Source organism: Populus nigra, chromosome 1 (assembly GCF_951802175.1).
Source record: "Populus nigra chromosome 1, ddPopNigr1.1, whole genome shotgun sequence".
NCBI classification, from domain to species: Eukaryota; Viridiplantae; Streptophyta; class Magnoliopsida; order Malpighiales; family Salicaceae; genus Populus; species Populus nigra.
The window spans coordinates 43,438,868-43,564,340 of NC_084852.1; the positions used below are offsets into that span (position 1 = coordinate 43,438,868).

General features: G+C 33.5%; 13 protein-coding genes and 1 long non-coding RNA gene across 25 annotated transcripts; 6 read left to right on the top strand and 8 right to left on the bottom strand.

The window, feature by feature from the left end:
* The first annotated feature begins 3,702 nt into the window (after positions 1–3,702).
* On the top strand, positions 3,703–7,735 carry LOC133698134 (metal-nicotianamine transporter YSL1-like). Of its 4 annotated transcripts, none has more exons than XM_062120981.1 (10): positions 3,703–3,763; positions 4,288–4,382; positions 4,583–4,679; positions 4,781–5,131; positions 5,225–5,400; positions 5,615–5,709; positions 5,798–5,935; positions 6,039–6,228; positions 6,307–6,421; positions 6,527–7,735. In XM_062120981.1, exons 4-10 carry the CDS (start codon positions 4,783–4,785, stop codon positions 7,447–7,449), a joined length of 1,986 nt encoding a protein of 661 aa, XP_061976965.1. In that variant the 5' UTR covers positions 3,703–3,763; positions 4,288–4,382; positions 4,583–4,679; positions 4,781–4,782; the 3' UTR covers positions 7,450–7,735. The 4 variants fall into 4 exon arrangements, with proteins under 4 accessions (XP_061976965.1, XP_061976973.1, XP_061976950.1 ...); XM_062120989.1 differs by lacking the exon at positions 3,703–3,763 and adding an exon at positions 3,792–3,959 and having other exon boundaries at positions 4,765–5,131; XM_062120966.1 differs by lacking the exon at positions 3,703–3,763 and adding an exon at positions 3,793–3,959.
* Positions 7,736–15,379: 7,644 nt separating this feature from the next.
* LOC133698816 (uncharacterized) lies at positions 15,380–15,952 on the top strand. The gene has a single exon (XM_062121898.1). It carries the CDS (start codon positions 15,566–15,568, stop codon positions 15,770–15,772), a length of 207 nt encoding a protein of 68 aa, XP_061977882.1. The 5' UTR covers positions 15,380–15,565; the 3' UTR covers positions 15,773–15,952.
* Positions 15,953–16,088: 136 nt separating this feature from the next.
* Positions 16,089–18,814, bottom strand: LOC133698824 (uncharacterized). 2 transcript variants are annotated; one of them, XR_009843202.1, is made up of 3 exons: positions 18,279–18,814; positions 17,285–17,582; positions 16,089–17,252 (listed from the first exon to the last, which is right to left on the bottom strand). It is a non-coding gene; the product is annotated as an uncharacterized LOC133698824 (long non-coding RNA). The 2 variants fall into 2 exon arrangements; XR_009843201.1 differs by having other exon boundaries at positions 17,285–17,482; positions 17,554–18,814.
* Positions 18,815–19,875: 1,061 nt separating this feature from the next.
* Positions 19,876–22,104, bottom strand: LOC133682891 (E3 ubiquitin-protein ligase complex slx8-rfp subunit slx8-like). 2 transcript variants are annotated; one of them, XM_062106438.1, is made up of 4 exons: positions 21,949–22,104; positions 20,617–20,990; positions 20,469–20,531; positions 19,876–20,330 (listed from the first exon to the last, which is right to left on the bottom strand). In XM_062106438.1, exons 1-4 carry the CDS (start codon positions 22,013–22,015, stop codon positions 19,983–19,985), a joined length of 852 nt encoding a protein of 283 aa, XP_061962422.1. In that variant the 5' UTR covers positions 22,016–22,104; the 3' UTR covers positions 19,876–19,982. The 2 variants fall into 2 exon arrangements, with proteins under 2 accessions (XP_061962422.1, XP_061962420.1); XM_062106436.1 differs by having other exon boundaries at positions 20,469–20,534.
* A 2,990-nt stretch (positions 22,105–25,094) lies between these two features.
* Positions 25,095–28,806, top strand: LOC133687359 (E3 ubiquitin-protein ligase WAV3-like). Its single transcript, XM_062107036.1, has 2 exons — positions 25,095–25,378; positions 26,711–28,806. The coding sequence occupies exons 1-2, from the start codon at positions 25,169–25,171 to the stop codon at positions 28,508–28,510; spliced, it is 2,010 nt and encodes a 669-aa protein (XP_061963020.1). The 5' UTR covers positions 25,095–25,168; the 3' UTR covers positions 28,511–28,806.
* Positions 28,807–29,927: 1,121 nt separating this feature from the next.
* On the bottom strand, positions 29,928–37,506 carry LOC133679543 (SART-1 family protein DOT2). 2 transcript variants are annotated; one of them, XM_062102173.1, is made up of 12 exons: positions 36,636–37,506; positions 35,693–35,834; positions 35,538–35,592; positions 34,992–35,105; positions 34,795–34,891; positions 34,642–34,708; positions 34,485–34,544; positions 33,754–34,369; positions 32,914–33,290; positions 31,988–32,208; positions 31,458–31,542; positions 29,928–30,256 (listed from the first exon to the last, which is right to left on the bottom strand). In XM_062102173.1, exons 1-12 carry the CDS (start codon positions 37,310–37,312, stop codon positions 30,182–30,184), a joined length of 2,586 nt encoding a protein of 861 aa, XP_061958157.1. In that variant the 5' UTR covers positions 37,313–37,506; the 3' UTR covers positions 29,928–30,181. The 2 variants fall into 2 exon arrangements, with proteins under 2 accessions (XP_061958157.1, XP_061958149.1); XM_062102165.1 differs by having other exon boundaries at positions 32,914–33,293.
* A 5,642-nt stretch (positions 37,507–43,148) lies between these two features.
* Positions 43,149–45,376, bottom strand: LOC133687091 (uncharacterized). 3 transcript variants are annotated; one of them, XM_062107016.1, is made up of 5 exons: positions 45,206–45,366; positions 44,968–45,061; positions 44,406–44,671; positions 43,567–43,633; positions 43,149–43,478 (listed from the first exon to the last, which is right to left on the bottom strand). In XM_062107016.1, the coding sequence occupies exons 3-4, from the start codon at positions 44,662–44,664 to the stop codon at positions 43,599–43,601; spliced, it is 294 nt and encodes a 97-aa protein (XP_061963000.1). In that variant the 5' UTR covers positions 44,665–44,671; positions 44,968–45,061; positions 45,206–45,366; the 3' UTR covers positions 43,149–43,478; positions 43,567–43,598. The 3 variants fall into 3 exon arrangements, with proteins under 3 accessions (XP_061963000.1, XP_061962999.1, XP_061963001.1); XM_062107015.1 differs by having other exon boundaries at positions 43,149–43,633; XM_062107017.1 differs by lacking the exon at positions 44,968–45,061 and having other exon boundaries at positions 43,149–43,633; positions 45,206–45,376.
* A 2,035-nt stretch (positions 45,377–47,411) lies between these two features.
* Positions 47,412–55,513, top strand: LOC133679563 (vacuolar sorting protein 3-like). Its single transcript, XM_062102200.1, has 14 exons — positions 47,412–48,729; positions 49,203–49,478; positions 50,181–50,377; positions 50,478–50,619; positions 51,373–51,645; positions 51,733–51,805; positions 52,230–52,278; positions 52,371–52,659; positions 52,848–52,903; positions 53,339–53,407; positions 53,518–53,629; positions 54,238–54,327; positions 54,586–54,756; positions 54,843–55,513. The coding sequence occupies exons 1-14, from the start codon at positions 47,605–47,607 to the stop codon at positions 54,933–54,935; spliced, it is 3,015 nt and encodes a 1,004-aa protein (XP_061958184.1). The 5' UTR covers positions 47,412–47,604; the 3' UTR covers positions 54,936–55,513.
* A 1,891-nt stretch (positions 55,514–57,404) lies between these two features.
* LOC133679570 (cyclin-T1-5-like) lies at positions 57,405–64,350 on the top strand. Of its 2 annotated transcripts, XM_062102210.1 has the most exons (7): positions 57,405–57,617; positions 58,352–58,677; positions 61,052–61,133; positions 61,601–61,735; positions 62,315–62,490; positions 62,583–62,734; positions 63,129–64,350. In XM_062102210.1, the coding sequence occupies exons 2-7, from the start codon at positions 58,451–58,453 to the stop codon at positions 64,136–64,138; spliced, it is 1,782 nt and encodes a 593-aa protein (XP_061958194.1). In that variant the 5' UTR covers positions 57,405–57,617; positions 58,352–58,450; the 3' UTR covers positions 64,139–64,350. The 2 variants fall into 2 exon arrangements, with proteins under 2 accessions (XP_061958194.1, XP_061958202.1); XM_062102218.1 differs by lacking the exon at positions 58,352–58,677 and having other exon boundaries at positions 57,406–57,617.
* A 2,488-nt stretch (positions 64,351–66,838) lies between these two features.
* LOC133679585 (photosystem I reaction center subunit III, chloroplastic-like) lies at positions 66,839–68,293 on the top strand. The gene is made up of 2 exons (XM_062102231.1): positions 66,839–67,661; positions 68,124–68,293. The coding sequence occupies exon 1, from the start codon at positions 66,975–66,977 to the stop codon at positions 67,647–67,649; it is 675 nt and encodes a 224-aa protein (XP_061958215.1). The 5' UTR covers positions 66,839–66,974; the 3' UTR covers positions 67,650–67,661; positions 68,124–68,293.
* Positions 67,696–71,566, bottom strand: LOC133679595 (LOB domain-containing protein 4-like). Its single transcript, XM_062102243.1, has 2 exons — positions 71,180–71,566; positions 67,696–69,919 (listed from the first exon to the last, which is right to left on the bottom strand). Exons 1-2 carry the CDS (start codon positions 71,354–71,356, stop codon positions 69,584–69,586), a joined length of 513 nt encoding a protein of 170 aa, XP_061958227.1. The 5' UTR covers positions 71,357–71,566; the 3' UTR covers positions 67,696–69,583.
* A 20,652-nt stretch (positions 71,567–92,218) lies between these two features.
* Positions 92,219–94,875, bottom strand: LOC133697255 (uncharacterized). 2 transcript variants are annotated; one of them, XM_062119723.1, is made up of 4 exons: positions 94,613–94,875; positions 94,414–94,516; positions 93,336–93,519; positions 92,219–92,524 (listed from the first exon to the last, which is right to left on the bottom strand). In XM_062119723.1, the coding sequence occupies exons 1-4, from the start codon at positions 94,691–94,693 to the stop codon at positions 92,521–92,523; spliced, it is 372 nt and encodes a 123-aa protein (XP_061975707.1). In that variant the 5' UTR covers positions 94,694–94,875; the 3' UTR covers positions 92,219–92,520. The 2 variants fall into 2 exon arrangements, with proteins under 2 accessions (XP_061975707.1, XP_061975699.1); XM_062119715.1 differs by having other exon boundaries at positions 92,219–92,529; positions 94,613–94,871.
* Positions 94,876–99,566: 4,691 nt separating this feature from the next.
* Positions 99,567–105,425, bottom strand: LOC133692519 (probable phospholipid-transporting ATPase 4). Of its 2 annotated transcripts, XM_062113545.1 has the most exons (12): positions 104,926–105,425; positions 104,387–104,817; positions 102,726–104,188; positions 102,547–102,657; positions 102,163–102,439; positions 101,973–102,061; positions 101,767–101,851; positions 101,367–101,576; positions 100,984–101,109; positions 100,788–100,886; positions 100,502–100,693; positions 99,567–100,410 (listed from the first exon to the last, which is right to left on the bottom strand). In XM_062113545.1, the coding sequence occupies exons 2-12, from the start codon at positions 104,795–104,797 to the stop codon at positions 99,706–99,708; spliced, it is 3,768 nt and encodes a 1,255-aa protein (XP_061969529.1). In that variant the 5' UTR covers positions 104,798–104,817; positions 104,926–105,425; the 3' UTR covers positions 99,567–99,705. The 2 variants fall into 2 exon arrangements, with proteins under 2 accessions (XP_061969529.1, XP_061969519.1); XM_062113535.1 differs by having other exon boundaries at positions 104,387–105,425.
* Positions 105,426–106,463: 1,038 nt separating this feature from the next.
* LOC133700656 (uncharacterized) lies at positions 106,464–109,217 on the bottom strand. Its single transcript, XM_062124250.1, has 6 exons — positions 108,865–109,217; positions 108,591–108,716; positions 108,197–108,307; positions 107,951–108,101; positions 107,375–107,646; positions 106,464–106,916 (listed from the first exon to the last, which is right to left on the bottom strand). Exons 2-6 carry the CDS (start codon positions 108,671–108,673, stop codon positions 106,676–106,678), a joined length of 858 nt encoding a protein of 285 aa, XP_061980234.1. The 5' UTR covers positions 108,674–108,716; positions 108,865–109,217; the 3' UTR covers positions 106,464–106,675.
* Between the last annotated feature and the right edge of the window lie 16,256 nt (positions 109,218–125,473).

Sequence of the window (125,473 nt, forward strand, 5' to 3'; positions counted from 1 at the left end):
CATCAATTATATTTTGTGTCTGTTTTATTTATTTATTTATATGAAAACTTGGGAATTTGATGCTGTTCGTTGCCTTAAATTGGTGGCTAGCCTTTTCCACTTTTTTTAAGCGCGTTCGCTATTCTTTTTATTTTTTTCAATCCAAATTTCCAAGAAAATCAAGGCCGGCGGGCAAGTTGATCGGATGTAGCGGGCAGCTGCGACCTGCCCTCTTATCCACCCGTTCCCTCAATGACAAGTTGGGCACTACTAGAATTATTATTATTTTTTTAATATTTTTTACATACATTATCAAATCATATTAGACAGTTTTTATTAAATGGATTTTAACTTTATTAATAAAAATAAACCCACAGAAACCAATTTTTTTATTATTATTATATATAGTGACAGGTATAATTTCTAAAAACACGGTTGAACTGGAAAAAATAAAGACTACCATAATTATAACTCTTCAGTCCTATTTTCATTGATCACATACATAGTTATAGGTTACAAAGAATATGATAAGTAAATTCGATAACTCGCAAAATAATAACTCGCGAACTCAAGATGAGTTAATAGAAAATCTCAATATATATTTTTGGGTTAATTACAAGAAATCTCTTATAATTTGCTTGTTTTTTTGGTTTACTTCTATTTTTTAAAAAATTAAATTTTACATGAAACTCATAAATACATAATATTTTATATCATGATACTGACGCGCAATATTAAATTATTTATAAGATTGTTATTTAATGACAAAATCACTTTTATATCAAATATTACAATTTTTAATTGAATTTTAAATACAAATTCTTAGCCACCATGACTAACTTCTTTCTTTTCATTTTCAATCACCAGCAAGCCCATAAAAATAATTAAAATCATTATATTTCAATGATCTTTAGATGAAAGGAGGAGTTGAACATATTTAAGGACAGTTACCAATCTATGTTTTAATTTTTTTTAAAATTAATATTTATTTAGTGTTTTAGATTATTTTGATGCGTTGATATTAAAAATAATTTTTAAAAAATAAAAAATATATTATTTTAATGTATTTATGAGTAAGAAACACTTTGAAAAACAACTGTAACCATACTTCCAAACACTCTCTAAACTAAATACAAAGAAATGTTCAAAATTATTCAACGCTCTCAGTATCACCACAAAAACAACAAAAGCACATGAAAAAAATATTATTATGATGTATTTCTGAATAAAAAATATTTTAAAAAATAACCGTAACGACACTTCCAAACATTCTCTAAAGTAAATGCAAAAAAATGTTCAAAATTATTCAACGCTCTCGGTATCACAAAAACAACAAACATGAAAAAATATATATTATTTTAATATATTTTTAATTAAAAAATACTTTTAGAAAACAACCATAACCACGTCCCAAACACTCTCTAAACTAAATATAAAAAAATATTCAAAATTGTTCAACGCTATACAAAAGCACATGGGACATTTTCATCTTTCACTCCATTTCAGCAGCTAAAATACCTAATTATATAATCTGATGGTGGCAAAATTTCCAAGTGGGAAATTTTCAATCGGTCATAAGCCTAGATTAATTGTATAATCTGATCTTTTGATCTATTAAACAGTTATAAGGCCAATGCATGTAGACTGATCAAATGTACTAAGTAGGGGAGGGAAAAAAAATCAATGCCTTGAAGACAACTTAAAAGCAAGAAGACATTGAATAAAGAAGCGAGATGTTAAGAAAGAAGAGTTAAAAATACATCCTTCCAGCGCCAGCCACGGAAACAATGCTTTGAAGAGGTTTTTTCAAGGAGAACATGAGCAAAGAGAAGTCTGAGAATGAGAGTTGCGGTTGTTGATGTTGTTGGGACATAAACGGCGAAGACCGGAGAACTCAGGTGCGCAGGACAAAGCTGCAGATTTTGGAATGAAACAGTATTGTCATAAGGTTGATTCCATAATATAATAATATAGATTCTTAACCATGTAAAAATCGATCCAGACACAAAATTTAGCTGTAAGAGTGATGGATGATGCGATAACACATGGGAGATGGATAATTGAAGAACATTTCCAGCATAATATATGATAGCTTGGAGGCTGAGCTGTGCTTGCCAACCTGTGATCGATGTTGGTCTCCATTTCCATGACTAGGAAGTTTAAGGTCGGGATTTGAGATTGGCATACATATATACCATCAATGTATCATGGATGTATACATGTCATTGTAGAAAGAGTTGAGATTTGACCTTAAGCTTCACATGTACCTTCACGAGCTACAAGGATATGTACACGGGGTGAAACAAGATAGGCAGCATCTACTTTTCTCAAGTTTAATAACAATAAATCATTTTATTAATTAAAAGATGCGTAAAAGATCGGTCAATATTCCAGCGTGCATTGATTAGAAATGATTTAACAATAAATTATACTCTAATATTCCAGTGTTAATTATGGTATTGCCACTTACCAATATTTTTCACCAATAATTAATACACTAACCATAACCATGATTAGCCAAGGGTTATTTCCTATATAAAAGGAAGGCATGTGTAACGCCAACTATCGATATCAGCCCCTAATAATTAACGTGTCTCTATCTCCTTGAAAAGATATCGAGGGAGGGCTGGGTATAAATAAAAATACACCTAGTTACCCATGCACGAGGGAAGGTGATTCTAGTCAGACAGCATACAGTCGTCATACAAAAGCCAGCTAGGCTATACCATACACGCAGATACACATTTCCTACTTCATTTTATTTTTTATTTTCATGCACATTAATTATTCCCTCTTTATAAAATTAATTTGAAGTAAAAAAAAAAAAACAGTTTTAAAATCTTTCAAAAACCGTAAGAACAAACATGCCTGAATTTAATAAATTATGAGAGAAGTGAAATATTACATGTATATTATAGGTCCCAAATTAAAAACGTCTAGCTAGCTCCCACATGAATAAAGCGTACGAGGTTATAGCTTAGAGCTAGGATTCCTACAGAATATTCATGTGTGCAGTAGGTGTAGAGAATTCTAGAATGGATAAGCTTTTAATGTCCAGTATACTTCATTTGTAGAGGATTGAGATATTTTACCCAATTTATGGAAACACGGTTTCAGAAATCCAACTAAAGTCTTTTCTTCTTCCGCAAACAAGTTAATTTCCATATTAATACATAATCTAATGACTATTGCTTTTTTCTTATCTCAAAATGGCTGGTTTAAGTAAAGTATAGCACATCTGAACACCAAAACTCACTCAACTTGAAAGGGATAGTCATATATAGGCAGAGACCTATGTGAGGAAATTATCGGTAAATTTCCTGCCTGTGATCATATAACTGGTCAAAGTCTGGATTTCATTGGGGTTGAAGTGAACTTAGAGTTGAAGCATCTACCAGAAAGTCAACTGATTTTTGAGTGGTGTTAGTGTCTTGAACCACCTGTTGGAAAGCACAAATATAATCACCATGCATCGAGGCATCAAATTAATTCTACTGGAACTTTGCCTTTGTGCGTACACATTGCCAGGCAAAGGGCCTTAATGAAAGGATCTTAGCGTTTCAATAATCAATTGAAGTACATGTAGTCATTGAAAATACTCGGTCTTCTAATAAACAATGATAATTCCTCCTCCCCTTCTCCACTAATCTAGATTAAATAGGAAAAAAAAACCCTGCAGGGTGTGGAATGGAACCGGGCGTTAAATGTGAAAACTTTCGGATACTTGGTCCTTAATTATGGATTCAGAAGGAATTGAAATCAACTCATGTTTCTTGATTTGTATGTATGTATGTATGTATGTTTCTGTGTCATAAGAAGGTTCAAAGACACCTTCATTAACGTGCAGTACTGTACAATCTGATCTAGTTTAAAATAAGAATTAAAACATAAAAATTGCATTGTCTGAACTTATACCATGATATAAACTTATAGCATCATGAGTTATTGCATTCAAAATAGAATAGCAGTGTAAGTTTTGGGTAAGGCAAAAGAGAAGAACTCTTGATTCCTAATTCTTTTCTTTGATTTTATTGAAATTATGATTCTTGTAGTCAGTTTCTAGCACACAAGATATAGAGAAGTAGCATCACACCAATCCATTAATTATGCATGTATTAACTTGTTCCCTATAGAAATTTCATTGAATCTTCACGGCCTCTAACAACAGCAACAATATATATCATTAATGCTTTCTTCTTAATCTATCAATTTCTAGCCTGTTGCACGATTCATATACTTATGTACGATCAACGCCATAGCTTACCGTATTGTTTTCTATCGTTGCGTTGTTTTTTAACCATCTTGCAGAAAACAATAAGAATCTCAATTCTCAAGTACTGCTGAGTGCTGACAAGCACTTTAACAACAATGATGGAGGAAGAGAAAAAGGGTAGAGCTCAATGGTAAGGTTCATTATCAGTCCAATAATAGATAGTAACAGTACTGCAGGCCATTACTTGGTTATTGCATATACGAATGCAACTTGTGCCAAGAATTCTAAATTATTCTCAACTTATATAAAGGGATATTGATATCTTCATGATGTTTGATGGGGTTTTTAGTGCTGTAAATAGAAAAGGTAATGAATGTTTTATGACTACAGGCATTTTGATTAGTATACACACCAAGAGGAAAACAAGTTTTCAACTAAAAAGACTAGTTAGCTACTGCAAGAAAATAAGTGCTGAAGAAGAATCAAGGTAAGGCTATATATCCATGCATGTTTCTCCTATCCTCTCGGCACTTACTCCCTGATAATTTGAGTTAATTTTATGATGCGTAAAGGATTGCTATTTTGCAGCCATGATGATTGAAGCAGTAGAAAAGGAAGAGATTGAAAGAGAAGGGATAGAGTTAGAGCCACAAGATGAATCAGAAGGTTCAAGGACATGGACACAGCAGGTCACAGTAAGAGGAATCATAGTGAGTATTCTAATTGGAGCCATCTACAGCATCATTGCTATGAAGCTAAACCTCACAACTGGGATGGTTCCAAATTTCAATGTCTCTGCTGCTCTTCTTGCTTTTGTGTTCGTTCAAACCTGGACAAAAGTTCTTCAAAAGGCAGGATTTGTCGTCAGACCCTTTACTCGGCAAGAGAATACAATGATACAAACTTGTGCAGTTGCATGTTATAGTATTGCCGTTGGAGGTTTGATCAGGCTTCGATACTTAAAATAATCTTCCTATTACTCTTGACAAATTTGAGCTTCTTCTCACATGGTTTCCATGTTTTGGGCAATAGGTGGACTTTCTTCTTATCTATTGGGATTAGACAGGAACACATATGAGTTGTCAGGGGGGTTGAAAACTGAAGGAAATTCTTCTAGTGGTTTAAAGGAACCTGAATTTGGCTGGATGGTTGGATACCTTTTCCTAGTTTGCTTTGTTGGTCTTTTTGTGTTAATTCCACTTAGAAAGGTATGAATAGAAGTTTCCATAATTCTTCCATGCATCTTAAATTATCAGAAATAGATAACTTTTCTTTAAAAAAATTATAATCTTTGTGTTTATTAGCCTGAGATCTTATGATGTCAGGAGTCTGTATATTTCTCTTTGGAATCATCATGAGTTGTATTATCATCATGTCAATTGTAAAATTCTTAAAGGTGTGTTTCGGCCTTTTGGGTTACAGATCCTGATAGTAGACATGAAGTTAACTTATCCAAGTGGCTTGGCAACGGCAGTTCTCATCAATGGTTTCCATAGCCGAGGAGATAAGATGGCAAAGTATATACATGAAATCTAATTTTTTTGCTTTAAGAAAACAACTTTCTTAAAAAAGAAAGTATGAATCATGATTGGGTTGTTATTACAGGAAACAAGTTCAAGGGTTCAAGAAGTACTTTTCAATCAGCTTCTTATGGGCATTTTTCCAGTGGTTTTTTACTGGGAAAGATGGATATTGTGGATTCGCACATTTCCCTACTTTTGGAATGGAAGCATGGAAGCATACGTATGTACTTGTATTTCCTCTCTCTATATCTACAATTATCTGCTTCATTTCTCCCAAATTAAATGTTACTGGTCATTTCTTTTTGGTTATCGGGCTTTTGTAGATTTTTCTTTGATTTTAGCACCACTTTGGTTGGAGCTGGAATGATTGTTTCCTATCTTGTAAACTTGTCCTTACTTCTTGGAGCTGTGCTCTCATATGGGATTATGTGGCCACTTATACGTCAACTTAAGGGAGAATGGTATCCAGCTTCTATAGATGAATCCAGCATGAAGAGCTTAAATGGTTACAAGGTCAGAACACTATATACTAGGCCTTTTAGCTTTCTAAAATTCATAATAGGATTCTAATATATGGCTATAATTTGACAGGTTTTCTTAGCAGTTGCTCTCCTCCTAGGAGATGGGCTCTACTTTTTTGTTAAGATAATGGGTATGACAATCAGCAACGTTCGTCGCAGATTCAAGAACAAGAATGTCAGTCCAGGTAAATTGGACATCCTTTGCAGTTTTTTCCTGTTTATACCGAAATGCTGCTAAAATATTATAGCTTCAGTTGCGCTACTTCTTAACTGTACTTCTTTCCTAGCAGTTCATTACCAGAAGAAGCTCTTTGATGAACAAAAACAAAACAAATTCTTCCTCGGAGAGACCATACCTTTATGGCTAGGCATCATTGGATATGTAATCTTCTCTGTTATCTCCATAATTGCGGTGCCAATCATATTCCCCCAGCTTAAGTGGTACTATGTTGTTATGTCTTATGTTCTTGCTCCATCCTTAGCATTTTGCAATGCTTACGGAGCTGGCCTTACCGATATAAACATGGCGTATAATTACGGGAAAGCTGCCCTCTTTGTGCTAGCTGCAGTATCCACGAGGGAAAATGGAGTGGTGGCAGCACTTGTCGGAGGCGGCCTTGTCAAATCTGTTATTTCTGTTGCTTGCACCCTGATGCAGGATTTCAAAACAGCACATTTGACTTTCACCTCCCCAAGAGCAATGTTTTTGAACCAAGTTATTGGCACCGCAATCGGCTGCGTGGTGGCTCCTAGTAGCTTCTTCCTGTTCTACAAGGCATTTGATGTTGGAAATCCTTACGGAGACTTTAAGGCTCCTCATGCCTTAATTTTCAGGAACATGGCAATCATAGGTGTTGAGGGTTTCTCAGCTCTGCCCCAATATTGCTTGCAGCTCTGCTGTGGCTTCTTTGCTTTTGCAATCGCAGTTAACCTGGTGAGAGATTTTTTGCCGCGGAAGATCGGACAATGGGTGCCTCTTCCATTGGTCATGGCCGTGCCATTTGTCATTGGAGCTTCCTTTGCCATTGATATGTGTGTTGGAAGTTTGATCGTTTTCGTATGGCATAAACGAAACACCAACAAGGCCGAGTTCATGATTCCTGCTGTTGCCTCAGGATTAATCTGTGGAGAAGGGCTGTGGACTCTTCCAGCTGCTATTCTTGCTTTGGCCAAGATAAAGCCACCTATCTGCATGAACTTTGTGGCTTCCTAGAAAAACTTCCTTGATACAAAGATTCAAGAACAGCAACACAGAGTTAAATATGTAATGTAATTTGTCTCAGCTACACAAGAACATAATGCTTCGACAAAAATTCTATCATACACAAGTAGAGAGTATTTGAATGACCAAATTCAAATTTCAACCGTCCACTTCAGAAATAATACTGTATTTTAGGATGAAACTATCTGCTACGCAAGCATGATGCTGCGGGTCTATTTTCAAAATCTATCTTTATGGTAATTATAATAAATATTCATGAGAGTTTTAATAATTTAAATTTTACGGGAAAAAAATATTTTTTTAGTTAAAGCTCCCTTTTTTTATTTATATATTCTTTCTTGTTTTGACAACAACTTGTCTATTTTATTAGTAGGATGGTTTTTTTTATAAGAAATTTATCATGGTTTGTGTCATAACCTAATTTTAGCCCTTTGACTTTTAATTTAATTTTTACAGGGTTTAAAATGAAAAATTAAAAGATCAGAGATTTATTTCGATGAAAAGTGAGTTGTCAACTTCCGTGAAAATTAAGGACTACAATGTGCTTTTATCATTCTATCTTTATCTTCAAGATAATCCCTATCTTCAAGACAATCTTTATCTTCGAGATAATTCTTGTCTTTAAGATAATGATAGTTATTCGCTTTCAAATTTGATTCTTAATCAAATTCAAACTTCAAAAAAGAGAATGAGTTTGATTGAAACTTGGTTTCTCACAAGCAAAGAAATCTGGCATTATAAATACAGATCTCAAGGTATGAAAAGGAGGGGGATGATTAGAGAGAGAAACCCTAAACGACACAAAAAAAAAAACTCAGGAGAAGACCATTACCAGAAACCTATAAAAAAAAAAAGAAAAAAAAAAGACATTTATATAAAAAAGGGGGCGCGGCCGAGTCCTAGACTAGCCGCCGCTGCCCCCTCCCCCCAGCCTTTTCCTCCCTTCTTGCCTGACCTCAATCTCTTCCCCATCAAACTGATTTTTCATTCTTCATTCTCAACCCCCGGGATCTGCAAACTCCTCACAAAAAAAGAAGAAGCAAATAAAGGCTCGAGATCATCTTCCTCCCGGTCACCTTCTAGGCTGTGGTCCCAATCACCATTAATCTCCGCCACGTCTGCCTCTAAACCAGAACCATGAACTACATTGGCATGCGATCCTCCTTGCTCCGAAAATCTGCTGAGTTTCAAGGGACCATGGCTTTTGCTTGGAAAAGCACAAGCTTTGATCGGATGCAGGGGCACGAAAACTTTTACAGCGGACGAAACCAGTATCGTCAAGATTAGTAGCAACTCAGCCACTTCCATGCACCGTGAGCATGCATCAGCAACCAGCAAAGCGCGCCTCTTCCAGCTCCAGCAGCAGTACAACGCCCTCTCAGGCATCAGCTGCTTTGTCTCCACTTACACCAGCTCCTCCATTCCCTGAACAACAGATAAAAAAAGAAAACACAAGCGAACTGAGAACAAGCAAACACAGGGGGAGAGACAGGAAGAACAAGAGAAGCAATCAAAGCAAAGAAAAGCAAAACCAGAGGAGAAGCGCACGAAGAATAAAAACAGAGAAGGAGAGAAGGTAGCTTTGGCAATTCAGCACACCTTCGCCACCGTCTTCGACTTCACCTCCTGCACAGGTAAGTTCTTCATTTCCCTTTGCTTTGCAATTCTAATTGCATTGGTACTGTACATAGGCCAATTTAATTCACTGCTTTTGCATACACGAGTGAAGCTTAGTCCTAGAAAAAAAATAAAAAAAAATAAAAAATGTAATTTATTGATTTATTTACTCACGCCAGAGTCATGAATAAAAATATCAGTTTAAATTTATATTATTTTTATTCGTTATTAGAAAAAAATAAAAATAAAAATGTGTATGCATGAATAAAAATAATGTAAATTTATTGGTTTATTCACTGACGCAAGAGTCAGGAATAAAAATACCGGTTTAAATTTATATTATTTTTATTCGTTATATTTATTTTATTTAGCTAGAAAAATAAAAAATATATGCATGTTTAAAAATAAATAAATTTTTATTTATTTATTCACTGCTAGAGTAGGAAATAAAAAAAGATTGATCTAATTTATTCTACGTAATATTTATCAACGCCAGAGTTGGAGATATTCGTAGTTGAATATTCACTGACGCCAGAGTCAGGAATATTATAAGAAAATTATCATAGCGTAAACTAATAAACATTTAGCAATTTAAGATAAAACCAGCAATGCAGTCTGCCTCAGGCAGAACGTTTAAGGGGTGATAATATCTTCTCTTTTACGTAACCAGTCCTGTACCATAGAATCTCTGTTGACCAGTTAGGGTTCCTAGTAACCATAATACTAGGTGGCGACTCCTTAAACGAGACTATTCCCCATTAAAGAACAGGATGCCAGAAATCTGTTCTTTTTCCATGAAATATTATTTTTAAGGTCGCTGCGATGTCGGGTTTGCATAGCAAGTTTTAATAAATAAAAAATCATGTTTTGATAATCTTTATAAGATTGTATATGAAAATAAATAAATAATCAATTTGAAGAAATTATATAAAAATTTCACACTAAAAAAAATAACAAAATAAATATCTTATTCTCATTAAATATTCATGGATATTTTTTTAAAATTGCATATTAGGTTCATATAATAATTCTTAATATTACTATAAGCTCTAATCTTATTTGAAAAGCATGATATTGTTGGATGATTTTTAAAATATTATTGTAAGTATTGCATTTAAGGAGAATTTTATTTTAAAATAAATAAAACAAAAAGCTTGGAAGATCAAGTTCATGCCTTGTCTTAAAAAAAAGTCAACCATACCAAGCATGAAAGGTTATGTTTGCATGCTTAACTAAAAAAAAAAAGCCCATGCATGACTATTATTTTTTTTAAAAAAAATATAGGGCAGACATGTTTTCCACCATACGAGATACATACTCGCGCGCTGCCATGGATTTATAAAACAAATATATTTAATAGTGTTATAATTATGAACTAGTGCTAGATAAGTAATAAAAACTAAAGCTATGATGGAGCCAATATTTTATGACAGAAAAAAAAAGTTGTGTTGGTAATCAAAACTTAGAGATTGAACAAAATGATTTGCAGCAATCCACAGTATTTTGGGAAGAAAGATACAGTGTTTTTGCCACATGATTTAGCTTTTCTGTTAATAAAAAGCAAAAAAAATTACAAAGCTAAATTCTTTGCCAACTTAATATTTTAAAAAAACCAACAAAGATAATTTTGGAAGGAAAAAAACTCATGAGAAAAAACGTTGTAGCAATTGACAATGTTTTGTGATGAAAACTACAGTGCTTTTCCCAATAAAATAAAATAAAAAACCATTTAGAGAAATACTGTAGCAATCCATAGTGTTTTGTGAGAAAAATTACAACGTTTTCTCCATATGATTTAACTTTATTGTAATTATACTTCTTAACCAACTTAATATTAAAAAAATGGATAAAGATAATTTGGAAAAAAAAATCATATGCCAAAACACTGCAATAATTCACAGTGTTTTAAAAAAAAAATTATAAAGCTAAATTCTTATTAAACTCAATATTAAAAAAATCAAATCGATAGAGACAATTTAAAAAAAATATTAAAAAACACAAAAAATAGAGGGAAAATCATGTTGGAAACAATATAGTAATTCATAGTGTTTTGTGATGAAAGCTACATTGCTTTCCCACATGATTTAACCTTATTTGTAATGACTTGTAATTGTAATTTTCAACAATGTTTTGTGAGGAAAGCTACAGTATTTTTCTCACATGATTAAGTATTATTACAAAGTTAAATTCTAATCAATTTAATATTAAAAAAAAATAAAATTGACGAAGATAATTTTAGAAAAAAATATTACAAAAAAAAAGCACAAAAGAAACTGGAAAAAAACCATGTGAGGAAAAACTGTATCAATCCATAGTGTTTTGTAAGGAAAAATTTGTATTTACTTGTAATTGCAATTCTTGACCAGCTTAATATTTAAAAAATAAAATTGACAAAGACAATTTTAGGGAAAAACATAACAAAACAGAAAAAAAAACTATATGAGAAAAAACACTGTAGCAATCCACAGTAATTTGCGAGGAAAGTTACGGTGCTTTCCTCACATATTGTAACTGTAATTTTGAACCAATTCAATATTAAAAAATAAAATAAAAAAAAGATAATTTCAGAGAAAATCATAAAAAAAACAAAAACAAAAAAACCATGTGGAGAAACACTGTAGCAATCAACAATGTTTTAAAGAAAAAAAATTACAAAACTAAATTCTCAATCAACTCAATATAAAAAAAAATCGACAAATATAATTTTGAAAAATAAAAAAATAAAATAGAAAAACTATGTGGGAAAACACCGTAGCAATCCACAGTATTTTAAAGGAAAAAAATTATAAAGCATAATTTTTAACCAGCTCAATATTTAAAAAGTAAAATCAACAAAGATAATTTAAAAAAATAAAGAGAAAAAAAAAGCAAAGTTGGAAAAAAAAAGGAAATTAATTTTGGAAAAAAAAGAAAAAAACAAAAAAAAGGAAAGTTGGAAAAAATATATGTAAAAAAAATGCATTGTAGATTGCTGTTGTAATCCACAGTGATTTAGGTGTGAGGGATACTATTTAGATATTGTTAATTATCTCCTACAACCATCTTTAATCTTTAAAATTCAAAATTTCACTTTGTATTTATCTTAAAAAAAATCATATCTTAATAATTTATATATCACCATTTTCAACCCTAAAATAAATTTCAATTAGTCTAAAACCTTAAAATTAATGAGGATGATTAAGATTTAGGTCTAAATCATCCTCATTAAATTCACCCAAATGACACTAAAATCTATGTTTTTTATTTTTTAATGATTAATGAAAATTTTCTTTCTTCTCTCCCTCTTCGGTTACCTTTTTTTTTCTTAACCGACAAAGACTAAAAAAATATATAAACTTTGAAAACCATAGAACCAAAATGTAAAAAAAAAAAAAAGTATATTGAATAGTGCAATGAACAATATGTGTGTGTGATCGGTGTGAATGCACATCGAAACATCATTCTATGTTTTTAAATTTAATTAATAATTACTAACAACTACAATATAGTAAAAAAAAAATAAGAAGAAGAAGCAGCAGCAGCAATGCATGCACCGTTTTGGAGTTCATGGGTTGCACAAGCTTCAATGCAATTTAAACAAATTACAATCCTCTGGCTAATCGTAAATAAAGTGAAGTTTAGCTTCCTAATTACAAATTACAACTCAATGCAGTGCTGCGTTCCAGTAAAAAAATAAAGTGAAGTTTAGCTTCCTAATTACAACAAAATACAATCCTCTGGCTAATCGGAAATTGTAATTCTGGGAAATAATGCTTTAATTTGCTTACTGCAGAATTTAAACAAGTAAAACTAAAATTGGTGGTAAATTAAATCATCTGCTAGAAATTATTAAAGGCAAAAGAGGACCAAGTAAATATTAAATCCAGCCACAAGGAACTGATGGAAAATGGCATGGAAAATATTAAAGGCGAGTTTGGCTATCCTTAGCGAGCAAGAAATTATTAAAGGAAAAAAAAAAGATCAAGTTCTGTTCATCCCAATTCCCAATATACAAATTTTAAGTTAGAATTTGTAGAATAAATTGAGATACACACAAGCTGGCTTGAATATCTATATTAATAAAAAAAAATCAGATCGTTGCATGTTTTTTTTGCTGGCTTTTATATGTGTTTGTGTTTTTTAAAATTTTTAATTATTTTTTATTGTGTTTTTAAATTATTTTGATATATTGATGTTAAAAATAAATTTTTTAAAAAATATATATATTATTTTGATACATTTTCAAGCAAAAAAATATTTTAAAAAACAATCGTTATCACAATTTAAAACACTAACCTAAGATTAGTATTATTTCATTAGCCCATTGCGGCTTGAATTAATTTTTTTAATATAAAAAAAGTTTTAAGTATTTCTAATGTTTTTTCTTGTAGAAAAACTCTTAATCTATGTGGGAATTAACTCGATGTGACTCAGTCAATTTAGTGAGTTTAAAGACAACCTGAATAATCAATAAAAACATAGTTTCACTCAAAATAAATATTCAAAATGAATTTCTTTTTATAAATATTGATATGACAACATATTGAATCGATCCGAGTCAACTCAAGTTAACCTATCATTCCGCATGCTGGGTTATAAGACCATAATAATCTCGTAGAAAATAAATCAAAACAAGTTATGAAGTATAATTTTCAATAAACTCAATATTGAAAGATGAAAATAAAAAAAATGATAAAAAATGACCTCAGTCAACCTAAGTTATCCTACCAAACCCACAACTCGAGTCATGCATGAGATCGAGATTACCCGATAGAAAAGCAAATTATGAAATTTAATTTTCAATCAATCCAGTGTTGAAAAATAAAATTGAAAAAAAGATTTGATTTAAAAAAAAAGAATATAAATATGACTCGAGTCAACCTAAATTAACTCACCAAACATGTAACCTAAGTAATGAGATAAAGATAACCTTATATAAAACAAATCGAAACAAATGATGAAGCCTAATTATCAATCAACTCAATATTGAATAATAAAATTGAAAAAAAAAGTCAATTAGGAAAATGAAAAAAAAAACTCGAGTCCACCTAATTAACTCATTAAACTCGCGATTCAGGTCATAAGACTAAAATAGCCTCATAAAAAAATTAAAAAACAATTATGAGTTCAATCCTCAATAAACCTAATATTGAAGGATATAATTAAATTGAACAATTGGTTTAAAAAAAAGAACATAAAAAAACAACTTAAGTCAACCTGGATTAACCCACCAAACTTGTGATCCAAGTCATAAGACGAGGATAACCTTATAGAAAGCAAACAAAAAAAACTATGAAGCCTAATTCTCAATCAACTTAAAAATCAATTAAAAAAGGGGAAAAACTCGAGTCAACTGATTTAACCCATCAAACTTATAGTCTGGACCATGAGACTATGATAACTTCATAAAAAGTAAATTAAAAAAAAAGTTCAATTCTTAATAAATTTAATGTTGAATAATAAAATTAAAATTACAAAATAAACATTATTATAATGAATATGTTTTGTGAAGAGAAACACAATAAAATCCTCATCTCTTCTAGTTTTTTTAATAGATTGTAACTTGCAAGCAAAATGTTTTTCAATGTTAAAAGAAGATGCTAAGGAAAAGAAATTTGAGACTAAAATAGTTGTTTCAATTAGTAATTTAAATAATATGACTAAAAAAATATAACAACAATAAATACATAGATAAAAAAATAAAAATTAAAAAAATTTAAAAAAACTCGATCTACAGGAACTTAGAACATGAAACAACTTAATAATAAAAGGTGAAAAAAAAACAATGAAAAAAAAAGTTAAAAAAACTTCATCTAAGCTAACCTGTATTATAAAATAATTTGATAATAAAAGGCAAAATAGAATAAAATAAAAAATAAAAAAAAATATTATTAAATCATGTTAACTCGTGATAACTAATTATATTTTATTAATTATTTCATAGGAATCAATTTTTTGGTACATCTATAGGACTCATTTTAAATAAACAAAGATACAATTAACAAATAAAAAAATCTAAATACAAATATTTTTATCTATTTTATCATTTTTAATGGTTCATAAATTTTATAGTTTTCTTATTTTTATGTTTTTTTATAAATAATGTTTTTAAAATAATTAATAGTATATGAGAATATTTTTCAATAACGTCTGGCCAGGCCATGGGAATTTGTTCGTTTCTTTGCCTTAAAAGCTAAATTCGAAGACAGCTCACAATGTGTCATTATTATAAATCTGGGCTTTTAAATAAATCATGTTGGCCCAGCCAAAAAGTAACCGTTGGAAGCTTGAACGTTACAACCCCCTTTCATTAAAATACCTTTACTTCTTCTCTACAGAAAGCATCGGAATCCTCCAGTTCATTCATGACCAACAAAGAAGAGTAGGGAAACCCTGCTGCAATATAGCGGTATATAAAGCCCTCAATTCCCATTCCCTTTCATCTGGTGCAAAAACCTGTGTCTCTCCTCTCTAAAAACAGCGGCAAGATATATAATTTAGAAGTGAAAAGATGGGTATGGTCGTGGTGATCTCTTTGCCTTTGATAATCTTTTGCCTGCTTCTTGGTTTTGGATGTTACTACTTGGGGAGGTACAAGGGAAGACAAGATACCCGTACAAATGCTCAGGTATTTGGAGATCCTATTCCACCACCTGGTTTTGCTAGTACGCCACCTCCTCCACCTCATACCAAGCCAGACAACTTGCACAGTGTTTAGGCTGACCTTTTTTTTTTTGGTTTTGATTTGTTTTCCACTGTCTTATATGGGGGTATAGAGAGTGATGGTTTATGCTGTTGAGATGTATGGTGTGGTTTTTAGCATTATTTCGTGTGTGAATTTTGAGGTGAAAAATTGGCCCAATTGAGCTGTGTAATTACACGGGTTGGCTGTTGTTTATTGTTTTTCTCTGCTCATTTTGTTTCACAAGTGCTTGCCACCATCCCAAATGACTCTCTTTCTTTCATGCTAGCAAGGGAGATTGGGAATAGTTTTAAGAAGCCCTGGGGAAACAAGACATTTTAAAATAACCACGTAAAAAAAACTATGAGCCAGTCTGTGTATTCTTGAAACTTACCTCTAAATCTGAGGAATCTTTATCATGTAAGCTCCTATAACAGTTGAACTGGATCAGTCAATTCAAATCCTTTGAACCTATCTGTTACGCTTAGTTTACAATGGATACCCCCAATTCTTTTGTTGCATTTGGTTAGAATCCTCCCATTTCCTTTGGTTAGAACCCCTCACAACCCCAAAATCCTTTTCCAGATACACCATGTCAAGATGGCTGCCTAATCAATGTTGCATTTTGGCTGCAGAAGCCAGCACGATGGACTAATATCATTTGTTCAGGATGGACTAGTATCATCCTTTCTCAGGCTGATACTAAACATAATAACACATTCCTACTTCAATCAAAGATGTATGAGGAACCCCTAGTGCTGTGGATTGGCTTCGACAGTTCTGTCTCGAGAAAACATGTGCAATGTTAATGACAAATTTCTTCACATGTGATGATGTTTCCCTCGCCAAGACACTGAGTATTTCCCATCATATATGCCATACCAGCTTCCCTGGCACCCTCCAGATCCTCCAATTCCTTTAACACTTCCCACGCCACAAAATCTTACTCTCTTGCGTTTAGTCTCTGACCCAGCCCCAGACCCATTCTCAAGTCCCGTATCCCGTGCTAACATCATCCAGTACATGTTTGATTCCTGATAAAGTAGAGTCATTTCATTCCCAAGTCTCTAGCATCACCATCACTCTGGTGCCGCTAGAACTCTGCCAAAGTTTCAATCAGGTTAGTCTCAAAAGCATGACTGTCCTTCCTTCCTTCGCAACCTGACAATGCACAGGTGGAGACGGAACTCAGGGGGGACCAATCCGGCTTACAATAAATCGCTGATTGGCAGAAAACTCTTGGAATTGTCAGGTACTGAAATGTTACAATTATGAGGACATGATGGAAGGCGGGAAAGCTGGTGACAAAATGCGAAAACATTGGTGGGATCTCTGACAGCACATTTGTATAGACTAGGCCAGCACCACGAACACGATTTATACCAAAGTTGTGCCCAGACTAAGAAGCATATCCAAAGACGTTCTGTTATGTGACTCGAATGATTGTTTTTGTAACGTAACATAATGCCAGATGTACATCACAGACAAAACTATCAGGGAGAAAATGAGAGGGAGCCTCCTTTGGCCACTCTGACCAGGCAGGAAGACAAGCCTCCTTTGGCCACTGTGACCAGGCAGGAAGACAAGCCTCCTTTGGCCACTCCGACCAGGCAGGAAGACAAGCAGAGCAATCCAAAAACAATTACAAAAGTAAAGGCTTCCAGAATACCCCCCGCTTCCACAGCATAACAATGACAAGAAACATCAAGCAGGTGGTAACAAACATTACAATGATAACTGCAAGACCTGGTACAAAGAGATAAACCTATCAAATCGCTAACTTAATGGGAGAGGGAGGGAGGGAGGGAGGCATGTACCATATGCATTGCCTATCATTTCCGTGTCCCTGAAGCCGATCACAACAAGAAGGCACGAAACCATCAAGATCCAGTTTATCTCCGGTAAATGACAAATTACCAATAAACCAATAGCAGGCGAAACTGAGAAATTAAGCAGCAGCATGCTTCCCTTTTACAAAATAAACCGATAGCAGGACTAGAGTCCTACTGGTAAATCATATGTACTAGAAAAGATTGGAAATAAAAATGTAAAAAGGACCAGCCCTATCAAAGATCCCAAGCCTGGAAATTATGGGCTTTGAAGACCATTAAGAACTTGCAGACGAAGTTCGACATTCAATGTTGATCAGAGTAGCTGATCCTCATGAGAAAGATTTTTAGCTAATTCACTAGCACTTGGAGCAAAATCTTATATGAAGAATCCAAAAAATTCTAGCAAAATCAGAAAAATAAATGCATGTTGAAAACAATAGCAAGAAGTAGCAGCTGGTCTCTGCCGCTCAGGAGCACAAATTGAAGAAGTTCAAAACAATATCTCATGTTAGTTTAAAATGCAAGCATTTTATGATATGACAAATACAATCTCATTTGACAAGAGAAACACAAAACAACCTCTCAATCACATGTGACACTCTCTTGACTTCAAATAATTCAAATTTAGTTCCATGGATGCAGACTTAATTCCAGATACAAGTACAAACAAATAAATTGGATTTGGGAGAAGCAATAAAAAAAGATCGTACCAGGAATCGCTCTGTAAAAGCTTCTCTGAAAATCCACTTTGTGTTTAGAGAGATAAGCAGCTTCACCCATATAAGCCAGAATCAAGCAAGCAAGCAAGGATATTTAATTGTAGTGAAAGCAATCTGCTCGTGTAAGAAAAAACAAGTCAAAAAGGGAAGGAAATTGTTGCCAAAAATCAGCGTGCATGACCTGGACAAGGTTAATATAGATGATCATTAAACAAACAAAACGACTATGTTTCTAATTGTCTTCACGAACATAGCACACAGGCACAAACGAACATAGCACACAGTCCAAAGAAAGTATCCCCAAGAATTTCGTCGTCCTCGTGAAGTCTCAATCTCCCTGAAAACATACTCGTGTAAATGCAAAAAAACCCTGTCAGAGAGGAAAACTCGGAATAACCAACTTTTACTGGTTTAGAAAATTATAAGAAAAGATATACATCTTGTGTCTATATTACCTTATTTATCACAAACACTTTATTTCGTTTTCTGCCACTAACAATCTTTAAATTATTATGAATCCAATAACATGTTTCTTTTATTTGTTTTTTTTTAATTATTTTTTTTAATTATATTTTTGTTTAATAATTGAACTTCATGATTTTATTTTATTTTTATTCTACAAGATTATTTCAATATCATAACTAAATTGTACATTTAGCGTGCTAACTTAAATGAACTTGAATAAATTTTTTATTTTATTTATTGTTTTTTTTCTCAATTTATATATTATTATTATATTTTTTTTATTCATATTATTATATTAATCGAGTTTATTGGCTCATTAGAATCACTTACTCAAGTCTTATATTTTATTTTATTTTTTTTATATAAATGCTTGCATCGCATTAATATTTTTTTTATGCTAGAAAATAATTGGGTTAGCCAACATCATAGTGCGTGGATCATCAATTTAGTAAAATATTTATTTTTTTAATTTTTATTGTATTTTTTATATAATTTTTCTTAATTTTATTATTTTTGTAGTTTTTTTTAATAAATGCACGTCTAAAATATCAAAAAAAAATTGTTTTTATTTTTTTCTATTAAATATTGCTTTTAAGTCTTTTCAAGAAAAAACAATGCTTGTAGTAAAAAGAAATTATCAAAATAAAAGAATGGATTAATAAGGGATAGAGATTTTGATTAAAAATATAGTTAATTTTTTTATTCTTATAATTTCTTTGCAATAAACAACATAACTAAAGAAATATTTTTTTTTATTAAAAAACATATTGATAAAAAAAGGAATTTATATTAACAATTACTTCTTTTTTACATATTTAATTTTTTTAAATTTTCTTATAAAAATTAATTTGTATTGTCATATAATTAAATAAAAGAAAATTTTAAAGAACTCATTGCATTACAAGATCAAATATCTTCATTTATAATTGTATTTTAACTTTTTATTTTAATTTTTAATTAGTATTAGCAATGTTTTTGCAATTTATTGATTCATATAACTTTTACTTTATTTTATAAAATACATGCGTTAATTTTTTAGGTTTTAATTAAAAAATTTCATGATATCATAAAATATTTTCACAATGATTTTGTATTCTTTTTTATTAGAAATTAACTTGAAATTTTATAGGCAATATAGGGCTTTGCTAGTTTATATTACAAAAAAAATTAAGATATTTAGTATAGTCTCTTAAACTACATAAAAGTTTAAGCATACAAATCAAAGAATTTTTATAGGACTGTGGGAAGAAAGATCCTGTAGATGGATTTCGCTCTGCATTTCATCCTGCAAGTAGGGCACTTCTTCTGAACAGCTAGTGCTTTTTTAATGCAGTTCTTGCAGAAAACATGACCACATTTTGTTGATGTTGCGTCTTGTAACTCATCCATACAAATTGGGCAACGAAACGCAGGTGCCGCTGGTGGTGGCACGGTCTGGGACAATCCAGAAACTTGGGCTGGTGATACAGTCTGAGAAAATCCAGGGAATTGGGGTGGTGGCATAGTCAGACACAATCCAGGTAATTGGGGTGGTGGCGCAGGCTGGGACAATTCATGGAATTGGAGCACACTAGTAGCCTGCCAAACCAGATGACAATGGTTAGAGTTTAAGTTTTTAATGACTCCTAGAAGTTTCCGAGTGCTTGGCAACAGAGTTGAAAGATGGCTAAATCGAGGGTACAGGAAACCGAAGATATAGTAAATAGCAGCATGAACCTGATTGACGATATTTATGTTTTCCCTTACTGCATCAGTATTTCTCCTAGCTTTCTTCCTGGCCTGCTAAGAGGGAGATCATTTTTAAAGACAATCAGATACTCGAAGAACACAAGCCAAATCATTACCATTGTGTCAAGTGTCATACTTGGTCAAACATGCTGGGCGAGATTATAGCAATATCATCATCAATGACCTCAACATCTTGTGCAGTTTGATGTTGTCTGGTCAGTCCATACACTTCAGCTTGAAAATTCCGAGGATGACAAGGAAAGTACATGCCATGGAGAGGCATATTGTTCTGAATCGGAGGTGGATAGTTGAGATTAGAGTGCTGAAAGTAACTTCTCTCGGCTTCCCACAAATCATCTTCCAGACGATCTGTATGCCCCAGTAAATCCACAGTGTTGTCTCCGTGATACAGAAACACCTTGTTGTCGTCTAAGTTCTCCACAAAAATCATGTTGTTGTCAAAATTCTCCAGTAAATTCATGTTGTGGTACTCAAAGACACCTAAAATTCCTGGTTAAAAACAAGAAATTAAGGCATGCTGAGAAAAAAAATATATTCTGAGTGCAATACAACCAAATCTATATCTTATTAATCCCATAGCAGATATCAAACCAACCAGGTAAACTTACGAAATTCCATTGCAAGTACAGTATCATATTTCATAAAGTTATGAAGAATTGTGCAATTTCAAATAAATAACTGAATATTGCATTCCCTGTCCTGTGAAGATGAGCAATTGTGTAATAAGAGTTCCCTACTTTAAGCAACTAAATCTCAAGTGAATCTGTGAATTGATTTAATCGCTTCTTGAAGTAAACTAAGAGCCTTTATCCAAAAACAACTGCAAGCTATATATGACGGTTTTATACTGATTCTCAAGAAAAAGAAAGAGAAAAATTGATGGTTTTATACAGCAGTCGCAAATTTATTCATAGCAGATATAAAATAAAAGACAAATTTAGAGTAAAATATAACTAAAATCAAGAGATATTAAAATAACAGGAGAAATTTCTTCAGATTCCATTATCCTGAGACTGAACTGATCATATATGCGCGCGCGCGCGCATGTTCTAGCCGGAGGTAACATGATGATTTAGAATCAACAGTATTTGATCGAGTCCTAAGAAACCAAACAGTAGTGTAGTGCTTAGCAGCATACATAAACACACGCAAGCTAGTCCAAACAGAAAATTGCACCTCCATAATCATAAAAGAATGCAGAAGTAATAAAGATTGTTTTTTTGTTTGCCGATTCTTCATGATCATAGAAATCATACCATGAAACATCGTTTTGAACTTGAAAATCATAGTTTTGAAGATATCCTTTACCGCATAAAAAAATTAATAAGGGCCTAAGCTAGCAGCAAGCCCAGGTATATAAACCCTACTAATTACTTCCATGGGAGCCAAAAAAAACATACAAATTAAGAAGATTAAAAAAAAAAAAAACAATGAAGATGGATGATACCTGAGGGTGCAGGTGCTAGACAAACAAATTTTGAAAGAAGGGAGACATCATTGACAATGGTTTTCATGCCTCTGTGAAGGATCAATTTATAGCAAACAAAAACTCTCCAAGCTTGATGACTATTTGGGAAAGAGACTGTGTGCTTCCTTTTTTGTACATTAGTCCATTATATTTTAAGAAAATCTGATCAACTCTTTCATCGGGAGGTATCTGCACTCTTGAAATACAATTCTTTTTTTTTAAAAAAAAAATACATGTCACCGTGCCCCATTGGGTAATATGGGTTTTCTTATTTAATTTTCCTGGGCTAATTTTTTCTATATCAAGTACCTTGGAAGCAGTGTCCGCACATGTTAACTAGATACATGAATAAATAAATAAATAAATAAAAATAGAAAGTACATGTATTAATTTAAAATACAATGAATTTATTAAAAAAAAATAATTGACACGTATTTTTATTTTAAACAGTAAAAAATAATATATCTTATCCCCGGAGTACTAAGAGAGGAATTAGTTCACATGTTAGGCGATGTATAAAATTCACAGGAATGGTTATAAATATGCCACTGAGAAGAAGTCAATCAACAAATTACCTAGAGCTGTAAAATGGACCGTGTCATCATGCCAGCTCATATTGTACTGCTTTTTGGCCCAACATAAGCCCAGGCCCATGTCCATGTGAGTTCGTACCGTATGGTGCTGGTCCATGTGTCGGCCCGTTGTAATTAATTCTTAAGATATTTTTAATGACTTATTTCTTTTAATTAAATAGAAGAAAAGGAATAAGAAAATAAAAGAAAGTTAATTACCTCTTTTATTATTGAAAATCTATACGTGTACTTGCATTATTTATGGAAATTTTTATCCCTATCTCATTATTTGTCTTATATTTTCTATTTTTATTATTTCTATATTTTTTTTTGTTACAAGATACGTATGCTATCTTAAATATTAATATTGTATTAGTATGACAGGAGTGCTTTCTAATTCAACGGACCAAGTTGAGAATGACACAAATAACTCCCAATGAATATGTGTCAATACCATAAAAGAATTTTCTTTGATTTCTAACATAGCGTCTCGTGCATTGAACAAGTGCTTCCCAATAAGATTTGATAGTAAGTTTAATATTTTTTTTTATTTTCACCTAGTTATCTTCACATCTTTTTAAATGACGAGACTAATCTTGTTTGAGATTCATGGTTATCCCTCCTAATAAATACGCTTCCTGAGAATTGAACTTTTGTTCTCAACTTTACAGGGATATAGTAGTGCCTTAACTGTTAGATCAATACTTATTGATGATACTAAATTTAATATGAATTTAATAATTTAAATTTTAAGGAAATAAATTAAAAAAAAATATCAAATAAGATCAATAGTACTCTATCAAAATATGGTTTAACATAGCAAGTTGGTTACATGTATAATTTAGTAATCAATCCAGTCATTAAAATTATAAAGAAATAAACCGAGTCAATGATGGAAGGCCCAATCAACTGTGTAAATAATCTTATTTAGTTGTTAATTATGATAGCTCTAATTAATTCGGATATGAAAAATGTAATTAGAATAAGATTATGTAATTTTCTTTCCAAAAACAAATGAATAAATAAAGAGCCTAGTTGGGCAAAGAAAATATCCACACACACGTGTGTACAATGATTTATATCTACAAGTCTACTTACTTCATTATTCAATGTTTTCAAAACCATAAGGTTCATTGGACTTGGATTATCACATAGCAATACTATTTTATTTCTTGTTTCTTCTTCTTCTTCTTCTTTTCCTTTTATCTTTCCAACATTTTCTACATCCATTTTAAAGATTTTGATCACCAAAATGCCCTTTTACTTGCATTATTTCCCTTTATATCAATTTTTCTAAATCAAATTAGAATTGAAATCATCTCTTTTTCTTTAAAAAAAGGACAATAGTTTTTAAGGTTCATTTATTTCATGGAAAATATTTTTTTATACAATATATTATACGTAAATATTTTTAATGATGGTGGTGGTGAGATGATGGTGGTAACATAGCAACAGTAATGGTGAGATGACAATAATAAAGAAAGAGATGGTGATGGTGATGGTGATGATGGTGAGATGAAGATGGTAATTGTAATCAAACTCCAATAACAATAAAGAAGTTGCGGTGGTTGTGGGCAAAGAGAAGGTGGTGACATGGCAATGAAAATGATGAAGGTAGTGACATGACAATGAAGATAACAGTGGTTGTTAGATGGTGATGGATAAAAAGAAAGAGGTTGAGGAAGTGGTGACATGACAGTAATAGTATATGAGTTGTTAATGAGGTGATGGTGGTGATTAAATGGAGATGATGATTAAAATAATGAGATGATACTGTAAATAAATTACTATTTATAAAATATTTTACAAAACTTCACGAGCTGAAAATATTTTTCAGCAAATAAATTAAGTTTAAAAATTAACTGTAAAATATTTTACAAGAAATAATTATAAAATAATCTATAAAATATTTTCTTATAAAATATTTTAAACCAAAGAAACATGCCTTTAATCTGTAACTCTCATATATTGTGAATCTCGCTACTATCTATACAGCATGGGTGGTCCAAACGAATTGAAGGATTGAAACAAAGCATAAGATGTTGGCATTTAAAAATGGAAAAAAAAACAAAGAAAAAGGAGAGAAGAATAATCAATGCCAAACAGACCGTAAATACAATCAGCATAAATAAGATGATTTTGACTAATCTGATGTTAATTAGTAGTCCAAAGGAGGGCTATATGAAAAATCAAAAAACATATTATCAAAATAGCTCTAATTTTTTAATTTTGAGTCTTTAAGAGAATATTTATATAAGATGTTAAAATTATTTTTGTCAAAATAAATAGTCATTCTTGTATTTTTTTGAGAAAAACAATAAAATAAAAGGAAAATCTTAGCTTTCTTTTTCTAATTTTTTTATTCCGTATAAAATACAAAATGACTTCTTAAATTATTATTTTTATTTGAGTAACATAAAAGGAAAACAAAAAGCTAAATTAAACTATTTTAAATGCTATATATTAATAATTTGACTTTTGCCATGAAAATATCCCTTTTGATCTGCAAAAATCTCTTTTCCTTCCTTTATTATTATTATTATTTTTTTTTTCATGCTAATAAACCTAACATTTTCTCTCCCTCCCTCCCTAATAAACTGTTTTGCCCTTTGTCTGAACCAGGCACAATGGCCTCTAACGCATGGCGCAAACTCAAAAAATCCCTCAAGTCAAAGCTCTCATTCCTCTCCACCCCCAGGTCCCCCACCAACCACACAACTGCCACCACCGAAAATCCCCGCCTCACCACCGCTACTCCTCCACTACTTCGAACAATATCATCATCATCCTCGTTCAGTTCTCGTCTCTCGCGCAGCTTCAGTCTCCACTCTTCTACAGTAATCATCCCCTCTCTCCCTCTCGTTTTTTGCTTTTGTTAGCGTTGACATAATACCGTGATTTATTTTTTTAACTGCCCGGTGACCGGAGTTTTTCTCTTTTTACTTGCCGCGTAAAAACTGAGTTTGGTGACTTGGTATTTTTGTGAGTTCGGCATCCATAGCTGAGTTTGAAGTCTTACGACGATGCCCTTGTGTTTCTCTAGTGTTTTAAGTTTTGTTCCTGGTCTGAGTAGGGGTGTTTTGGTAAGAGTGGGTGAGGCTTGCTTAGAAGATCACGTTTCTCATGTGATGCAGTAAATGGACCATTGGAATAACATTGAAGTACCAGCTGCTGGGGGTAGTTGAAATTTGTATTTAATTATTTTGATTGTGGTGCTTGGAAGCTTCACAAAGTCAATGATTTAATTGAATGCGCTGTTTACTAAGATCACAAACCTAACTAAGTAATTAGAGAGTAAATTGTTGTTTTATTAACTGCATGAAAATTAGGAGAGTGTTTACTAAGATCACAAACCTAACTAAGTAATTAGAGAGTAAATTGTTGTTTTATTAACTGCATGAAAATCAGGACAGTGGCACATGGTAATGTTTATGGTTTGGGGTCAAGTGGGGACGTCAAGGTTAAAATGGTTGTCTTTAAGGCTTGACTTTTTGAGAAGCATGCTATTGTTGCGTTTTTGAAGCTTGAAAGGAACCATTTTTGTTTTGTGTACAATAGGAATACATTAATGAAATCGAATATTGTGTTAGCTTTGCAAGTTTTTGGTTGAAAAGTCAGATCAACACAATAATGTCCTGCGTGTTTCATGACTGTCTTTTAAGTCAAAAGTTTAAAGGTAATTTAATAAAGTTTTACTTTTGTTTCCAAGTGGTTGAGGCTTGAGATGCTTAGCCTAGCTTAGCCTAGCTTGCTTTTAGTTAAATCCAGTGATGCTTAATTAATGAGAAACTTGAAATTCATAGTATAGGTATAGAAGGTCTCCATTGGCTCATAGATGAATGCTTTTATGAGCCTTTTGAATCTTGATTGTGGTGTTGAAATGCCATAAACTTGATTGCCTACTTGGCTTTTGGTTCTGAACATCTTTAAATAGTCATCAATGTTCTTCACATGGTGAAGGTAGAAGGATATTGTGAAAAAAAAAACAAACAAATTGTTCCTTGGTTAGTCGGATATTACATAATCAAAATTGAGGAACTTGTGCTGATAAAACAAAATTGGCATTCATTTGATTTGATGGTCTACATTGGCTTAATAGAATTCATGCTGTTAAATTTGCTGAGATTTTTACTTTTTGACTTTTCCTATAATTTTGCTCATTATCACAGAAAAAATGTGCCATTTGCTTGACGAGTTTGAAAAAAGGGCAAGGCCAAGCCATCTTTTATGCTGAGTGTTCTCACCATTTCCACTTCAATTGCATTGCTGACAATGTCAAGCATGGTAATCTCAGATGCCCTGTTTGCCGCTCCAAATGGAAAGATGTGCCTTTTCAAGCGCCAAAAAATGTCCCCAGTTTTCAACGTAGTGGTTCATTGCATGCTTATGTACCTAATGCATCTCCAGTTCATATTGAGCCGGATCACTTCTCAGACGATGAACTAGTCCCAGATGTTTCTCAAGGCCAACCCTCTTCATCTCGACCCCATGCTATAACTGTGAAGACTTTACCAGAGTATCCTGCTGTTTCTGCTTCGGAATCTTTCTCCAAGTTCGGTGTTCTTGTCCGTGTTCTCGCTCCTCCGCTTGATAATACTCTACCTCATCACCGTGCACCAATTGATATTGTAAATGTGTTGGATGTTAGTGGTAGCATGGCAGGCAAGCTGATACTTCTCAAGCGTGCTGTCAACTTTATCATACAAAACTTAGGCCCTTCAGATCGACTTTCGATTGTGACTTTCTCTTCATCAGCTCGAAGAATCTTACCACTTAGAACAATGTCTGGAAGTGGCCGTGAAGATGCCATAAGTGTTGTAAACTCTCTTTCTGCAACTGGTGGAACTAATATTGTTGCAGGGCTCAGGAAAGGGGTTCGGGTTCTGGAAGAACGGCGTCAACATAATTCAGTTGCAAGCATTATCCTTTTATCTGATGGTTGTGATACACAAAGTCACAGTACACATAATAGATTGGAATATCTAAAGTTGTTACCGACTTTAATTTTTCCTGGCAATAATGCATCTGGAGAGGAGTCTCGGCAGCCAACTTTCCCAATTCACACATTCGGGTTTGGATTGGATCATGATTCTGCTGCAATGCATGCTATATCTGATGAATCCGGCGGCACATTTTCCTTCATTGAGTCCATTGACATTTTACAAGATGCTTTTGCAAGATGCATTGGCGGTCTTACAAGTATTGTGGCTCGGGACGTTCAACTCAAAGTTAGGTCAGCATCACCAGGAGTGCAGATTTTGTCGACCCCTTCTGGGAGACACAAGAATAAAATTTTTGATCAGGGACACCAAGCTACGATTGATATCGGAGATTTATATGCAGAAGAGGAGAAGGAGTTTTTAGTGTTCCTCTCAATTCCTGTATTTCCAGCTGTTGATGGTGAGGAAATGTTGGAAAACATGCCATTGGTGGATGTTTCAGGCTTTCAGAAAGATTCGGTGTCGATGGATACAGTCGAAGTAGAAGGTGAGAGAGTTGAGATACGACGACCTCAGTTTTTATCTTCTACTGATCGGGTACCGTGTTTGGAGGTTGATAGGCAAAGAAATCGTTTGCTAGTGACAGAAACTATTGCCAAGACACAAAGGATGGCTGAAATGGGAGATTTAAAGGGTGCACAGGCTCTTCTGGCAGAGCAACTATCCACTCTTCTATCTACAGCTTCTGCCCAAGCAGGAGATGATCTATGTAATCGGCTAGAAGCTGAGTTGAAAGAAACCAGGAAGAGAATGGAAACCAGGGAATTATATGAACGCTCTGGGCGTGCATATGTTCTTTCGGGAATGAGTTCTCACTCATGGCAAAGGGCTGCAACTAGGGGTCCCTCAATGCCAATCTCATCAGGTGGGAACTCAGATATGAGGAGGACTGCCACTAGCTATGAAACACCACCTATGACTACCATGGTAACGAAGTCACAAAATTTGAACTTGGCACCTAGAGAGTAGCTTGGGCAGCTACAGCAAACTTAAACAAATCTTCCAGCTTGATTGATCAACATCCATATGCATTTACTACCAACACGAGCAAGAAGCTCTTCAAGTATTTTATAATTTTGATAGCTTAGTGGTAGGTTAATGAAATCAGTTTTAAGGATTCGAGCTTTTCATTGATTTTCATTTTGTGGATTGCGTCGAAAGTCGTACATGAATATTGAATCACAAGATGTAATCACTGGTTTGGTTTGAGGTTTATTGCTTCAAGGTAAAAAGTGAACAGGTATATGATAAAATATTTTTCTAAATATTTTTTAAATCATTTAATTTAAATGAATTTAAATCAAAATAAACAAAAATCTAAGCCATTTACATACAGAACCTAAATGCATCGGCGGAGCCCATATAAAATAAGTTCAGGCGTGTGCGAGTCTACAAGGCTAATGTGTGATGCCCATTGTTTTTTTAATTTAAATGACATCTTTTACCACCTGAAAATATATATAAAAAAATCTTATAAATCTCAATAAATTTATTAATAACCTTAAAAAAATAAAAAAATCAATCTAATTTAAAAAACATTATCAAGCCCAATTTTTTCTATCAAGATGGAGGGTTAAAACATCATAATAAAACTCTTTTAATTAAATGAAACTTATTAATATCTAAAAAAGTTTTTTTTTTATCGTAATTGGGGTCATTCAACCGCTTTTTCTCTCCTTTCATGTTTTCTTGTGACCCTCCCTCATTCTCTTTTAAATCCAGGGACCCATCATGAACATAATGAAATTTTGGACAGAAACATAAAAACCACCAAAAATAAAATAAACAAAAACCCTAGAGACTAAAATAATTAAAAGCACTCCTAAAGCACCATGTAAAAGAGATGTTGAATTTTTTTTCAGTTTTCAATTTGATCCTTATATTTCATTTTCAATTATTTTGAGTAAATAAGACTAAATTTTATTTTGTCAAATAAAAAGTCGACTCCATATCAAAACTTTAGTTTGAAATTGCAACAAATCAAGTCCAATCTCAAATACCATTACAATCATCTCAAATACTATTGCAAACATCAATGAATCACGTGTTACTCCACATTAAAATCATTAGATGTTTTAGTTTTTTTAATTAATTATATTACGTTGAAACGTGTACGAAACTCAATATCCAAAGAGAAAAAAATTCCATCTTAATGCCCTCTTTATAAAATAGAATCCTGGGCACCACAAGTCACAGCTAGTTCGTTTACCTTTGTACAAGACAAGCTCTCCTATTTCTTACCCCGTCATGCAGGGTTTCTAAATCACCAGAGACTTGCTTCAGGCAGATGGCAATCTTTCTATACTTTATATATCTGGATTTTCAAAAAACCAGCATAGATGAGACTGACAGAAGCAGCATGCTCTACCTAAGCATGGTAATCATATATGTGAAACAGTTCGAAAATCTTCATTTAGATTCTCCATCAAGCATTCAACAGTCATCCTCACAAGAAATTAGACAATCAGTCTCGTCATTTTTAAAAATTTTATAAACCGTACCACCAAAGCAAATAGAAAAATATCCCTTTCAGAAATGCTGCCCTTTCAGGGTCAAGCTGAATAATGTGCTGGCAATTTTTCAGGACGCCTTTTGAGCTCGTATGTGTATGTATGCCAGCTGAAAATTTCAACTAGACTTTCAAATTTTAGGCTTCTTTGGCGCACCAGAGAATCCAGTCTCAGGCTTGCGCTTTATCCCCAGGAAGTGCTCAACCTGGGAGGAAAAAAAACAAACCATATATTAGCAGGCAGGCAGACATTGTGCAATAAAAATGCAAGGGTGCTAAAGTCAGAAAGCCCTTTCCCCCAAGGGAAGGTAAAAGAAAAGGTGCGTGAGAGTTGTAGATTGTCCAAGTAACCTCCAGAACCATTCTGAAAGACACTCAACATGTGTTGAACCTGAGCACACAACTTTCTTATCAAAGTAAAATCGTTTCTTGAAAGAGGAACATCCAAACTGCCATAGGAAATAAGCCCTTGTGGTGGTAGGTTCGGACATAGTAACACAGGAGTCATGGTGAATGAGTTAAGGTCATGGATTAAATTGAAGTTGTATAAGCTGAGGTTTAAAGACAGAAAAGCAGTTGTTTGCTTGCTGGGATCCAAGATTTTGGTTTCAGGAGTTTTTAGGAAGCAAGAAAATGTAGGAATTTATGGATGATTTTAAGATACCAGGGTTGGTGGTATCCAGGAAAACATTTGGGATAAAGAATGGTTTTGGCTCAATAAATTTCAAGAAACAGCAACAGAAACGGTAGAAATGGCACAGAGAATCAGATGGAATGGGGGAGGGGAATGAAGAAGAGAAAGTCCTTCCAGGTATGCATGCTTCTAAAGCAAATCATAGTACTCACTATTGCATTATGAAAGAGTCCAACAATTCCCAGCACACACGTATTCAACTGTCCCAAAATGCACTTCATTTCCTTTCAATGACAGTATGTGTGCGTGTGACGGTGTCAGTGGATGTGTGTGTGTGTGTGTGTGTGTGTGTGTGTGTGTGTGTGTGTGTGTGAGAGAGAGAGAGAGAGAGAGAGAGAGAGAGGGATGATAACACAGGACATGAGTAATGCTAAATGGGTGCTGCTTGAAAACCGCTGCGATGATAGGATGAGGTGAACGTTAATGGTTCTGCCAGAAAGGAAAGAAAAAAATTCCTAAAAAGTGAAAAAACCTACTGACACTTGAAAATTTACAAGGAACCAATGTCTGGTACTACTAATACTAATTAGTATTCACATCCAACAGTTCTCAACATGGGTACAAACCACAACCACTACAAATTGTACAAGAAATCAGGTCGTTTTTTGCAACTAGCATGAGGTATCCACAGCACAGTGAAACATGCATGAAGCATACTTTTTGAACATCATTCTAACCATGCCAGTGCAAACCAATATATGAATCTGACTGACCTTTTTATCACCGAGCATGGGTGTTAAGCCTCCTGGGAAATCCTTCTCAACAGTTGCGAAGCCACTTCTAGGATCACTGGTTTGCCTGCAAATGAAATTCATAAAGAAAGGTGAATAAGAGAACTGTAGTGATACAGTCATACAGAAAGATAAATGCAGAAGAAATGATATTCTATAATCCTTAACTTTCTGAAACTAGTACGTCTTATTTTGAAATGTATCAAGGCATGATGAACCAAGAATTCAACAAAAGTACAGTGGTTAAGTACATTTAAACCAACTGCAAAGTGAGAAATCTTTTCAAGTCTATGAACTTATCACTGCACAATGCAAATAATCATAAAGACTCAATTGAATAGCTGCTAAAGCTGCATTATATATCAACAAAAACATGTTAATACTCTTATCAATTGTTTTTAGGAGAACAACTTGTGCTTGATGATTAGCATTTTTCTTCTTCAAACTATATCCCTCGCCTTTCATTAGTAACAGCTTATCTTTGACATATAAAATGGACATGTAAATCTTACCCTGGTTTAACATGACCACTGAGGACAAGGTAAGGTGTCTTTAATTGAGCTTGAGCTCCCCTCATCCGCTCCACAGACAGTGATGGTGTATCTGAATTTTTCATTTGCTTCAACTTCAATTCTTCCTGGTATTGTTTCATTCTCTTTTCTTGCTTCATTTTGCCAGGCCCCTTCCCATGGAATTTATGAGAAATCATTCGAAAGGCTTCCTTCGGAGTCATCTGTTAAATACAAGGAAACAACATAAAAATAGTAAACAGATAGCTAGATTATCAGAGTCAGCATATAAAAACTTTAGCTGCAATCTACATCAGCCACACATGTTCACACATAGAAAGTAGAGCATTGTAGGACTGAAGAACGCTGCCTCAGAGAAACTCTACGAGTGTACAAGGTCACTACAAAAGTCCAGAGTCTTTGACTAATTTATATTTAATAACCAGATGCATAAATAAATCTTTCACTTCTCTGAATTTTGGACGAAACAAGCAGCCCTATTGTCTAAAACCTCTTAAGCAATTAACCTGAACCCCACCCCAAAACCAGAAAAAAGAAAAGAAAAACACCAACCAACTGGCACAGTAACAGCTCTGAAACACACCCCAAACCAGTGCCATTGCTCACTGATCAGCACCCAGAGACTCAAAGTCAGTCTGTGAGGCACAAATTCCAAGATATAAACCTAACATCTTGCAATGACTATAGGGTAGGCTAATAAAATGGTTGCTCCAAGCCTCCAATGAATTAATCAAAACACAATTATATGCCATAAAAATTTGGCCCACAACTCTCCTTTAATGGACCTGCTCATATGGAGGTCCCATCTCCGCACCAGGTGCATAATGGTGAAAAAAGTACAATAAAATTAAGGAATTCTAACACAACAGTAAGTGCAAAGTAAACGAATGATCAAGTGAAGTCCTTACAATTCGCCCAAATTCATCTGTCCTCTCGATGCGGATATCCTTGAACTTATTATCATTATTAGTACCAACATCATCATCTACGATACCAACAAGCTTGCTCTTTTTCTTGTCCATATTTCTGCCACCCCAGTCAATACTTTCTTTAAGTGTACCTCGCTCTTTAAGTAACTTCAGTGCACCAGATAATCCTTTCCCAACAGCAACCTCATGTATGGTTTCATCAGGAACTATCTCCTCATCCTCATTGACAGGATTTTCATCTTTACTGTTGTCTGGAATTTCCATCCATCCACCAGCCTCGTCCTTTTGTTCTTCATCAGAAACTCTTGGTGGTTCATCTTCGTCCATGAAAACATCTTCATTGTCAGGCTTGTGAACTTCTGAAATAGCAAAAGCACCCTGTTAAATTTTCTAATACAAGCAATGGTAACTTTACTTCAGGTATCAAAAAAAACAATGGCAACAGAAAAATCAGTGACCAAGATATATAGTATCCAACAACTAAAGCAGAAGATTTAGGATTCTAGCCCATCTCAAGCATCATAACGGGTCAGATTCACATTTGACAATAATAATGCAATAAAATGGATGGGAAAGGATCGCATTATAGGTGAATAGAGCAGTAGCATGTCAGCATTCCTCATAGAGAGTTAAGAGCTAGCATAAAACCTTGAATGGCCATAAATTCTTGTGCAGCTAAACATAATATATGCAAGATTGTCTGGTCTGCATACTGTTGTGCTATAGCAAACCCAATGCAACATAGATTGCTGTCGGAAACTTCTTGTTTTTTTTTTGTGATATTTTATGAAACAAAAAAAAACACTAAGAAAAAAATACCTTCAGCAAGCTGAATAGCTGAGACAAACTCTTCCATCTCGGTGAACACAAGTTTGTTTTCATGTGACTCTCCAGTTTCAGGGTTTTTATCATCTGCAATTTGACTGCTTAAAGTGGTGGAGGCAAGGTGAGCAATTGCTCGAGGACCAGATGCTTCCACCTCTTGCTTTTTAAGAGCTAATTTCCTTGCTCTTTCTAATGACTTATAAAGATCCTCTTCGTCATCTGCAAACACTAGATTTTCCTCTTCCTCCACTTTAGTTTGTAGAGTTTGATCTAGTCGCAGTGATTTTGATGCCTCATCTGCTTTAGCATAAGCTGATTGGTATGCATTGTTTCTCATTTCAGCCTCAGATCTCTCTTGTTCCTCTCTAATAGCCTGCCTTCTCCCATCTTTCCTAGAACCAAGATCTCCAATACCCAACCCTGCCGACACAGCTTCTGCTTCAAGAGCATCTATATCTAGCTTATCCTTCTTTCGCAAAGATTTCTTTTTCTTTGGCTTTTTAAACTGAAGCATCTCTTCATGAGTAAAGTAATCTGATGAGATCTTTCCAGATGAGTTTAGATCTTCTAAGCGAGCACTTGTGGAAGTACCTTGTAGCCTTCTGCGGAGCTGGAAATATTACAAAAGAGAAAAAATAATAAATAATAAATGGTCCCTTCATCAGAAATGCTAACATAAACCACACATATCTTCTCAATCTATACTAAAAAGAGAACCAGCGTACCTCCTCCAGCTTTTTCTCTGCTTCACCAGTGAAGCGGCCCCTTTCATCAAGAGTTACTCCCTGACAATAATCACCAATAGACAATGATCATTTTTTGCTAACAATTCAGAAACCACACTAGGGAGAGGAGGAAAAGGGAAAGGGGAAAAAATCTAACCTCATCTGCATTGGCATCGTCATATTGCGGAAGCATTTTCTTCTCTGAAGCAGGATCATCATTGAACCTAAAATGTTAGGACATCTCGAGGTAGTTAGCAATTTTACAGAATTTAAAACTATGGTAGAACTTATTCTTGTAATATCAGCTTACTTGTCATCATAGATACCCGTCTTTTTCTTAGCAGCTTTATAAGCCTCGTTCCGGCGCTTCTGCTCTCCAATTTCCACATTTTCAAGCATATCAACCTCTGCCACATCAGACCAAAAACCTCTGTTACACAAAAATGCTTTGTCATTTTAGGAAACTTGGGCATAAAACATAAGAAGGAAACACCAAACTATTTCTACCTTCATTGATGTCACCATCTGCAAGTATATTCTGATCTTTGAGTGTCAAAACAACAGCTCCGCCTTCCAATACCTTGTCAAGGCCATCAAGAACCTTGATTCCAGCTAGATTATCTATTAAAAGGTTCCATCATAAAAATAAATCAATCTGACAGCATTAGCCATAACTCCTAGCTAAAATATAACTGATTCAATCAGCCAGAAACAGAAATATAAAGACCTTAAAATTTCAACTATAAATAATTATGGCTTGGCTTCCAATAATATGACCTTAGACTTGCCGATTACAATTCCAAGAGACTAAATTTGTGGGTTATAAAAATGTGACTAGCTGTAGATGTCCTCAAATGAAGTTTGAACATCTCATTTCTCAATGAAATTTTTTATGAACAAACAGATAAGACCATGTTCAACTCATTTGATCTAATGAAATTCAGATGATTACGAAAAACTACCAAGTTTAAACAAATGTATCATCTATTCTAGATATGTTTTTAAACGACTGGCTAATGATAAAGAGGGGGGGGGATGCAGAAAGGATCATACAAGCATTATGCTGGTCTGCTTCCTCATCATCACTGCCTCCTTGACCAATATTGTCCTGAGAAAATTTATAGCATGGTATCAACAATCAAAACTGCATGGAATAAATCATAATACATAGGAAGTCAGAATACAGGAAATACAGTAAAGAAGGAAACCTGCTCCTCAAAAATCTTTGAGAGATGCTTGGCTCTCTCCTTCGCAGCATACTTGTTCTCCTCAATCTTGCGACTCCTACCAACCCATGCTAAAATGTCAGAACCAGGTTCGGACTTTTTCTTTGTTCTTTCTTCCTTCATCCTGAGGGAAAAAAAAGTATAAGTAGGCCATAACAATAACATGAAGCTGGATGAACTTATAAATTGAAGAATATCAGGAAAATAAGAAGACCATCATCAAAATCAAGAAAAATGCTGCAAAGAAACATAAAAGAAGTTAACACTAATACAGGAATGGAGGACGCCAACAAAAAAGCAAAAGCAGGAAAATCTACAAGTAATAAGAAGACACAAAATTATATTTTGATTGCACAAACCCACATTGGATGAGAGGAAAACCATCATCCATATGCAGAAAATTATAGATCACACAACAGTGGCATAGTACTGTGATTGGCCCACCCTTTACCAGTGTGCCTCGCTAATCACCATACCATTAAAGATCTACAAAATGGCCATGACAAGAAAAGCAAGGGAGCAGAACCTACTGTCAAGAGATGCTCATTGCTCAATGGCAAGATCTTCTCTCATTGAATTTTACCTGGCATGTATGCATAAAAGAAACTGCATGCTCATTTTATCATGAGAGGAAATCTATGTGATTAGAAAAATTATAGAAACTCTTTCCCTAGTAATATAAAGTATATATGTGAAGCAATCAGGAGCACCTGACACTGGCGTTACACATGAGAAACAAGACAGGATAACTCTTGGAAGTAACAAACATCTAATTTAGACTGGTTACAGCTCGCAATAAATGTAGTCGTCCAAAATAAATCCTCATAGCAAACATAAATTTCATCAAATTATACTAAAAATTATCCAAAATAGAAAGGAAAAATGCAAACCATAAAAAAGAGAGCATTGGTGGTGATTGACTTACTTCAAAATGCGTTGCCCAAGCTCCGAGGCAGATGAGTGAGCTCCAGCTGATGCACCTTCAGCACTTTGTTCATCTTCATCACGAAAAGAAACCTTCCCTTGTTTTCGATTATCCTTGTCCACTTCATCTTCATAATCCATCTGAACCTTGTCATCATAATCTTCCTCGTTGCTTTTTCTGCTTGCCCTATCCTTCTCTCTGGACCTCTCTTTATCTTGATCCGCTTCCCTGTCTCTCTCTCTCTCCTTAGCCTTCTCTCTCCCCCTCTCCCTCTCTTTATCATTATCCCTGTCCTTCTCTCTATCCTTATGCTTCTCCTTCTCCTTCACTCTTTCCCTTTCCTTTTCCTTCTTTTCCCTATCCCTCTCCCTTTCCTTTTCCTTCCCTCGATCTTTCCTATCCTTATCCTTCTCTCTAGACTTCTCTCGGTCATATTCTTTATCCTTCACCTTACTATCCCTACTCTTATCTTTACCAACATCATTATCGCTGGTTTTCTTCGACCGTTCCCTGTCTTTACTCTTATGATCCCTATCCCTCTCCCTCTCTCTCTCCTCTCCTCTGCCGCTCTTCTTCCTAGTATGCTTACTCGATTTTTCAACTCCATTCACCTTGTCGTCCACATCATCCCTCTCTTCACGTCGCTCGTGCCTAGATTCAGACCAGTCCATATCCATTCTAACCACCACTCTCAAACTCTAATCCTGCCAGGACAATCACCTAAACCCTAGAAATCTACCACTTACAGATTTCGATTGGAATGGAGAGGGGAAAAGAGAAAGAAAGAAAAACCCTAAGAGGGAGCGAGAGAGAATCGTACCTTCGATTAATTGGTTTGGTTTTCAGGGATAGATTATTATGTTTTGGGGGTGTTAAAGTGATAAGTGTTAATTTATTTAAAAATATATTAAAATAATTTTTTTTTTATTTTTAAAATTTTATTTTTAATATAAGTATGTAAAACAATCAAAAAAACAATTCAAAAAAAAAATGTTTTGTGTTGGTTTTCTTAAATTCATCATTTTTAATATGCAGTGACACTTCTCATTTACATATACAATACAATTATTTTCCTTTGAACTTTCAGTACATAGTACTGAATGTCTCCATCTAATTATGTCCATTATGCATGACATTTATTTCTCATAGTTTTTTAGCACAAGGATTTTATACACTTTTTATACTAGAGTTTGCCATCAAATTAGCTTATTTTAGGATGGATTTATGCATGCATTTCAATTCTATTCAACATTGAATAAAGTAACCAATCGATGCAAAAATATTAATGAAAGCCAATTGATTGAATTTTTATTTCACGGGAACAACCATGTATATAATCTAGTTCGTGGTTTTCATTGTCATCCCTTGCTTGTCATTTCCAAGCGCAAAAATAAAAATATAGAGTTCATTTTTTCTTCTCATGCATGTCACGTAGAACATTGATGCTATAAATCTTGAACATTATACTAATTTTTTTCATATATTTAAAGCTGAGAAATAATGTTGTGAATTGGTATTAAAAAGTGATGGATGGTTTTTATATTGTAAATTGTAATGAATCAAAATATTTGTTATTGAATCTCTACATGTAGATATGACATTTGAATAGGTTCATGCTATGTTTGGTGTCAACTATGATGATGATTATTGTATCGAATCATGTTGTTGATTATATGAATTATGATAGTGTCAGTGGTGGTGGAGCTGGTGATGTTAGTGATGATGATGATAATAAAAAAAGATAATGGTGGTGGTGATGATGAGGATGATTATAGTAGAACTAATGATGACGACAACAATGGTAACAATAAAGATGAAAATTATAGTGATGATGAGGTTGAATCATTTTGGTAGCGAGAATTTGATCATAAAAAACTATTGTTATGCACAGCCGGTGATTTACATATGCATTATGTTAGTTATGCGCATAAGAAATCTTGTATGATTTTATAAAACACATGATTGAGATGGTTGAATGAAGTAGTAAGAAGAACACTGAAAATGATGTGTTAACATATTTAAGATGGATGCAACAACATTGTGAAACCTTTATTATGGCTTTGGAAACATGTTATGGGTTGAAATCGTCGAAAAAGACGAGTTTTATTGAGAAGGTAACAATGTTTTTGTACATTATTGCATTGGGTGCAGCAAATAGATAGGTCCAATAAAGATTTCAACATTCTGACAAAATTGTAGGTCGATATTTTAATGAAGTGTGAGGACAATTTGTTTGCTTGCAATATATATTATCAAACTAAAAGATCCTAAATTCTTAAACACCCCACGAGAAATTGCGATAAATCCAAGATTAATACCTCATTTTAAGGTTAGAAAAATGGTGTTTTCAACTATTATTGATAAATAAAAATTAATTTCAGATTTTTATGACTTGTTTATGAAATGTTGTTTATTGTTTGTTGGGTAGAACTGTATTGGTGCAATTAATATCACACATGTTAATGCTTTTGTATCTCAATAAAATCAAATATAATTTATTAGTAGAAAAGATGTGTCGATGCATAATGTAATAGTCACATATAACTTTGATGTGTAATTCACATTTGTCTGGACAAGATGAGAATGTAGTGCTCATGATACTTGTATTTTCCTGAAGGCTATTAACAATCCAAATATAAAATTTCTGAAATTTCCTAAAGATAAATAAATTACATTAATTAAATATTATTTAAATTTAAATTATGTTTATTCTGTATTTTCAAAATTAGTTATAATTTTCTTATTTGTCATCAATATTATTTGGTTGATGTTGAGTGCCCAAATGAGTATGGATATCTAGATTCATATAAAAATGAGAGATATTACTTCCAAACTTTTCGGTGTCGAGTACAACCAACAAGTCAGGAGGAGCGATTCAATCGTGCACTCGTCACTTCACAATGTCATTGAAAGTGCATTTGGAGTATGGAAACAAAGATGAAGATTTTACAAACCATGACAATATATCCATACAAATTGCAAGTGTAGATTATGTCGTAATGAGATAACAATTAGTTTAATAGAAATCATATTGAAGAACAACAATAATGTAACATTTATATATATATATATATATATATATATATATATATATATATATATATAACAAAAAAAGAATGCACACTAATGCTACTCATAAACTGAAAATTCATGCATGTCCTTCTGGGTAATTTCATTACCAAAAACACTTATAAAAGTTCCTTAACCAAACATATATAAACTGTTTTTTAGTTAACAATAATTTCAATCATAGTTTTAATCAAATATATATTTTATTACAATAAACCACAACTAAAAATAATTTTTATAAAACCTACTTTTACCAGTCGCAATCGCATAATCCACCACTCTCTCAAACACACCTATATATGTCATGACTCTGAAGGGTTGTCATTCTAAAAAGATTTTGGTAACAGAAAAAAGAGGCAGAATATCAACTTTAATAAATGTAATTGTCAAGTGGTGCTTCTTAAATATCTTGCCCCTTAAGGAAATGAAAATTTCTATTACAAAGATACCAAGAATTTTTCTTCTATAAGCTAAAGAATTGAATTTTTGACATTTTTTATCCCATGAAGTTACATGAACAATTTTAAATGCAAATAATGTGACAAATTCAAATGACCTTCGTATGGGGCATCCAAATATAAATTCTTTGTTGTCTTTTTTACTTTATCCATTTATTTATAATATAGATAGGCACTAGATTTGTTACCCACACTTTGCCAGGGGCAGAGCAATTTTTTTTTTCAACATAAACAAATTGTTAGGGTAAAAAAAACTAAATTACGAATCGTTGGTTCAAGTGGTAATCTAAACAAAACAAGAAAATACAACAATAATAAATAAACTAAAAAAACAAAGAAAAAAAGAACAAACATGAGGCTATTCAAATTATCAAACAACCTAATGATAACATAATAGAAGGCAAACCTAAAAAAATAATAAAGAAAAACTCAAAAATAAGAAGAAAACATAAGCTTTAAAAAATAAGGAAAAAAAAAAAGCAAACTCAAGTAAACCTCCTAAACCTAGTCTAATCTATAAAACTTGCAACTCATTAAATCCTAGACCCGACTTCAATCAATAAGCTTAACTCTCAACCAATTTAATTTTGAATGATGAAATCGTTGAAAATTATTAATAAAAAAAAACTTGTAAAAGCACAAAAAAATAACAACAAAAAAATAAGGATAAAACTTGGGAGAGAAAAACCTAATGAGGATGAAATTTGAAAAAAAATAATTTAAAACAAAATTAATAGCAATTAAAAAAAAGAGAAAAAAATTGAAAGATTAAAAAATTATAGGGAGTGAAATTGAAAAATATTTGTAATTTGATAAATTATTTATAGATTAAAAAATAGTATGAGTGAAATTGAAAAACAATATAGAAGACTAATCCAATATAATCAACACGCAAAAAATAATAAAAAAACAAAAAAAGATAAAAAAAATAAGAAAACACTAGCTTTAAAAAAAAAAAAACTAAGCAAACCCAAACGAACTTCTTAAACTTGGTTTAATCTCTAAAAACCTATAATTTGTAAAATCTTGAATTTGAGCTTAATTAAAAAGCTTAACTCTTGACAAATTTTAATTTTGAAAGATAAAATCATAGAAAAAATATTAATAAAAAAACTTACAAAAGAAAAAAGCAACAAAAACAATGGAGATAAAACTTGATAAAAAAAAACTAGAGAGGATGAGATTTGAAAAAAAATAATAATTTCAAACAAAATAAATAGCAGCTAAAAGAATAAGGATCAAATTTAAAAGAAAAGAATTACATGAGGTGAAATTAAAAAATATTTGTAATTTAATAAATTACCTATAAATTAAAAAATAGTAGAGAGAAATTGAAAAATAGTTGTAATTTGATATATTATTTATAAAATAAAAAATAGTAGGGGTGGAATTAAAAAACATTTGTAAATTGATATATTATTTATATATTTTAAAATGATAGGGGGTGAAATTGAAAAAAAATTATAATTTGATAGATTATTTATAGATTATAAAATGATAGGGGGTGAACTTAAAAAAACTTGTAATTTCATAGCTTATTTTAAAATAAAAAAATAGCAATCAAAATAATAGGGAACAAATGTGAAGGAAAAAAAAATTGAGGGGTTGCTCTGAAATTTTTCATGGGTTGCGCAAATTTCAAAGTGGGGAGAGAGAAGAAGAAGGAAAAAAAAGAAATGATCTCCGACACCAAATCAGCGATGTTTCTAATACACGTGCCAGACACCTGTGTAGAGAGCATTGATATCCTTCAAATGCTGCCCTTGAAGGCCATATTTGGTGGCCGAATAACCACTTACACGTCACCTGAATAGCGCAGTGGTTGCCCACACGTTGGCACGTGTAACATGTTTTTTAATAATATTTAATGTATGCAAATTATAATAATATCCTTAAGCAACCTCAAAATCTACAACAAGACCCGAATAAAATGACCAAAACACTCTTATAAAAGAGTTATATTGTTTTTGTCACAAAGGGCATCAAAGTAATTTAACTATTATGAAAAAAATAAAAAAAAACACCCCTAGGAGGAGTTTTTTTTTTTTAATTTCAATGTTAAAGTAGTAATTTTATTGTATATAAAACAAAATAATGAATATAAACTCAAACAAAATGCCTAAGACAATTGTATTACAGTGAAAAACAATCTTACCCTCGAAGCTTCCTTTATTGTCTTTTTAAAGGCAAATTTGTAATTATACAATTACAACAAATAGTAATTTGTGTCGTTATACACGGTAATATCACTAGTGGATTAGTTTTTTTTGGATAATTATTTGAAGCTAACTTAATGATACACGCTCCTAAAAGGAAGAATTTAGCTAAATTCTTCGCCTAACGAAAGTTTGCCTGAACTGAATTCCTGCTTCTGACTTGAATTACCAACTTGTATTATACAATGCTGCATGCAATTTTGAAGAATTTAGCACCCACTCTGAACTAAAAGGAAGCATCTTCATCTTTACATTTCATGAGAACTTCGACTCTTCAAACTAATTACGCTGTTCCTGTGAAATACGATAGCTAGAGACAAGAATTTTAAACTTCTTTAAGCAGAATTTGACTCCCAACTGCTTGTATGTACTGACATGGGATTCAGTTAAGAAAATATTACAAAGTCGTTAACCAAAGTGATCAAGTCTGTGGATCTAGTGATTTCACATGATAACTTAAACCCCTGCACTAGCCTTATTCACTATCCTTGATTAAACACCTCAAAGACTACAAATGAAAAGGTAGGGTGATTCGAGCCTTCAATGGCGTTGTTGTTGTTGTAAAGTATTATCATGGTGAACTCGATAAAAACTTGGGTGTTTTGTTTGTTAAGATGCTATCTAAATCTTTAATTAAGTGCATTTTTCCTTGGCTATTGCTATTTGTTGTGCTAGTGAGATCTATAGCCATGTGGATGTGCACAACAAAATGCCTTTATCAATAATAATAATAATAATAAAAGAATAACAATCAGAAAACAATGGCCGAGTGAAGAAAGGAGTGTGTTGTGAATTCGAAATCAGATCCTGAACAAGCCCAAAACTAGTATTTTCTACATATCACTAGCTCATATGTGACCAAAAGGACAATCGAGGAAGCTCTTTGCTTCCTCTATGATCAAAAACGATGAATTTTTCTCTCGATACATTCTGCTGAAAATAACCATAGAAGCACCACAACTCAATTACTCCCAAACAATATAGAAAAACTATAAAGTGTGTTTCCAAATACTAGTTATAAATGATGAAGGCAAATCAAGAGACCGGCTAGGGAAATGAATTAGAACCGCTGCATGAATACCAAGCACGCAACCATGTACCTAAATCCAGTAAGTTTCCTTTGAAGGTATTAGTACCACAAATTCAAAATAGCTCAAGAAAAAACAGCGAGTAAAAGGGCATCATTACTGATTTGGATCTGATCTAACGCTTTCCAGGCTCTATTTATCAAACTCCCATATGATGCCTCCATCCTCTAAAATACCAGAAGACACATATATTAGCCAGAAGCTTTGACAGAAATCACAGATATAGTATAGGGTGGAGACACACTCTTCAAAATAAATAAAAATGTTTTAATGTTGAGACAGATAGTTATGTTTAACCAGAGAGTATTTCAGGTGTTTTGACAATCTTTACTGAAACCTTAGTTAACTAAGACAAAAGACATCATTTTTTCAAAAACTTTAAGGTTCTCTTCAGAATTCCATGAAAAGTCATTGCTAAGAGCATCTCCAATGGGGAATGCTTCTTAGAAGAGCTAAATTGGTAATATGGCTTTCTGAATAGTGTAGATATGGCCTTTTTGTTTATGTGCACTCCAATGGTAAGAAGCCATTTAGAAGAGCCAATTGTATTTTAATATATTTGATACGCAGCTATTTTAACACAGCCTGTTAATATATATAAAAATAAGGAATCAATATCTTTCTAACAACAGCCAGTTGGGTCACATTCAGTCAGTAATATGAACCAGACCAGAAATCTCAACTATATAATGCCTTAGAACTGCTAGCTATTACCATAACTTTTCTTTTCGCTCTTTCTTGTTTCTTTGAATCTGAAAGGTAAGATGCCTGGATACAAGCCATCAAATACAGTATTTACCTAACAATATTTTTACCATCTTTCATCTCTTGCTTCCTCTGAATATTTTTAGGATCTTTCATCCTTACTTCCCTTTCTTACCCAATGCCATGATTAAGAGAAATTACCTCAAAAAAGTTCCACTCTAATTGCAATATTACCTTTCACTTTCTTATTTATCCACATCTCCAGTAGCATGCCAGCACCAACTCCACCTGCAATACACGCTCCATAGAAGGCAATGACAGTAGGTAGAGGCAATCGAGGAAGGAAATAGTAGTCTGGAATTTGCCTAATCTTTTTCGGAAGCCGCTTCTTTATGATTGGTTTAGTACCAGCGCTAGGATCCTTCTGTAATTCACCACCTATGGCCTTCCAGTCAACCCCCTTGAATGGATCCTTTGGCTCTTCAGTTACCATGACAATTCTGCACGGTCAAGATTAACAGACATCATTCTCGAGCCTTTCTCGCAAACAAGAAGGTTGACCAAATCAGAAAGCACCCACTTATTAATGTCTAACCAAACCTAAGCTGATCATGGAAGGATAAATAAAAACAAACTCCCAACTAATCTTTTGTTCTGAACCAACAAAACCCCTCTTTAACATGTTTTCTCCTGGTAACCCATCAGGCAAGCAACATGCCTGTAGATTTTGATTTTGATTTTAATAGCCAGAAACAGGACACCATGGTTTCAAAACCAAAACACAAACCATTCTTACCTGAACAAGAAACCAGCAACCTTCCCCGGTCTGTTAAGGAAGAACAGTGACCCCAGCAATCACTTGGTTTCCTTTATTTATCTCCAATTCTTTTCTGAAGGAAAAATATCGCATGAGAACGTGATATTTTTTTAAAAAAAATCAAACACACAAACGGTCCAAACAAAATGACATCAAACCCAAACAAACCAAATCCACATAGAAAAAGAAAAGGAGAGAAAGAAGGAAAAGGGCATACCTTCAGCAGTTGATGCCACGGATGATCATTTAAACTCCGGTGGCGCGTTGCTGTCGTCACTGCTCTGCCGTCGTTCTTTTTGGTAGCGAGAAACAAAGTAGGGTTGGGTTGGGGTTTTCGGCTTGTGGTTTTTGTTCTGTCCCCCTTTGTTTCCTTTTGCTTTTTAATTAATTTCTTATTTCCTTGTTTCTTTCTCTCTCTCTTCTTCCGATTTTTTTTTTAGTTTTCTGATTTTTGATTTTTCTCGCTTGTATTTTTTTTTCAATACTGTAGCGGAATAAAGTATACATTCACATATTTTTGGTGTGTTTGGTTCTAAGATCCCAAGTAGATCTTTTTGTTCAATCTGGCATTTGATTTCAACATATCATATATTTATTTTAATTTCGATCCTAGAAAAAAAATGTGGATTTTAAAAGTATTTGGGAATATAGTTGTGATTTTTTAAAAGTATTTTTTATTTAAAAATATATTAAAATATTATTTTTATTAAATTATTTTAATATTAGTACAGCAAAATGATTTAAAAATACTAAAAATATATTAATTTAAATAAAAAAAAATAAAAAATTTTATTTTTTAAAAACACTTTTAAAATACATAAACAAACAAATAACTTTGACTTCAAAAGATTTTAAAATTTAGGATAAAAGAATTAATGTGGGACTCTCGGAGAGGCTAAGCAAGATTGAAATAAAGTTGCAGAATGTGCACTCTTGTATTTTATTTAGGCGTTGTATACAACAGGTTGATTCAAATTGTGTTCCATCTTTTTTTTAAAATTAAATATTTTTATTTAAAATTATTTTTTATTGTTTGGATATATTAATATAAAAAATAATTTTTTTTAAAAAAAACAAATACTATTTTAATATATTTTTAAATAAAAAAATACCTTAAAAACCACCCATTACAACACTTATAAACGACCCCTAAATAAAGCATAACTACAATCATGGTTATATTTTTATCACATCACGGGGTAATGGCAAATCCTAGAAGTAAGCATGGATGCTCGATTGGACTCAATTCGGAAAAGCAATAATTCAAAATCTATTGAAAAAATTAATTTTCTATTGTTATTCCTTTTTTGCCAAAATGTTTTTTTTAACAAAAAAAATATATTTTCTATCCTGGGTTCCTAGCTTGGTAAAAAAAAAAGTTATTTCCTTAATTAAAATTCATTTATTTCATTAATGCACTTCTTTTTTTTTTTCACCTGATTTTTAAACAATATCTTGGTAGAATCATGAAAACAAGTCTTAATTAAAAAAATCAATAATTATGACAATAATATATTAAAAAAAATATAAAAACAACAAACGTTAGCATGGAGAGTTTTTGGAATTCATTTTTATTTTATTACATTATAAAAAAAATATGTTAATAGAAAATAACAAATAAAATTTTAAAAAATTTATTCAGGGCTGTACAAAAAGAATACTTGATAATATCATAAAATAAATGATACAATCTTATTAAAAACATAGTACAAAACCTGTGTGATAAAATAATATCCTAATTATATTTCTAATAAATTAATTTTAATTTTAATGAATTTAAACTTAAACGGATAAAAAAAAACAATAAAGCTTTTTACAGGGAGAGCACATACCCTAGGCTGGCATGTAAAATAACTTTGTCTCTCTCTTCTCAAATATAAAAACTAAAAAATAAATAAAATAATTTTTTTAATAAAAACTAAAATTTCAATAACTAAAGGAACCATCTTTCCCTATTAAACATATATTTTTTCCCTATCAAACATCATATAACTATTTTCAATTATTACTTTTCTTTGATATAAAAAAAAATTATATTTTTTCTATCTCAAAGATATCATCACATTCTACTTTTAATGCAAAAAGTTTAAAAATTACGATTAATTATATATCAAGTTATCTGTTTTAAAATTACTTTATACTAGTGAGAAAAGAGAAAAAAATGAAGGGAAAGAATTAAAGTAAGTTATAATTTAAACACAATATTAAAATTATGGTAGTATTTTAAATAGTGGCAGTGATTTTTTAAAATTTTTTTTATTAAAAAATATTTTAAAATAATATATATTTTTTATTTTAAAATTTTTTTATAACAATACATTAAAATAATTTTAAATTATACAAGAAATTCAATTTAAAATAAAAAATTCCGAAAATTAAAATAAAAAACAAAAACAAACGCCCTTCAAATAGTTGACCTTTTTCTTGGAATGAAAAATAGTTTTCGTACGGAGGGAGTAACTTCCAAGACCAACTGTAAGCTACCAATGCAATCTGAAGTCTGAACACAAGAAGAAAGGTACAAATCACCCTCGATGCTCCGCAGCAGGCAATCTCATCTAAACTCCAATTCTATAAAATTCGAAACAGATCATCCCCTCAATTTCGGTGTCTGTTATGGCGGATCCCACCACCACCCGAATAGTCCTTGAACCATCACTCACCTTCGACCTCACCATTCACTCTCACACTTCCATAAAATCCATTGCAATTTCACCAATCTCAACGAATTCTCAATGTTTCATTTACCTAGGCACTTCATCTGGTTCCCTTCTCCTGCTTTCCACATACCCAGAAAACCCAAATGACAAAACCCCCACCAAAGACCCGAAATCGACACTGGATTTTGATGTTTCGTTTCGAGACGTTTCGTTGTTAAAATCAGTTTCTTTTGGTGACTCGCCGTTAGACACGGTTCTCTTGCTTGATGAGATTGGAAAGGTTGTTGTTCTCTGTGATGGTTTTTTGTTTCTGACGGATTCGGGTTTGGTTCAACCCGTTAAGAAACTGGGGTTTTTGAAAGGGGTTTCTTTCATCACTAAGAGAATTAAGAATAGTGAATTGGAGTGTAGTGATTTATTCAGTGCAAGTAGTTTGGAGGGTTCAAGTGCAAGTTCTCGAATTTTGAGCAGATTAGGAGGCGGGGTTAGAGCTAATGGGGTTAAAGGTAAAGATTTTGGGCAAAAAAGTGAGGGTGATTATGTTTTTGCTGCTGTGATTGGGACAAAAATTATTTTAATAGAGCTTAGAGTTGGTAAGAATGACAAGGAGGTTGATTTTACGGTTTTGAAAGAAATGCAGTGTATTGATGGGGTTAAGACAATAGTGTGGATCAATGATTCCATAATTGTTGGCACGGTTAATGGGTATAGTTTGTTTTCGTGTGTTACAGGCCAAAGTGGGGTGATTTTTACAATGCCTGACGGGTCTAGTTTGCCATTGCTTAAGTTGTTGCGGAAAGAAAAGAAGGTGTTGTTGTTGGTGGATAATGTTGGGATTGTTGTTGATGCCTATGGGCAACCAGTTGGAGGGAGTTTGGTATTTCGTAAGGGTCCAGATTCTGTTGGGGAGTTGGCTTCTTATGCAGTGGTAGTGAGGGACGGGAAGATGGAGTTGTATCATAAGAAATCAGGTAGCCTTGTACAGACTGTTAGTTTTGGCAGTGAAGGAGTTGGGCCATGTATTGTTGCAGACGAGGAAAGTGGGAATGGGACACTTGTTGCTGTTGCAACGCCCACCAAGGTGTGAGAAATGGTTACCTCTTAGATTATATTATTTCACTGCACCTTTATTGATCCTTAGACATGAATATTAGTTTTATGCATGGTGCTCCTTAGGTCTCTGGGTGGTTTACTGTTAATTATACAAGCTAAATTGTGAACAGTTGGTCATTGTGCTGTATTAAGCTGAGTTTCCGAATGAAATATTTATCTGATCATCTGGACCTTGAGCCAGAAACTCAGAAAGTATCTTCAAAAGTAACTCCGAGGCTTTCTTTTCTTTTAAACTTTGTTGTTCTTGCATACCTAGTACATTTTTAAAATGCAAGTTGTTTAGAGTTCAATCTGATCATTAAGAGATTTATGGAATTAGGGGCACAAAATACTTTTTTAAGATTTTGTGTCCTGGTTAGGAACAACCCATATGCTTCTGTATGCAGGTTTATTTAAGAAGATATTTGATAGATTTTTCTGCTTCATCTTGATTATTGCCAGGTTATTTGCTACCGGAGAGTACCTACTGAAGAACAAATCAAAGATTTACTGAGAAAGAAAAATTTTAAGGAAGCAATCTCCATGGTGGAGGAGCTTGAGAGCAATGGTGAAATGTCTAATGAAATGCTATCCTTTGTTCATGCTCAAGTGGGGTTCCTGCTGCTTTTTGACTTGCATTTTGAGGAAGCTGTTAATCACTTTCTACAATCCGAGACAATGCAACCTTCTGAAGTGTTTCCATTTATAATGCGAGATCCAAATCGCTGGTCGCTACTGGTATGTGCTTACTGTCTCATTTTTCCAGGACCCATTCCCTCGTCAGTAATTTTGATTTGATATGGGATGGAACATCTGCTTCCCTTTAATTCCATAAACTTGCCCCAATATTCTAAAGGATTGATCATTTATCTGTCATTTGATTTTTTGTCATTTCTTTTTGCATACTATGCATATTGCAGATGCCAAAATCCTGACTTTCTTCTTATTCCTTTCCACCCTTGTTTATGTGAGTTGCCACTAGCAAAAAAAGAATATCAATTGTAACATGTGTATTCTTGGTAACCATGCCTCCTTCTGTAGTTCAATGAATTTGAATTAAGGAACCACATGCACACAATCTATATAACAGAAGAATTAGTATTCTAAATGAAAAAAAGGATTGAAAATGGGAACTTGAAAAGGGGCGATTGTTTGTTTGCATCTGTGTAATTAAACACTTGTTGGTTAGTTGGTGATTGAGTATACCTGGTCAGGGTGGTGACCTGTATTGATGTGTTTGGCATTGGTTGAAAGATGGAATGGGATAAAAAATGCTACCACTTGATTTTCCAGTTAAATGGATGAGCAATAGTTTCTAAAACTCTGTATATTATGTGTTTATGCCCTGTTTTATCGTGTTTTTGTTGGAGTAGAGTACATTAAGCTTATATTGAAGTGCTCTGCATTTTTGTCATCATAGTGTTGAACTTATCCTTTCAGATTCCTAGGAACCGATATTGGGGTTTGCACCCTCCCCCTGCTCCTCTTGAAGATGTTGTTGATGATGGGTTGATGGCTATTCAAAGAGCTATTTTCCTTAAAAAAGCAGGTGTGGATACCACAGTCAATGAAAATTTTCTCTTGAATCCACCAACTAGAGCTGCTTTACTTGAGTTGGCAATAAAAAATATGAGCAGGTGGCTACGACTTTGCTTTGAGCTGTTACATGTTATATCTTTTCCATTCTGTCATTAGCTTGTAACTTACAGTTTCTGTTCTCTCCTATTGATTCTAAAGATATCTTGAGGTTTCTCGTGAAAAAGAATTGACTTCTTCAGTGAGAGAGGGAGTTGACACACTTCTATTGTACCTCTATAGAGCCCTAAACCGTGTCAATGATATGGAAAAGCTTGCATCTTCTGGAAACAGCTGTCTTGTGGTATGTGTCACTTTCTCTTTACCGGAGTTGATTAAACAATTTTTTTCCTATGAAGGTTTTACTTTTTTCCTGGTAATGGAGTTTTGAGATGATCAGATGGACCAGATGAATCAGTCGCTGCTGTGTGCATAAACCAAATTTTAAATCAATGAAGAGAGTTGCCACTTGGCTTTAAGGCTGGTGGTCACTCTTATGATGTGCAGTTAAGGGAGAAAAGTATTTTTTGAATCAATATTAAAATTTTTAACAAAAAGCTTTATGTTGATCTCCTTATTTCAACTCAAATAAGCTTCAGTTCCAAATTAGCTGGTTTGTCTTTCAATGCAAATTCAATGTTGATCTCTTTAACAAAATGTAAAGCGAAGAAAATGGCATTTGCATCATTCCTTGGACTGTTTACTTCTTAGATGAAGTCAGGTGTAATTTGTCTCTTGAAACAGACAGTCTTATATCTTGGTTTATCAATGTTTGTTGATTTCAACACGTTGCACTAGGTGTGTGTTTCACCAAAGATATTTTGGAACTATACAGAACTTGTAAAAGGAGCCATCTAATGATGGCAACAGTCAAACCATTCAGTTGCTTTGGGTTTGAAATTCTACAATTGGTAGCTAGAGGTCAAAATTAAATAGTTTGGAGGCCAAGTCAATAGTAGTCTGTGGAATCTTAGCATTCCAATGACTTGCAAAACAGAGGGGCTGTTGTCAGGAGCTTGCTTGAAGGATGACTGTGCAACTTCCATGGGCGGTGCAGGAGGAGTTAGAAACTCTGTTAGATGAATCTGGGCATTTACGGACGCTCGCCTTCTTATATGCAAGTAAAGGGATGAGCTCAAAGGCTCTTGCCATATGGCGTATTTTGGCTAGAAATTATTCTTCTGGTCTATGGAAAGATCCTGCTATGGAGCATGAATTACCGGATGGCAATACAAATATTATCTCAGGCAGAGAGATTGCTGCAACTGAGGCATCGAAAATTCTTGAGGAGCTGTCTGATCAGGATTTGGTTTTGCAACATCTTGGTTGGGTATGTAGCATTTGAATTTGGTCTTCTTTTATTTTTACAGAATTTTGAAGCTGATAGCTAATTCACAATTTGGTGAAATCCTATTAGATTGCAGATGTTAACCCAGTACTCGCAGTTCAAGTTTTGACATCAGAGAAAAGAGTAAATCAGCTTTCACCAGGTAGGCTGGTTTTCAGAGAATATGCTAATTATGAGTTTTGAATCTTTACTACTTGCTAATTAAGAATTTCACTTATTTTACTCCATGGCATATCATTGGTGAATTTACTACCATTCTGAATGTTCTCTAAGCATTGAAAATTTATTGAATTTTTGCAAATTTCCAAGTCCCATTGATATAATAGGTAGCTCTTGCAGTCCAGTTAGTATGTGATGTATTGCCTGCCTTGCAAGGAGTGGGATATATAGGAAAATGAACAGGCTTAATATCTTGTGAATTTGCAATGGCATGGATAGTGTGCTTTATGTTATACCATTTAACTTGATATGAAGCTGATAAGTATTATTCTGCTGAGAAAGTTAGTGGGTTTACTATCTTTTATATTTCCTAAAGTGAGTCTGCCCTTTCAATTCGTTCATTGTAGATGAAGTTATTGCTGCCATTGATCCAAAAAAGGTTGAAATTTTCCAAAGGTATGCGCACCACTTGTTCCATACATGACAGCTTTATGTAAATGATTGGTTTCCTATGGGTCATATGACCTGCAACTGCCTTTGGACTGCAGGTATCTCCAGTGGTTGATTGAAGATCAAGACTCCTGTGATGCACATTTCCACACACTGTATGCACTCTCACTTGCGAAGTCAACAGTTGAAACCTTTGAGGTGGGAAGTACCTCCCAGGACCCTGATGATGGAAGGCTAGAGGAAACAAAAATTTCTGATTTTGGAAGAAACTCAATCTTTCAAAGTCCTGTACGAGAAAGGTTGCAGATATTTTTACAGTCATCAGACTTGTATGATCCGGAAGAGGTTCTTGACTTGATTGAGGAATCAGAGCTATGGCTGGAAAAGGTCTTTGGATCTCCTTTCTCCCACTGTTTTTTATTCTACTTGTTTGATCATTATTAAAGGCCCCCTTTTTAATCAGTATTTGTGTCATTTGTATCTTTCTGCCAATAGGGAAACCATGAATGGCATCAATGCTTTTATATATCAAATTGATCAAATCTTGCTAATCAGTTACTGATTTTATTTGGCAGGCTATTCTATACAGAAAATTAGGGCAAGAGACTTTGGTGCTACAAATTTTGGCCTTGTAAGCCTCAAAATCACCTTTTCACTTCTGATGGCAGGAACTGTTTGCCAGCTTATTCAAATGTTAATTTATTTGGTCGGGGAAGGATCAGAGGGTGACATACATGCATTGGCTTTGAGAAAACCTCATTTTTCGGTTCACTAATAGTGGTTACATTATATACTTTCTTCACTAATAAAATATTCTTGTACAAGAAAAATGCATAATAGCTATCATGGTCCTCGTGGTTTTTGTTGGCACTTAGCCACAAATTACAAATTCGAATTCAAGAGGCTGTTGTGCTGCACTTCCCTCTCTCTTTCTTTTACTTCTTGGTTGATTGTCAATGGTGTATATTTTAATGAATTCAAGGGCTGTTGTGTTGCACATCTCTGTCTTTTCATTGCGTGGTTGATTGTAAATGGTGTATATTTTAAGTAACATATGCTCTCTCAGGAAGCTCGAGGATAGTGAAGCTGCTGAACAATATTGTGCAGAGATTGGCAGACCAGATGCCTATATGCAGTTAGTTTCTTATTGTTTATCCCTTTTTGTTTATTTCCCTTCTTTTCTGAACTAATGCACATAAATTTTCTTACTACTGGGTTTTTCACTCTGTGATGTGATCTCTTCAGGTTACTTGATATGTATTTGGATCCACAAAATGGTAAAGAGCCCATGTTTAATGCTGCTGTTAGACTTCTGCATAATCATGGAGAATCATTGGATCCTTTGCAAGTTCTAGAGGTAGAAAATCCACCTATCCTTGTTCCTTTCTGCCTCAGCACATGCATGCTAGTACAACTTTTACTTAATGGCTTGCTTTTGAGTTTAAGAAATTAAGTTTAAACTTTCTCAATATTCTGCAACTCTAGCAGGGAGAAAAGGGCAACATAATACTTAAGATGTTCTCATTTTCTTATATTTCTGTTATTTGCCTCCATGTGTAAGAATTCTATTAGAGTGTTCCACATTGGGAAGGCCATCATCTTAAAGGGGTACATGAGGTCTAGCTACCATTGAATGTGATTATGGATGATATCTAGTCTGGATATATATTCGTGCAAAATAATGAAAGTGATTGTAATTTGTTGTTTTAGTGATATAGTTGCTGCTGGTTAGGTTGGCTCTCTCTAACCTGTCTTGGTCTCCAAGCCTGTGTTAACTAATGACCCATTGACTCTGCCATATAATCATAATTAATACACTCGAGATCTTCTGTTCTTATTCACTCGTTTAGAGAGATGCTCTAACATTGCTTGTTGGTACCTGTTTCCTTCGCTGGAATTCTTGGGTGGATTGTTAAGTTCTTGAATCATTTTTGCCTCTTGTTGAGAGATGATTTTGTGTTGCAGACATTGTCCCCCGACATGCCCCTCCAACTTGCCTCAGATACGATACTAAGAATGTTGAGGGCTCGACTTCACCATCATCGCCAAGGACAAGTAAGGTTTTTACTTGAAGTTATGTGAAAGACCTATGCTAATAGCTTTTCCCAACATGACCTTTAAGGCCTATTTTGCTCTCATCCTTTCATTATTGGATCTTTTAGCTTTGTTGAACTATTCCCATCTGAAATCACCTAGTGCTCATACCGAACTCTTTTTTAGAACATGTCTAAGAAAAAAATAAAACAATTATTTTTGCAAATGGTCCCATATTCCATTGCCTATGCTGGTCTAAACTTTTCATAACTTTTCCAGATTGTGCATAATCTGTCCCGTGCTCTAGATGTTGATGCAAAACTTGCAAGATTGGAGGAAAGATCACGGCATGTTCAGATAAATGATGAGAGTGTCTGTGATTCTTGTCATGCCCGTCTAGGAACCAAACTGTTTGCAATGTACCCTGATGATACTGTTGTCTGTTACAAGGTTGGTCATTGTCGTCATTTTTTTTTTGGTAACAAAAACTCAACGGGGGCTGAATATAACCTATAATCAAAATGCAATGTTTGCAGTGTTTCCGTCGTCTTGGAGAGTCCACTTCTGTCACAGGTCGTGACTTCAAGCGAGATCCTTTGTTCAAGCCAGGTTGGCTTGTTAACCGCTGATCTAGAAATGGTTTTTGCGTATTGGAATAAAAAATGGTTTTTGAGTACACGAGAGTCGTATGCTCTAGTGACATTATGATGCGAATGTCATCGCAGCTCCTCCTTTTCTTCCCCTGTCATTTTGGGTGGGGGGAGAGGAGAGCTTTCTCGTAGGAGGAGGTCAAATATGTGTATGAACTACAGATCTTGCTCCTGGTCAAGGAAGTAGGTGATGATGGCCTTCATTTGTAGTTTACCTGGTATAGGGCTCTATTATTGTATACTATTGATAATAATTTTTTACTGATGTTCTCTTTTGTGCCTTCTGGTTAAATCTGAGATTGTTTTGAAGTCGAGACGCTCCTCCCATGGTTGCCCTCGGTATTCATGTTTCTGGAAGCTGGAGGAGGGTTGACTGTTTCTCTGCCTTGGAATCGGAAGGCCTTTTGCTGTGACAGAGTGAGAGAGACCATTTGACCTCGATGTCTTAAAACAAATTGAAAGAAAATTCCTATATATTCGCTAAATTCGAGAAATTGAATCTTGTAACTGTGATTTCTTTTCAAGTGGAGTAATTGATTATGCAAACCATTCGTCAATTTCTCTCTCAAGTCAGGGAAAGTAAAATGTGCCTTTTGGACATTCATAGGCCTTGAAATTTTAGAACTACTTTTAAACGGAGTCTTCTCTCACACCATTATTTATATTAGCATATTGAATCGCTTGTAAAAAAACATATGAAAAGTATAGAGATTATATTAAGTGTTCTGGTATGATGGTAATGTTAAATTTAATGTTATTAATAGCGATCTGACTGTAAAAACAGACCTAATAGCATTGAGTTTGACGGTTAAGAAGTTCAAAAGCTGTTGGGTCTGGCTGTGCAGCTAGACCCAACGCTACTGGGTTCTATTGGACAACACTATTGGATCTTGTCAAGCCAGATCTAATAGCATATTTTGACTAAAAAACACAAAAGACCTTTAATAATACAATGTCGTTCGCAGTGCAAACACTATATGTCTATAGTGTGGTCCACAATGTAATGAGTCTATGTTTATAGTCAACAGGACCCAATGTTATTGGGTCTTGTTGGCGGCATGACTTGACACTATTCAATTTTCCAGTTTCATCTTCTTCCTGCTCTGAACATGAAGTTCTTGAATAAGTGAATCCTAAATTAGGGTTTGAGTTTTTTCTTCTACTCAATCGAATCAAAATACAGCAAATGATGCGATTTGGCTCTAGTATCATGCTATGTTTGGCAAGGAGCTAACCTTTTATTCATTGTCGAAGTTCTGCAACCAAACATCTTAAAATTAATAGATTTTAGCACCTTCCTCCTTAACAATTCTCAAGTACCAAGCAAAGACAACCTCCAAATCTTTCATTAGGATTAACATCCCTCTCCCTAGCGACTGCATCAACGGTGAACTCCTTAGCCACTTCTTCACCTACAACGTCAGGATTGAAGACACTCATGGAAAGGTTGTCGATACATACCATGTTAATTTGACCATGATCTTGTCGTTGATGCACTTTAATACCTACCATGAGGTTAATATACCAAATAATGAAGTGTTTAATGTAAGTGTTAATTGCCTGCGTGGGGTAGCTCGGTTTCTAAAGACTATGACTTACGGAGCCATATCCAATATTGAGTCTGGTTGTAGAAACAGATTCAAGATCTTTGGGTCTAATAGACAAGGCAATTGAGTTTGGTTGCGGAGCCGCACCTAATATCTTTTGATGTTTTCATTTCCTTTTGAATCTGGCGGCCATTGGGTTTAGAGGACAAGCCAGACCCAATGACATTAAGTATGGCTATCAAGTATAACCTAACAGCTTTTGACACATAAAACAACAAAGACAATGTTCTCAGTAACATTTTTTGACTAAAAAACAACAAAGATAACACCCTTATGTCGCTATAATATTGTTCACAGTGCAAATATTTTATGTTTACAATGTGGTTCACAGTAAAATGAGTATACGTCCACTAGTAGATGCATAATATTTTTTTACACACATTTTAAAGTATAATATAATGTTGATTATTAGTCACTAAAATTTTGAAGACATGCTTCAAGGAAAACCATTTTTCTAAAAATATAAATTCAGCCCTCTTTTCTTAATTTTTAATAATAAGAACTGAGTAAAAAATAAATAAATAAAATTAAACTTAAAAGATGTGTCACTATATATATATAAGAAGGATTAAAGTTTGAATGCGCATAGAGGGATATAAAAAAACTTTAAATTAATATTTTTTAGTATTTTTATGTTAAAATAAAAAATTATATAAAAAATATTTTAATTTATTTTCCATCTTTTACACGCTCCCAAATTAAAATATAATTTTTCTTAAAACAAGAACTACAAGGACAATAATGAAAATAATAAACAAGCTTACATTTATTGAAAAGAAAAACAAGTACAGGGGGCTATAGTGATAATAAACAAATGTGGTTAAATCAATATCTCAAAATCCAAAAATCCCTTAGTGTGGACTTTAGGTCCACCCCCCCTCTTCTTCTTCTCCTTTCCCCCTCGATTTTACATGACCATAATAGTACCCACAGACACAACACAAGCAAGCCCTAGAAAATCTTGAGCCGCAAAGCCAAGAGGACGAAGAACGACAACAACGACGTCGCTTCAGCTAGCAGGCAGGCAGGCTCTCTCTTTCTCTTCCTCTGGCAGGTCAGTTGGATTTCTATTTCTTTCTCATTTATTCATTTCCCTTCTATTCTCTTCTTATTGGAACCTAAAAATTATTAGTTCGATCTTGATTTGTCTGGAATTCTTTCGAAGAAATTACGTTCAGGGTTTGCATAAGGAAGAGTTGAATTTCAAATCTATTGAATTTTTAGGGTTTTCTTTTTTGCGTGACCTAGAATGGATCAGCAAACTGCACCATGGATCGACTGTGAAATTTGTTCCTGTAAAAGCGCATTTTGCATCATAGTTGTTTGTTTTGTCAAGTGCTCTTTGTCTACTAGCTAAACTGAATAAAAGATTGAATTTTTAGGTTTTGCTGACTGGAATTTGCAATGTCTTTATTACACTGTTTATTGTTGACATTGCTTTTTTTCAATCTGCCGGCTATGTTACAATCTAGTTGAATAAATGGATCAAGAAGCAGTAAGAATACAAATCACTTGCAAAATTTCACCGGACTTCTCAATAGGTTAAATAGAAGAGAAAGTATAAAAAAGCTAAAATCTCCGCTAATATGAGACATTTTTATAGGGGTTATTAAGTGCTATTTATTTACTATGCTTACCTCGAGAAAATTTTCTGTATTATTATTGTTGTTGTTGTTGTTGTTGTTGTTATTTGTAGTAGTCGTGTTTCCATTTTATGGGCTGGAACTTGCTATGCAGTAATGGTTCTGTTTTGACATTGCCCTTCTAACTGATATGACTTTTGTGTAGGATTTGATTATATCCTACACTTCGGTGATGAAGTGATAGCAGATTAGTACTCGACATAGTAGTCGAATCTTGTTTGTTTAATCCTGGTCCTGGAAAATAATGGCGGGAGCATTACCTGGGGAATCTTCACATTATGGGAATTCCGAGAGTGGGCCATCTAGGAGTTCTCAAGACAGGCCAGAGGAAGGGGGTCGTTGGTATTTTTCTAGGAAAGAAATAGAAGAGAATTCCCCATCAAGAAGAGATAATATTGACTTGAAAAAAGAGACGTATCTACGGAAATCGTATTGCACATTTTTGCAGGATCTCGGCATGAGATTGAAAGTGTGAGTTCATGTGTATATTGTTTTTTCTTCTTCTTTTACTGACTTTTGGCTAATTTTTTTTATTATGTTCCAATCTTTATCTGATTCTGCTGTGAATTTTCATTTCATTTTTGTCATTGCACCATCATTTATTTGAGGGAGCTGCAAAGTTTTCTTCATTGTTTACTAGAAATGATGTATACATAAATGAAAAACAAACTTGGGGTTAGATAATATGAGTGGATATTAGTTCTTATAAGTATTATTTCTTAGCTCAAGCCCCGACCATATGCAGGGGTCTCATTATGGTTGATTATTTTACATGGTAGCTGAAGTTTAGATATTAGTGCTTCTAGATTGTTGATTCATGATTATCAAGATAGATGATTTCTTCAAAATTTGATAAGGATTCTGTTTAGTTAAAATGTTTAATTAGTTAGCTTTCTTAAATAAAAGAGTTTTTACATTGTAAATTTACCCCACGTAGGACTACCTTTCAGGCTGATGTGCATGGTGATACTATCATCATGGTTAATTCTTAGAGCTCTATCATTGTTCAAAAAAAATTTTGTTTACAAGGTAAGTCATGGTCTTTAGTTAAGTTGCCGAAACAAATCCGAATCAGTGTAATGACATAGGCCTTTAACCAAAGACCAGGTGGTGTCTTAATGCACTTGTATCAAGTATCTGGTATTGGGAGCACTATCTCCTTGTTGTTTTCTTGACATTGGACATCCTCTTGTGAATAAGAGTTCAGCTGACAATGTGTTTGGATGCGTCTTTCATTTTTGAGCTGAAGTAGTAGAAAATCATTTTTATTTCTCTATCTCTTATATGGACAGTCTTAGGGCTATTTGCAGTCATTTTCATAAATGGCTTGAAGCGTTGAGGAAATTTATAATATGAGAAATTAATAAAAATGGAAGAAGGAAACATATTCTTTTTTTCCCCTCATAAAGATGACTAATATCTTTTGCAGTTTGAGGATTGGGCCTTTTTGAAGGCTTAGAGCACGTGATAGATGATTGAAATATCAATTTCCATATATGTTATAAGATGTTGAGAGAGTCATTTATTAGTTTATTGATTTCCAAGTCTTAGAGAATGTGATACAACGAGATTACAAATTAGTTGGGGGGAGAATGTGATAGGTGACTGAAATAATGAAGTTTTAGGTATAATATATGATTTTGACACACACACACACAAATGATGCTCATTTAGCAGTTAATTGATCAATATGGTATAATGTCATTACAATATTGCATTGGCGGTTGTAGTGAAGGTGTTTGAATTGATAATCATGACCCTTATAATTTGGAATGGGAAACTGTGGCCTTCCTAATGAAGTGTGATCTTTCGAACCTACACCCCCTTTTTTTTACATGCTTCTGCCTGTCATTTCTATCTTTGATGCCATTGAATGCTTGTAAGGATTTCATCAGTGAACTCTCATTTTGTCTGCATGAAGGGATGTTGGTGAACTGGATTTAGAGAATAGAATTTGGAGAACTCAGCAATGGGGATGATAGTCTCAATTATTGCTTTAGATGCTGTATCCCATCAACCGCTTTCTTGATAGATTGAAATAGTGTCCCTGATCTGTCAAGGGCCGTGTATTTCTGTGCTTGCGAACCGAGTTATGTACTGATGCTATCCTAGTCAGAATTTCAGAATAAGTGTTTTGAAAGTGAAAGCATTTTCTTATTTATCTTGAAAGCATTTTGCTGGGTGTTTTTAGGGCTGATATTCCTAGGCATGGAGTGCACTTCTATTTCAAATATGGTTACTGTTTTAGTTATGCTGTTTTGGAGAATGATTTGCTTGACTTGCTTCCCTAATTTGTCACTATGTTCTTGTTTCTTTTTAATAACTGAATTTGGTTATTTTCTTATTTATGTGGTTTTTGAGAATGGCTTGCTCCCCAAATTTGTAATTACATGATCATTATTTTTTTAACAATGTTTCTTGTGTTATCTTAAAAAATAAAAAAGAAAAATGTTCATTCTGTTCTTGAGAATGGCTTGCTCTCAATTTTGTAATTATATGATTACTTTTTTTTTTTAATAATGTTTCTTATGTTATCTAAAAAGAAAAGAAAAATTGACAGCAGCTTGCACAAGTGAAACCACTTAATACTTGTGCAACAAAATGAACGTTTTCATCTGTTGCTTTGGGTGGGAGATCATCTTGTGAAATTGATCGATTACCCACTCCAACTATGTTTGTGTGTTTCCTTTTCTTTTTGATGGAAGAGGGTGCGTGCATCTGTGTGTGCTTTGTGTGTGGCATGCCTGTTTCATGTGTATTTTTGAGTATGTTATACAACTTTCCTTGAATGAGGCAAGGGATCTAGATATCAGTTTGTAAATGAGTGTAATTTGTTTTTCTGCAGGCCCCAGGTAACCATAGCTACAGCAATAATATTCTGTCATAGATTCTTCATTCGCCAATCACATGCAAAGAATGACAGAAGGGTGAGTCATTGATGTTTAAACAAACATTGCTTTTGCTTTCTAAGCTATTTAAATGGTTATTACTTGCATCAAATCAATCACTGAATCTGATATTTTTGTACCTCTTTATGAATGGTATGTGATGCATCTTATGTGTCTTTACAGAATTTTAAAAGTAATAGATTTAGGTTATAGAGATTCATAAAATAGTGCCATAGAGAATATCTTTTGAAATGGAAGCTGGTCACTGGAAAATTGTTGGTAAGACTTTAGGTGGTATTGTACAACATGTCCATGAGTGGTAGATGTGGACCTATGGAGGCTTGCAAATGATCTTTTGGATGCTCATTTAGGTCATAAAATAATTAAAGAAAAAAAAGATCAATCCAGTTTAAGGAAAGTGACAGAAAAAAAAAAGATTAGATGGGGTGAATTGAAATTAATATTGATTTGTTCTCATGGCTAGTCACTTTTTTTTGGCTTTGCAGACCATAGCAACTGTGTGTATGTTCCTTGCTGGGAAAGTGGAAGAGACTCCTCGACCACTAAAGGATGTTATTCTGGTTTCATACGAGATAATGCACAAAAAAGATCCTGCTGCTACCCAGAGGATCAAACAAAAGGTTTTCTTTATGTTAATTGTGTTTGACTGGCTTATTTGTAGTGTGACATCCTGATGCTTGCCAAGCTGTCTTGTTATTGCCATTCTTCTTCCTCCAATTTCCATCTCTCTTCTCAGCATTTTCTGCTCACACACCCTCAGTTGCTGCTGCCATCTCTCTCGCTCACTCTCTTTCTAAAGAACAAGATTTTTCACCCCTCTAATCCTACTTCATGCCTTGTATAAAAATAATCAAGCATGGTTGCTAGTGACAAATAGCTTTGACATTATAGTTCACAAATGAAAGACTATGTGGGTTTTCAAGTATGACACCTGGTGAATGATACTGCCAAAGTACTAAGAATTTCTTGGCAGAAATTGCTTAGCAAGTGTCAGACAGATCATTTTCACATTTGCAGAATTTACCACCATGCGTCTCTTGAATTATAAACCTTGCTCAGAATGCTCTTTTTTCACCTGCTGAGCTTTGGTAAATAATCCCCCTGATACCTTGGATTCTCCTTAACATTTTCCTTTTCTGTTACTGTAACTATGGAGCTTCTAAAGTTCACTCACTCATTGATCCATGTTTATCATGCAGGAAGTATATGAGCAACAGAAAGAGCTTATTTTACTTGGGGAGAGGGTTGTACTTGCCACTTTGGGTTTTGACCTCAATGTTCATCACCCCTACAAACCACTAGTTGAAGCAATAAAGAAATTTAAGGTTGCACAAAATGCCCTTGCTCAAGTTGCATGGAATTTTGTTAATGACGGGTACGCATCATGTCCTGTTTTTCGAGCCCTTATTAATTCTGTCCAGTGGTTTCTCCTCTTTCTTTTCTTCACACTCTAGAAAGCGCTTGCAGGCTGAGGACTTCACTCTGCCTGCAATTTAAAACCCATCACATTGCGGCGGGTGCCATTTTCCTTGCTGCCAAGTTCCTCAAAGTGAAGCTTCCATCGGATGGCGAGAAAGTCTGGTGGCAAGAATTTGATGTCACCCCGCGCCAATTGGAGGGTTGGTACCTCCCTTAACATTATTGTAAGACTCATATGGACTCAATTGGACAGTCTTCAAATAGCCTTGTGACACTACCAGTGCTGCACAATTGTAGCAGCACTTTGACCCATGATATTTTGCTAGAACTGACCCTGATGAGATTATTTTAGCTATGACCCTGATGAGATGATTTTAGGTATCTTTTTTATGCAACTACTATTGATGGCAACCAGAAAAGACTATGGGTTGGCTATGATCTTATGAGGTCAGAAGTTTGGGAGGGCTATGGATAGGGTACCCTTTTTCCAGCCACCAGTGCTGCTGGTGTTGATTGTCTGTCCTCTCGAGTCTTTTATTTAGTTAATATGCATTTGAGTTTTTTGTTGGCTCATTATGGATGTTTTGTTTGCAGAGGTTAGCAATCAGATGTTGGAGTTATATGAGCAAAACAGAGTGCCCCCATCACAGGGAAGTGAAGTAGAAGGAAGTGCTGGAGGTGGGTCAGGGCATCGACTGCCAGCTAAAACTCCAGCTGTGAGTGAGGACCATGTTTCAAAGCAAACATCGTCACAAGCAGCCTCTGAACCTCTATGTCAAGATGACAATGTGGCACTGCCAAGAAACGCCCATAATCAAAATAATGATAATGGGAGTGGAGAGACTGGCAGTGTTATTACTGATCACAAAGTGGAGGTCGAAACTAGAGACCGTGAGCATGTCTCCCACAAGGAAATCACAAGAGAGGACCCCAATAAATCCAGGTATGGGGCAGAGCAACTAGGTGAAGAAGACCAAGAAAGAACTGCAGGGAGAAATGATGGCGCAGATGCTGGAGAGTGGAGGGATGATGCTGTATCTCATAAGTCCACCAGCTTAGGTGGTAGAAACTTGGATCTTCGAGAAGGCATAGTTGACCAGTCCCCTAAAGATGCTATTAAGATGATAGACAAGGACAAGCTGAAGGCAGCACTTGAGAAAAGGAAGAAATCTCGAGGGGAGACAATGCGGAAAAAGGATATCATGGATGAGGATGATCTTATTGAGAGGGAACTAGAAGATGGGGTTGAGTTGGCAGCTGAGGATGAGAAAATCAAACAAGAGAGAAGGCAGAGCTGGTCTAAAACTGAAAATCCAGATTATATTAACGATCATGCAGAAATTGGGGATGGAAACCATGTGATCATGAAAGGACAGTCAACACGTGGATTGGAAGCAGAATACGTAGAAGAAGGGGAAATGTTAGATGATGCTTCCCCCATACTGAATGACCGGAAAAGAAAAGGGAGCCCGGCTGAAAGGCAGTCAGATGGAAAGAGGAGGCATGATCACAACCTTGATACCATAGAAGATGGACACAAGATGGGGAAGAGTGGTTATGCGGAAAGGGAGCACAGAAGGCATCCACAAGCCAATCATTTGTGAGGTAAATGTCGAGGCACTCTTTGTATTTCAGTTATGTGGTCAGCATGATCTTGGGACTCTTGAGACTATGCCTGAACACTATGTATTAGTTTGATTTTGGATTGCCTGTATGGCATGCTTCATTGTAATACATGATAATGGATGGGATGCTTTAAATTTTAAAAACAACAAAAGGAAAGAAAATGAAAGCAGTCGTTATATTTTCGAGTTTAGACTGTAACTGTTGTTTTCTGCTTGATATCATTCTGAGTTTGTTGATTGATCTACTTGTGTTCACTTGCATGGCTTCGATACATCACTCCACCAGTCCAAATCACAATCCAGTTGTAAATCACGAGCTATTGGTTTATGAATTCAAGTCATGTTTCAATACTCGGGTTTTGAATTGATGGTTTTGTGAAATTTTTTTAATATGGAAGTGTCTGAGCCTTTCTTACTCCTCCAATGAGATGAGATTCTAAATCCCTTTTTATCCCCTTTTGGGTTTTAATTTCTTGAAGCCAGAGTTTCCATCATTGTTCTTGATCAATGTGGGAAAAGCTTTGCAGTTTATATATATTGGATTGACCATCGTTGCACTAGAAAACTATGTTTTGATTATTTAGAAGAAATGTATTATTTTCATCGATATTGTTTTTTCTAGTTCATGTGTAAAATTTTGTGACAACAATTTTTTATTTATCTATTAACAGCTTAATTGATTGAATAAAAAGAATCAATAATCAGAAAAAATGTAAAAAAACTATAACAATTTGAAATAAAAAAGTGTATTTTTAATAAAAGAGTAAATTTTCTCATTTACGCACTTCTTTTTTTATTTCTTTAGAAGAAAATTATGATTATGAAAATAAGTTTGAATTAAAAAATTATGAATCAATCATCTCCTCAAACAAGAATTGATTTTAGAAATTAGTAATAATAAATTTTTAAAAATTATACAAAATGAGAACATTATTTAAAAATCATGCATATTAAATCAATACATTATTATCAATAAAGCAATGAATAATATTATTATAAAAAAATCCTTTTTTTTTTCCAGAAACAACGAGATTTTTTCTTATGAGGAGCATTTTTTTGAATAAAAGACTTAACAATTAAAATAAGGGTTTATCAGAATTCTCAATAATTTCAAACAAGTAAAAAAATATATTTCTTTAATCTAATCTCATTTTCTTATTAATATATCTCTTTATTGTAGGCATTGTTTTTTAAATAAAAATCTATCATGATCTCAGAAATAGTTTTTTTTTTATATTAAAATAACATCTTAATATTTTGTATGTGATTGAAGAAAAACAATTTAACAAATGTGATAGAATCATATAAAAATATATTAAAAAATTTTATTTTCATTAAATATTCATGAGAATTGTTTTTGCTCTAATACATAATAATTGAAAAGAAAATTATTTACATTCCCATAAATAACCTATAATATTATTCAATCATGAAAAATTGAATAATAATTAAATTACCATGTTAAGTAATTATTTTACAGTGCATTTCAATTAAAATTAAAAAAAATAAAGAAAATAAGTAGTGCCCGGGTTAGCCCAACAAAAAAAAGGCTCAACATGTCTAGGCATGCATGCTGGTTGTCCACCCTTTTTTTTTTTTTTTCCCTTAAGAAAACAAGCCGGACAACGTATTGAGTATTTTTTACTCTAAAAATTATTTTAGCTTATTTTCATTTAAAAAAATTTAAATAATATTCATATAATTACAATAAATCAATTTCTTAACTTAAAATATCCTTAAATCAATTCAATAACACAAAATTAAATTAGAAAAATAACTTTCTTAATTTTGAATTACTTTTTTCCGGAGATATAAAAGCAAAATAACACCGCAATGTTACTTCTTTCATTAAGAGAAAATCATCGACATCAATTTTATTTTATTTTATTCATTCCTAATCAACCGACCACTTTACCTCCCTTTATTATCTTTCAACTCTCTCGCTCTCCTCGTAAGTTTTAGGAATTGAAATGCAAAATAAATAAAATGTAGGATTGAAATGTAAAAAAATTAATAAACATGGACCAAAAAGGAGAAAAGAAAAAACATTTGGGACCAAAATTGTAAAAAACACGCCTCATGAAAAGTTTAAGAAAATAAAAGGAGGTTGCTTTTTTGATTCGATGTTAAATTTAATCCCTTTCATTTCTATTTTTTTTTATAAACAATCAAGTTGAATTTTATTTTACAAAATTGAACATTTCAAGATTTTTTTTACACCATAAAAACCAATCAGATAAGCAAATCAAAACCAGAATAGAAAATATTTCAAGGAAAAAAGAAGGAAAAACACTGTTGGAATCCATCCTGGTTGTTTTTTTTTTTTTTGTGATAGTGTTTTTCACCACAGCAATTAGCTTTCTTCTAATTATTGATGGAGTAACAATTTATGAATTTAACCATGACTGGAAATTTGAGGGTTGAATTCGAAACTGTCTTTATCAGTCGATGAAACAAGAGAATGTCGTCTTATCAGCAGCACATATGGATCGGTAAAAGAGAGTTCACGGTAAGCCCACGAACACAGTAGCCATTAATTGTAAGCTAATCTCTTATCCAAAAGCTACGGAGAGATAGATAGGGAATCTGAAACCCACAACAAAACACCCCTAACCAATGGCAACTGTCCACCTCAGCTTCCACACTCCTTTCATCTTATCCCCGCTACCACCACTAATTCCTCCTTCCAAGAATCTAAAAACCATCCCTCCGATCCACACTCTCCCTTCAATCCTCCTTCCTTGTTTCAACTATCTTTTCTTTCCGATTTAACACTAGATTGTAAGAAAGGAAGGAAAAAAACCCTAAGGCAAAAATGTCTCTTACTATACCAAGCAACCTCTCCATGTTGAAGCCAAAACTCGGGGTCTCTCAAATGACCCCAATAAAACCAAGATCGATGATTGTATGTTCAGCGTCACAAACACCATCAACACAAGAGAAATCATCATCACCACTCCAAGCATTCTCTGCTGCACTTGCACTCTCTTCCATCCTCTTATCAGCCCCGCTTCCTGCTGTTGCTGATATCTCTGGCCTAACCCCATGCAAAGATTCCAAACAATTTGCCAAGCGTGAGAAACAGCAGATTAAAAAGCTAGAATCTTCTCTAAAACTTTATTCACCAGATAGTGCACCTGCTTTGGCTATCAAAGCTACTGTCGAGAAGACAAAAAGAAGGTTTGACAACTACGGGAAGCAAGGGTTGCTATGTGGCTCAGATGGGCTACCTCACTTGATTGTGAGTGGTGACCAAAGGCACTGGGGTGAGTTTATCACACCAGGGATTTTGTTCTTGTACATTGCTGGATGGATTGGATGGGTTGGTAGGAGTTACTTGATTGCTATAAGTGACGAGAAGAAGCCAGCAATGAAGGAGATCATTATTGACGTGCCTTTGGCTACTGGTTTGATCTTTAGAGGTTTTTCTTGGCCTGTTGCTGCCTACAGAGAGTTTGTCAACGGTGATCTTGTTGTCAAGGATGTTTAGATCACCGCCCAGGTTTGTCTCTTTTTTCTATAGTTTAATTGTGTACTTTTTTTAGATCATTCATGCTTTATTCACTTAGAAATTAATCAGATATGGACGGAGAATCTTCCATAAACATAAATTATATAATTAAATTATAACCAAATACCATATTTCTAGTAGAATTTCCATTTACTTCCATAGGCAGGTCCAAATTGTAAGTGTAGTTAAGAGTATGAGGTCTATTGAAAACTGGTGTGGGGATTTTGTTCCCATTTTATTCATACTATTCAATGAACTAGTTTTTTTTTTTTTTTTTTTTTTTTTTTTTTTTTGTGTGTGTATGGCATTTTGGACTGGTTCATTAGTGATTGGTGGCGGGATTAATTAATGGGCCAAAAATTAAACTAAAAACTATGTGCTTATTTAATTTGGTTCTTTGATGCTAATGCCAATGTTGATTTTGTTTTTATCACTACTACTACTTTGGTACAGATATATTTGAGGGTCTGGCCAAGGAAAGGAGTGCGGGAGTGGTGCATTGCTTGGGATCGTGTGTTGACGAGGAGGGGGAGGTTTCTTGTGTTTTATTTCTGAACATTTACTTGTATGTATCGAATGCTTATGTTGGACACTGCGAAAATCTCAAGACAATGTTTTTTTTTTCTTGTGTGGTAAGAAGTTGACTAATTTACCATAACTTATTTTCTATAATATTATTAAACGTTAAAAAACAGAAATTTATTTTTTAAAAGGAAATTACTTTACAGCAACCCAAAAATCACCGAGCAATGTGCCATGCCATTCATGCTCCAGCGAGGACTAAAAAAACATAGAGAGTAGACTAGCTGACTCACTTGCTTATTATCGCTCGCAGCTCTTCCTAGAAAAAGAAACTTGCTCTGGAGTAAAGTAGTTGATCTATTTGGTGACATTTAGGATTGTTGCTAGAAATAATCAGGAAGGCTGCTGCGATAAACATTTCACTCTTAAAGTTTCTCTGACATACTCGGGGGAAGAAGATGAAATACACCGACCTCGAAGGTTTGATAAACACGCTTAACGGGCTTACACTTGAGAGTAAATTTGGATAATGGGTGCCCATGACTTCCTTCTATGGAGGCAAAAACTTGAAGTTTGACAAGTCTTTTCATTGGGCCAAATTACAGGCAAGTTTTCTGCTAGCATTTGAAGCCCATTCCTTGCTTTTTGTAGCTTCAGCAACTAAAACTAACCATCATGGGTATGCTTTCCTACTAAATTAGCACGAATTACTCGCAGATTAAAAGGGAAAAAAAATAAAAAAATCAGGATTTGTGCAAATCACAAACAGTTGATCTGGCATGCAAGTCTATATCAGTAGATGCTTGTGTCCGTTACTAATTCTTCACGTATCTTATAATAGACTTTCCAACCTCTCGATTCCAGTCCCATCGATGGAAAGTTGGGGATAGATGTGTACAAATATGAGCATCTGATATTCTTATAAAAACACAATATACAAAATCATTAAAGAATCTGCACATTATCAACCAAAGTGAAAACATTGCACCATGACTAAAAACAAAAGAGGGAAAACCAAAGTCAATATATTACTTAGCTTATATGGAAAATCCATCCAATGTTTACCCATAAAGTCCACAATCAACCAGTATATAACTAATTACTATAGTGTTAAATTAGTTAATCTAAAAATAAAAACAAAATATCTAAATAAATTTACGTTGAGATAATTACTACTATCATTACCACTGCCACCATCACTACTATAATTACTGCCACCATTATCATCACTACTAATATTTTGTGCTATACCCCTTTACCCATATGGATTCATAACGACAATATCAAAATTAAAAAATATATATATGTAGATTGAAAACATTGGAGACAGAATCAACCTAGATATAGTAGTAGTAAGGGTAGGCATGGCATAAAAAGGTAGCATGCGTATCCTAGCATGACCACATTGACTCTCCCAAGCTGGTGTGATCCACCATATCCATGTCGAACATCGGCTTCATTTGGGACCCCATGAGCCTAGAAGATGGCGACCCACTATTACTCGGGCTAGCAGGACTTAGCCCGTGGTTTGATAGTGTTGCTGTCTGCCTCACTCGCAGGTGCACCACCTCTGCCTGAGCCAGTGCCAACTGGGTCTGAAGGGCATCAATTTGTTGCTGTAGAGATGATATAGCACCCACGCACCCATACACTGGATCACGCACCCTGGCATTAGCTTCATACACCATGCTGCTAACCGCATCTCCTCGCTGATGCACCGGTAGTTCCTGATAAACACAAGGGACCATTTTATTTCTTCAATTTTACGGTATTTCCAAGTGTTTTGATCTTGAATTTCAAACTCGAAGGATCCTACACATACCTTATACACCTATCTTATCTTTAATTGAAATAATAATTATTTCTATTAATAAAATTGAAAATTTATGTTGGCCATGTGCACATGATATCATGATTACATAAAGCATGAGTCATTTATGCTGATGTGTGTACAGAGATCAAGTATAATTATACTTAGTTTTCTTGCATGATTTTTCATTTGGTCAATTGCAAGGTGCTCCATTCTTCTCTTTTGGGGTGCCTGTCTCTATCAGTTTTTTATTGGAATTACAAGCTTCCTTCCTCCACCGATTTTTTTTTATATACACATAAAACAAAAAATCTTTTCCTTGAAAAAAAAAATCAAGCTCTTTTTAGAAAATGGCATTAGTGTCCCTCTCGTTAAAGATGACGACAAGTCTGTAAGCGTTTTATGATCTAGGGGGTCATTTTTTTTAAAAAAGTCCAGCTTCTATCTTGTCATCCCTAAATTATTAAAATTATTGAGTGCAATTTACAAATCAACAACTTCACGTGATTTCTTATTATTTTTTTTAACAAAACAGCCCTTGATTGGTAAGAAAATAAAATAAAATAAAATATATCACATGGCCAGCAACTACTAGTAGAAAGCAAAACCACCCATAACATATATTTTTTACAAGAATATTTGTCTGCACTCCCATCTTAACCCCAGTAGTTAGATTAATAATTTGAGGGAAGGAAAGAGGCCCTTGTCTCTATCCCATCGAATGATGAAGAATTAGGAGGTTAAACTCATCTATCATGTAGATGGATTGATGTTAATTATTTGTTAAACACGCTTTATTTTGTTTATGGATTGAAAAAAAAAAAAGCATCTCCCCATCACTCTAAAACGTCTTTCTTCGAATTACAGGAACTGACCCAAAGATTTCACAAGTATTTTTTGTACACACATGTAAAATCAACTGAAGACCATCAAAATGGGCATCAAATTAAGGAAGCAAATATAACTTCAGAAGAAAATTATTACCCCCAAATCATGTAAAAATGACTTCAAATGAATTATAGTTCAAAAGTTTAGCTTTAAGTTCAATCAAAGTAGAAAGAAGTCATTTTGTCTGCCCATGAAGTTGCTCCCAATCATACCCTTAAGTTCGTTTTCTGCAAGATGAAGGCTTAAAAGTGTTATAAAGACCAAGGAGTGTAGCTAGATAGGAACCGACCTGTAACATCTTGTTGACATTACTCGCACCAAAAACCTTGTGCACATTAGCAAACTTCTGGGGCTCATCTGCTGGAAAATAAGGGGCAAACACGCAATCTTGGGCGCACCTTCTCCTTAGAAGCTTGCATGCTGCACATGGTGCGGGTGCACCTTGTTTCCTGCCACCCTCCTTCATAGTGCCAAATGTCCGTTCTAGGGTAACACTAAACCCAACAATCTCTACTGTGGTGAGCAAACTGCCCTTCAATTTATACGGAGCTTTGCCCTTAGAGAAAGGACAGGGAGGTCTAGCTAGAGATGGTTAAAAAGACAAGGATATATATGGCTATAGTGTGGAAGAGGGAGGAGCACAGAAAAGTGGGAAATAGTATTGCTAGGAAAAAGAGAGCAGGCAGGCATGAAGAGGGGGGGTAGTGGTGAATGGTGATTATATAAGCAAAATCAGTACATCTGATACGGGCCCCACAAAAGGAAACCTCATAGATTTTGGTCGACAAAAAACATCTCTTGTAATGTGACATCTTTTAGCGCTCTTTTTTTTTTTTGTTAATTTTATAATAATTTCACACACAAAGATGACGACAATGCCGTTTATTTAATATTTTGTTCTTTAAAAAAGTAATTTTTAAAAATGTTTTATGTACTAATATTAAAAATAAATTTTAAAAAATAAAAAATATATTATTTTAATATATTTATAAAAAAAATCACTCTAAAACATAACTTCTACTACATTTTTAAAAAGTAAAAAATACTAAATCCGTGGTCCATAAGTTATTATCATTTATTGATTTGTTTATAATTTTATCCCTGGTTTTGAAGAATTCAAATCCTAAGAGATATAAAAAAATCCATTTACCATCTAATTAAAATTAAAATTAAAATAAAGCTTTTTAGTGCCAAATTTTAAGGCACCAATTTAATGATAGCGTAAATATGAGATGAATGATAATAAGGAAGGCATGATTTTGCTGGGGATTTTGCTGTGTTAAAGATGTGTAATGATGTTCTTTTGGTCGGCCCTTCCACGTATTTGAATCACAATGATGCAGCTAGCCAATGGTGTTTTTCTTCTTCTTCTTTTTTTCCCATTAAAGTACTATTGGCCTTTGGACTCTGTACGGGAGACCTCATCCTACTTTCTTAACTTTAAAAAGTTACAAGAGATACCAAAAAAAAAAAAGAAAAAAAAAAAGAAGAAGACTCAGTACAGTTCAAGAAAGAAAAACCTCATTACAGTGTATTACTATTTGCAAATTTGATTTTAAATTGCTATAAAATATAAATTTTTATCAGGAAGACATTTATTCATGCTAGTGTATTACTATTATGATTGATGTATACATCAAGTAGTTAAAGACTATGTTGTTGTTCTGCGCTATGCGCCATGCCGTCGTAGACCAGATTAATTTTTTTAATAAAAAATAATCAAATATCGTAAGCATGTTTAAAGAAGCAAAAAAAATTAGCAAACCCGCCTCGAATCGGAACATGTAAATAGAATAACCCAATAGAAGGCAAAACATGAAAAATTACAAAGCACGATTGTAAAGCCATGCTCTAGGTCATAAGATTGAGATAACAAAAGAAGAAGAAGAATTGAAGAAAATTATGAAGCTTAATTTTTTTTAAAAAAAACCAATGAGACCGAATGTTAAAAATAAAATTAATGTTAAAAAACCTGAAAAAGACTGATATCAACCCAAGTTAAATTTCTAACCTTGTGACTCAGGTTATGAGATCGGGATCATTCCATCGAGCAAAACCACAAAATCCAATTCTCAACTAATCTAATGTCAAATGATGAAATTAAAAAAAAAATTATTTTACAAAAGAATAAGAACTAAATCTAAAATAAAAATAAATTAAGAGGGCAACTTACAATTCTTGATTGGAGGATGAAGTTAAAAATAAAATCCAGTTTTACAAAAGGACAAACAAAATAGTAATCAAAATAATGAAGATCAAATTTAAAAACAATAAGAGGACAACTTAAAATTTTGGATTGAAAGATTAAATTAAAAATAAAATAAAATTTTACTAGACAAATTAAAAAGTATGAAGATCAATTTTGAAATCAAAACAAAATCAAAGGACAACTTATATTTTCTTATAGACAACATGAGAATTCCAAGGAAAGTAGAGAGGAATGAGGGAAATAAAAAAGAAACAACCGCCGAAGCTACAATATCACTCGTTACGATACACGTGTCGCCACAAATAGAAGTGGACGTCGAGGTGCTTCCAATGCAACGATGGGAGGTGGTGTTTGGACACTGAAGCCACATGCATTACCACAAACCTGCAATTTCTTTCACCTAATGACATGTGTAGTGCATTCACCAACCAATCTTGACCCGTCGATAACTGTAATTCCCTATATTTATTTTAGTTTCAATTCTTGTCCATTGAAACCTAATTGTTCTAAATAAGTCGAATGTTGTTTTATTTAGCAAAAAATTAGCTTCAACTGAACACCAAAAATATCTCTCAATATTATGAGATCCATGCATAAAAACAATTAAAATAAATTACCAAGCAAAATACCAAATAAAACCAATGTGAAGGGATCAAATTGAAAAGAAAAAAACACCGAGGGACCAAAATTAAAAAAGTTACATGAAGTTATCCTTGACCATGTAAATCAGTCCTTGATGTTGCAAAAAAAAAAAAAAGATTGAACATTTCTTTAAGATTCAAATTTGGTCATCGAGGCACTAATTATTTTAAATTAATAAAATTGAATTTTGTTTCAAAAAATTTCATGCTGTTGTGTTTAGTTGTATAAAATTATTTCAACTTTGATTTTTTATAGCGTTTCCTTGCAATAAACATATATTTTTTTAAAACTAGAAATATAATTCAAAACTCTATAGAAAGTGGGGAATGCACTAATATAAGTTGCTAAACTTCAGGAATGATATGAAATATTTTGAATTTTTTTTACAGTTCTAGTAATAATTTCTCAGGGACTAAGATGATATTATGCATATAATGAAGAGACTAAAGTGGTTTTTTTTTGAAAAGTTGTGGAGCCATGGCCCTTCAATCCAAGCTGACGCGCCGCCTCTGCACCTAAAGCTGACCAAATGTTTTAAAAATTTAGTCAAGGCTCAGAACTAGTTTTTTTTTTTTTTTTTTTATTATTAAATCCAAGCACCACTTAAGTTATTGAACTACATGATTTTGTCTCGATAAAAAATTTATTCAATACTTTCAAAGACAATGGAGAAAATAAAGGCACTTATTTTTCTTGCTATATTGGATAAAAACTAGTATCAGTCATGCAAGAGTTCGGCATGCTAAAAAAATGCTAGTCGGAATACCATCCTTGTTATAGCACGAGTTGTGTATTAAATAAAGTAATACAATGGTGGCGTAGGTTATCGGTTTTTGTAGGGTTTTTTTTTTTTTTTTCCAGTTGGTGGGTGATCCGATGTATGGGTTGGAATTCTAGCTTTTAAATTCCACGCCTTTATTTTTGATCTTTGAGTGATACAGCATTTTATGAAGTATAAAATAGTGTGAACTTATAGAATAATTAAAAGAAAGAACTTGATTTAAAATGGACTAGGTGCACTGCCTATATGTGTCTCCCTTTTATTTTCCATGGCTACTGTGATGACTTTGGTATAGTCAACATATAGGATTTATATAAAAAGAAGATGTAATTGATTTCTGGAGTGTTTGAAATAATGATAAATGTTGTTTTTTAAAGTATTTTTTGTTTAAAAATATATTTTAATATTTTAATGTATTAATTAATTTGAAACAAAAAAAATTAAAAAATTGATGAAATGATGGAGCAACCACTATGCCAAACAAGAACTTACTTGGAAAATAAAAAGCATCTTGATCATTGGTCTTGCATTAATTAAAAAGAAAAAACCTTGAAGATTCTTATAAAGTTTATAATGTAAATACAGAAAAGAAGATAGTGATTGAAAGCACTCTTGTTAGAAAAGTTGATCAAATAGGATGGTTTTTTCCAAGCTAGGAAATATTTAATGTAAACAATTTTTTAGGACATTATACTGATTACATTCCAAATATATATTGTTTTTTTTTAAAATAAATAAATCATGTAATGATGTAAAATTTGAGTTTGATTAGTTAGGATAGGAAAAAAAGGATAATAAAAAAATATAGAGCTAAAAGTAACATGGATAAATGACGTACTTTTTTTATTAAATATTTTCTATTTAATTAGTCCTTTAAAATACAATCTAAACAACTCTATTTATACCAGTAAAAACTTCATAAACAAATCTAAAAAAAATATATAAACCAAATATAAAAAAAATCCTAAACAAACTAGGAAAAATATTACAAATCCTAAACAATAACTTCTAAGCCTTCTTAGAAGACCTTTCTAATCTCTTATTGTTATGAAAAATTAAATTTATAGAAAATAGAGCCTCTAAAATCTTTGAACAAAATCTTAGTCCAATCCAACGACTAGATTAAGAGTTATACACAATAACATAAAGCTGCATGTTAAAGAAAAATCTCACACATCAATCTCACCAGGTTGGAAAGAACTTGTCCTCAAGTTCAAATTGCTCTTTTTTCAATATCATGGATATCCAATCAAGACTTTTCAACCCCTTTTATTTATTCTCTTCAACTATATAATAATTCTAGATATCAATTTTTGTTTTTTTTTTATTTAAAATTTGTATAAAAAACAGCAATTCATGAATTATTTCTTTTCCATTGACTTCTAAAGTAATGAATTCCAAACTTCAAACTTGCTTTACCAATATTTTTGTATCCACATAATCCTTGAACACACCTACCTTTGTGATAACATTAACCTTGTAATCAAAAGGATCAATATAGTTTAAATTAACAATTTTCTTTTCTTGACACTTTCCATGTTTTATTTGTACTGAACTTTTATTTTATTAACAAGTATACAATCAATAATATCATCACTATTATTATTATTATTATTATTATTATTATTGTTTGTGATATCGTTATTAACATAATCACCATCAAAATAAACATAATAAATTGATAGAGAATATTGATCCACATCAATCTTACAATAAAAGAGATAACCAAAATCTCTATGATACTCATCCCAATCAAGAAGCTTCCTCCTCTACTCATGCTTCTAAAACAAGTTTTCAAAATTAGCTATAAATTTGTGATCACTTTTATCATGATTACTCTGCCTCTTCACCTCTTCTAACTGACAGGTTAATTTTGCAACCTCTTTTTAATTTTGCAATATATTTTTGCATGTCTTCTATTACCGGTTCTTGAATATTTCTCTCATGAGAAAACCTTCTTATTCCTTTTTTACTTGAACACATTTTGCCTAGCAACCTTTTTTAACCACAATTATTTAGTAACCCACAACAAACAAAATAACCTAAGATTGCAGCACAAAACAAGCAATAACCTAAGATTGTTGGGCTTTGATACCTACTAACATAGACAGAAATAGCACTAGAAAGACAACAAGTGCAATAACATAAAATTGTATTGAATAGGGATCACATATAAACCCTAATTCAATTTTTTTTACTAGAAATTTTTTCTTTTATTAGTCTCCTGAAATACAAGCTAAACAACTCTATTTACACTAGTAAAAATTTCCTACATAAATCTAGAAAAATAATAAAAGAGTTTTAAACCAAATATAGAAAAATATTCTAAACAAACAAGGAAAAATATTGCAAATCCTAATAACTTCTAGGACTTATTGAAAGATTTTTTTTTATATCTGATGGCTACGAAATCTTAACCTTATAAAAAGCATGACTTCTAAAATTTTTGAGCAAAATTTCAGTTCAATCCAACGGTTAAATAAATAATGATGCCCAATAACATAAAGCTACGTGTTAGAGAAAAAGTTTCCACATCAATTAAACATGTGGGCAAAGCTGTAAAGAGAAAGTATATCACCATTAATTTTATTTTTCTTCCCTCTAAAACAAAAAGAAAAAAGAAAAAGAAAAAGAAAGACCATTGACCTTAGCTAATGTCATCAAACCGCGACCATCCTCCATGCTCAAATGCCATAAATATCCATGTTTTTTGAGTTTATCAGTAAAGTAAATGTATTACAAGGATAGTTTTTATACATTGTATTTCATAAATATTAGCCTTTGTGTCTGCATTTCACCGCGGGGCTAAACTATTTTTCTGCAAAAAATGATGATGAGGTACTATAAATGTGTTTTAAAAAAGAAAGACTTGATTGGGTCGAATAAACTAATTTTATTTGAATTAGAGAAAAAGAAAAGAAGTAAAATACATGGATCAAATTTAAAAAGAAAAGTGATTAGGATAACCTGGGGAAAAAATATTTTTTCAAAGGGAACAGACAATGTATCTCAATTCATAGTTTATTAAATACAAAAGAACAAAATGAGATGAAAAAAAGGAAATAAAACAATCAGTCTCAATTAACCTGAGTTAACATGATAAATCTGTAACTCTGGTAATCAGTGTTGAGCCAATCTAGGATATCCTTTCAAATTCATAACCCAGATCATGAGAATAAAATAAATACATAATAAGCCTCTTTTCTTACAAAAAAAATGTGTTAACTTTTTAAATCCATGACCCAAGTCATTAGATCCAAAACACCATATTTCAAAAACTATGGAGTCTAATTCCTAATAAATCAAATATTGAAGGATAAAATTGAAAAAAAAATTATTTACACAAAAGGATCTAAAAAATAGCAATTAAAATAATAAGGATCAAAATTGAAATACAAGATAAATTTTATATTTGGTTGGAGGGTGAAATTAAAAAAAATCAATTTAGCAAAAGGACAAAAAATCCAAAGAATAAGGATCGAGATTGACATAAAAAATAAAAACAAATTGTTGATTAAATGATGACATTGAAAAGAATAATAACTTTTACAAAAGGGCCAAGAAAATAAATTAGAAATAAAAAAAACAAGGACCAAATTGAAAAACATAATACCATCAATTTGGATTGAAAGATAAAATTAAAAACCAATAAAATTTTACAAAAAGCAAAAGGAAAAAAAAACTAGAAATCAAAAGAATAAGGATCAAATTGAAAAAAATAATATACGTTAAAGTGAGACTGAATGATAAAATTAAAAGCAAGTAAAACTTTTATAGAAGAGCCATGAAAAAAAATAAAAATCAAACGAATAAGGACTGGAATTGAAATATCAATAACAAAGAGAGTCAAATTGTAATTTTTGCAGGAGGAGAGAGAGAGAAAAAAAGCTGACTGTTGACAAATTGGATCACCGCTGCCTACACGCACCATTCCATTTGGAAAAGAACGTGACGATGCTTTCAATGACATGATGAAAGATTATTTTTGGACATGAGAAGGTACCGAACATGATCACGCGCCCTACCTTTTTGTTTTTGCTTTTTACTTATATTTATTCATATACCAAATTACCCTTAAGTTGACTTAATAATATCCAAAAAATCATTTTAAAAAGATGAAAAAGCCCTTTGACTCTAGGTTTAAGTTTTTTTGCTTTTAAGAATATTTTGGTCATTTTACTGTGCTTTTTAATTGTTTATTATTTTTTTATATTAATTTGATCAAATACTAAATTTTTCATCAGCTAACATCGTAATAAAAAAAATTATTGTGAAAATTAAAAAATTCTCCTTGATGCTAATTTTATTTTTTTGAAAGTGGTAAATTTTTTGGGTGAAGAAACAAAAATATCATTATATTATTCCAATAAATACTATTCTGGAGCTACAATATTTTTACAAGTCCAATTAGTTTCTTTTAATATATATGCAACATAGATTTTACGTAGGCAAATCGATCTTATATAAGTTGGGGCAGTTTCAAAACTTACAATCATTTTTAGAATATGAATCCTACATGATAATAATAATAATAATAATAATATGAAAAAGTGAATTCACTTATTAACGAGATTAAATCTTTAAGGATTTGTCATTTCTTATTTATGTTATTCCTTCATCTTCTTCTTTTAAGAGAAAAGTATATATGGCCAAAATAAAATAAAAATGCCCATTAAATTCACAAAAGAAAAGTTATAAACGTTACAAGGATGTTCTTGTCAACCAGCAGTATTGTTCACATTGAAAACACATTAATATCTGTCCTAATTTTTTTTTTTTAATGAAAACTGTCCTAACTTTCCATAGGTCTCAGAACATGGGTTCTTGCGTATAATGATTTATAACATAGACTAACAAACAAGCATAAGAGATAAGAGAGAAGAATGCTTTCCAAATTTATGTAAGCAATTCAAACCAGAATCATGTTACTATCATCAAATTTGAGTGATCCCTACGTGTTTTTTCTTTGATCTGTACAACCTATGCTGCTGCCCACATGCGTTCAAACAGTCGGCAGATTGTAACAGAGCTGATCTATCCATCTCCTGGCTAAACCTTCCAGTCTTGTTCAAATAATGAATCCTCCGACATGTGCTGGAGAGATTGTCTTGATGTCTTCTTGACACTTTGCATGAGACTACTGGTTAGAACGTTGTTTTCACTCTAGCCATTACACGTGGTTTGCCAACCAAAATACCATTGCACGTTAGGGCAAGATTAGATCCTGAAGTTGACCCCATTTTTGCTCCGCCATGTATAGCAGGCTCATTGAAGAAAACAAAAGAAATGAAATTTCCTCATGCGTCATTTTACAGTACGTAGGGACCATTAATTCAAGCTCTAAAATACTGACTAAAGAACGATTTCGGTTGACAGCATCATATGAGCATATTCTCCACTTTATTTTTTTAATTTCTTTTTGTATGATGGAGAGCATTTTGGTCCCAATAAACCTCTCAAAGTCTCGTCACAAGTTCTAGCATGCACCTAACACTAAGCTGCTCGATCCCAAGAGGTTTTAATGACTTTGATATATATCCCAGTTAGAGTTAGCGTTCACTTTACTTGTCGGTGCCAATTCTCAAATAGTTCATAAAATCATTTGACATTGATCTTAAAAATCCCACAAAATCAAACTTTCACTTTCATCCATTATCAAAAAATTCATAAATACAAATAAAAATATTGATGAAAAAGTTCCGTCAGTAAATTACAATAATCTTTGCCGACATAATTTAATTTTTATTTATATATTCATCAATAAATACCAACAAAAAAATAATTAGTATATACCGAGAAAATAAAAAAAAATATTATAATGGAATTTAAAAAGTCAAATTATACCGCCATGTCACATGATAAAACTAATTATTATTATTATTATTTTCAAAAATCATAGAAGAAAGCATATTGCAGACGTTGGAAATATAATTGAATTCACCTTGTAAGTGCCATAACTATATTTTATTGACTCTCTTTATCCAAATGACATTGTATGAATCAAATTTCACAACTCAGTCTTTAAAAAGGTATAACAACAATCAATAATCAAATGAAATGCCTTTTGAATTGCCAATACCTCAACTTCATTAGATTTTTTTTTTATCATCATCGATCGAGCAAGTAGGTGCGTCAATTAAGTTTATGATATAAGTATCATTATTAAGTCAGTAGCTTATTTAGAAAGCAGGCGTGTCAATTTGATCAATATAGCCACCACTAGAATGGTAAGATTTATCAATGTAATTTTTTGTTGGTATCTATACTCATACTTTGTCGGTATGAATTCTATTGATGGGCTTATAAATAAAAATAATCTGTTCAAAAAACTCTCGTTGGTGATTTGTGGTATATCAGTGATAATTTTACCGATAGATTTATTAATGGTAAAAACACTCTATTTTTTTTTCCTGGTTCATTTCATCAATATTTTCATCGATGAATATAACATATCAATGATAGAAAAATCATATGTCATTCTATTGAGTGAAATTTTTTGCCCATCAGTATTTCCTTCGATGAATTTGACATATAACCGTTAAACATACCGTCTGTTTTCGTCAGTGAGTAAATAGTGGCAGTGATATTTGCTGCAATTCTTTTCCAACTATATGGAATATACCAATGGATGAAGTCTGTCGTTAACCCCGTCAGTAATAATTTAAAAATATGTTTTTCTTAAAAAATCTATTAACAAAAATTAAAAATAATTAAAATAAAATAAATTAATATAAACATCAAATATTTATTACAAATTTAAATATTTATATATTCAAATACAATTAATCTAGAATAAAGGTGCTAAAGGAGGAGGAGGAGTAGGAGGAGTAGGAGGAGATGGGTCTTTGTCGGGATCGTAGGGCGAATAAGAGGGATCATATGTATCACCCATCTGTGATCTCATCTTTATTACCAATCGGTGGAGTTCAGTCATCTCAGCACCGAGTCGTTCATAATCAGCAGCAAAATGGATCGTTCGGGCTTGAACTTATTAGTCTAAAATCGCCTTGAACTTTAGAGCTTGAATGCTCCAAACCAATTACGAGCATCCAATGGTTGAAATATTGTGGTCGTTCGCAAGTCTTTGGCCATAATGTTAGAGATACCATACATCTAATTTTTATCGAGCCTACTGGATGATCTTGCCCTCAACCATAAATCCGGATCAAGATCTGGATGGATTGAAGGAACGCCATCGTATCTCTTCTTCAACCGGGTGTTATATGTATCTTGAAAAAAAATTAGAAAATCATACATTCATACAACAATTTTTTATGAGAAAAAGCTATAAAACAAGTAGACACCCAAATAAAATGCATATACTACAAAAATATATAATAAAAATTAACATTTTAAAATTAAGTTCAAATAAAAAAATTGGGCAATTTTGCTTGCTTGAAGCGGAGAATCCTTAATAAAATTTGAATCAGAATATGGATGCTAACAAATTGAGTGTTGAGATGATAGAATTTGTAGTGAGGGGTTGATTTTTGATAAAATAAAAGGGTTGTGTTGTCTGATGCAGAGAGAAATGGAGAAAGAAGAAGAAATAAGAGAGGGAGAGAGAATGGTTGCTTGCCAGGTCATAAATTAAATATTACAGACAGATTTATCGACGGATTTTAATCTGTTAATAATTCTGTCTATAAAAATGACATGTTATTGTACTTTTTATCTTTTTTTTTGTATCTTTTTTTTTTTACTGTAATTCTTTTAGTATATACTGAAAGAATATTTATATCGGTATTTTCTGATGAATATTACAAAGACATATTCAGTCAGAAAAATTCACCGTAATTTATTGAAGAAAATATTATATTAATGTGTACATTTATGTTTGCCAGTTTTCTGGTAACAAACAATTTAGTTGGCTTTAGCGTCATAAATACAAGACACCATGGAATATTAGTACATTTGACAAGTATCTCGAAGTCTAGTAGCCATTAGCATTAGGAAAAGCCTTGCTATAATACCCAACGTTAATCAAATATATTTAGCCATGCAGAAGTAGCCCATATATGCTTAACAATTCCCAACAAACTTAATAAAAAATAACAAAGGAAATATTCATTGTGTCGGAAATTGTATTCCTCTCTTTCAAATAAAGATAACTTGTAATACACTTAATTACTTCTCATATATATATATATATATATGTATATATATATATACATATACATATATATATATATATATATGTATATGTATATATATAGCTTAGGACGATATATAATTAATTGGATGCTTTATATTGTTAGCCAAAAATGAATATTAGTAAGTGTAGCTCAAAATCCAGCGATATGATCATTAAAGAGAAAACTGTTGTCTATTAAGTAAGTAAATTGAGATTTTAAAGCAATGATTACTAAACTTGTAGATCAATATATGATTAATTAAATGAAGAACTTACTTTAGCTTTAGCCAGCGCATGCAAATTTCATGTCCTTTTACAATGACAAGAAAGAGATTAAAAACATCAAAATGGTCCAATTAAATCCAATTTTTATAAAAATAACCATATGTGGTGGGTAAATCAATCTTAGGTGGCCCCCGTTAAACTAACTCATAATGAAGTTCTCAATGGCAAAATCTTTTGAGTTAATGGATACAATAATTGTATATTAGTCAACTGTGGGGTTTCCTTGCATTTGGTCAATGAATATGCTTCAAGAACACACTAATTACATCTCCCACTAACCCTAAAAACATAGTTGAGAATTTTGCAAAACGTCTTCGGATTACAAATTAAAACCGTGTTTACTTTTATTGCTTTAGATAAAGATCACCAGGCACTCCTACGTGTGTTGCTCTGTTTTTTTTTTTTTTTTTTTTTTGACGAAAACAAGTAATTTTACAGTGTTTAGAAAGCAACTGATAATATTATTAATAGTATTTTATTAGTTATTTTTAATTTTATTTTTAAAATAGATTCAACTAAAAAAATATTTTAAATGGAGATATTCCTTTTATTTTTAGTAGGTCATGGGTTTTATCTTTTTTTTTCTTTGTATTTTTTTTAATGTGAGTTCAAGAAATAACTAATAGTATATAACTGGTTATTTTGTAAAGATTATAAATGAATTCATTCAAAATTAATTCCCAGATTTTATTATATTACAATTTAAGATGATAATAAAATATTATTTTAATATATTTCAAATAAAAAATATTTTAAAAACAACCTCTAACACACTCCTAAATAAACTAATACTAAAAAAAATAATATTAATTGTTACTGGAAATCAATTCAGGAGACAAAAACCAACTAAAGATCATGAAACCAACTGCTGCTAGATACGCGAGTTACTCGGGTTATATGTGTATTCTTGTGAGCCTATCAGCCCCCACCAAGGCTCCTCTACATGGAATCGATCTTCGTATATATATATATATATATATATATGAATTACACAAATAACATGCTCAAGATAAGCTTGGACGATGATGTCTTATATTTGAAGACAGAGCCAAGAAAACATCAAAGTGTATGCATAGATAGACGTGTCCAATCAAAACTCGAAGAGCCCAACCTAATCTTCACCAATCACAGAGACGAACAATGCGTTTATTTAAATCTAAAAGTTATTTTTACCTAAAAGAAAATGAGCATGGTGCTAAAATGTTGACACAGCGATATCCAGGCCGCATCAAGACAAAACATACATGCAATTATATAAACAAGTTTGGGATTTAAGGTCTGTGAGATGGGGTACTTTCTTACACGCTAGCTGTATACTATATATTTTCTACTTACTTGTATTGCTTAATTAGCCTTTCCAAGCATTATTCCCTCCTCCATTTACTTACTTATTTATCCATTAATTATTCAGTCATGAAATAATCTTTGAAAAACACCCAGTTTCATCGATATATTTTTGAAGAGGTGATGCAAGATCTTGGATGTATTTTCAAGCTCTCCCTGTCATGGGAGGGATCTGTGTTAATTAGATTCATGGGTCCAGCGCTGGCTACCACAGGATTAGTGAGTTTGATTAAGCCAAGGTGGTTATTTTTTAATGAAGTGCTAGAAAGCAGTAAACGGTCTTGCATTTCCAAATGTAGATGGTTACCTGTTTCTTGACAAGATTTTCATAATTAATTTCCTAACTAACTCATGTTGTCTCCAATATGATGATCTCAATGGCCGTGATCATTAGGATCTGATACGATTGTTTTCACACAATCAAGATCAATAAACCAATCTACAGGTGACGGCTGGCTGCTAAGGTCTATCGAGGTTGCCTATGTTAAGAAATTTAATGATTTTTACCTTTCTCCCTGCTGAAATTGTATAAACTCTACTGCCATAATTGGATTTTTATATATAATTTACATGCGCACTAGCTAATTTTGCTGGTAAAATTTTTAGATATGGAAGAAAAAATATCTCAAACTAAAAATTTAAGTTTTTAAATGAAATTATAAGATATAATTTATATTATTTTTTAATATACTTTCTCAAATAAAAATTATTTAGACTTGAAACTTGTACAGATTCATATTATCTTATAATTAATTTTTATCAAATAAATAGGAATGATAAGATTCAAATTTGTGACGCCTTGATTATTAAGGTTATAATACTATATCAAAGAATCATCTAAATCCACAAACTTAAGTTTTTAAATAATATCTTAAAATATAATTTATATTATTCTTTAATAATATTATGGTATTTATGCCTTTTTTATATTGCTTTGTTTTTAAAGTGCATTGATTTTAGTTGATTTGGTCTAAAAATTATGTTTGATTGATAATTGTTTTGTTTTGAAACTCAAACGTATATCTTTCTTGAAAGAAATTATTTTACGTTTAAAACAAATTACTTTGTCCTTTACTTTAAACCAAAAACACAACGGCTTATTATGCAATCTATAGAATATTTGTGTCCGAATTAAAAAATTCGTAAAAGCATTACTTATTATACTCTTACCTAAGATTTAAATTCTAATTATTAACGAGGAAGCGCATCATACAGAAAAATTAGATAGCTTCTCACTCGATCATAAAGATAATAGATGTATGGATTAGCTTGCTAATTATGATCATGGCTAGAGCATTGGAATTCGTTCTTCCAACAGTCCACCTCTTTACTGCTAGCTAACATGGCGGGGTTTGCTTTTTCTCTGGAATAAGCTCTTTGTATTCTTTCTTTTTGGGATATATCCCCCATGAATAATAATAATAATAATAATAAATATTGCACTTGAGGACCTAGCTGCTGTGGTCAACCGTGTGACTTGTTCCATCCCCATTCTGAGTTCGACCCTCTATGTGCACGTCTGTCACCCTCGCGGTGCCTAACCTGCCCCTAGGCTTGCAGGATGTCCAGTGGGCCGTGGGGAATAGTCGTGGTGCGCGCAAGCTGGCCCGGACACCCCACGTGAATCAAAAAAAATAATAATAATAATAATAAATATTAAAAAATTATTTTAACTTAAAAGTTTAAAATTTATATATATTCATATTATCTAATATTTAATTTTTATCAAATAAAATAAGAATAGTAAGATTCAAACTCGTAACCGCTTGGTCAATAAAGTTTTAATACAATATTAAAAAATTATATCAACCCAAAAAGTTAAGTTGTTAGGTGAAGTTTCAAAATATAATTTATATAATTATCTATAATATATGAATTTTAGCTTTTTATTTAAAATTTTATAATTTAAAAGCCCCATATTTATAACCACCATTCCTTTTATCTTAGAACAAAACATCAATCTCGTCGTCAAGATTTTGAAATGCAAATTTAGCCCGAAGTTTAGCGAACCTAGAGGCTAGGTAGCCGTGACAAAGAGAGATTAATTTAGAGAAGAGAAAAAACATAAAGTTCACAAGAACTAATTAATTAATTGGTCTTAATTTGATGTCAAAAAAACATTGAATCACTTTATTACCCGACAGTGTTACTTTATAACCCATTGTTCAATTGTCTTGTATAATTTCAAGGCCATGTCTTAAACATCATTAATCTAAGTCCACTAACTCTCACCATCCAAGAATGCAATTGGATGATAGAACAATTGCTCTCCTCGGCATCCTTTGCAAGAACAAGAACAAAAAAAAAAAAAAAAAAACAATTCACCTTGGCAGGTGAATTAGGTGAAGCAATTATTCTATCATGGAAGAATAGATCTACAACCCGCCGTTTAGAGACAACTCAAGTAGGTGTTTTTCTGGTCAACAAAATGTAAGTATTGCATAATGGTGATGATGTTTAATTAGTATGGTACCTTGATGTATAGTCATTTAGTCAACCCATACAGGGACATCCTTTCTACCGTTGGAAGGGGAAAAAAGAGAATCTCTTTCGGTTGGTATAAAGAAAAGGAGAGGCGGCAACAAGAATTTCAATTTTTTAGAAACAATAAAAGGCATGAAATTCAAAGCAAAGAGGGTCCCCGACATGGAAGAAATGGTGCCTTTTCCTTTCCTTTTCCGAAACACCTTTCGCCGATGTATATAATTCCCATATAAATTAACTTCTAATTAGCATTATCAAAACTGATAAGTGAATAAATACTTTATTACCAATTTCTAATTAATTTATATCCTTTTTTTTCCACAAAGCATATCGTGGCGAGCTTATATTTAATCATAAGAAAACGAATATAGTTTCCCATTGAAAAAAATGAGAAAACTGCTATAATTACTCGCCAAATCTATGTAAAAAAAGCTGGGATTTCCATAAAAAACAAAATACGTAAACAAGGTCTCTCCACAGAGGTGGGAACATGCAATAGCCATTTCAAGCAAATTTGTAAGCAATTTGACTGCTCCACCTAATAAAGCCGCAAGATCGAGGACTACTAGGCTAGCATGTTCTTTGTTAAGGAAAAAAAAAAAAGCCAGCTGAAGGATGCTTAAAGTCTCTCGTTGAAACAAAATAGTATAATTACAGCATGTTATTATACAGCATGTCGTGAGAAAAAAAAACCCTATTCTATAGTGTATGATCATCGTGTAAAATGAGTGAAAAACTTCTCAGAGCTACGAAATTTTCAAACTTCCTTTTTATGTGTTCATGTCGGGCTGCTAGTCCGACAAGCACTGCGTGATGTATATGAAACGATCGAGAGGGTAATAGCTCTTATTAGGGTTTAGGATCTGTATCGAAAAGTCATTGAGTTTCTTGATTGTCGGAATATTCTTAATTTTAACCTAACTCCAAAGCCAGTATCTTGTTAAATCCACACTAAGACATGGTCGAGTTTAATTAATTAATTAATCCACCCAGAGTCTTCCCTAATTAACACCTCTTGCATGTTACATGTGTTAGATAAGGGCAAGTGGCCAGTAATTCATAGTCTTCTTTCATTTTCTAGTGAAGTGGTGAGATTTCTTATAGAATCCAAATTAAGTAAACTTTATCTGCTCAGATCGATTAAAGGCAATCCATCAGCACTAAAACTAATTAAAGAATCAGTAAAAAATCTTACCTTTTAAGGACCACTCTTATATTTAAACTCTAATGATTAAAAGAGTATGCCTTGTAATTATTATACTAACACTTAGTTCATCGTTAATTAAATTCTAACATTTACAAGAGTCACAACACACATATGAATTGGTCAATGATAGTTGAAGCTTCGCTTTTCTTGAAACCTTAAGAGCAATTAACAGGTTAAAATTAATTTATAGGTCAAAATTAACCAAGTTAATTACAACCCTATTAAAATTTTCAAATTTTCTTCACCGAAATTATGTCAAAATCATATGGTCTAGCTAGGACATAGCTAGCTAGGTAAATTTAAGATCTAAATCTAGCTAGAGTGACATTAACGGCTGCATCTGCTCAAGAAATTAAATGCTATGAGTAGGTAACTATACGATTCCGTTTTTGTCAATCTGTTCATAAACTTAGGATTCGGAATATGGTCACCAGTAAGATACTGGAATCAAAATATTTATTTTTTAATAGGTTCAAGTTTGGGTTTTGCAGTTGTTCATATAATAATTATTGAAGGCTTACATGGTCGTTAACTTCAGAATCCGTGAGATTAGTCGAGATACACATAAACTAACCCGGACATCCACGATAAAAAAAAAAAAAAAGCTTCAGAACATGGTATCAAGTGTTATAATGAGCTATAACTATGCACCGGCGGTGCCCAACAACCCAGAAATTTCAACTGTTCGTCCATGAATTACAGTGATTTTACCGGTGAATATTCCTGTGGTGAATTTTCACCGGTTTGAACTCACATGGTATATAATAACATAGAATAACCTTTGTAATAACCTGGTTCATTATACAAAACACTAATTCCCATAAAAAAAATACTATTTATTATAATAATATAAGTACTATTTTGACTTTTGTTCATTTTATTTTTAGACTTTGTAATTCCTAAAGGATTAGATTTTTGAAAAGTATATTTTTTTATATATTTTTTTGCTGGTGTATTTTTTTTGGCTTTTCTATTTATAGTGTCATTCTAATTTTATGTCTAGATCATGTGTTAGAAGTTTTTTTTCTTTTAATAAATTTTTTAAATTTATATTTTTAAATTGACTTGTAATAAACTTCTTGATGGGATCGAATCTAGTGTTTTATAGGTTGCGAGCTTTTTAAGATATAATCATGTTTAAGATGTTTATCTGAGTTTACTTGATTTTTACAGATGTTTTCAATTTCACCACTTATGATTTTTTTTAATATTTAAAATTTGATCCTTATTCTTTTAATTGATATTTATTTTATTTTGAATGATTTTTTTCATTAAATTACATCTTCTTTGGGTTTTTTCTATTAAATTTTATCCTATTTTTTTTGTTGTTTTTACAAGTTTTTTTATTAATACTTTTCTACTGATCGATCTCATTCTTTAAAATTAAATTAGTTGAGAATTATGCTTCTTAATTAAATCTGGGTAAAAACTCTCAAATGATGCGGCTTTTAGATATGAGACCATGTTTAAGAGGTTTGTCCTATTTTTTTTTTAAAAAATTAGTGTTATTTGATATCTGAATAGGCTTGGATGTGATTTTATGTTGTTGTTTTTTCTAATTTATTTATTGTTGTTTTTTTTAAAATATTTAAATTGTCAATTTAACAAATGATTTGTGATTTGATTTTTTTTTAATCTATCATTTTGTCTTTATATATTAGAAAGAAGATAATTCAGCCCGACGGACAAGCAACATATCTAGCATGAGCTAAAATGATTTATATGTGGAAGTTGCAGTACACTCTCGTATATATTATAATATTACTGTAAACCAGCCAGTAATATAATTGGATTGATGAACATGAATCGGTACGTATACATAACAATTTCTCTTCTCTTGGTAAACTGATAGACAGACTTGGATTACTGAAACAGCAGCACCCAATTAGTGTGATTGGGATTAATAAACTATAACACTATTAACTGGAGGTTGTGTTTTGGGCTGCCGTACTCTAGCTCTATAAATATTAAGCCGTGTGTGTGTGTGTGTAACTCGGAGACGAAGGAGGTCATTCATCGTCATCCATACCGAGGTAACAAAAATTGAACATGGAGAAATATAAAATAGAAATATTAGAAAAATGAAACAGACAGATAAAAAGTTTTGTTGGCATGTTCTTGCCTTCTGTCTTCGAGGATAAGGATGATCATGACAGGCCTAGTATAATAATTGTTACTGCAAAATCAATTTCACATCTACAATAACATAGAATCATAGAACCGATTCCGTTGCCGGCACAAAATGACTAATAATAATAAATTTTTTTTGGAGATAATAATAGAGCAGTCAATAGTGAATTGCTGTTGATGCAAATCTAATCAGTGATTCTTCACACTTTTCTTTCGAAATATAGCATGAACGAGATGTGATCTTATTGCCCCTTTTCTTCTTATTAAAAGAAAGAAATAATAGTGAAGTATTGTCACCAAGATTTTCCCTCGATATATTGATTTCAATTGTAAGATTCTGCCTGGAGCTTGGCATGAACAAAATCACAGATATGATGTAATGACATTGACCTTGGAAATATATGGTATTAATAAAAACACCTCCCTCTAGCAATTAATCCAAAGTCATAAGGCCATGCTTGTTGATCAATAATACGAATTAAGAATACTTTTCAAAAGCAGAAATTAAGTTTCATTGGTGGAATTGCTTTACCGTCTGAGACAATTGACATCTTCTTGTTTTGGGTGATCTCATGGAGAGGATAAAGTCTTATGGGAGGATAACATCATTGGGAGTGAGTACCTTGATGCTTAAGCAACTTAATCTTCTTTAGGTTCAATGACCATTATCCACTAATTAAAAGTGATTAGTGTGTGTGTTTATTCATTTTTAAATCGACACCATGTTATAATGTTGAACAAGGTTACGATACGATAAGATTCGCTCGCATGCCTTGTAGACCTAACTTTTTAACCCATTAATTGTCCATGAGTAGCATCATGACGACTTGTTTTTTTTATCCTGGTACGTATCGAATAACACCAAGGTTTTTTATGAATTTTATTCAAGCCATTGCAACTGTTTCAAGAGCTCTGTTATTTTCTATCTGCTCTGTTATTTTCTCGGTATAAATGGAAGCTTGTGGGTGTAAGTTGTGGGATAATCGACGAGGAAAAGAAAAGAAAAGAACTGGAATATGATTCGGATGGTGAAGGGGGACAATGTGGTGTATCTTTAATCATTTCTTTTGGCCCTAAACCTATCTTTTTTGAATGGCACCTATTTATGATCTTCTCTTTGGAGGTTGCAAAGCATGGGGGTGTTTTGATAAAGGGCATGGAGAGTTTGACTTTGGTGGGAAGAAATTAATTCTACTGGCTTTAGTGGACAGTGGACTCACTCTCTTCCATATAGAGATTCCACAAGAGAGGCTCTCCACTATCTTTAGCTCGTTGAAGCAAAGTATGTTGAATTGGGTTAGGAAATAGTTTCTTAACTAAGAACTACTTTTCAGGTGAAGCAATCTATTGGGTTAGGAATCAGGATATCAAATAAGGCTTGTTGTATAATAAATGGCATGTGTGAAGTGCACTTGAGACCATAAAAGCCTTCTTTAATCATTTATTTATTAGACATTAAAATAAAAAAAACTGTGCTGTACGTGAAAGGGGAAGTGGACATCTCCTTTCAAGATCTTTAAAGAACAAGAGGGTCCCCATGACCCCTTATTGCCATGCGTTTGTTGGTACAAAGAAACAAGCACGACCGCCATGAAAATCATGCTGTGGCCACAACAGGAGGAGTGAGGAAATGTCTAAAGCCCACATCCTCAAAAAGGCTGTTTGATCTATTTCAGTGGTTTCTTCCATCACATCCCCACCCCTGTCCCCTCCCACCCCAAGAATCCCATGAATCCCATCATGAAATTTCAGCTCATCAAGACATGCAGCTCAAGAATGGCATGCATATTGATTTATACTTCTACCGCATGCTTAAAACGCAAAACTCTTACCCTTGTCCCTTTTCACACCTGAACTTCGACCTCAATTGGCTTACCCTGTAGAAGCCAGCAGCTTTTAGCTAGTTCAGGACTTCCCTGGTTACCTAGCATTTCTGTTGTGTTTTGTGTTCGCTTTCAGCCAAATGTTCTATACTTGCCTATACGTGGGCTTATAATCCAATAGAATCACATCTCAGATCAACGGTACGTGAAAAGCTTCGTTGCGCCAGGAATCTCGGACAAATGACTTTAAATAAGTATTTTGGCTTGAAAACAAGAAGCAGGTAGAAGATTAGATTTCAAAATTGGGCTGATCAACATATCAATAAACAACAATCTCTAGGAGATACATATGACTCTTTTGACTGCTTTAGGTATAGATATTTCAAGTTTGCATACAGGCTCCAAACCGGAGGGTAGGAAGACTAGCTTGTGGCAAAAATATATGATACAGTTTTACATCTTTGAAGCCAGCCTCAGTAAAAACGGCTGCCTTCCTCTGAGAAATTGGTGAAGTGCAGTTTGCCAACTGTGATTGTCTTCAATAGGCTGACACAAAGTCATAATCTCTGTTTCTTCTTTTTGGTTGCCTCTTCACCTGGTCTACAAACAAATGGATTAACGGGGAGATTAGTAGATGTATCAGAAATGACGAGCAGACAGTAGAGCATTATTCCTGCCATTGAGTTAATAACAACAAATTACAGCAAGGAACCAGCAAGCAATCATTTCACCAATTATACGAACTGGTATCCAGAAAATCCTTTTCACATATTCAACAGGCAGGAAACTAATCCGTGCCCAGGATGGATTTTGCAATCTAGAAACATTAAGTGACAATTACTAAATAGCTTGTATGGTCGTGGTTGGATATGTTTTCAAGGATTTAGAATTTGGTTGTAAAGGAAGTGATAACAGGGCTGCAAAAAAACCATAGTTTGCTGAAGAAATGCAAACTTCACTTCTAATTTTAACTTCAAATCTGCTGGAACCAATATCAGTTCACTAAGCAGAAATAAAAAACGAGAATAGCTCTCAGTGAGTACATAACTCCTCAAGCATTGTCTCTAAGCTTATGAGCAGAGTACCAAATTGAACCAGATGCTGATCAGTCATTAGATGTAGTTTTGGATGCAAGTTCTTGCTGTGGCAGGGAAAAAGGCATAAAGAAAGACAGAAAGAACATCAATACTTCAACAAATATATGATACTACATCTAGAACGATAATATCTCGCACAAAATCATAAGTTGTTTTCTTTATGCATCACTAGCTTGCCAATGAAGGTAGGGAAATGAATTAATTAACAATAATTCTAGAATTATCAGTAAGGTCCAAACACCCATAAAAACATATATATCATAACTTAACAGAAATTCATTAACAACTGCACTCTGAGATTCTTCATACCTTTCGGTTGGTCTCTTTCTTTCATCAATACCAATACAAGCCTTCAGCTCTTCCATGCTGGAATCTTCCCCAGGATTACCTTTTAATAGATTGCAACACTCAGGGAATACAACAAGCTTAGTCAAGCCTTGAACTTGTGATAAATCTTTAAACTTTCCTTTCAGATATTCCATCAAAAGGAGCCCTGGATATAGCTCAGAGAAAATACGAGACTTTCTTAGCCACTTCAAGAGTTGAGAACTTCACAGAATTAATTCAATTCTACAAGGAAGGAAGCTACATTCAACCAGTGAAAGGATGCAGACATTCTGTTATAATATTCTGCATGTAAGGACATCTTTTATTGTTGGAGCTGCCAAAGAAGGATTCAAACAAATGATCAAGAGCATGCCACAATTACAGTTTCAGGATTTGAACCGTGCAGTTGCTTGGTAGCCTGAAAAATTTATCACTGCTCCACACAATGACCATTTTTTATCATGCTCAATTACCCTTCATTCTTAATCATATCAAACACCTAAAATAAAGCAGAGAGATCGAATTTTTATTGGAATCTGGACATCATGTTTGCGGTCACAAGCTTAAGAGACAAGCACTCTATGATCCTTAAAGAGCTAGAAGACTCAGTGGATTCTCAACTACAAGTCCACGATTTAGAGCATGCAGTAGAGGTCATATTTGGGTTTGGTATATCACTGCAAAAGCAAATTCCGCATAAGATAATAATGTGGCTACGAAATTAATCTTACAACACTTTACTACAGTTCCAATATCATTCACCATTAAGAACAAGTCAAAAAGAGTACAAACCCTAATATGAAGAATCCTGGAGACCAAATCAATCCAATTTCAATAAGGAGAGAAAAAAGGACAACCTAATACGAAACAACTACGAGCAATGCATGTATTACACACACGATTGAAATGCAACAATCACAACAGGCATATATAAATGACGAGGAACAGGCTCCGAATTAAAAGTTTCAACAGTTCACTCTAACTCCATATCTTTTTACAATCGTTAAGAATTAAATGACAATTAAAGAGGGGAGAGGGGGGGGGGGAGCAGAAAAGATACCGATGGCTCGAAGCGTGGGCAAATCGAAATTCTTGGCGAGTTCATCATGACCGATTACCTTGGCGCGATGGAGAATTAGTGATTTTAACCTAATTAGCATATCCTTCAAACACAAATTAAAAAAATAAACTATTTAGTTCATCAAGAATCATAAGAAGAAGAAGACGGAAATAAATGAGAAAACTCATGTTTAACTTACAAGCTCAGATTCTGATAGGTTACAGAGCCAGCGTATGACTTCGGGACTGTTATTCCCCAAAATGTCTTGTATGTTATCCATGTGAGAGAGGGCTTGTGAATCTTTAGCTCCGTATGCTGCCTCAGGTGGAGGAGATGGTGGTGGCGGTTGTGTTTTGAGGTTGCGAGAAAAACCTAATAAGCAAGCTGAGATGACAGGAAACGGAGACCTTTGGGTTGTGGCGGCTATACAGTTACAGACTTGCAGTCCGTTAAATTAGAATTTGTTTTTACTTTTCTTTTTGTTTTTTCTACGTAAGTGTCTAAGACATTAGGGATTCAATTCATAAAATCTTTTTCTTTAGGACTCAATCAAGAACCGATATATAGCTGAGGGACTATATTGCGGTTTTACATTATTGCTTTATCTTTTCTTATAAGGTGGAAAAGGTTTTTTTTTTTTTTTTCCCCTTTAACAACTCAAAGATAAAGGTGTTAAACTTTACCCTATATTTGTTTTTTAAAATTTATTTTTTTAAAAAAAAAATTTTAAAATTTTTTATATTTGTTTAATATTAAAAAAATTGGTTAATGAAAAACACTTTCCAGTCAAAGAAAAATTTAACTTGGTTTTCAAAAAAGTATTTTCTTAACAAATTTGGGCGGAAGTTGTGAAAATTTTAAAAATATCATATTATTTGCTGATTTATCAAATTTAGTCCTCAAACTTTTAATTGTTATATATATATATATATATATATATATATATATATATATATATATATATATATATATATATTGTTTTGAATATTTATTTTTCAATTTCATCTCTTAAAATTTAATTTTTATATTAACTTTGGTCCTCTTTCTTATAATTGGTATTTGCTTTTTCCTTATTATTTTTTTATTAAATTTTTTTATCTATCAAATTTGGTCCTCATTCTTTTAATTGTTACTTATTTTTTTAAAAATAATTTATGAAATGTTAATTATTATTATTTTAATTTCTTCATCTTCATTTTTTTTATTTTTTAGATTTGATCTCTATTGTTTTGATTATTAGTTATTTTATTTGAGATAATTTATGAAATTATATTTTTTTTCAATTTCATTCTCATTCAACTTTTTAATTTGTAAGATTTATTATTTATTATTTTAATAAACTTGAGAAAAATAAAACATTAATAAGTTATTTTCCAGCTTATTTTCCATTACATAACCAAATACTGGAAAATATTTTCCAACTTATTTTCTATTACACTATTAAATATCGAAAAATAATTCACTTTTCCAGAATTTATTTTTCAAAAAAATTACTTTCCAGCAAACAAATAAAACTTTAAATTTGAAAGAAAAAGGTGATAAAATTCTATGAGTGCTCAATTCCAAAACAAGTCTTTGGTCTCTTTTCAACATCTTAATTACTTGCAAATTATGCTATAAGAAATGCATCCTTGCTTTGGATTCTTTCCTTTTTCTTTTGACTTCCACGTGTTCCTCTTTTGTCGGAGGATCTACAATAATGATATTTAACAAATACTTGCTAAATCATTGTATCACTTTTACAAAACATTATTTATTAAAATAATATACATACATACATACATACATACATACATACATATATATATATATATATATATATATATATATATATTAATTTTACTATTCAATAACTTGATTTTTTTTATTTTTTTTAATTTAATACTTCACTATTATGTTATTTTAAAAATTATATTTCATAATGTTTTTTTAATTTTTTTTATTGAGTTATATATTGATCTCACGAATTTAGTTTTTTTTCCTCACGATTTCAATCTTCAACATTAGATTTGTTAGAAGTAGATATTCATAATTTTTTTTGATTTGCTTTTTATGAATTTATCACTATTATCATAACCCAATTTTGGCCCTGTAGCTTTTAATTTAATTTTTATAGGGTTTAAAATGAAAAATTAAAAGATCAGAGATTTATTTCGATGAAAAGTGTGATTTGTCAAACTTCCGTGAAAATTAAGGACTACAATGTGCTTTTATCATTCTATCTTTATCTTCAAGATAATCCCTATCTTCAAGATAATCTTTATCTTCGAGATAATCCTTGTCTTTAAGATAATGATAGTTATCTGATTTCAAATTTGATTCTTAATCAAATTCAAACTTCAAAGAAGAGAATGAGTTTGATTGAAACTTGGTTTCTCACACGCGAAAGGACTCCGACGCTATAAATACAAAACTCAGGGTATAAAAAAAAAAGAATGATTAGAGGGAGAGACCAAAAAAAAAAAACCCTAGGAGAAGGCCATTACCAGAAACCTACCAAAAAAAAAAGACATTTACAAAAAAAAGGGGGCGCGGCCGAGTCCTAGACTACCGCCGCTGCCCCCTCCCCCCAGCGTTTTTCCTCTCTTCTTCCTGTAGCAGCCCCCAGTTAATATTCATTCCAGCAGCACCGTTGCAATGACATTTGGTCTTCTCAGCCGTGAACTGCAAAGAAAACATGATTAATTCCCCTGGCAACAGCAACAAGCTTCCTCCTTCTGCACCACGACCGCACTAGTAAATCAGCGGTGCAACTTCTTCTTCCCCAACATATCATCTTCCTTTATGCCATATTGTGAGCAGTCCAGCATGTGCTCCTACAACAACAACAGGTTTTCAAAGCATGAACAGTAGCTTTGTCTTCAACCATGGAAGTCTTTCAGTTCAAACCCAGCACCTGGAGTTTTTATTCTCTTCTCCATTGAAGCAGTGACAACAGGTGCTCCTTAGCCACCATTTCCTCCTTCTGCAGTAACTCAGTCCAGCAATAGCAGCGACTATTGTCTTTCTTCACAGCATCATACGGGACCTAGTTATAACATTCAATGACAGTCCATCGGCGCAGCTTCTCAGCAACAGCAGCGCAGCAGACTGAGATAGAGGAGGCAGAACAGAAACGAAAGGGGAAGAGAGAACGGTGGGAACGAACACGGCAGGGCAGAGAACGAAAAGCAAATAAACCCAGAAAAACAGACAAGCAGGAGGAGGACGAGCGGAAGAAGCAGAGGAGGGAGGAGAAACCGAGGGATCCAAAGCAAGCCACCGTCTTCGACTTCGCCTCCTGCACAGGTAAGTTCTTCATTTCCCTTTGCTTTGCAATTATAATTGCGTGGGTACTGTACAATGGCCAATTTAATTCCCTACTTACCGGTTTGTGCATGCACGTGTGGAGCTTAGTCCTAGAAAAAAAATAAAAAATATAAAACATAAAACATAAAAAAAATATATAGTTTTCTTTACTTAGAAAAAATTCAAATCTTTGTGAATTTATTCACTGGCACCAGAGTAAGAAATACTGTATTTTTTTGGGTTACATAATATTTACCAATGCAAAAGTTAGAAACATTCGTATGCGAATATTCACCGACGCCAGAGTTGGGAACATTATAGAATGACCAATAAAAATGAGACACAAACAAACCTTTAGCAATTTAAGACAAAGCCAGCAATGCAGCATGTCTCAGGCAGGACGTTTAAGGGGTGATAATACCTTTTTTTTTACGTAACTAGTCCCGAACCATAGAATCTCTGTTGACCAGTTAGGGTTCCTAGTGACCATAATATTAGGTGGCGACCTTGAACAAGACCTTTTCCCCTAAAAGAACAAGATGCCAGATTTCTGTTCTTTTTTCTATATCCAGATATTTTTTTAATTGGTCGTCGCGATGTTCGGGTGTGACAGGTGTGACAACTATCTCATAACCTAGATTATAAGTTTAACAGGTTAACTTGGGTTGAATAATTTTTTTTTTCTTACCACCTTTTCTATTTGATTTTTTTCTTCGATTTTATTATTTAATATTGGATTAATTGAGAATTAAACTTTATAAAAAAATTTATTTGCTTTCTAGGTATTATCCAAATCTCATGACCCAGGTCACAGGTTTAATAGATTGATTCAGGTTGATTGAGTTAATTTTTTTGTATCTCATTTTTAATTGAATATTTTTTTTTATTTCACCCTCTAACAACTCAATCTTCTTTTTCTTTTTATTTAGTTTTTTTCTCAATTTAGAATATCATTGTTTTAATATATATTTTATTTTATAAAAAACATTAAATTAATGTTGTTTTTAAATCTTAAAAAAATCAAACTAAGCTTTCGTTGATCGAGTCCTGATTGCACCTATCGGGTTGGCTTGGTAATACTAAATCAACTCGCACCAGATAAACGATTACCATATTAATATGTACAGCTTGGCTAGATTTAGAGAGTGTGATAACGGTTGCTTTTTAAAGTGTTTTTCAATTGAAAATAGATCAAAACAATATTTTTTTTATTTTTTAAAAAATTATTTTTGACATCAGCATATTAAAATGATTTGAAAACACTAATAAAAAATATTAATTTGAAACAAAGAAAAAAATAATTTTTTTTTCAAAAATACTTTTAAAATACAAAAATAAATAGGAAATTTAAATCACTATTGAAATGTTTTCCGTAGTGCTTTTAAAACCGGCCCAAGGCTCGGTTCACAGGTTTTGACCAAGTCAACTTTAATTTTTTTTACAAATCAAAACGACGTTGTTTTGGTAAAAATTAAAAAAAAATCAACGGATTGCAAACAAGTTTTTTTTTACCAGGTCATCAGGTCAATCTGTCGAGCAAGTCAAGTTTTTAACTACCCTTATTTTTTCACAAACCCAATCCAATTCCAACCTTAAATCAGTCAAGTTTCAGGTTGATTCACCAAGCCAGATCGGATTTTAAAACTATGATTTTCCGCTATAACACGTAAGCAACTTGCTAGTTATATTATTAAAAGTTTTGTATACGGCAGCAATCTAGTTAGCATGATTGCACACGAGGACCATGTGTGATCACAAATTGGAATTACTGAGGGTTGGCGATACCCAAAATTGTGGTACAATGGTCAATGTGATCAAAATCTGAAACTTAGAGGACCATATGCATAGTTCGCCCAATTCAAGCATTTGGAATAAACGGATATACTAACGTAAATTTTTCATTGAGGTATCGAGAGGTGTGAACCTGGCTTACAAGGTAAATCTATGAATGAATTATAAATTTTTTTTTAAAAAGGAACAAAAAGAATACATTCTTCAGCCAACTTAAGAGAATAATGGACTGCTTGTCCATGATTTATAGAAAGGAGTGTTTGTCACAGACTTATAGATTGATATCCTCTTTAGGCTCAACCCTTCTTTGAATGACCGAATTCTTGCATCGACTCTTGCTGAAAATCCAACCTGAGTGCTCCTCTGCGAGTTTCGTTGTTCTCTCAGCCACATCTGATTTTCTGTAACATCTTTCTTGCAGTGTTTCATTTCTTGGATTATGTGATCGTCCATCGGATAGAGCAGTCTTTGAAAGGCAATGTGTGTGAAGTATGGAAGCAATGCAACAACTATAACAAGAAATGTAGCAATCCAGTACTTAGGTGTTGATCCGATCGATTCTGTGATGATGTTGAATCCTCGTTGAGAGTAGTCGGGAGGGAGTGCACCGTAGGCGACTGCGAAAATGTACCATAACAGGATGCTGCCCCAGATGAAAAGATGTTGGATCCAAGTGAAGTGAGTGATGATGAGAGCAATTTGGCAGTTGACAGTCCATATTATACATGTGTACATAATGGCACCAAAATGTGTGATGTCTGCTACATTTCCTTCTTGTCTGAATGCAGCAGGAGAGAATATGTATATGTTTGCAAGGAATACGACTGAGGCAGCAACTGTGCCATTCAGTATCCAACCAACAATACGGCTCCAAGAAAAAATTATGTTCCTCTGCCCTTGTCTGTAAAGGGATGGAAACTGTTTCATTTGACAGAAAATGTAAATGCATTAGAAGTCTTCCTTCTCTCTTGTTTATAGGGAAATGTAGGTTCTCTTGCTTGAGCATTACCTGGAGGCATACATCTGACGAAACGTCCTGCTCAAAGACTCCAAGTGATATAACTGGCAATGACGTCAAAAGGACATTGAACATTACCATATACCAATCATCATATAAGGAATCCCCAGAGAAATTTGTGAATATTTCGTAGTAGAATAGAGTGAGGCCGAAAGCAATGTTCTTGTATACAAAGTATAGAACCTGTAGCAGGAGGATGGAAATTTGAGTCCACAGGAAGAGATGCAGCCTTAACATGTAGATAGTAAATTAACATATGGTAGAAATGGAAACTCACCATCTTAGAGATTCTCTTGTAACACCAATGCCCATGGACTATGAGTAATCTCTCCAGAAATCGGAACTGAGGCAATGAGAAGTCACTAGCCATGACTGCCTGCAAGCAATAACGGAGATATGAAACTTAATATTCGGCTTAAAATGACAAAAGAGGATGCCAGAAAGGTTTTCCTGCAATGAATTGCGAGGCTTACTTGCATCCCTTCCATTCCACTGATTCCAACTCCAATATCAGCTTCTTGAATCATGCCAACATCATTTGCCCCATCCCCAATTGCCAAGGTTGTCTTACCAGTGTACTCCTTCACCAATCGAGTAATCTGGATATGCCAATGTCTGTGAGCAACTAATATTTCGAAAATGCTAGTCATTGAAGCTCATCGAAAGATGTTTAAGAAATCATAAGGATTTCTTATTCGAACCAGTTGGAGGAAAAATTAATAGAACTTGTTCAGTAAAAAGAAAAAAAAAACTAGAAACAAAGTGGACTTGAGTCAAATCTTGTTTGTAGTGCATCCAAATAGTGTCAATTCTACATACATCAGTGATCAGTGTATTCAAAAGATGCAAAACCTACCAAAGCCTTCTGTTTTGGAGATACTCGGCAGCATATAACAGAAGCACAATTAACAGCTAACTGTAAGAACTGGTCCCTCACATCAGATTTCAAAGCAATTTCAAGAGCTCTTCCATCCAGTACCAAAGCAAAGGGTGAATATTTATTGCTATCTTGGCACATCACTTGGTATGAACTTTCAATCTGGTGCAAAATCTCCTCTTTCATAGCCTGAAAAAATAGGAAAATGCAATCTATTACTAGCTAAGAAAATCTGTAATTACCAATCAAATTCACAGTAAGGAAACAACAATCCATCATTAAGTGTATTTGGGGTTTGCGTAACCATTCTGTTATCTTTTCCACTAACTTATTAGTTTTCAGATGGTGCACTAATGACATCACTCTTAGAAATTGTCACCTTCAGTTGTTTTTTAGACTCGGTTTCTTTGCTCAAACATACATGGAACTGTTTCATGTCCTGCCGAAGCAAGCTGCAAGAAAATCTGCAGAACAGAAGAGAAAACAGGAAGAAAAAAGAGCGCATTAGTAAGGCAGTCCACATTTCTTTTGTTTTCCTATTGGGCTTGTATCTTTCAAGAAAAGTTCACAAATCACAAACCTTACCCGATGTTTATTGCAGTTTCCTTCTTGTCACCAGTGAGCAGCCATATTTTCATCCCTGCTTGAGCAAGTTTATCTATGCATTCTACAACCTGATGCATAAGTCAAGAAAGATGCATCAGTTCCATAAAACAGACTCTCTACTTTCAATCCCAAACATGCATGTACTCGCTCAGAAAGAGAAAAGGCTAACCCCTTTCTGTAACTTGTCTTCAACAGCAGCAACTCCTAATAAATTTAGTTCTTTTTCTATCATTTCAGTTGCATGCTCCAGTAATTCTTCTCTTTCAGGACCTACTGTAGTCTTTGCCTGCATAAATATTGAGTTCCACTGTTCGTACTCAGCCAGCTCAAGTACTCGGTAAGCAAATGCTAGAGTCCGAAATCCATCTTCTGCATAATTTGAAAGGTGTGAGGTTGTTGCTTCTTGGTATGCCCCACCATTATCTGCAAGCCTATCGAAGATGATGCTGGAGAAAAAATGTTGAAAAATGAGAACAGAATGACTTAAGTGGAATTCATTCGCTGGTGTACAGAACTGGATTCAAATAATGGAAGGAGTGAGTGGGCGACTTACCTATCTGCCCCTTTGCAGAGAAGATAGATTTTACCATCTTCATCTCTTACTATTACAGACATTCTTTTACGAGAACTACTGAACTCCAACAAATTCAACAGCTTGTACTCCCTGAACATAAACCATGACATTAGCTTAACGCTTTTTGACATAGGGGGGGTGTTTGGGGATGGGCATACCTCTTCACCTGCTTCCCGGAGGAAGGATCAAGCTCTTTGAGGGTCATTAGGGATTGTGTCCGCTGGAAAAATTGGAATCCAAATTCTTGTGAAGCAATCAAAAAAGCAACTTCTTCTGGGGACTCTGCTTCATATTTAAGCTTGTCAGTTTGGCCATCTTCAACGGGTATACCTGTGTGACATAGAGCCATAACTCTGAAGAACATTGTCATATCAAACAAGTCAGACCTGTAAATCCACTGGTTGTTCATTAACCTGTCATCCCTGAAGTTGAAACCCTTGATGACCCTGATAACTGATTCTTTCCTCACATCAGAGAGTCTTGAGTTTCTAGCATTCAAATTATCTGCATTTTCTTGACCCCTAAGAATAACCTCTTGAGTGATAATATCAGCCACGGAAAACTCAGACATTTCAAGGCTCTGACTTGTTGTATCAGATTGGTCGATACTAGATCGATATGCCTCAATGTCAGTATTCATTCGCTTTGAAGCAGCAATATCAACTTCATTTATGTTACCCCCATACGAAATTCCAGCAATCGAGCATTTCCTAAACTCCATCTGATTACAAGTCAAAGTTCCTGTTTTATCTGACAGAATGATTTCTACTTGACCAAGTTCTTCATTCAAATTTGAAGTTCGAGCCTGGACAGACTTACAGGTTGCTTCATCATACATTTTTTTATCCTTGTTAATGAACTTAGCTTGTAGAACCTTGACAATTTCAATGGAGACATACAGAGAAATGGGAATCAAGTAACCATACAATATTAGAGCCCTTATGAACTGAAGAAAACCTGATTTTAAAGGATTTGATGGATCGAAGAGTGGATCAGAATCTTCCAAACTAAGGTACCACCATTGACTCATATCAGATTCTATAACCACAGCAGACCCGATGGAAGTCACTAGTGAGATCAGAAGAAGCATAGAGAAAAGAAGGTAGATGACTTTATCCATCTTTTTCTCAAGTCTGCTTCGTTTAGATGGTGACATGGTGGAATTCCTTACTACTTTCGTATCATGCCCGCTAAAGATCACTGCTCCATAAACATAATCAGTGTTTCGAAGCTTTGAATCTCTTAAAAGTATTTGAGAAGGGCTCAAGGGGTATATTTTATTCTCAAACTCTAAATTCCCCACAAAGGTGTAAAGGCTTGGATTGGGATCCTCGCAACGGGTGGTGGCTTTGAATTCACTGAATTTTGCATCCTCGTTCAAATCAAGTGTGACCTCTAAACATCTCTTGATTTTCAGATTCGTTTCTCCATCAAGGTTCATAGTCTCCACATAACAAACACCATCTTCATAGCTGGACGATAGCAAGAGAAGATCGCTCGAAAAGTATTCATCCTTGTTAACCTTAACAACATCTCCTACAGAAATCTCTCTCCATAATTTATCCACAAATAAGCCATTTCCTGCATGAGCCTTTACTGTTCGAGTGTTCACATTCAAGTCCTGCACAGAATTAATGGTAACATAACCATAGCAAGAAAATCCATCTACATTTCACTTTAAAGTAAAAATATAATCAAATTCTGAAATTTAAAGATGATGGAAAATAAAGTGAATAATTAATAATTAATGGGTGATATAAGTTTTCAAATGGTACTAGGAGAAAAATCAGAATTCATGCTATGTTTTGCAAGAAGTTACCTGCAAAAACCGATACCAATCCTCAACAGCCTCTTTGAGCATGCTGATCCCCACCACAAATACCAACGGAGCAATCAAACTTACAGGTTTAACAGGAGCCAAAGAAGTGATGGACAACGCTGCTGTCAAAAGAAAATACAAATTGGCAACTCTGCGGAACTGCTCGAAAAGTGCTTTGGGTAGAAAAGTGACAGCAGTGTACTTTTTTGTGGATACCGAGTTGTTTGTGTACTTGTAAGGTTTTCTCTTGTGCACTTGAGGTTCATTGCAGAAAACCACCCGAGAAAATCCTGGCTGACCGATGAGCTCCTGAGCAGAATCAGGATCGGATGTGTGTGGTCGAAAGCACGAAAATGAATACAGTTTGCTCCATCTTACCTTCCCCTTTGTTCTCCTAGATGACCCGTGCATCTTTCTCACCACACAAATTTCTGTTAATTCAGTATGATATAGAAAAACAAAGAAAAAAAAAACCTTCAACGATAAGAAATTGTAACTTGCTCTATCATTTCACCAAAACCAGAATTTTCAAGACGAACCCTGATGATTTTAATAGCTGATTGAGTGTAGTTTGTCTTCATCTACCTTGGATAGAACTCGACATAAAACAGTGGGTGCCAAAAACAGCCCACATCATATTGGAAATGTCAACCTTTTAAAGTAATTCCTTTCTTTGTTTATTGAGATTCTTCATTTTCTCAATGACCTTTCACCATCACTAATCTTTTCTGAGAAAGATAATAACAATGCTATATTTTGTACTTTCTTGGAGCATGCCAGCCTTTGACTGGGTGAAACTCACATATACTTCAGAACTCTCTCATCTGAACATAACAAATACCAACTTCTTTATGCACACCTTCGAAATTTCCAAAATCGATCAACACTAGGTGAAAATACCAAGAAAAACACATGGTTACTGCAAATTTAAGCTAGCCTCATTATCAGAAATGATATGCTAGTTAATTTAATATCACTCTGCACTGCCTCTAGATCTGCGAGCCAAATCTTGTAAACTTTCCTTCGAATCTGAGATATTAAATCAGCGGTACAAACGTTCACATGTCTATGTTCATCTTATCATCACCTACTAAAAAATTCATAAATCCCACTTTTCATGGTTGCTGCATTATTAAACAAAACTTAACTTTGTAGTCAACGGTGCCGGAGGTAGACGAATGGCAGTACATGCTATTTGTGTCCTTCAGTTAAAATATTGCTTTCTATCATTCCATTTCCATTCCTATAGAAACATGTACGAATTATTTTAATCCACTATTGTTTGGGCTCTGATTACAATGCGATACGTGAACATCAACCAGAAGTTGTAGAAGAATCTGATGCAGAATTAAGAAAATCAGTAGAACAGATGGGGTTTTTAATGCAATTAGAATATAATTTGATAGCCGGCTACGAAATGGATTCCATTCGGAATAAGATTAGAGAATAGAATGAACTTGGTAACTTTGTGAAGGGAAATAAAAACAATTGAAAAAAGGACATTAAAACCAACGGCAATTTTTTTTTTCCAGAAAAATATTGAACTACTAAGTACAAATCAAACAATCCCTCGACCTCAAACAGAAATCCAGAAGCAGCCGGCCAAAGTGCTTTCTGCATTAAACACATCGCTTCTATGCTCCCTTTCCTGGATATACAATGTTCAACACGACTATCTTGAACTGTCTCTTTTTTGTCCTAATTTTTTTTGTTTGACCTCAAGGAAACTCCATATCTTGCTTCAAGCATCATCCAACGTAATTACACAACAACCAGGTGCCTACCGCCAGACAATAGTTTTGTCTAGTGAACCGAGCATTATATTATCTAGGAGCACAATGATCCAGCTACACACAAGAATTTCATCCCATCAAAAGTGCATATGTTTTTTTCCAGAAACTTTAGACCTGCCAATGCTGTGCTACTAACAGTATCTTTAATCTCAAATGATCTTCAACTGCTTTATGTCAGAAGTCAATACTAGTCGATAAGAACCAACATCTACGAACTTTATGCTTCTAATATGCTCATATGATCCTCAAGAGAAGCTTGTAACCAATTTCCTTCACAAAATGGCTGACCTCTAAATCAAAAGAATGGTTTTACTGCAGAGATATTTATTGGATATTTATCAATTACATCAGAGCAAAGAAAAAATATAAGTAAATGTTCAAATTACCTAAAAAAATATGCGTTTTCATGTTTAATTTGACTTGCAATATCAAGTGCCTTATAATACATCAACAGCAAATTTCATCCCATGCCCTGCATTGTTGTATAGGTACTATTTTAGCTGCCCAAGATTCGATCTGAGATTGAAGGAAGGTACTGAGTCCAGACATTGCCATGACTGTATTCCGAGGCAGCGCCACTGATGGATTTGATGCTACTAGTCTTGGGCCCATCGTAGTAGATAATCATGCTGTTATTAACTTCAGGTGATGTGATATCCTTGACCAACCAAGAAGAAGAAAGCTTGAGATATCTGTTGTAAAGTGCTAGCGCAAGTGCTAGATTTTTTTGATCGGTCCTGCAAATAACCCAAGACAGGAAAAAAGACAAGTGGAAAGAGATGAGCAATTCCATAAGAAAATATATGTTCTCCAGCAACCAGAATCTAATGAAACAGTATGAAGCCAGGTGATAACAAAGAGCGAAAAAACTACAGCATTTTGGTCCTGCCTAAATGGCCATGCTGCTTTCAAAATTGAAACTTAAGGGTGCATCAACACTCCATAGAATGTTAAAGCTAATCCTGAATTACTTTTGTATTGGTATTGTTCTACCCCAAACACTAGGCAAAATGATGAAATAATAACAAATCGATAAACATTCAATTTCCTGCTGTTAAAACACACTGCTCCAAAAATCAAGCCCATAGAATTATATTCCAAGTCACTAGTCTTATAAACAGACAATTGTCAACTGGTACCATGTCAGATTCCTAATTGAACAAAAGAAAATCAGAAATAGAGGAGAATATGAAACCTTTCTCTCAAATTCAGAGCTTTGCTCCACCATACGACGGTCTCAACAATATCTTTGTCTAATTTCCTCGCATTAATCACAAGCACACTTAAGTCTGGCAAACAAGTATCCTTTGCATAAGGTGTCTCTGATACCCAAGGCTTTGAAACTGATCTCTGAATAGCATCCAACACATCTGAATTCACATAAGTTTTTAATCTCTGAGAGCAGTCTTCAGCAGTTGCTATAGCATAATCGTCCAAGTCAACTCCAATGAGTTCTTCAACTCTAGCCTGCAATACAAGTAAAGGAACTTGATGACACTGCTCTTTCAGGAGAAACATCGACCGGAGAAATGGTCTATAGCCACATATAGATATCATGAATTATCCTATGACTGAGAAAAGTATATATTTTGATGCCACTTGCCTAAGATAGTATTACAACAAGTTCAGTTTTTTCTACAGCTTCATTTTTTCTTATTGCTAATTTCAAAAGAATTCCCCATTTCATCCAAAGATAAACAAAACAGGAAAAAACTACTATAAACACCAGCAATACAGAAAAAGAAAGGCGATTGTTAAACATAGAACTAACCTTCATAATTATATTCACTGAAACGTATATGAATTTGCTCAAGAACTGGTGCACAGTTGGTATGATAAACGGTACTATTTCCTCGTAACTGGGTTTAGCATATTGTTCATCAGAAAAGGCAATCCTCACAATTTCTTTAACCTCTTCCTGCCTACATTATTTCATAACAACATCAATACAAACAAACAGATTACGTGCTCCCCAAAAGTATTATTTAGTATGAAAACATAATAGTAATAGTGTTACCCGTGAATTTCAAGGTTTGAATGTGGAAACAAGACCTTCAACTTATAGAAAGGCACTCTGTCTTCATTCCCTCCAGGGATAAAGAAATGAAAAGAAACCAGTTCTGGATAGCTGATCATCAACAACAAGAAATGAGAAATGAGAAAAAAGTTTAACAAAATAGAACAAGCCTTCTACAACAAATCCAAACTCCAACAACAAAGAATAACAAGCAATTGAATAAGCCAATGAAAAGACAAAACAATAACTCCAATACACAATATCCAATTTAAATTACAGGTACAAACAATAAATATGCAGAAGGATCTATCATCTAATGCTGAAAATTTGAAACCAAGCAGCTAGCTTTGATCCTTTTTTCAACAAAACTATACAAGGATGAGTTCAAACAAACCTTGAGCTAGACAGAGTTGATTTTGCAAGTACTGCAAGAACTCTAAGGTCTAAACAATCCATCCATGATACAACATGCACCATTCCATCATCTCCACCTCCATCACCATTTCTTGCATCAAACTCTCTTAATTACAACCATAAAAATAAATAATTAAATAAAATAAAAACAGAACTATTAGCCACGAGTGTATACAATACACCATCAATCTTGACTACACAAACACCATAAAGTTTCGAGCTTGAACAAAAAAAGTGCATAGAATGAACTTAACTGGAGAAGAAAGATTAGAATGGAGAGGAACCCAATTTCTGGAAGGGTCACATGGGTCTCGAAAATGAGTGGCAGGTAGTAACTGAAGCAAACCAAGGAGTATAAACAGTCCAAAAGCTAGAAACTGAAATATGGGTCTTGGATTTGGAGCCAGAACTAGACCCGGATAAAGGGGTCCAGCAGTTATTGGGTTGTCTGACGTTTGAGATGATCTTCTCTGAGTTGCAGAATATGCAGATGGCAAGTACGAGGAAGCCATCGACTCTTCTTTTTATCTTTTGTTGTTGTCGTTGTCGTCGTTCACTTGTAATATGCTGATAGCAAGTACGAGGAAGGCATTGACTCCTTTTTTTTTATTTTTCCTTTTTTGTTGTTGTTGTTGTTCACTTGTTCTTGTCTGATGTGAGTGAGTTATCATGTAGTTATTTTCAAGGATGACGACTTGTCGTTTGAGGACTTTAGGAGCTGACGACTTGCCTTTAGAATCTTAGTCTCGTTATTGAAGAACCTGATTTGAATAATGACTCGGTTAAGTTATTGAACCAGTGGGTTACTGGTCAATGCAAAAGGCCATTGTGACATTTTATACATATATCTTACTACATATAAAGTATAATAAAAATAATAATAATAAAAAAGGAATCAATGAAGTATAAAGTGTCTTTTTTTCAGGAGGAAGTATCAGGTTCAAGCTCCGCAAGCTACAAGTTCTCCCTCATTTTTTATTATTATTTTATTTTTTTATATAAAAAAACTAGTTGGGTTTGGTCCTTTACTTATCTAATCTTTAATGTTATCTGATGAAAATGGAGTAATTTCATTGGCTCAAAGCCCATTTTTTCTTACAACGAGCGAGGCCTGAAAAAGATCCAGACACGGATTTTAGACACAGGCGCGAAGCCTGGGTTCAATGTTCAGTGCCGGCCACTTGACCTGGTACCTTTCGCGCGCGCGCGCGCGTGTGTGGGGCGCTGGCTTATAAAGTCGCCAGGCCCCTGACGCTTTTATTAATTTGTATGGCTCCAGGCATCTGGCTTAGAGCCATAATAGTATATTAGCCTCTACTTCGTTCGATGCAGTCAGATTATTATTTTTTTAATTTAAAAAATATTAAGAATACAAAGAAAAAATTATAGTTTTTTTAAATTTAATTAAATGGTTAGATCTTGAAAACTGTCAACTCTTCTCTTTGCCTAGCCCAAATTCCAATTAAACTGTATAAAAGTTGATCTGAAGTGAATTAATTAATTTAATGGGTTCAAAAATAATTTGAATAATTGATAAAAACATGATATAATTTAAAAAAACTTTTAACACAATAATTTTTTTAAAAAAATATTGAGACGATGCCAAATTTGATCGACATCGGTCACCCTGCGATCTAGATCATGAACTTTAATGAGTTTAATAAATTTGTTATTTTTATAAATTATTTTTATTATAAAAATAAATGCTGGTAAAATCAGATATCAACCCTAAAAAATATATTTATTTAAGATCGTGATAACCCTATAAAAAATACATAAAAATAAATCATGAATTCTATTTTTCAATCAATTCAATATTGAAGAAAAATAAAATAAAAAAACAATTAAAAAAATAAAAAAATAAAAAATAAAACAAAATATATCAGATTTGATGAATAAATCCGAAAAACCCGTGAATTAGGTAACTCAAAAGGGTGATACTGGTGCAAAGTTTGGAAGAAATATCCGAAATGGATCCTGATAGAATTGAGGTTAGACAAATATCATTTCTCCTCTGCATTTGTTTCCTTATCTTTTTTTTCTTTTTTCTTTTTGAAGTTATAGATATAGTAAATCAATCTCCTTCAATTTTGGAACTATACTACTGCAAGGTTGTGAATTATATGATACCACAAAAGATCGTGAATTATAAGAGATTGATTTTATATATAGCTGTGGTTTCCCAACTTCATTCTTTATTTTTCATTGTTTGGTTTGTTGTCTGTTTTGCTACAGTCGCGATCTTTGTTTGTCAAGAACCTGAATCTCAAGACTGCTGATGAAATTTTGAAAAAGCACTTTGCTGAACACATGAAAGAAGGGAGAATCCAAAGTGTCAGGGTAATAATCTAGATCATTGTAACCTTAACTGTATTGTATATTCTGTATCACTCTTATGTTGGATTTCATTTCATTCGTTTCTCATGCAGATAAAGAAGCACATGAAAAAAAGGGAAGAATGTTTCAATGGGTTTTGGCGTTATAGAGTTAATTGATTCTGTGGAAACAGCTACAAATATCTGCAGAGATCTACAAGTAATTACAAATCCAGACATTGTGTGTAGTTGTTGAAATCTGCGGCTGTTTTTGCTCACCTTATTTTTCCAATCTTTTGTTCAGGGAACTGTTTTGGATGGCCATGCTCATGTTTTGCAACTTTGCCATGCCCAGAAGGATGAACATGCAGTGAAAAAGGCTGGGAAGGATAAGAGTTCTACAAAACTACTTGTGAGAAATGTAGCTTTTGAGGCAACAGAGAAAGATCTCACACAACTATTTAGCCCATTTGGCCAGGTGATTATTTTGTTTCAGAAAATTTCTAAAACATGCTTATTATCCAATCAATAGGACTAAACGTTTATAACCAATGCTCTATTTTTCAGGTTCTGGAGAGAACAAAGGAAGGTGAGAGCTTGGAAGAATTACGGGCTCGCAGCCTCGCACGGCTGGCAGCACAATTTACCGAGGAGCAAAATGGTTTCCAGAATCCAGCCAAGTTATCCAAAAAGAGGAAGGACGTCACTAACTTGGACCAAGAAAGCATGAAGTTCTGGAGAATAACAGACTAGTGCTTTAAGCAAATATGTTCTTGTATTATGGAGCAGAGAAGAACCGGGTTTGTCAATGGTTTTAGGTTATAGATTTACCTTTATCTTAGCTGGCCCCAGTTTTGCTTTGTTAGGAGCTGATTTTTGTTTAGTACTACTGTTTTGTCTAAGCTAATGAGTGACTGAATTTTCCTTCCTATCCCCTTATTTATTTTTATTTTGTAAAGTAACTTGATAGTGCCTGAGTCAGAAAGAAAATTTAGTTTAATTTTCATGCACGAGGACTCTCTTTATGCTTATTCTTGCAGGCCCGCAGCCGCACATATATCAGGTCTCTTTGTAATTTGGCACATGGAAGATATGCGATTTATAACAGCCGTGTAATTTCCATGAATCAACCTCGCAAGTAGCGTTCAACTTCTAGGTTTTCGGCAAGTTTAACATTCCAGTACAGATTTTTTTAAAGAAAAACTAATTTTAAAAAAAAAAACACAATTGTACTGGAATGTTAAACTTGCCGAAAACCTAGAAGTTGAACGCTACTTGCGAGGTTGATTCATGGAAATTACACGGATGATTTTTTTATATATGTTAATATTAAAATAGAATTTAAAAAATAAAAAAATATATTATTTTAATATAATTTTTAACAAAAAAAACAATTTTAAAAATAATTTTTATCACATTCCTAAACAAACCTTTCATTGGTGACAATTAATGATTTGCAAGTCTGATGCATCTTTAGGGGGGACGAATAAAGGTGAGAAGAAGAGGATCATTGTTCCTGAATAATTTGGACATGATCTCTAGGTTTGATTTCATTATGGATAACTAATCAACCATTAAACGATTCTTTCTAAATAAAAGAGTATATATGTAATAAACTTGTATGGATTGCTTGACAAAAATAAAAATATTGTCGATGTTATGAAGTCTGGCCTTTGTATTAATTTCGATCAAACCATAATGAGGATCTACTTTGATTTTTCTATCGGTGACATCATACCAATAATATTTGAATAAAAAGACTTTATTAAGCTCGTTATGATATTGCAATTCAATCATCTTTTCTAACTTTCTATAATAATCAACTTCAAACTCATTAGAAGTTGATCCCTCAACATAAACTCTATTATCATACGTCTTCTACCTTGATTATATTCTTCAGTATGAAGACATATTCATTGATGAAATACTCGTTATAGCACTTAACCTTTCTTTAGAAACCCAAACATAGTACAATAAAACCACCACTAACATTCTCTCCCAATTGATAAACCTAGTACAAGATTACAATCATTAACAGTTAAAGAGAAAAGTTTAATGAAATTAAATATTATGAGAGATGAACCACATGGAAAATTGTTTATCTTATAATTGAAAAATTTTAAATTCAATCATATGTGAATTTTGAGAAAGTAAAAATTGACGATGTTGCCTATAAAACAATTTTCAATCTATTAGTTTATAAGAGTATAAGAAAAAATTATTTAAAAATAACAACATGCTACTATTGTACTTCTTGAATAAAAGATCTCGATTTATCGTAGTTAAATAACATATAATTATGTGCATGTCTAGATTTGATTTTTGTCAAGTATCTTTCCTTCACTGTATTTTTTAGTAAAGGTCATCTAGGATGAGAAAATATTGACAAATTCTCGATCAAATACACTCTACCATTGTCATTGTATCTTGGAATACGATTGATTCTTGTTTTCAAATGAAGCTCAAAATAGTATGAGATAAATGTTGAGATCTTCACAACAATATAAGCCTGAAATTAAATAAATGTTTTAATTTTTGAAAAAGATAATATAATTGTAATTAGAATACATGTACAATCCATAACTTCTCGAATGGATACATGCATCTGCACTAGACAAGGCCTCAAAATTTTATCTCAAATGATAAAATGTATGGTTAAATGCTCCAATGAGTAAGAAATAAATAGAGAGAATATCATCTTAAGTTTGTAGATTGTCTAAATGATATTCATTTAAAACTTCTCCAAGTGTTAAGTATATAACTTGTTAAAGCATATGTCTCTAAAAAAATAATTGATCATCATGAGTGCATCTCATATTCTTTTTAGCAATAAATATATGTAAACAAGTGGAATGAGTGTTCGCATAAATATATGGTAGTCATGACTCTTCATTCTATATAATTTGTCATCCTTCAAATTCATCAATCTAGATATGTTCAAAGCATATCAATCAAGAAAACACAAACTTTTAAGTCATTGGTAGATAAGTAATTGTTCATTATTGTTGAAGGTGAAGTTGGCTTTAGGTTTTGCGATCTGTGACCCATCATAAACCAATTCCATATTTTTATGATGACAAAAAAAAATATATCCATTTTAACTTTTATTTTATCCTTTATCTTTCTTTTTACATCCATCACTGTGTTAAAAATATTTTCAAACATATTCTTTTTGATATTCATGACATCAAAATTATGATGGAAGATATTAGTCTTCTAATAAGGAAGCTCCTAAAAAATACTTCGCTTAACTCAGTTGTGGGTCACAACAAAACCAGAAAACTTCTACTTGCCAGATTAAAAACCAAACACGATGCTCTCATACTACAAGAACACATTATGAGTATCATCGACCAAGAAGAATATGGTGCAACAAATAACCTGAATGAATTGAATCGTTTGTACATAACACAACATGTACGTTCAATGATTCCATTGAAAATTAAGGATACACCTTATTAAACTGTTTTTAGGCTTCACTATTAGGACGTACCATGAGCGCATTATGACTTCATCCACTACATCAAGTGAATGATGCCATATCATGTGCTCAGTAGTTTTTGGAGACATAAATAACCTTTTATAGTCTAGAAGTGATTGGAAATTATCTTATTTTCTATTGAGTTGAGAATAATTAGGAGGTTTAACCTAATGGTTAGCTAACTGTTTCTATATATATGTGTAGGGCAATATACAATAGCAATGGTGGAGGTTACCATACAAGAGTATGTCTACAATATTTCTTATATAAGTACATTCTATAATATGCCCCTTCAAGCTGAGAGTGGAGGATCAACTCGAAGCTTGAAAGGAAAAGCAGTGAACAAAGAAGTAGGAAGTGGCTTAGTGAAGACATCGGCAAGTTGATCCTGATAGGAAATAAAACGAATCTGAATCTCTTTCTTTGCAACTATATCTTAAATAAAATGATAATCGACCTCAACATGTTTTGTGTGAGCATAAAAAATAGGATTCTCAGATAAATAAGTGGCACCAAGGTTGTCACACCAGATGATAGGAGCAGAAACAGACGGAATCTGGAGATTTGTTAATAAGTACTAAAGCCAGATAACCTCAGCAGTGCCATTGGCTAAGACTTTGTACTCAGCTTCAGTAGAAGAGCGAGCAACTGTGCGTTGCCTATTGGATTTCCACGAAATCGGCATCTGACCAAAGAACACAAGGTAACCACTCGTAGATTTTCTATCCTCAACATTATCTGCCTAATCTGCATATGTAAAACCATGTGAGGCAAAAGAAGAACTACAAGTTACGAGTAATATATAAGCCATGATGTCGTACCCCGAAGATAACGCAAGATGCGATTCACGATAGCCCAATGAGAATCTGTAGGAGCATGCATAAACTGACAGACTCGGTTAACAACAAAACAAATATTCGGGTATGTAAAAGTGAGATATTGAAGAGCACTCACAATTTGACAGAAGCGGGTAGCATCAGAAAACAATGGATCAAGCAGAATGGTAGCTTTGGATGTAGAGATAGGGGTATCAACTTGTTTGTAAGATAGCATAACAGCCCGAGTAAGGATGTCAAGTATATATTTATGCTGGCAAAGCATAAGACCCAAACTAGTAGACTGAACCTCAATACCTAAAAAATAATGAACAGAACCCAAGTTGCGAAGATTAAATTCTAAGCTTAGTAGTTGAATGAGGCGTTGGAGCAGAAGAGAGTTACTACTCGTAAGCAGAATATCATCAACGTAGACCAGAAAATAACAAATATCAGCACTAACAAAGAAGATAAACAATGAGGTATTCACCTTAGAGGCATGAAAACCAATAGATAACGGGAAATCATTCAGACGAGTGTACCAAGCCCACAAAGCCTATTTTAAACCATATAGAGATTTATGCAATCGACACACATATATGAAAGGGGAGAGTAGAATCAACAAAACCTGGAGGTTGTTTCATGTAGACCTCTTCGTCAAGAACACTATTGTTACTCAATTTTGGACCCCACGTGCTGGAGATGGTGTATACCTCTTTTGAACAGAGTGTAGGAGTTTAGCTCATATTCACTAGAAGATTGACAAAAGCACAGAAAGAAATATTTTTTTTTAAACCTTGTTTGAGCTGTTTTCTGCTCTTTTTATCCTTCCCCTTTACTACCAAAATCATCAGGTTCTCTTAGGTTGATCAGGAGTCTTCATATGCTAAATTTGTTCTTTTTTTATCTGGTCTTTAAGGTTGAATAAATCTCTCAGAATTTGCACTAAAAAATGGTTCTGCTGCTGTCGCAATTTTTTGTTCCAACTTAGGCTTTGATTCTAACCCAGTTTCGTACGATATCTGACCATCCTAGGTATATTATGTCACTCATTACATGTTGAAAAATTGACGTACACCTTTATTAGGTCCTAGAGATCATTGTTTTTAAAGCAGATTCTCAGTCAGATTTGGATGTTCAGTATTGTCAGATTAAGAACCTTTTTGACGAACTAGATTACTACCAGTTTCTATTTTGTAAAAAGATTTTATCTCACTTCGAGTCCTTCATCAAAGCTGTAGTCCTAGACGTGTAGATGAATTTGAGCTTTTGAATCACTTGATTTCAATATTAGAGGCTCAAGATGTTCCCGTTTGAATATCTAACGTGAAGGCAGAGAATTCTGCCGCTAGAAGGATATTGACCCGAGTCTGCACTAAAGAAACTCTATTTTTGGCCTAGTTTTTATGATTTTTGTTCTTAGTTCATACTTTCAGTCATATCAGGATTCTTGGCATTCGTCAGTTTTTGAGTTAGACCCGGAGATCCCTTTTGACCAACTAGATTACTGCCAGTTTCTATTCTGTAAAAAGATTTTATCTCACTTCAACTTCCTCATCAAAGTTGTAGTCCTAGACGCGTAGATGAATTTGAGCTTTTGAATAACTTGATTTCGATGTCAGAGGCCTAAGATGTTCCCGTTTGAATATCTAACGTGAAGGTAGAGAATTCTGCCGCGAGAAGAATATTGACCTGAGTCTGCACTAAAAAAACTCTATTTTTAGCCTAGTTTTTATGATTTTTGTTCTTAGTTCATACTCTCAATCATATCAGGATTCTCGGCATTCGTTAGTTTTTGAGTTAGACCCGGAGATCCCTTTTGACCAACTAGATTACTGCTATATTCTGTTCTGTAAAAAGATTTTATCTCACTTCGACTTCTTCATCAAAGTTTTAGTCCTAGACGCGTAGATGAATTTGAGCTTTTGAATCACTTGATTTCGATATCAAAAGCTTAAGATATTCCCATTTGAATATCTAATGTGAGGGTAGACAATTCTGCCATAGGAAGGATATAGCCCAAGTTCGCGGAACTGATTCGAAGGATTTTTTTGAACCAAGGACTGAATTGAAAAGTGTTAAAATGAGGGATTAAATTGAAGAATGATATTGAAAGCTGGAGAGGGGGGTTAGATCATCATAAATGACAGGATTTTTACCACACCGAATAAGGAAAATAAGACCTTGCAGCTGCACCCTCCATCTGATTTCTTTCTCTTTTTTTCTCTGCTGTTTTCCTTTCTCATCACGTCTGATTTTTGGAGCTGAAGACCACGTTTTTGTTGCCTCATTTCAAAGGGAGCAGCTGGCCCTATGGAAGGAAAGAAAAAGAGCCACACCATCCTCTAAAATTTGGAAAGAAATCACTTCTGTTCACATAATCAGAATCAAATATTCTGGTTTCCTATTTCTGCTCACCCGATATCACACCCTAAAGTCAATGTAATATATCTTTCCTAAATAGAGTTGCATGTTAGGCTATATAAGCCTCTTCTGCTGAAGAAACATGAAGCATAAAAAAGGAGAAAAGAGAGCATAAAAGAAGAGAAAAACGGAGAGAAAAAAGCAAAAAAAAAAGACAAGACGGAGAGGGGGTTTTGCTCTAAACCTTGACAGCAACGTGCGCTTGGTTTTTTATTTCAGTTGTTGCAGTAAACCATTTCAGCGAGACCTGCAGGTACTTGTTTTTGATGTTTTAAAAACTACTTTGTTTTCTAGCTTTTCACTCTCGTTTTCTATTTCCTTTTTGCCATACAATGAATGCATGTCTTCTGTTTTCTTTTCGTGGCTGGAGTTTAGATGGTTTTTTTGTGTTAGAGTTGCAGGTTCCTTGTTTTGTTTTTTCTTTCTGGTGCATAAGGAACCGGAAGAGGGGGGGCTGTCATCAGCCCACTCTTTAGTTCAAATGTTTTCCTTTTCTGCTTTATAATTTGGGATGGGGTATCTTTGATAAGTTTAGGCCGGGAAAGGAAATTGAAATTGCGGGGAATCCCCTTCTGCAATTGCAGTAAGGTGTTTGGCAGATTCAAAGGGGGGAGGCGTTATCTTTTTTGCCGTTGAATGACAGCATTTGTGTTACTGTTCAAGTGAATTATAATTCACTTGAACAGTGACAGAGCTTAATTTTTAGGGTTTAAGAATGAACCGAATTTTATTTGAGAAAAGTTAGTTTTGAGGGACCATCTTTGTTTGGTTATATTTTATTCATTTTTTTGCAGAATTTTGAGAATATATGTATATGTGTATAGTTTGTTGTCTTTAATTGTGATTAACTGTGATGTTTATGTTTCAAAAAAAGAAAATGTTTTCTTGTGTGTTGCATACGGCCAATACCCTAACATGTTTTGAATGTTTTTTTTTATATACAAAAAATACTTGAAGTTTTAAAAATGTGTTTTCGCATGGATTTCTTAAACACAACAAAAATTATTTTCTTGCATTTCTGGATTTTACAACATGTTTGTAAAACTCCAAAAGGTATTGGCCAATATTTAAAAAAATATAAAAATCTTATTTTTGGAGGGAATTCATCTTATTATTCACCGCTAATGTTTGGATAAAGAAATCCTTAAAGGACGAATACCCAAAATATTATCGAGAATAATTTGTTATTATTCACTATTAATATTTGGATAAAGAAACCCTGAGCGGTAAATATCCAAAATAATTTTCTAGGAATAATAAATCCGCACACATCCTTGAAAGAAGCCTTGATTATAATCGAGGACATTTTAATTTTTTGTACTCCACGGTTTACAAGCCGTGAGAGTACTAAACACTAAGGCAAAAATAGGTTTTTTTTAAAAGCGCCCTAGATTTCTAAATTTGTGTCCCTCCTCCTTGCGATTTACGAGTCACAAACTCTTGAAATACCAAGGAAAAAATGAGCTTGTAAAGCACATGGAATCTCCTTGGATTTCTATCTTAATAAATTTAGTTAGAATTAAACCGAGAAAAACTGATGGGATTAGAAAACACCAACACCATAGCAATTATAAGACAAACTAAACACCAAGCAGCTTACCTTAGGTAGGGCGTCTAGGGGTGCTAACACCTTTCATTTACGCAACCAGCCCCTTGCCTTAGAATCTCTGAAAGACCAGTTAGGTTTCCTAGTGACCATAATACTAGGTGGCGACTCTCTTTTACACAAAAAAATAAAAGACCCTGAAACCTATCGGGGGTCGCCGCTCCGCCGCGCTCCGTAGTGAGGGTGCGACAAACACCATTGAGGAAGGCATTATAAATGTCAAGCTAATGAATTTTTCAACCACATGAAACTACAATGGAAAAGACTAATCTGACGGTCGCCTGTTTGATGAAAGGACTGAAGGTTTCAGAGTAATCAATACCTTCTTGCTGAGTGAAACCTCTAGCAACCAAACATACTTTATACCTCTCGATGCTATCATTAGATCTGCGTTTAATCTTGTACACCCACTGACTACCAACAACATTTATGGAGGAGTGAAACAGCACTAAGGTTCAAGTTCTATTTGCGCGTAAGGCCTAAATTTCCTTACGTGTAGCACTATGTCATGCCTCATATCTGTTAGCATCATTAAAACAAGTGGCTCATGAGAGGGAGGTGAAACTACTCGGTTAAAGGAGACGGCAGAGGTTGCGGCAGTGGTGGTGGACAGCGCTGTCTTGTGCAAAAAACCATGGGATGTTGACGAGCAGCTGGGTATGAAGAAGTGTGACATGTACTTGGAAGGTGCTGAAAAGGATATGAGGAGAGGTCTACACAGAGTTGCAGATCAACTAGAGAAGCAGTGGAGGGACTGGTCGGCACTGCAGATGCTGGTGAGGTTGCGGCAGAACTGGGATGATCTACTGCAGAATCGGGTTGCTCTACTGCAGCAAACCTGAGAACATGCACATTCGATGATGGAGAACCTATTCCTGCACAATGATCATTGGAAAGACAAACATATAGTGACAATATGGCAGTGTGGGATGGTGATGAAGGGGTGGCAGAATCTATAAGCAAAAGGGTAGTCTGATGGGGTTCGATAGAGGGTAGAATTGGGTTGTGGTTGGGGCCGGTTTGGTAAGTAGTAGGCTGAAAAGATGGAGGAGGGTTCAAGGATGGAAGATAAGTAGGTGGGGTGGGAGGTACCGGTGAGGATGTTACCTGTTCAGACTTCGCAAAAGAAAAGATATTTTCATGAAAATGAACGTGACAGGAGACATAAATACGATTAAACTCTAAATTAAAACAACGATAACCAAAATGGGATGAGCTATAGCCTAAAAACACACAAGGAGAAGACCATAAATCTAATTTATGAGCATGATATGGACACAAAAAGGGGAAACAAAGACACTCAAAAGTACATAGGAAGTTATAATTAGGAGTGCGACAAAACAGACACTCAAACGGAGATGTATTTTAGAGAACAAGAGTAGGCATACGATTAGTAAGATATACCGATGATTCAAAAGCACAGTTCCAAAATCATAATGGGGCATTATACTGGCCTAAAAGGGCTAGGCCAGTTTCAACAATATGTCGATGATGACGTTCAACATTGTGATTTTGTTCATGAGTATGAGGAAAAATTAACCAATGATGAATACCAATGGTCTGAAAAAATTTATTTAATTTATGATATTCACCGCCCTAATCAATTTAAACATATTTAATTTTAAGTGAAAATTGACGCTTAACAAGTGTTTGAAAATGTTAAAAAGGGGAAAAGACATCAGATTTTGCAACAAGCGGATAATACCATATATGTTTGGTATGCGTATTGATAAAAATAACAAAATAGTAGAAGCCATCAGAAGAAAACATAGGAGCAAGACCCCAAACATCACTAAAAATTAAATCAAGTGGGGCAGAAGTTTTATGACCCATAGGTCGCAATGACAAATGGGACGACTTGCCTAAAGGACAAGCTTGACACTAGGTAAGAGAATGTCTAGAAGTACATATGATTTTATTTCTAGAAACTAACAAATTTAAAATGCGAGGGGTTGGATGGCCCAAACGACGATGCCACAGGTCGATAGTTGCGAAGATGCAAAGAGACCAAAAAGCTTGAGGAACTGACGTGGTAGAAGACTTGGGGAGGACATAAAGACCATCATGACTCTGACCGGAAAGAAGAACTTCCTTGGTGACAAGATCCTTCACATAAAACATAGAAGCGTGAAATTCAAAATAAACATGATTATCACGACAAAATTCTTGAACAGATAACAACGGTTTGGTAATGTGAGGCACATGAAGAATATTAGATAATATAAACATGTGTTTTGCGGAATGTAATGTAGTATGTCGAATATGAGATATGTTAAGGCCCTTACCGTCACCAATATGCAAATAATCATTACCAAGATAGGGTGCAAAATCGATCAAAGTTCCAAGATCAGATGTGACGTGTTGATTTGCATTGATGTCGAGGAACCAAGTCGCAACAAAAATATTCCCAACAGCAGGGTGAGTAGAGGGCTGTTGAGTGCTGTTGCGAAACTGGAAACACTGGGAAGCTGTGTGGCCGAAACTGGAGCACAATTGGCAGCGTACATGCTACTGTCTAGACCACTGCCCAGTGCTGGAGTTGTGCCTATTCTGTTGCCAATGGTTTGGCCGCCAATCTGCAGCAGATTGGCCCTTGTTCTGAGGAGTGTAATGGTTGTTGTTGGGACGCCAATTACCTCTAAGGCGACCCTTGTTGTGGCTGAAGTTGGGGCTATAATGAGACATGGCATGGCGAGTAGAAAACTGTGGTATTGGCAGCAGTGGTGGCTGCTGCAGCAGAGAAGAAGAAGACAACAGAGAGGGAGCGGCAGCCATAAAATGAAAGGAGTTCTTGTGCAAAAATTCATGGGTAAGAAGATGGTTATGAAGATCAGCATATGATAACGGTTCTGCCTTGGTTATGAGACTCATTACAAAGTCTTTGAACTCACCACAAAATAACGATTTGGCTTGCTGCATGTATATACTAACCGATGAGTCACCTTGTCGAAGATCTTGAAAAGAGCCATGGAGTTACATGATGCGAGAATTAGATAGAGAGGTAAGTGCTTTCTCAAGAGTGTGCCAAACACAATGCGAGGTAGAACAATCTACCAAGAGATGCAACACATCCACGAAGAGAGAGGAGAGTAAAGCACTCAAAATAAGTTGATCATGTTGCTTCTAACGAAGAAAATAAGGGCTGATGATAGAGGAAGAACCAGCCGAACTGTCAAAAATATAAGGTGGAGGACACGGCACTGAGCCGTCAACGAAGTGAAAAACACCTTGACCAAGGAGATATGGCTTCATCTGCATTCGCCAATAAAGATAATTTGTGTTCGTAAGTTTCAACGAAACAACTTGGTGGGTGTTTGATAAATGAACAATAGCTGTAGTGTGTGTTCCTATGAGAGGTAAAGGAACGACAGAGACTTGTGAGGAAGAATCAAAGACATGCTCTGCAAGTGGAGGCTAATGTTAGGGAGAAAAGACACCACCGACAGCAGCTTGGGGATGGCTGGCCGGCTGTGTTGCACCACCTGTGGAGAGAGAGAGAGGTCGGCGGTAGCAATAGAATCCATGGATGAAAAATAGAGAGAGGGCAGGATGTAAAGCGAGGTAGGGAGAAAAGAGTTTTGACGGCAGAAAGCTCTGATACCAAGTTGAGAATAATTAGTAGGCTTAACCTAATGGTTAGCAAACCCTTTCTATATATATGTGTAGGGCAATATACAATAGCAATGGTGGAGGTAACCACACAAGAGTATGTCTACAATATTTCTTATACAAGTACATTCTATAATAATGTGCGACAAAAGTCCTTCCCTTGCTAGTTTTGAGTTTATACCGAGCATGCCCATAAGTCTTTTACTCGGTCAAATATGTATTTTCTAGGTAGTACAACATGCATAAGTTTGAACACTTGTTAATTTTTTAATATCCTAGGCCAAAGAGTTTCATCATGGATTTAACAATATAAAAATTCTCTTTCAGCTTATTCTTTTAAAGTATAATGTTTTTTCTCATTCAATGATTTTGTCATAATTGGTCTCGTTTAGCTTATGATTTGACTTGATGGCAAATACATGTGTAACAGACGATAATTTACTGTGATTTTATTCACTCATCCCATAATGGTTAGTTAGAATCTTTCAAAAGATTAAAAAGTGGTTGTGTTTGTATTTGATTCTTCATCTATGATCGAACATTCACCTGCATCACCCTGATTCATTCCCATTGAATTCATAACAATACTCCTATAACGATTACTATTATTATCTACAACTCCATGCATGTTGCAAGAACTAAAAGTTGACCCAACCATTTTTTCTATTATAGTCTCATAAAAAACATATGATTATCTGTGTGTAAACCAACATAAGTATTTCTCTATGAATCTTTTTTATAGAAGATTCATAGATTTTATTTTTACACCCCTTACATAGGCATTTAATAACACCTCTACTAATATTTTTCAAATTAGATAGTGCGTAATTAATAAAATCATCAGCTCTATTAAATAATCCATCTTGTACGACTCTTCAGGTGAAACTAGATACATCCAAGAACGATCATCCATTACTTATATGAAACCTATATAGAATATTAATGACAACATGTATTAATTAATAATGTAAACTAAACAAATTATCGGTACCTAACTAATTAGCTATTATTGGTTTAACTCAAAATTATTCAATCTATTTTAATAGTACATTTAAATTATTATCAATTTCTATAAAAATTCAAATCCCTCCAAATTTACTGAAATTTTTAACTTAACAATAAAATTAAAAAAAATTTGAAGCATACCCATTAAATAAACCATTATTTAGTTCATTAAAAACACTTAAGTTACAAAATCAAACTCAATTCTATCAAATGAAAAATAAATATAGTTTTTCAAAATCTCAAACAAATTCTAACATGTACAAATCATACATTCATATAACAAATTTCTATGAGAAAAAGCTATAAAAGGAGTAAACACACAAACAAACTACATATACTATATCAAAATACCATAAAGTCAACTTTTAGAAATAGTTTATAACAAAAAATAGGTAGTTTGTCTTACTTGATGAAGCAAATCTTAAGAAAAAATTGAACTAGAAGAGGGATATTGTTAGACTAAGTGTTGGGGTGGCTAAATTTGTGATGATAAGAGCTTGATTTGTGATAAAATGAAAGGGTGTTGTGTGAAGTTTTATGAGGTATTAAAAAGGAAGAAGAAGAAGAAATGAGGAAGGGGAGAGAGAGGTCATCTATTAGGTTATAACTTAATGTTATTGACGTATTCATAGACAGGTAATAACAACAAACATGTTTTCTCGGTAATTCTATATGTAATAATAAAACATCATTTTTCCTTCTTTATTTTCTTTTCAACTATAATTCCCTCTATAATCATTGATGAACAATTTTCATATATGAATATCAATGAAAATAGCGAGGTAATATTTTATTAGTAAATGTCACTATAATTTACTGATAGTATTTTTGTTTGTATTTGATAATTTTTTGGTAGTACAACTTTAGTTTTTTCCTAGTAGTTGGTAAGAATGTTAAAAAAATCAGTTTATATATATATATATATATATATATATATATATATATATATATAATCTCAATTAATGTGGATATTATGTATAGTATTCGTAAAAACACCCTAATTAAGAAATGGACATTATGGGTCAAGTGGTAAGTTAAGATTTTTGAAATTTAATCAATCCAACTTATTCCGTATATCCCATAGAACTTACTTGGTACAAATACTCTCTTTCTTCCTTACTCATCACCTTCCACCAATTATTTTAAACACCAAAACTTACCTTACTTTGAAGCTTAGTTTTTATGTTGCTATTTTTGTTCATTCCAATCCCTTACATATTCCTCGCATGGTATTCTCTGCTTTTGGGAAATTCGTGACTCTTGTCCCTCATTTCTTGAGTAGCATAATAGGATTGGATAAGTATTTTATAAAGTGATTTATATAGCCGTTGCTGGATATAGCCAAATGCTTAGATATGATCTAGTTGCATAATTATCTTAGCATAAGTTACTGTTGATGGAGCTTACTCCTTGTCCTGGTGCTCGATCATTTCTTAATAATTCGTGCTTCAGACACTTAGATTATATAAAAGTTTTGAATTCTTTTTAGTTGTTAGGTTCTTTCGAGTTGTAAATATTCCTCCCTACATGAACCTCTTTCGAGTTTCACAACTCAGCTCATAAAAATTAATTCATAATATAAATTTAATTCATAAATATCTATAATAT

Bases quoted from the DNA above. Each gene is read 5' to 3' on its own strand.
- LOC133679563 (XM_062102200.1), top strand. From the start codon at position 47,605: ATGGCGGATCCCACCACCACCCGAATAGTCCTTGAACCATCACTCACC. The intron at 48,730-49,202 runs GTGTGAGAAATG...GATTATTGCCAG, and splicing joins CTGTTGCAACGCCCACCAAG to GTTATTTGCTACCGGAGAGT. The intron at 51,806-52,229 runs GTAGGCTGGTTT...CGTTCATTGTAG, and splicing joins AGTAAATCAGCTTTCACCAG to ATGAAGTTATTGCTGCCATT.
- LOC133687091 (XM_062107017.1), bottom strand. From the start codon at position 44,664: ATGGTAACTGAAGAGCCAAAGGATCCATTCAAGGGGGTTGACTGGAAG. The intron at 43,634-44,405 runs GTAATATTGCAA...CTGGTATTTTAG, and splicing joins GATAAATAAGAAAGTGAAAG to AGGATGGAGGCATCATATGG.
- LOC133679570 (XM_062102210.1), top strand. From the start codon at position 58,451: ATGGCGGGAGCATTACCTGGGGAATCTTCACATTATGGGAATTCCGAG. The intron at 62,491-62,582 runs GTACGCATCATG...AAGCGCTTGCAG, and splicing joins TGGAATTTTGTTAATGACGG to GCTGAGGACTTCACTCTGCC. The intron at 62,735-63,128 runs GTTGGTACCTCC...TTTTGTTTGCAG, and splicing joins CACCCCGCGCCAATTGGAGG to AGGTTAGCAATCAGATGTTG.
- LOC133682891 (XM_062106436.1), bottom strand. From the start codon at position 22,015: ATGAAAACCATTGTCAATGATGTCTCCCTTCTTTCAAAATTTGTTTGT. The intron at 20,535-20,616 runs GTATGACACTTG...TCTCCCTCTTAG, and splicing joins CGCCCAGCATGTTTGACCAA to CAGGCCAGGAAGAAAGCTAG. The intron at 20,331-20,468 runs GTTCATGCTGCT...CTGGTTTGGCAG, and splicing joins ACATAAATATCGTCAATCAG to GCTACTAGTGTGCTCCAATT.
- LOC133679585 (XM_062102231.1), top strand. From the start codon at position 66,975: ATGTCTCTTACTATACCAAGCAACCTCTCCATGTTGAAGCCAAAACTC.
- LOC133687359 (XM_062107036.1), top strand. From the start codon at position 25,169: ATGGCCTCTAACGCATGGCGCAAACTCAAAAAATCCCTCAAGTCAAAG. The intron at 25,379-26,710 runs GTAATCATCCCC...TCATTATCACAG, and splicing joins TCAGTCTCCACTCTTCTACA to AAAAAATGTGCCATTTGCTT.
- LOC133679595 (XM_062102243.1), bottom strand. From the start codon at position 71,356: ATGAAGGAGGGTGGCAGGAAACAAGGTGCACCCGCACCATGTGCAGCA. The intron at 69,920-71,179 runs GTCGGTTCCTAT...TGTGTTTATCAG, and splicing joins ATGTCAACAAGATGTTACAG to GAACTACCGGTGCATCAGCG.
- LOC133679543 (XM_062102165.1), bottom strand. From the start codon at position 37,312: ATGGATATGGACTGGTCTGAATCTAGGCACGAGCGACGTGAAGAGAGG. The intron at 35,106-35,537 runs GTATGATCCTTT...ACCTTTTAATAG, and splicing joins AGCAGACCAGCATAATGCTT to ATAATCTAGCTGGAATCAAG. The intron at 34,892-34,991 runs GTAGAAATAGTT...CTGATGTGGCAG, and splicing joins AGATGGTGACATCAATGAAG to AGGTTGATATGCTTGAAAAT.
- LOC133697255 (XM_062119715.1), bottom strand. From the start codon at position 94,693: ATGGATAACATACAAGACATTTTGGGGAATAACAGTCCCGAAGTCATA. The intron at 94,517-94,612 runs GTAAGTTAAACA...TTGTGTTTGAAG, and splicing joins ACCTATCAGAATCTGAGCTT to GATATGCTAATTAGGTTAAA. The intron at 92,530-93,335 runs GTATGAAGAATC...ATTTGTTTGTAG, and splicing joins AGAAAGAGACCAACCGAAAG to ACCAGGTGAAGAGGCAACCA.
- LOC133700656 (XM_062124250.1), bottom strand. From the start codon at position 108,673: ATGGTGCATGTTGTATCATGGATGGATTGTTTAGACCTTAGAGTTCTT. The intron at 108,308-108,590 runs GTTTGTTTGAAC...GTTGATGATCAG, and splicing joins TCAACTCTGTCTAGCTCAAG to CTATCCAGAACTGGTTTCTT. The intron at 107,647-107,950 runs GTTAGTTCTATG...CTTGTATTGCAG, and splicing joins CAGTGAATATAATTATGAAG to GCTAGAGTTGAAGAACTCAT.
- LOC133698816 (XM_062121898.1), top strand. From the start codon at position 15,566: ATGGGTATGGTCGTGGTGATCTCTTTGCCTTTGATAATCTTTTGCCTG.
- LOC133698134 (XM_062120981.1), top strand. From the start codon at position 4,783: ATGATGATTGAAGCAGTAGAAAAGGAAGAGATTGAAAGAGAAGGGATA. The intron at 5,401-5,614 runs GTATGAATAGAA...TTTGGGTTACAG, and splicing joins TGTTAATTCCACTTAGAAAG to ATCCTGATAGTAGACATGAA. The intron at 6,422-6,526 runs GTAAATTGGACA...CTTTCCTAGCAG, and splicing joins GAACAAGAATGTCAGTCCAG to TTCATTACCAGAAGAAGCTC.
- LOC133692519 (XM_062113545.1), bottom strand. From the start codon at position 104,797: ATGCACGGGTCATCTAGGAGAACAAAGGGGAAGGTAAGATGGAGCAAA. The intron at 104,189-104,386 runs GTAACTTCTTGC...AATTCTGTGCAG, and splicing joins ATTGGTATCGGTTTTTGCAG to GACTTGAATGTGAACACTCG. The intron at 101,577-101,766 runs GTGACAATTTCT...CTATTTTTTCAG, and splicing joins AGTCTAAAAAACAACTGAAG to GCTATGAAAGAGGAGATTTT.